The sequence below is a fragment of the Dipteris shenzhenensis genome, chromosome 12, assembly GCF_047967505.1.
Source record: "Dipteris shenzhenensis isolate YYH24624 ecotype China chromosome 12, Dip_SZ_1.0, whole genome shotgun sequence".
NCBI lineage: Eukaryota > Viridiplantae > Streptophyta > Polypodiopsida > Gleicheniales > Dipteridaceae > Dipteris > Dipteris shenzhenensis.
The window spans coordinates 11,070,437-11,214,615 of NC_141607.1; the positions used below are offsets into that span (position 1 = coordinate 11,070,437).

A 144,179-nucleotide genomic window follows, 5' to 3' on the forward strand; every position below is an offset into this window, starting at 1 on the left:
ACCCAATCTTTAAAGCTAAGGTTCATTTACATGCACTAAAAGTCCAAATTTCCCTTGACTTTAACTCGCTTAATTGACCTTCAAATTGGACCCAGATTGAGCCACGGTATCACACACAAAACACCACGCTATGAGGAAATTTGCCAACCCATTTCACACCATTTTAGCATCCCTAGAAATTGCTCATTCACACCCCTGTCTGGGCCTCGTTTTGCACTAATTCGCTCATATCTTTATGCCATGACCTCCGATTGACGATCCATCTACACCGGCACATTTCCTACATACATGGGACAATCTTAGGCACATTATTAACATGATGGTCCCTACAACACTAACACATTGCTAAACCACCTAACACAACTACATCAACACTCGCACTTGCGACAGAGACACCCTTTGCAACTCTCACCCAATCTGCATGCAACTACAACCCGACCAATGCCTCTGACTCCAATGCTCGCCAAATCCACATACAACTCTATACAACCACCGCCTCTAACAATCATATACCTCGATTTCCCCCCTAAAATATAAGAAATCCCTTTGACTCCTCCACGCCACAACATAGTTGGATGCTATCATCGCGAGGACAATGATGGGGATATTGACCTCGATGTGGAGGCTAACAATTTCTTTAATTGCAAAAATAATAACAATCAAGGCAAGTGCCCCTTGGGAAAATTGGAACTTCCCAAATATAATAGTAGGGGAGATCTAGCCCGATTCCTCCAGCATTTTGATGCCGCATGCAGAGCGCGTCAAGATCAATCCAATGAAACTAAGGCCGCCTGCTTTCCCATGGCTTGAACCCCGATGAAGCGTCTGAATGGTACCTAGACCTCCTAGTGGAAGAGAAAGCCACATGATACTTGCTTCAAACAGAATTCAAAAGACGCTTTCAAATGGAGAGACTACAAGATGATCCCGCTCTCCAACTAAGCAAGATCGAACAAGGCCATCAAGAAGATGTATCCACGTACTTAGGCAAGATGAAAAGATTAATCGCCAAATGTGACCCACACCCCGATGCAAAGTACCTAACGGCCTGGTTCATTCTGGGACTAAGGAAGAAAATCCGCAAGGATATGAAAAAGATTAGCAACTATGAAACATTCAATGCTGCTCATGCATGCTGCTCATGCAGTAGCCATTGACATCGAGGATGGCATGACCAACTCTGACACCAATAGTGATGATGGAAGATCCAATGCATGAGATAAGCGCTCTGAAAAGGACAAATCCAAATCCACTGCCAAAACATTCAATGAAGATCGCCTAGAGGCCATGACCATGAAGCTGAAAGAAGACATGATGAATGCAGGCCATGGAACAAAAGATTCACTTGTATCAACCGCCACCTCAGACTTATTTACAGTGAGAAAATGTCTAGTGCCCACACTGCATGGCCAACCATACAACAAATGAGTGCCCGGGGTCCTAAGAGCCAGGATCACTACACAAGCAAATCCACCTCCAAGGTTGTGGTGCCATCTGTGTGTCGTTGGTGGTCATGATGAAAATAGTTGCATTTTCAATATGTGCAACAACCTGCCTCAACCTCAACAATACCAACCGGCATTCATGCCAGTGTACACACAAACCAGCACTTGCATAAGTGCCCCTAGCTCTGAGGCTGAATCATGTTCTCGTTTGTACACAAGTCCCTAACTACTCAGGAATCCAAATCCACGACCATATCCAAGAGCACCAAATCCAGCTCCTCAGGCAGTTCTAATACATCAACTGCAAGTAGAAGAAGTAGACTTGCCATTTGAGTATGAAGCAGAGTACCCAGTGTACTATGTAGAAGGCGCAGAGGATCTAATACCAGTCTATGAAAATTAAGTTTGACCCAATACATATCGAGTGCCAATCAAGTGCTACAGGTGTGGAGAAAATCACTGGGTGCCCTCATCATGGTAGCCCCGCTACTTTCCAACCACTCTGTACAGATTGTGGCATAGGACATGCCTATATGGATTGTCCCATGAAAAATAAGGTCCCACAACAAATAGAGGTTAAGCTTGACGTCCCAATCCGCATCATTGGGCTGGACCATCAAAGTCTGGGGCCCCATCAAGCATAATATCACAACCTGTGAATGTGATTACACACTAGCATAAAGAGGCCACCTAGGACCCTAACATTCCAATCCAACCTAAACAACTTCTTAAAAAGAAAGCACAAGTGCCTCCAACTCCGCCAAGCCATAGTGGATGGTGGAGCAGGTGTAAATCTATCAAAGGAGCTCTATGATGAATGGGGCCTCCCACCAATGCAAAAGGCTAATTTCAACATATGCCTTGTCGATGATTCACGGGCTAAACCCTTGGGAATAGTGAATGGCATTCCACAAAGGTCGCAAGAGTCTGCTTCTCCCTTCAATTCAAAATCTTGGATCTCCCCAAAAAATCCTATCAAATCTTACTAGGACGTCCTTGGTTACGGGAAGCATCAGTCCTCCATGACTGGGGAACTAATAGACTGACAATCCAAAATTGTGACACTGCAGTCAGGGTGAATGTGGGGACAGGAGCTATAAAACCAATTGTGCCTAGAGTGTTGGATGACACATCTTCAACAACAACCTCAAGCAAATCAGCTCCCCTGCAACAGCATGCCATAGCGGGCGATTCACAAAGCAATGTCAATAAATGGATACAAACATTGACAACCATCGACAACTGCCATTCATTAGACCCCATCTTCTTGCAAACAGATGATAAGGTGCTACAGGTAGATCCTCCACTCACACATGAAGAACCAATCAATCTAGAGGTGCCATTCTTTATGGCTGACCTCGAGTGGGATAATGAACCTGAAGAAGGTACCCATACCAATGATGACTCAGATTCTCCTTGGGACCTTGAAACTGAGGCTGAGAATGCTGAAATTGAAGATCAATTCTATAACAATGACAGCCATTCTGCATGCCCTAATGGCAGTCAAGCTTCCAAAAATTAAACCTCCAAAGTTGAATACTAGGAGAAGATCCCACAAGAAAGTTGGAGGAAATCGCAAAAAAGCCAAGGCCAAACACTTCAATGAATTCGAACGAGTCCAAACAAGGATTGTCGAATTGTATCTTGCAAAGCCAGCTCTCTCAAAATTAGAACCACCACCTCTTGAATGTTCCCCTGAGGGACTGGAAGGAGTATGCGCAACAAATGAGCCCTTACCTAGGAACACTTTGTGAAGATAGTGAGAGAGAAGGAAGGAGTCTGACTTGCAGCTTTCTCACATACACAATGGGGGAATACACACACAGGTGGAGGCTGAAAAACAGTTTTCCTCTTCTTAGTTGTGAAAGCCAAAAGAATTCTAGTACAAAGAAATGGAAGAACCCTATATGTGGGTCTCAAACCAAACTCAACTAACTAAGGTGGCATACTAACTGAGCCACGAACTAGAGTACATAAGGATAGCTGTCATCCAGCTATTATTCATGGGCGGTGTACCAACTGCATCTGCAGCTAACAAGTCGGTGACATAAATGCACAATGGTCACCCTGGCATATCACGAGTGGAGCTCGATATCTCAACACTCCCCCTCGAGCTCAATCCCAATTCCTGCACACCAAGCAGGTCTTTGAACTTGCGGAGCTTCTCTGCGCCCAATGCCTTTGTGAATATCTCAACTACCTGATCCTCTGTGCTGACATAAACTAGATCAATAAGACCTAATAAAACCTTCTCCCGCACATAGTGATAATGCACCTCAATGTGCTTTGTTCTAGCATGATAGACTGGGTTATTTGCCAAGTGTATACTACTCATGTTGTCACAATAAATGCCAACTAGCCCATCTGTAGACTGATGCATATCATAAAGTAGCTTATGCAACCAAGCTACCTCACATGCAGCCATTGTTGCACCCCCTGTACTCAACCTCTGTGCTTGACAAGGCAACTGTAGGATGTTTCTTGCTGCTCCAAGTGACTACAATACTCTTAAAAGAGAACACATATCCACTGGTAGATCGTCTATCAGAAATACTACCAGCCTGTATCTGAACCCTCATAAAATAGTCCATACTGCAATGTGGACTTCACATACCTGAGTATGCGTCTAGCCGCATCCAAATGCGGTTTCCTTGGAGCGTGCATAAAATAATCCAATAGCATAGCTCAAATCTGGCCTGGTAATAGTCACATAAATCAAACTTCCTACTATGCATCTGTATATAGTAGGGTCTTCCAGAAGCTCACCTGCATCTGCACTCAGCTTCACATCCTGCTCTGCATATTTGGACAGCACATTCACATTCTGTCATCCCATATTTGAATAGCATGTCCAATCCATACTGCCTCTGCAAGAGCCGTATCCAGTGAATGGCTATAAATCCATCATATTTCAGCCTATCCATAGGATAGCTAGCTTTGGTAGACCTGCACAAGATAGGCTTACTTCTAGGTGCTCTCAAAACATCCCTGGTCTTCCTTACTCCATGTGTAATAATAGAAGGAATACCCAACTCATCATCAATGCTCTGTTCTGAGCCACTGGTTTCACCATCCACATAAGAGTGACCTACATTCACACCAAACATGGGCTGATCTACCTTCTCTTTTCCTTTTCGTGATACCTGCATACCACTATCTACATTGCTTTGAGGAGATTCTCCTTATCTCAATCTGCCTGTCCATGGCGAAGTATGTGAACCACTGCTAGAGGACACTACAGGTCCACTAATATTTTGTGATTGCTGCTGTGAATTATGTGCAGCATTACCATTTTGTGCATCTACATCATTAATCACATTTAATGGTTTATACCAGCTACTCATCTCATCAAAAACATCTCTGCTCACTGTAAACTTAGGAGTAGAAGGGTTATAGCATCTATACCCTTTCTGCTGCAGAGAATAACCAATAAAGATGCACTTCTCAGCTTTTGGATCCAACTTGGACCTCAACTCATCTGGCACATGAACATAGGCAATGCAACCAAAAATTTTCAAATGAGAAATATCTGGTTTCCTACCAGTATACATCTCCTCTGGCGTCATGCCATGTATTACTGTAGTGGGAGTCTTGTTCATTATGTAAACTGCTGTAGCAGCTGCTTCAGCCCAATAATAATCTGGTAGGTCTTTTTCATTTAGCATGTCCCGAGATACCTCTCCAATATGCCTGTTTTTCCTTTTTGCAAGTCCATTTTGCTGTGGGGTATGATTGCATGAATATCACTGCTTTATGCCATGCTCCTGCAGGAACCTTGCAAACTCATTTGAGAGGTACTCTCCCCTCCATCTGACCTTAAGCATTTTATTTGTAGGCCTGTTTCTTTTTCAACCATAGCTTTAAAAGCTTTGAAATGCCCAAACACTTCACTTGTCTTTTTCATAAAATACACCCAAACTTTTCTGCTGTAGTCATCAATAAAAGTGACAAAATAATGATAGCTTCCAATAGATGCAGCTTTAGTAGTCCACACATCAGAGTGGATTAATTCCAATGGCTTCTTACTCTCTTAAACATGTCTAGGAAATGGTTTCCTTGCCTGTTTTCCAAATTGACAGGCTTCACATACCTTATGCATTTCTGTAACCTTGAATTTAGGCAATCCTGCAACAATATTTTGGGCTTGCATTGATTTAAGTCGATGTACATTGACATGACCAATGCGTTTATGCCAGATATCAATATCTACAACTACACCAGTCCCATGTGCAAACATTGTTGCACTCAATTCAAGCATGTCCGCATCCAACGTAAACATCCTGCCCTTTTTCTTTCCTTTTGCTATCAAGCGACTGTTATTTTTCATATCCTCAACAAAGCATCCATGAGGATTAAATCTGACTTGCAAGCCCTGCTCAACCATTTGACCAACAGAAACCAGGTTCTTGGTGATATTCGGGACATGAAATACATCAGACAGGTATTTCTTTTTCCCATCCTGCATAGACAAAGGAATTTTACCAATCTGCACAATAGGATGTGCAGTATCTTCACCAGTCTCCACAAATCCTGGTCTTTCCATTTTCCTTGCATCCTGCATCCATTCTACATGACCTGTCATGTGGTTTGACGCACCTGAGTCAACATATCACACATCATTGCTTTCTTCTGCACTTGTCACAAAATTGGTCATGTGCTGCACCATAAACAGATGCTCATTTCTGTCATCAACCTGTCTACTAGAAGATGCATAATTCCCTTGCTGCAATTTTCCATTCATGATGTCATTCTACTTTTTATAGCAGTCTTTAGCCATATGACCCATTTTACCATAGTAGTAGCATTCAACATTGCTGTTTGCATTTTGGCCTCTTTGCCATCCACCACGACCTCTTTGGCTCCCCTTGCCTCTAGAGTTACCACGTCCTCCTCCATAGGACTGGTTTTCTTGAGTTTGCTGCATATTCTGATTTCCACCACGGCCTCCAAATCGGCCTGCTCTACCTCTGCCTCTACCTCTTCCAGCATTTGAGTAGAAGACAGCTTCTTTTTAAGTTCCTCCTAAAAAAGATGCACCACCATTTCTCTGCTCTTCAGAAATTAGAAGAGCAAACAACTCCTCAAAATCACGAAATTTTTCATGGATGGCAATGGATGTCCGGAACTGTGCATAATCCTTTCCTAGACCATTCAAGGTCCACTGGCGACCCAATGGAAGCAAGTGCATCTGCAATTTTCTTCACCTTCATGTGGTAGTCATTGATGCTCATATTTTCTCTCTGCACATTGTGCAACTTCTGCTTGAGCTGCATTTTCATGGCTTGCATATTTGTGCTGTACATTTTTGCCAAAGTATCCCCTCCTTTGTATGCACAATCATAGAATCTGAAATACTGATAGACAGCCAGTACATAACTTTTCTGGCTCTCTCATGCCATCCTTTAAATGCTTGCATTTCCTGTTGATTGGGAACATTAGGAAGAACTGGTTCTTCTTCATTTCCTGTAATGAACTCCCAATAGCCTTTTCCCATAAGGAAATTCGTCATTCTAAACTTCCATGCTTGGAAGTTGTTCTTGTCAAGCTTTTCAGTGACAATCTGTGAAAGAGAATCAGATGCCATTACTGAACACTGCAAAATATTGTGTCACTACAAAAAACACAGCTTCTGCCTCACAAGGGCAAATCTGCAAAACTGACGAAAGTGGTATTTGACCACACAGTCATTTCCTAGTGATGATTTTGCATGAACAGGCAATAAGGATGATTCTGTAACCCCCAATATCTCTGCGCATAGGCATACGATGCAATTTTTACGACAACTTTTCACCGACCTGCAGAGCAGTGCTCGCACAGCAAAAATAGGGTCTTTTTCTCAGTGCTTGCGGAGAACTTCCACCTCCAAAATGGGCCCTGAAATGGCCTCGAATCAGAAAAATAAAGTCACCAAGGGCTTTGCCCCCCTTACCCGCAGCATATACTGCCCTCTTGCCATACCACGAAGGGCGTCTCAATCTGAGACAATGCACTCTTGCACTTTTTGGCTATGCTACCTGCAGAGATTTGCTCCCAAACTCGAAAAAGGAAAGCAACACTGATCCTCTTACCAGGACACCGGAAACTTGGTTTGCTTTCTTGAGCTCCTTACCACGAACCAACTCTAATACCATGTGAAGATAGTGGGAGAGAAGGAAGGAGTCTCACTTGCGGCTTTCTCACATATACAATGGGGGAATACACACACAGGTGGAGGCTGAAAAGCAGTTTTCCTCTTCTTAGTTGTGAAAGCCAAAAGAACTCTAGTACAAAGAAATAGAAGAACCCTATATGTGGGTCTCAAACCAAACTCAGCTAACTAAGGTGGCATACTAACTAAGCCACGAACTAGAGTACATAAGGATAGCTATCATCCAGCTATTATTCATGGGCGGTGTACCAACTGTATCTGCAGCTAACAAGTCGGTGACATAAATGCACAACGGTCACCCTGGCATATCACGAGTGGAGCTCGATATCTCAACACACCTTACCAGTGGAAAAGCTGCCCCACAGTTCCCAACGTAAGAAGTTTCGAAAGTATAAGCCACATGTGCGGATGAAGCTTGATCAAGAGACAGAAAAAGAAAGTGAAAAAGGGCCTAACAAATTGGTAAATGAAACTATGCCACCCAGTACACATGGCACATGTCAGGCTAGTTCAACACCACCATAGGCCGATCTTCGAGAAGTGCCGGAGTCCTTCAAGAATTACATAAGTGGCGGTGTCCCCATAGCAATGCCAAGACCACTAAGAGAATCTAAAGTGCAAGAAACCAATAGCATTGGAGAAACTCCAATCTATGAGGGACCGGCAAAAACTCGCACAATAAACCTCGCCCTTGAAGGGGAGGAAGAAAATTTGGTTTTCATTGGGAAACAACTTCGATAAGAAGATGAAACCAAACTCAAAGAAATCCTAATGGAATACCGTGATTGCCTAGCATGGTCATATAAAGAGATGAAAGGAATTTCACTAGATGTGGCAGTACACATGATACCTATAAGGGAAGGTGCCCACCCTAAGGTATGTGGACCTTATCGCACAAATCCTAAGTATGGCACCATGGTTTATTTCGAGCTGGAAAAACTCTTAGATGCCAGATTCATCTATGAGATAGAGCACACTGATTGTGTTTCACCCATCGTCATTGTGCCTAAACGCAACAAGAAGGTCAGAATATGCGTAAACTTAAAGAATGTGAATGCTGCCACAATTAGTGATCACTATCCCCTACCCTTAATAGAAATGATGTTGGAAAAGGTGGCAGGTTCTGAAATATATAGCTTCTTGGATGGCTTCAATGGCTATAACCAAGTGCAAATTGCTCCTAAAGACCAATCAAAAATAGCATTTGCTACAGAATGGGGTATTTTTGCATATAGAGTCATGCCATTCGGCCTTTGTAATGCCTTGGCCACATTCCAACGAGTCATATTTACAACTTTCAAGTCATTTCTGAACAAGTTTTTACAGGTGTTCTTTGATGATTTGTGCATCCACTTGAACAAAAAAGACCACTTCAAATGCTTTGAAGCAGTACTAATCAAATGCAAGGAGTATGGCATCTCCCTTAATCCAACAAAATGCCAATTCATGGTCACCCACGGAGTTGTTTTGGGACACATCGTTTCTCAACATGGGATTGCAACTGACATGGACAAAATCAAAATCATCATGGAATTGCCTCCTCCTACAAATTTCAAAGGTGTACAAGTCTTTATGGGACATGCCGGCTATTATAGAAGATTTATCTTGCGATATGCCATGATAGCCAGACCACTTTACAAATTGCTAGTGGAATTCTTATGGATAGAAGAGTGCGACCAAGCCTTTGAGCTTTTAAAGTGGCGCCTAATCACAGTACCCATCCTTATATCTCCCAATTGGGATATTGATTTTCATGTTCATACTGATGGATCCAAGTATGCAATTGGAAGTCTGCTTTGTCAACTTAGTGAACATAAGAAAGACTACCCATTCTACTTCACCAGTCGACAACTCAATGATGCAGAGATCAACTATACCACCACAGAAAGAGAAGCCCTAGCAATGGTGTATAGTGTTAAGAAATTTCGGCACTATCTATACTGGCAAATGATTTTGTCTTCTACACTGACCATCAAGCATTGCTTTATCTTATGAACCGTTCGTGTACAATAGGAAGAATAACCAAATGGCTCCTCTTGCTTCAAGAATTCAACTTCAAAATAGTGGTCTGCAAAGGTGCCCAACACTACATTGCTGATCGCATGTCTCGTGTCAAGTCGGGAGAAGTAGCCACTGGAGTAGAAGATGACTTGCCAGATGCCACACTATATTAGATAGATGCTATTCCAGATTGGTGTGGAGATATCATTGGGTACTTAATGGCAGGAAGACCACCCCCTGAAATGAAAGCAGTAGATGCCAGAAAACTAATTTTAAAGGCTGTACCCTATCAACTCATTGCAGGATAAATGTACAAGATGGGCAAGGACCAAATATTAAGAAGATGTGTAATGCCTCATGAGATCATGCCAATCTTGAGTGAAGTCCATGAAGGCATTGCAGGAGGACACTTCCAAGGGGAAGCCACAGCAAGAAAAGTCCTCCTCTCGCAAGCTACTGGTGGCCAACACTTTGGGCAGATGCCTATGAATATGTAAAAGGTTGTGATGTGTGCCAACGGACTACTAAACCACAACACAAAGACTTCAATCCCCTAACAATAGTTGTTGCACAAAAACCATTTGAAAAATGGGGGATTAACTATGTGGGTCCCATCCATCCAGCAGATCCAACACAATAAAGGGAACACAGGCATGCTACATCATTGTGGCCACTGATTACTTTACAAAATGGGCTGAAGCTAAAGCAGTCAGAAAGGCAGATGCCAGAAGCACAACAAGATTCTTATACGAGAATGTGATCACCCAATTCGGATGCCCCATTGAAATTGTGTCGGATAGAGGTACACATTTTGTCAATGAAGTAATCCAAGAACTCTTCTCTGGCTTTATGGTAATCCATAGAAAAAGCACACCCTACTACCCCCAAGGGAATGGATAGGTTGAATCCACCAACAAAATATTATGCAGTATCCTCACCAAGGTAGTAGAACCACAACGTTCTGATTGGGCAGAGAAACTGAATGCAGCCTTCTGGGCATACCGAACCACACTCAAGGTCAGTACAGGAAACACACCTTTTCAATTGGTGTATGGCCTTGAAGCTGTGGTCCCACTAGAATTTGTAATACCAAGCCTATGCATTGTAGTATACAGGAACGCATGGGAGCATGGATGATTTTTACTAGTTAGTTTCGTTAAGAAGTGAAACTTTTATATTAGGTGTTGAAAGTTTATATACCGTAGTAAAAATAAAAGTTTGAAACATTCGCCAAGATTTGAAACATTTATGAGAAAAATTTAGCAGTTTCGCTAGGATTTGCAACTTTTTCTTTGAATTTCAAAAGAAAATATCTAAAATTGTAATATGTTCTATCAATATTATAAAACTAAAAAACCAAGATCGATCAACTTTCGCTAAGGTTTTATATTAATATATAAGTATAGCTTCGATAAAAACATCCCTGCATGGGAAATCATGAATCCTTAAAATAAAGACTCTATCAATTGGAGAAGCATACAGAGATAAGACTAGTCGCCTACCATGCCATGACAACAAAAAAACGTAGAAGAAAGGCATGGTTTAATAGAAATCTTAAAGCTAAAGACATCAAGGAAGGTGATGGTCTTTTTATACAATGCCAAAGTACATAAGGGGAAACTGAAGTATCTAGGTCAAGGACCCTACCGAGTAAGAAAGATGAATCCATCCGAGCTGTGCTGCTAGAAACATTTGATGGAGTCCAATTCAACACAATAATAAATGGGAGCCAATTAAAGCGTTACTACTTCAATACGCAAGACATCCCCAAGAAAAATGAAGATTTGGGGAACCCAAGTCTTTCTTAGTTAGGATTATATTGTATCACGAGCACTCACTTGCATATGTACATCTTCGCATATATAGGTAGCATCAATCGATTTCAACCTAGGGCTCAAAAGTGATGCCTGAGTTCTAGCTGCCCTATGAAATCCCAGCAACAAAAAAAAAAGCATATAGTTAGTCCCTACCTAGCTACTAGGTCACGTGCACTCACACGCTTTCGCTTAGACACATAGATGATTGCGAATAATTGTGCCACGCACTTTCATTCCACACTCTCAAAGCATGTATAAAAATAACATCTCACAAACACACACAAAGGTCATACTTGCATGCTAACTAATCTAAAGATCAACGGTACACCACATGCACATCATGGATGTAGGTTCAAAAAAAATGCCGCCACTCAAGAGGATGCACAGAAAGAGCCCATCGCCTCAACCACGAGACCCTCTCCAGAGTTCGTAGCCATCTACATCCTCTCAACCACGACGACCATAAGCATTTGTGGTCCAAAGCGATAGCTCTGAGGAGGATTCAGTGCATGACCAAGAAGAATAAATGCCACCCCAATCACCACCGGCCTATACAACCATTAACGGGGCCCAGTCACTAGAACTTGTGTGGCCACCTACATCGACTTATGCTTTTTCCAAGGAAACAATGTCTTACTTAAAGCAAAGGGGTCTAGGCAGTTTGCATGAGAGCCTAAAATCCTTGGAGGACAGTCCTACAATGACCACATACATTAGGGACTTTCTTCATTCTTACCACTCTAGCAATGCACAGGTTGGCAAGTATGGTACCATCACTGTACATCAGAGCCCACTCAGCATTATCCTCGATAGTACAGTCATTTCAAAGGGCTTTCTCACTCCCAATACAAGGTGCCAAATACCCTACATGGCCTGCCAATGCAAAATTTCTCAAAGTACAGCCTCTCCTCACCAAGGGCACACTGTTCCATAGGGACCGCATATTAGTTCACACCATCCTTAACCTTTGCCTCAAGGAAGCAGCACAATTCCTTTCCATAATCCTGAGGGTTAAGTGTGGCAAGAATCGATCCCTTCCACTCCGCACATTTGTTTTGCTAAGTAGGAAACTAAAGAAAGACTGGATCCAGCACTTAGTCATCTTCTTTACAAAAAAACTATATGGTTCATCAGGACAAAAATATGAAATTCCACACTTATTGGCTATAATCATGAAGAAAGAGCTATAGTAACGAGAAATGACTCTGTCACAGTCACCAAAACCAATTGAGGAATTGGACATTCCCTTCTCACCAGTATGGGAGCTGTCACCAACTTCTCCTACTATCACATTGGAAAATGCAGATACCTCAGAAGAAATGCCTATTCTGGAGGTCAAAATTGAGGAATTGCCCCATGAGATCCTACAGCTCGGTGCACAACTACAACCAATATATCTCCAACAACAGCATCAACCAGAGGCTGAGGCAAGATCGGCACTAGAGCCTGAGGCTACATCAGCACCAGCACCACCCATCGATGCTATACCAGTCCATGAGCCACAAGGGGAGCTAGTGCCAGATCAACAGTATGACTATTGTACCCAAGTGACTGAAATACAATTGGAACAACACCCCATAAGTACTACAGAATCATCAGGATGCCTACATGGGAACCACTTATATCAGTAGTATCACCAGTCCTCATCACCGTCTGTCATTCTCCAACATCAAGCTAGCCAAATGATCCAAATGTCCAAACTATTCACTAGCTTGGCAAAGGAAGAATATGCAAGAGAATTGGATAGACATACTGCAACAGAGATCGAAGACCAATTCCAAGCAACCACCATATAGGTTAAGGCACTTCGTGCACAAATAGATGACAAGGAGGTAGAAGAAGTGCGCACAAGCTCTCCAAGCTCAAGAGAAGACAGTGAGGGATGTGACCTCAAACCTCCACCAAAGCCAAACACAGCTGACAACATCAGTACAAGCAACGGCTATCCTACAAGCCTACTATAACTCCTTGACCTCTGCACATGCTTAGCAGATGGAGGTAGTGGCACAATCTAAACTCACTCTATTTCACAAAGAAGAAGAGCTCTAGGATTGCAAAGACAAGCTTGAAGACATGAAATGTCTTTGGCAGTATGTGCCTTTAGCATTGACGAGCTTACAAGGGAATGCAGAATCTTAAAGGACCAACTTGCTACCGCTAAAGAGACCAGCACTTCACAAGCACAAGTCTTGGACCAATGGTCCAATACCACTGAAGACATTCCTCAACAGGCAAAAGATTAAGAAGGCATATACATCCATCTACCATAAATACAAAGAAAAAATGGATGAGATGCACTCCCAAAAGATAATCATGTCCAAGCTTAAACTCCAATTGCTAGTGCACAACAATGGAAGACAACACCAATGAAGCCCCACTACAGTGTACAACGGTGGTGTACGAAGAGGGTGCTCTGCAAGTGGAAGATCACCTCAACGCACGAGTGCTTATCCAATGGAAGAAACTCCAACTCTGGATCATATCCGCTCACCCAATAATCAAATGGGAACGTTTCATAGGGACCAAAACTCTGCACATAATTTGCCAAGACTTGTCCGAAGATGAGAAAAATATCTTCTGCCTGTCTACACATGTCGGGTTTATAGCACTCAGGACGGATGCTTTCATTGCATATGTATGCCTCATGGGTAGTCCTCCCCTCAGGGTTATTGTTAGTTTGTTACTATTTCTACAAAGGCCATCACTATTACTTGCAAGGCATGACATAACTGACATCCCACCCATGTAGTTAATGATCCCATCACACCAACAAAAAGAAGTGTCAGAAGATGATAAGGCCTACTATCTCACATCCAACTTCCCATATCTAACCACTCTCTCTGCCAACCTCACTCATAACATCACTTACCCGTGCTACTACCACCCTCTTAACCTTCCCCAAGCTCCATCCTAACATCTATTCCCTCCATCGTCTCTTTGCTCATGCCTCTCACCATTTTCAACTAATGCAATAGTCACAAACTCACGAACCCCTCACACTTAGATTCTTCCCTTCCCTTGCTAATCCTACCCTCGAGGATTACCAAGCTGCTCAAACCATTTGCCTAGTTCTTCCCCCCCTCCCCTCTGCTCCCCCTTCCACAACTAATACTCTTCCATATTTCTCACCCATGTCCCCAGATTCTCTCCTTGCCTCGTTCATCACCTCCGACACTACTTGTGCTGCCATCAACAAAAAATGATACAGAATTTGATTTTGAATATCAAGATCCGGATAATCCAATTCATACTCCCATGCCAAGTTCCAATGATGGGTATGATTTTGATGAGATACCACTTCCCAGTAACCCCATAAAGGAATTTTGAAGCAAATATCATGATATGAAAACTCGAGGTGGATGGACCCTGAACAGCTTCCCTACCAACCTTCGTCAGTGTCAAATTAGTGAAGATTGGATAAGTAAGTTAGATCCACAACCTGATTGGTGCCGTCCCAATCTCTTTGATGTAATTTTCTTGAAAGAGTACCTACATGCACCTCCATGTCTCAAAACCCATCCCAAGTTCGATGTAGTTCCATGACGTAAAAAATGGGAAGCCAACATACATACTTTTGATGAAGATTGCACCATTAATTGGCCAATGATCGAACCATACTCTGGTATAGAATGGAATATCCAAGGCACAATGATCCGAGCACTTCAGTAGCATGAGAAAATAATGCGTGGCAACATTGATCACTTCCTTTGCCTAACTGCTATCTTCTGCAAAACATTGGAATATAGTCTGGAGGTCCCACATTACCTTGATAGCCATTTGCCTCCACTCAGTGTCAATCCCAATGAACAGGTCGATGCTCAAATTACAAGCCGACTCTATCAAAGAGTCATCTTCTTAGAAGCACGCCACGTATCTTTGTTCAAATAAATGGTGGATACAGGTTACCTAGAAACTGAGCAAAAATTGTATGGTGCCAAGGCTTTACAACAGGATCGGCTGGCCCGACACAAATTCCATAGCCATTGGACAACACGCATGGCAACCCAGGTACGTGCTCACAATAAGCCATAACCCGAGGACGAATAATAAAATGGATCCTAGAGTATGTTGTCTATGTGCTAACATGGACTTAGGTAGTACAACATGTGTGTAGAGTAGCAGCAAAGTTCCGCTTGTACTTGCAGAAGGCTAGGAATAATCTCTCTTAGGAATCCTCAACATGCAAGTTCTACTTGCGATTCCTACATGCGAGTTCTACATGCATGTTCTACTTGCAACTTCTACTTGCAACTCCTACATGCAAGTCCTACATGCAATTCCTACATGTGTGTTTTACATGCAACTTCTACTTGCAACCAGGGATGTTTTTATCGAAGCTATGCTTATATATTAATATAAAATCTTGGCGAAAGTTTATCGAGATAGTTTTTTTAGTTTCACAATATTTGTATAATAGATTACACTTTTATATATTTTCTTTTGAATTTAGAAGAAAAAGTTGTAAATTATGGCGAAACTTTAAAATTTTTCTCATAAAAGTTTCAAATCTTGGCGAATTTTCAAACCTTTATTTTTATCAAGGCATACAAACTTTCGACACCAATATAAAAGTTTCGCTTCTTAACGAAACTAATAGGAAAAAATCATCCATGCTTGCAACTCCTAGATGCAAGTCCTACATGCGATTTCTACATGCATGTTTTACATGCGAGTTCTACATGCAACTCCTACATTAACTTCTATACACAAGTTCTACATGTAGAGAGAGAATGTCTTATAATTCCTACATGCAGAGAGACAAGCTCTCCAACTTATATAAATACCCCAAAATGGAATGAAGCCCACACTCTTTGGGGCATTGTGTTGAGTTCTACTTTGGTATTCCAAGCAATTGTCTCAAGTGTCCATGCTCCTTTGCACTCCATGTCCAAAATCATGTCCTGACCTTGCAACTCCTCCTCCCCTCTCCTCAAACCTTGCAACCCCCATCCTCTCCCTCTCCTCCTCCCCCCCCCTCCTCCTCCTCCTCCTCCTCCTCCTCCTCTCTCCTCCTCCCTCCTCCTCTCTCCTCCTCCCTCCTCTTCCTCCCTCTTCTCTCTCTCCTTTCCCCCCATGCTCTTACACCTTCCTCTCCCACTCCTATGCTCCCCCTAAACCCTTAGTTCCTCAACCCTCAACCTCCATGATCTACGAGGGAGATGAGTTCTCCACCATGTACTCTACCTTGAACCTTGGATCCTCCTTATAACCCTTGAACCTCTTCTAAACTGTGGAATCTCTTCTAAACCCTTGAACCTCTTCTAAACTCTGGAACCTCTCTCTAAACCTTGGAACCTCCTTCTAAACCCTGAACCTCCCTCTAACCTTTAAACTCCTCCTAAACCCTTCAACCCCAATGAAGGCGAAAGCCTTCATTACCTGAATCGTGATGATGCACATTCCTTTCACACATGCATGCACTATGTTTTCTTGCCACACTTAAGCCTATGTCTCTCACTGGAATACGACTCGAGGTCCGAAGCTACACGTATACTACAAACTACAACCTGATATATCTGTAGGTGACAAAAAGCCTCGGAACCGTGCATAAGCCGTGGGAAAGAGCTAACAACTATACTGAGAAAATTGGCCCCAGGCCAAATCTTAATCTCAGGTTCTTTTATAACACCATGGTGCAGAAAGGTTTTGCCATGTGGCCAAATCTACATGGGCTATAGCTCATAAGAGACCAAGCATAGGCATGGAAGGATTTGGCCAAGAGGCCCAATCTACCACTGCGGCATACCATTGTGCTCAAAGCTCAGTCAAAGATTTGGTCACATTGCCAAATCTTGATCTCATAGCTTTCTTTAAAGCACTACTGCATTGAATATACACCATTCATGAAAAAATACATAGAACTCGTGATACTTTCCTTTAAAAATATGGTTCAATGCATACCTGCAGAAAAAGACACAGCCAACACCTTTCCATGACTGTGCAATAATTGCCTGACTGGAAGTGATTTACATCCTTCCAAAACATTATCCCAGATGTTTCCCAGATTACCAGGACTCATAAAACTCACATGTCTCTTATTAACTTCACTGAAAAATGGTGATTCTTCTAGAGAGCCTTCACTTGAGGGGTCTCTAGAAGTAGCATCATACGGAAAAGACTGATCAGTTGGATGTATTCGCACTTCAAAGCTCGACTTCCTTGACCTACTTTTACGTTTCGGAGCATGACTATGCATTCTCTTCTGAGAACTTGAGCTCATCCCTTTCAACATGGTTTTTTTCCTACCTTCTTTTCTTGTTGACTCAGGATCTTTCCTATCATTGGAAGTTGTTTGTGTGATTGGGCTTGCAGTAACACTACTATCTGCAGAGGAAACTGCCAGTTTTGATGACCGAGTAGGTCCAAATTGCAATAAGGCTGCAGTTAGCCATGTTGTTCTATCATGCGAAGCAGCCCTCAATTGCTTCTCTGCTTCAGACAAGGTCTTCAAGGCAATTCTCAACCTCTCCAGCTCTTCGTCAGAAACTGCATCATCCATTTAATAGGAAACAAGTCAGAGGCAAATTTTCACTACAGAAAGCCAAAGTACCACAGATCAATCAATGAAGAAGAATAGGTCTCTGCCCACCGAGTCGCATAATCTGTGGCTACCAATAAATAATGCTTGAGCGAGGGAGTGGTCGGCATGCTTCTAAGAAGATCACTCTTTGATAGAGTCGGCTTGTAATCTGAGCATCAACCCGTGCATTGGGATTGAACTTGAGTGGAGGCAAATGTGTATCGAGGTAACATGGGACCTCCAGAATGAATTCCAATGTTTTGCAGAAGATAGCACTTAGGTGAAGGAAGCGATCAATGTTGCCGCGAGAGAGCAAGAGTGAGCAAGATGGAGAGTGAGCTGAACGTAGTTCACTCCCAAAGTGTACTGAACTGAAGTGACTGAAGTGAACTACAAAGAAAGAGATAAGGGTTTTATCTAAGTCACAAACCCTATCTAATCACTAACCGTAGTTAGAGATTAGACCATGGTTAGGGGAAAAAACGTCTAAGAGGAAAAAGTGTCCCTAACTCACTTATTACATTACATTGGCCACTGCCTAGAATAGACTAATAATTCTAACACCCCCTGTAGTGCCAATGTGGTGTACAAGGTAAAGATCAATCACCAAAAGGAGATAAGTTTAGGGCACTGCAAAATACCTCAAACTTCTCACGTGGAAGTGCTTTGGTGAAGATGTCTGTAACATTGTCATCTGTTGACACATAGATCATACTGATCTCCCCTACATGCAACTTCTCTCTGACATAATGATAATGAACCTCAATGTGCTTCGTGCGAGCATGAAACACATGATTCTTTACCATTGCAATAGCACTCTGACTATCAATGAGAATAAGAGAAGGACCCTCTAATATGAGACGAAGGTCAGCGAACAAACGTTGCAGCCAAACACACTCAACTGTCGATGTGAAAGCTGCCCTGTACTCAGCTTCACATGAGGAAGTAGCCACTATAGATTGCTTCTTGCTCAGCCAAGACATGCAAGCGTTGCCCAAAAAGAAACAATTACCACTAGTGGACTGCCTGGTATCATAGTTTCCAGCCCAATCTGAATCACTATAAGCATGCATCTGTAAGTCACCCCCCCTGGGAAACATCAAGCCAAAAGACTTTGTGCCTTGCAAATATCTGAAGATGCGTTTTACAGCCTGCCAATGTGTTGTCTTTGGGCTATGCATATATCTGCTCACTTGAGATACTGCATACTGAATATCGCACATGGTATTGCACAAGCATATGAGACATCCAACAACGTGGCTGTAAAGTGTGACATCCACTGATTCACCTGCATCATATATAGTAAGCTTCAACCTGGCTCCATGGGAGTGGCAATAGGCTTACAATCATGCATGTTGAACCTATCCAAGAGTTTGTGCACATACTTGGATTGAGACATAACGATGCCATGCTTGTCTTGTATAAACTAGATCCCCAAATAAAAATTTAACATGCCCAAATCTGTCATGTCAAATTCAGCTTTCACTTGAGCTTTGAAATATGCAATTATATCCTCATTTGACCCTGTGAGCAGCATGTCATCTGCTTAATGCATTCAGTGATTCAGATTGGACTGGTGACTATGATGGTAGTCAGTCCACAAGTGGAATCTTTTATTCCTTGGCAGCTCATGCATATCTTAGTTAAGTAAAAAGCAATTTACTGTACCATCTACCTAGCTAGAGGGGAGTGGCTACCAACAATGCCAACATGATTTGATGATATACTGAAAGCTTACCACAGAAAAGCTATGGAACATAAATGCTCAGAATATAACAAAAGCAAAGCTCCTACGTCCACATCTTCAAATAGTGCCTTTGTACATAATTGTTGGCTTGAGCAATGAGCCAAACAAAAGAGACTCTCAATGACGCTTAATCCAATCATGGTAAAATACTTTCAGACAGACCTGCTTCAATATAGAAACCTTGCATAAATTGAAGTTTGCAAGATCCTTTCACAATACCAGCCATGCCTTTAATTACAGTTGGGCATGAACCTTTAGGAGGTCAAATTTAAGTGGGCAATACAACCCATAAGAAAGTCTTTGCAGCCAGGATGACTCTATCATCCATACTCAGAATACCAAGATCCTTCATCGCCTTTAGTTACTTCTAGCTTCAAGAAATGTTTGATGTGACAGACCTTTGCCACCACATCATAGAGGCTTGCTGTGTAAATAGCAATCATTTATTGGTAATGATAGCATGAAACCTGAAGACGTGGCCTCTAATCTTTCATTTGAGAGTATCCACAAATGAAAATTCTAAAGGCTTTCATGCCTTCAAGTTCCTCATAACCCGATAGATAGGTAAAGCACAAGTATTAAATCACAACCACAACTGACATCTTTAAACGCTTCATCCCTTTTTCGTCTATCCTATCCCTTGTTGTATGCAAATCAAAGAGAAACTTGGCTTTTCAATTATACAGCTGTGAGACAGTAGTTTGCTGAAAAGGTACAGAAGGTCCACCTAAGAAAGAAATGCAGTAAAAACACCAACCAGCAGCTCACAGTGCACACCTTCTGTTTGGATTCAAAAGAGGTAGAAGGCTTGAAGCTAATTCCTTGTCATCCTCAGTTTGAATAGAAAACAAAATTTCTGCTGCTTGAGAATCCTTGTTCAAAGCAAGTTTTCTGAGTGCACTTGCTTGACCTGCAGATATAGCACCTGTTAGCACCATTGAGTCGATACGAAGCAGAAGCTCACTGAAAACAGATGGCGGTTCCACCACATTTTTCAAATCTCTTCTCCCAGCCTCATCCAACTTCACATCTGGCCAAAATTCAACATACAAAAAGCAGGAAGTTAAACTTCAAAAATTGTATTCAAGAGGAAGGACAACCATATAAAATTAAAATTAAAATTGAATGTTACAGAATATCAGCTCTTTGAATTTGAATGCTAGCTTACTTTAGAAAATAAAATACGGATAAGACGAGAACACCACAAATAGCAGCTATTTCAAAGAAGGAAAAGGATTTTATCGCACAAAGTAATCACCGAATTGATTGCAAACCTGAAATAGCTCCAACTGGATGCACTGCCATGCCTGGCTTATGTGGATATTGTTCCTTTGAAGAAACTCACCTAGATGGCAAGTCCATCAGGTTCAAAGTAGCCTCATGATTTGCAAAGCTTAGAAGCTTAGTTATACCAGGCTGACCTACAGATTGTCATCCCCAACTCAGCCTCAAACAAGCACTGACTTGCAGATTGTCATCCAGCCTCCTGGGACACCAGGCTGACCTGCTCAAGGCCCTTGCCAACCTATCATGGCCGACTTGGCCACTGCCTCCTGCCCCAATTTGGCTGCCATATCTGACACATGCCAGGCCTATAAAAGGCCCATAGGCCATTTACCCCATTCTTTAGCGCATGCTATCCCTCATAGTTGGCCGATTTCAGCCCCAAGTGCATGGCCACCCAGCCCATGCAGCTGGGCCCTTTATACAGCCTATGTGGCAGCCTTTGCTGCTGCCCACATGGCTGTACATCATGCACAGCATAGTGCTGCACATAAGCAGCCCCTACTCTCCTCTCAGATCTGCCAAGTGGCACCTTCATCTTGTGTCCACATGGAAGCCCTCTCGAACCCATGCTTGTTGCATGTGTTCTGGACCCATGTCCTCATTTGGAGGTTCACGGGGCAATGACCCATCTATCCTAACACATCCCCTTGTGGTCGACACCGATCCAATCAATGAGATGCTCCTTGTACCTCCTAAAAAAGCTTTTTAGAACAAGCTGAATGTGTCCTTGTACTTAGCTCCAACCTCCCAAAAACACTTGCACATCCAAGTCTTGTTCCGTATCAACCACAAAAGCTAGAACCAACCTAGATCATAGGTACAATCAAAGCACCACCTGCATATGGCGCTGCCAAACTAGCTCACACACATTAGAATCTTTGAGATTCTACACCAGAGTATGGTTCGATCATTGGCCAATTAATGGTGCGATCTTCATCCAAAGTGTGTAAAGCCTTGGATTTTTAACGTCATGGAACTGCATAGAACTTGGGATGGGTTCTGAGACATGGAGGTGCACGTAGGTACTCTTTCAAGAAGATTACATAAAAAGCTTGGGACGGCACCAATCAGGTTGTGGATCCAACTTGCTTATCCAACCTTCACTAATTTGACGCTAATTCATTGGAAAGGCACAATAGTGTGTCTATTGAAAATAAAGTGGAAACAAAGAAAGGGAAGTCTAAGGTAGGTGATTTGGCAAGTCTTAGTGGGTAGGAATCTACTCAAGAGCATGTCTTGAAAGTTTTGGGTGCAAGCAATGGTGGCCCGAATGGAGCCCTTCTAGAATGTCATAGGTAAAAAAAGGACACGAAACCATTGCAATTCAAAAAATACTATCCATTTTGGTTGCATGCACCTTTCCAATTCTTGTGGTGAGATGTTAAAAAGCTTCTTTGAGCTATGTGTATAGAGGGTTAAATGAAAAGTGTAAGGGGAAGCTCGCTATGCAAACTTTGGTTAAAGACCTATGCCTTTTGTTGGTTGTAATAGAAAACTAGATATCCTAAAACAAAGCATCCCATGGAAGAAGTTAAAGAAAAACGATCTAGCCAAGTATAAATATTGGATGGTATCTAGACAACTGCATAAAGGGAAGAGCTATATGGCACCTATTTGGGGCCCAAGATTGCATTGAATTATCCACATTATTTTTATGTCAAAATATCAGTCAAAACATATTGAGTCTATCACCATATATTGACATACTAAAGTAGTTGAGGGGGCAATGGGTGCTCTTTGTAGACCCAAACAGACATTCAGACTATGAGAGTTGGGATGTACATAGAGGGGGAATGGGTGCTCTTTGTAGACCCAAAGAAATTCGAACTATGAGAGTTGGGATGTACATATAGAATTCCATTATGAAACATTTCTTTTCACTATAGTACCTAGGCAATTGCTTCAATGCTTAAAGTCTTATGGCTTATCATATTTTGTAGGATCTCATTAACACCAGGAAGGTGACATTGGGCCACATCTTTGCTAGGAAGGATGTTCACATGATTATCACATGTGATGACATTTATGATGATTGGAACTCCATCCGTGAAGATTGTATTGCAAGAAAGTATTTGGAGGGTGGAAAGTGCTCTAGACAGCCCACTGTGCCAATGTTTAGATGCTTGCGTGGGTTGAATGATGAAAATATTTTGCGAATACAAAATGGCATCTAGGAAGGCATAATTGTAATTACTAAAACAACGACTGATGGCATCAATCCTAAAATTGAAGAATGAGTCATGGAAATGATGAGAGATGCTATGTTGCAAGAAAAGCTTGACATGTTAATGTCATTAGAGTGGCCTTATTTGTCATTGGAAAAGTGGGATGAGTGCAAAATGCATTTTGAGGTTAGACCATCACTGTACCATCGTAGTCATGGTGGTTCCTATGATTCATGGTTGAAGTTGAAGACTCAACAGGGCAAGGAAAATCCACCATTAGTTAATGTTGTGGATCATGGGATAGAAATAAAGTGAAAGATATGGACCAGGATCCACACAACCTTGGATTTGTTACCCCATTGCTTCTAACATGGAGCACATGGAGTTCATACACAATGCGTACCAAGACCCAGTGTAAATTGGGGTGGCATTTTTATTTGATGTATGGGTTGAGCAAAAGGAGCTAGGATGACCATCGCTTTGAGTGTTTTTTTAGGAGATTGATGAAAATTTCTTCTCCCCTAGTGGAATTCATGCTTGAGGCATACTTGTTAATGGATCATGTACCAAGGGGTCATTATGATATATAAGCATAGCACATGGGTTCAACATAAGGGGTTTTTTAAATCTTTCTTTTGCACCTTTAAAAACAAAAGATATAGAAGGGTATGCATTTATAGGTTGAATAAAAGAAGGCTGTGATTTATTCATGAATAATTCAAATTAGGAGTTGAACACAGTGTGTGATGTAGGGGATTTATATATAGTGAACCCCACAAGACCATGTATCATATTTGAAGAGAGAATTGCACAAAGACATGTGGACAATATAAAATGCACATGTGATAAGGTTTATGGATGGTCTAATTGCTCGTGTGTTAATAAGCAAGGACAAAGGCTTTGATAACATTGAGCATTACATTAAAGCACAATATATACCATCAATGTAAAATTGGAAATGTAGATTACAAATCATGTGACAAAGGCAAGTGATGTAGATGATTCATTCAACATGGAAGTATTCTTCAAAAGAGAATGCTCACATGCCATGAAAGATATTATCAATGGCTATTTTGTCATGAAGATGAGTATATTTTGATTTTGATTTTGATTTTTATTTCTTTTTGGGGGGGGGGGGGGGGGGGGTGGTGGCTAATAGAGTCTCTTTCTTGTAGGGGTGAAAATATTCCAAATATTATCACTGTGATAAAGATATTATAAACAGAATGGCTTGAAAACACCAATGTAGGCATTAAAAGGGGCAATGAAATCAAACAATGTAGATGAGTAAGGTGGTGGGATAAAGATGTGGAGACCACATTAGAACAATAGAGACTCAACCCTTCAATGAACAATAGTAAGAGCATTTACAAAAACATGCTTCAAAGTTTTGGAAAGAAGAAAAGCAAGAAGCAAGTCCTTGAAATTTTCCTTATATATGGTGCTCTAGCTATGTCTCGATCTCAATATGTTAATGCTAAAGAGTTTTGGGGATTGGAATAACCCAAGAGGGTATAGATTCAATAAGTTGAGAGGATATAGTTAGCATGATATTGTAGAAAATAACCATGAATGATTTCACATAGGGCCAAAGTGCACTAAAACTAAAAATGGGGATTTATGCATGCATCAATATAAAGTTTGACAATTTGTTCCCTTTGAATCTCTTATGATATATTTTTTTATCTTGAAGTTGATTTTCTTCTTTATCTATAGGGCCTAGCCTCATTATAACATCGCTACATGGGACACCCATTTGATGATTTGTTATATGTCCGATTTATAACGTTAGCATGAATGTGACAAGATCAACAAGTCTGTTGAAAATGTTGAGGAGGCATTGGCTAGAGTTAATGTTCCATTGACAAATGTGGATGCAAGCTCAAAAGATAAAGGAAAAGATGTAATGTCAATGTTTGAAGTCAAGGTTCCATTGCAAACCACAAAGCTAATGTTTGGAGTCAATCTCTCATTCACAACCATGTTAAAAAGCTCATAAGGTAAAGGAAAAGGCCTAATGTCACCCTAGAAAACAATGTCAAAACTTCAATATACTTTGATTTTATTTTTTGTGTAAAATTTCCTATCTAGTTTGAGATTTGATTTGGTATTTATATACTAAAGGAATATTTGATTGTACACATAGGTGTTGCAAATTGTCCTAAAAAGTTGAAGGGATGCCTATTTTGAACCTATGCCCAATGCATGGATGATTTTTTTGTGTTAGTTTCATTTAAGAAGCGAAACTTTTATATTGGTGTGGAACGTTTGTATGCCTTAATAAAAATAAATGTTTAAAACATTTGCTAGGATTTGAAACTTTTATGTGAAAAGATATAAACTTTTGCCAGGATTTACATCTTTTACTTTAAAACTCATAAGGAAATATATAAAATATACTTTGTTTTATAAATTTTCTCAGGCTAAAAAAACTAGCTCGATAAACTTTCACTAGGATTTTATATTAATATATGGGTATAGATAGCTTGATAAAAACATATGGTTATCTCTTTGGGCAAGCAATGGTCTTTTTGTACATACAAGCATCAAGATGAAATAGGATTTGATAGTTTACAATGGTCCAAAGTACTATTATGATATTTAGAGAGCTGCTCATTAGGTTTTTTCCAAGGATGAAGACTTATGGCATGATTGACGATCCATTGGTTTAGCCTTTGGCAAGGATTGAATGTATTGTGGGAGATGTTTTGTATGGTAATGCGGTTGACTACATAAATAGATCCATGTATTAGAATAAAAAAACACATGTTATATTTCCATAATCCCAAAGTTATTACCTTGGGCTCAAAAATCATGCCAAATCGATTCTAGTAGGCATGGCTACATTGTTGTACAAATCATAAAGGATATTTCCTTTGGAGATGAGACTCAATTACTTTGTGAGTATGAATCTAATATGGCATTATTGATTGTTGAGCGGTAGGTTCACCACCCTTCTAGGTCATCAGACTAAGATAGAATAGAATATTTTGATACATTATCTTGTGTAGCAGTCGGTTATGAGACAGTTGGCAAGCCACTACTTTGGATTTTGTCCCAACAATCATGTTGTCAGGGCTGATTGTTATTGGACTATTGTTGTAATATCTCTTGCTTGGTTCAAGTAGGATCATATTCTTGTGTTTTCCAAGACAAAAAATGAATAAGAAGTTTTGTATGCCGCAGCTGTTGTAGCTTTTGACTCTCAAAATATGTGTACAGTTGATCTTCCTTTGTCATTTCCCTTTTCGATTATGTTCCAATTATACATTCAGTTCTGAAGTTCCTATTGATTTTTGTGCATTATATTATTGCAGTGTTCAGCTTGTGCATACAAAGAACACATTTGGCGATCCTACTACATGTTCGACCTCAAAAAGATGAAGAAGTGAAGCTGGAAGGTGACCGGACACAATACGACACCTTTCTGATTCAAAGCCCAAGATAGCAACTCAAGGCAACAAGTCACCACACAAAGCAAGAAAAGAAAACCAGTGAAGAGCTCAAGGTGACGAAACAAGAAAATGCAAATGTGACGAGCAATTAGGTGCTCAAGCGATAAGGAAACACAAACATGACAAGAGAAACACGGACGTAACGAGCAATTAGGCTACTGCAACAACAAAAAGGCATCTTCAACAATACAGGAGGAGCTAATAATCGAGTACGATTCAACCTGCCCCCAAACAATGACAAATAATCACAAGAAGATTGTGCCACAACTGAACTTGTAGAGCCAAGAAGGAAGTCCGAAGTCAAGAAGACCGTGAAATAATCGAATAATGTTCTGACAATTATTTTCGACAATAGTTGAAGAATGGCAAAGAAAGGCCATGACAAAAGATGTAGAGCCAGTAAAAGAAGCAAAACTAAAGCATCACCACAACATACTCAATGCAACAATGGACAAGATGAAAGACCTGAAAAGGTGCTAAGGAGTATCTTGGGCCAATACAGAAAGAAAAAAGGCAAAAATAAGGTGGAACAATGGCCGACTCAACAGAGTCAAAGCCAATAGTAAAGAGGCTCTAAAGAAGATCAAGATAGCAAAACCCATACTCCATCCACCTAATTGGACATTACCCTTTGATATTTTTATGGATGCATCAAATGTGGCTATTGGTGCAGTATTGATGCAGCAAAAGAAAGAACAATGGTTTAGACTAGTGTACTATGCAAGTAGGAATCTGCCCAAACATGAGAACAATTATGCATTCCATTGAAAGAGAAGTGCTTGGAATGGTATATGCATTACACAAGTTTAGGCACTATCTACTTGACAACAAGGTTATCTTCATGTGGACCATCAAGCAGCACTAATATATTTGGTGAATAAACCTCAACTGACTAGAAGACTTGCAAGATGGATGCTTTTGCTTTAGAAATTTGATTATTCAATTGTGCATAGACCTAGAAAGCAGCATGCTATTACAAATTACCTGAGTAGATTGACATCAAAAGAAGATCTGACAAGAATAACAAATGAACTGCCTAATGCATGAATATTCATGATCCGAATAGATGATCCCCCAGACTGGTATGATAAAGTCTTGTTCTTTCTTATCCCTAAATCTTTGACTAGAGATTAAAGGAAAAAGCTTGTCTTGCAAAGCAAACTCTACTTGGTCATTGATGGAGTTCTCTATAGGATGGAGATGGATCGTCATAAGGAGATGTGTACAAAGTCATGAGAGCAAAAGGATGTCTTGGCAGAAGCTCATGGAGGTTCAGCATGAGGACACTTCTCAGGTGAAATCGCAGGAAGAAAGATAATGCAAGCAATCCTGTGGTGGCCAACAATGCTAAAAGATGCTCATAATTATGCAAAATCTTGCTTGACATGCCAAAGAGATGATAGGCCACTTGATGTGATGAGACAGAATGCCACATCAGGCCATCCTCGCATTGGACCCATTTCAAAAATGGGGGCTAGATTTTGTAGGTCCCATCAAGCCAGCAACAAAATACATAGAAGACCAATACATCCTAGGTGTAACTGATTATTGCACACAAAGTGGGTAGAGGTAGTGGCCCTCAAGGACAACAAAGCAAGAACTGTTGCATAGTTTCTATACCACAATATTATCACAAGATTTGGTGTTCCTATTGACATTTTGTCAAAAAGGGGCACACACTTCATCAACAAGACAATCAGGAAGGTCACAGGACTACATATGATATTCCACAAGAAATCAACAGCTTACTACCCACCAGGAAATGGTCAATCTTAAAGTACAAACAAAATCATGAAGAAAACATTCAGAAGGACAATGGCCAACAATACTACAGATTGGGATCAAAAGCTGGATTCAGTCTTATGGGCACTGAGAATAGCCTACAAGGTAGCAATAGGTCTGACAGCAATTAAATTGGTTTATGGCTGTGAAGCTGTAGTTCCAATGGCATTTGTTACAGGAAGCCTAAGAGTGGCTATGGAACATATACTTTCCCAACAACTACATGAGGATAGGCTACAAAGTCCCTACATTGCTGACATCATTCAAAAAAGAAGAGTTGCTTAGATCAATAGAAACATCAAGTTCAAACTCTTCAGAAAAGGTGATCTAGTATAGATGTTCAACACAAAATTGGGAAAGAGGCCAGGTAAATTCAAAATTAGGTATGATGTGATCCGTTCACACCAAAGATAAATATGGTGAGTATACAAGGTTATACTGATATCTATCAAGATATAATTGTAATCCATGTGATACAAGTACTAGAAGGAAGAAAAAACTACATCTGACAATTAGCCGACACTACCAAAGAGGAAAAAAATGAAGAAAATTTCCAATCTACTCCGAAATGGTACCAACATAAGCTTCAACAAAATGAGCAGCAGCACAAGGATGAGCCTCATGACCAGATTCCCCAACCAATATCGATCCAATTCCAAGAGATCAAAGAAGAAATGCAGTCTGACTACAACAAGAATAGTCCGAGACAACCAATAGAACCTCACCAATAACTTCGACACATCCAACGATGAGGAAAGTGAATCAAGAGTGTGCCACAATAGGTACAATGTAAGCATGAGAAGGTTAGACAGTTGGTTTGAGAAGGTGGATTGGGCAAAGTATTCCAATTCACAACCGCATGGCAAAAAGAAGGCCGACAGCTATCTGTAGCCGTGCATGCTCATATGGAAAAGGGAGGAACACCATTAGCAAAAGAGAATAGTCAGAAGCCACATAGCAATCCATCCAATCCTGGTAAGTAGCAAGGAGGAGGCCAGTTGGACAATTGTCCAACCATCACGTGGAGTCCAACTTGCCAATGAGACTACAACTGGGCCCATAATTCATCTATGCTCTGCCAAAAAAGAGTTCAACCCAAGTCCAACTTTACTAAGAAAGAAAAGAAGGAGAGGGTCCGACTCCATCTACCCATCAACCAAGGAAACACACGAAAAATCTCAACGGTACATTCGACTATACTCCGATAAAACGGCATCCTGACAAAATATGAAGAGGGGAGAGGAGAAGAGTGGAGATGAGAGAGGGCACAGCTAGAGAGCACACCACAAATGACTAACTGTACACTAGATTTAGTTGAAAACATAGAATATATACAAACCCATTTAGGGTTAGGGTTAGGGCTTTTAACCCTTTCCTTTATAGCACTCTATAAGGTTAATGCTATGCACATATGATCACATGATGGTACTATGCATGATCACATGATGTTGAGCATGAACTCTCAACACCTTCCCTCAAGATCAACATCATGAAGTAGGCCTTCCCTCAAGATGATGATTCTGGGGAATCAAAGAAGGATTAAGCATTACATTCCATCACACTCCTTTAATGGGAATGTCCGTCCTCTACGTCAAACCAAGAGCTAGTTAGTGTTTCTCGAAAAGCTCTTTACTGAGTGGTTTGGTAAAGATGTCTCCACCATTCTCTTTGCTATCACAATGTTGTAGTGTGATGTCACCAAGTAACACTCTTTCTCTGATGAAGTGCTCTCTGGCATCAAATGTGCTTTGTTCTGGAGTGATATATTGGATTCTTGGCCAATGCTTGAGCCAATTGGTTATCACAATATATTGTTGTTGGCTTTAACTCATCAAAGTAATCTGTTTCTGACAATAGTCTTTTGAGCCACATAGCCTCACATGCACCTATAGTGAGTGCTCTATATTTTGCTTCAGTTGAAGACAAAGAAACAGTTGGTTGTTTGTTTGACAACCATGATATAGCACCTTGACCAAGGAAAAATGCATATCCCTGTGTTGATCTCCTGGTCTGATGATCTCCGACACAGTGACTATCACAGTATCCATACAACCATGGATGACTTCCTCTGTATTCTATTCCAAACTGTCTTGTACCTCTGATGTATCTCAAGACTCTTTTGGCTGCATTCTAGTGAGACTAGTTTGGATTTGCCATAAATTGTGCTAGTGAACTTACTGCATAACAGATATCTAGCCGTGTGATAGTTAGATATATAAGAGATCCAATAAGCTGCCTGTAGTACCTGTCATTGACTGTAGGCTTTTCTAAATCTTTAGTAAGTTTCAAAATCCATTCCATGGGAGTGGCTGCAATCTTGCAATCTGCCATATGAAACTTCTTCAGGAGACTGTCAACATACTTGAGCTGACTCATGAATGTGCTATCTGAATCTCTCCAGAACTCAATTCCAAGACAATAGTGTATAAGTCCAAGATCTTTCATGTCGAACTCTACATATAAGTCTTTTTTTAGCTTTTTGATGAAGCTATCCTTGCTTCCTGTCACAATCTAATCATCTACGTACAAAAGTGTAATAGTAATGTCTTCCCCTTGAACTTTGTGGTAGAGAGTATGATCTGCATTGGACTTCATGTATCCCAGATCAGCAAAATACTTGTCAATTTTGTTGTACTAGCTTCTGGGTGCTTGCTTCAAGCTATAGAGACTTTTCTTAAGATGGCAAACCTTATTCTCTTTTCTTGGTTTTGCTGGTTGTTGCATGTAGACTTCCTCATCCAGGTAACCATTGAGAAATGCATTCTTGACATCGAGATGATACACATTCCATTTGCTGAGTGTCGCTAGTGATATTAAGAACCATATGGAATCCATCTTCGCTACAAGAGCATAAGTCTCATCATAATCCTGACCATATTGTTGTGCAAATACTTTTGCAACTAGTCTGGCTTGGTATCTTTGAATACTGCCATATGGATTGTACTTCACTTTCTATACCCATTTGTTTGCTATGGCCTTCTTTCTTGGTGGAAGTTCGCATAATTCCCAAGTATTATTCTTATACAAAGAATCCATTTCTTCATTCATAGCAGTTTGCCATTCTAGCTTGTCTACTACATCTTTGAAGTACACTGGCTATTCTATAGCCATGATGGTAGTCATAAGAGCATAGTTGGTCATTTCAACCTGAATTGCTTTGCCTTTCTAAGCATATGTCAATCTGGCTAGTGATCTGCTTTCCCTAGTAGACCGCTTGAGCTGCTGTGCTCTGTTTGGGGTGTTTCCGACAATTCTTGCTCTTCTTCATTAACCTTTTCTATAGATGACTGTGAAGTCGATGCTCCTATCTCCTGTGTGTTTGAGGTTTTTCATTAGGAGATAATGACCTTGCAGTTGATGGGATCATACAACTTGCATGTTTTGCTTTCTTCACTGTAGCCAACCATGACGCATTTGCATGACTTTGCATCCAATTTCCTGCAATGATCATCATGTATGTGAGCATATGCTATGCAACCAAATACGCGGAGATGCCCAATGTGTGGCTTATGTCCACTGAATGCTTCAGAAGGAGTCATACCCTATATCAGTTTGGTAGGAAGCCGATTAAGCAAATAGTTTGCAGTGGCTATTGCTTCTATCCAATACTGATTTGGAAGATGCTTTTCACTAAGCATTGCTCTAGCACTGTCTGCTAAAGTACCATTCTTCCTTTCAACTCTTGCATTTTGCTGAGGAGTATCTGCACATGTGAATTGTCTTCAAATGCCGTGACTTTTGCAAAAGTTCATGAATGCTGAAGACATGTATTCACCTCCTCTATCTGATCTCATGACTTTGATCTTTCTACCTATCTAGTTTTCTACCATGACTTTGAATTCTTGAAATCTGGAAAACACTTCAGATTTCTCTTTCAAAAAATAGACCCAATGATATCTGCTATAGTCATCAATGAAAGTCAAGTAGTAAAGTGAACCATTGATGCTGCAGGTCTGGGCATAACCACATACATCTGTATGAATCAAATCAAGAATACCTAGTGCACAAGAGGTACTTCTGCCTACAAGTCAAGAAGGATTGACTAGTTCTACAAATATAGTGAAGGTTGGTGGATGAGCAACCCCACGCATGAGGGAAATATCTCATACGCTCATCTATCAAACCACGCCTAGTGTTCTGGAAATTTTGCATTCATCACCAACCAAGAGGTCCCAAGATATCTTGTTTAAGTTTGACAAGCACCTATTGAGGTCCTAGAAATTCTACATGGCTATAAGGAGGATTTGACATGAGGCCACTTTAGGGCTAGCATACCCTTGCCTTATATGGGATATGGACATAAGGCATCTCCTAGTATTCAGCAAGACTTTACCATCAATCTAGGGCAAGGACAAAGGGAGATCCAAAAGGCACTAAGGGTTGCACAGATTGAGTCCCCAAAAGATGTGATTCTCTCAAAATTGATTATGAAAGAAAAACTGGCTATTCAAGCATAGGATCTCAAGGATGCAAAATTTGATCCAATTAAATGCTGCCAACTATGGCTGACAGTGGGTGGCTACCCATCTAAAGCATTTTTCCAATCCATCACATGCAAACAGTAGAGAGAAGCTATCAATATTGTGGTAGACCCTAATATAGTCATTGAATTTTGGTACATCGCCGAAGTATTTTGCCATAAACTGAGTAGTGTAGTAGGTGAATAAGTGGAGCATGATGCAGAATGGAAGGCTAGCATTAAAGAACTAGTGGAAGGACTTGAACCGAGAGTCTCAAAGTATCAAAGAGCAGTTATCAAGGCTCTTTGTAGTACAAGAAATGAAGGAGGCCTTGTGGTGGTTAATGGAGGAGGACAAAGCCCCCTAGCCTTGATGAGTTTACTATGGGATTCTTCAACAGCTTTTTAGACACCCTTGAACAGGATCTCACTAACATGGCAAATGTAGCCATTGAAAGAGGGAGTTATTAGAAGACATGAACATTGGGCTCATAAATCCATTTCCCAAATGTTAAAGTAGCCTTAAGGTGGGCGACTAGCGGCCTATTACCATTCTCAATGCATCATACAAGTTCATTGCAAAAGCACTACCCTACAAACTAGGGGGGTCTGCTTTGCAGTGGTGGATCGGGCGCAAAATGGGTTTGTCAAAGATAAAGACATTTTTGAGAATACTCTAAGTGTCTCTACATCCATCAATCTAGCTCTTGCCACAGGTCAAAAGGCTTTGACCTTGATAATGCCTATAATAGGGTGCATTGGGAATATCTGTTAATTATGCTTTTGATAGGTTGGGCTTCGAAGCAGGTTTTGTGAAGATGGTCACCACCTATTCAATAACGCATTTGCAATCCTTTGTGTTAACGAGGGAGTTGTGGGTAGACTAAATATTCATAGGTCATTGCATCAAGGATGCCCATTGACCCCCCTACTCTTTATCTTTGGGACAGTTCCCCTCATTCATCTCCTAAAAGGGAAGTGGAAGCAGGAAGGATCCAAGATTTAGCCCTCCCAAAGGGAAGATAGATGGTATCTCAACTTCTCATCGATGACATCATGGTAATGTATCATGAGGACTAGGAGATTGTCATGAACCTCTTTGGGGTGATTCAAAATTCTACGAGGTTTCTAGTGCCATTTACAGCTAGAGAAAAACTTCATGTTCTAGTCCAGTGGGGTCAATAAAACTCAAATCCCTATTAAAACTATCATCATTAAGCAGTGATCTAGAACATTGATTTTTAGCATGATGCATTGTGCCCAAAGCATGTTTAGGAGTCCCATAAATTGCTTCATGATTCATGGATGATGAACTTGAGAGTAAATTCTTTGGTGTACTTGATGTTGTAAACATGTTTATATTAGTGCCCAATGATGTAGAATGTAATAAGAAAGATGTCATTTTTCTATTTTTCTCCAAAGCTTGAACTTCCTTCTTTCTTCCCATGAGAAGTAACTGTTTCAAAAATTATGTCTTTATTAGCTCATCTCAAAGGATCTGATTGACATACTTCCATTGTGCTTTAGATAACTCAAAATCAATAGCCTTACACTTAGATCCTTCCATCCCTAAACCATATGCACGATCAAAACAAAAGAGCATTCAAAAATAGTTTTAAATCTAAGAAATGGAACAACTGTATCATAGCCCAACATACATGCAATTGGTATCAACTTATTAAAAAAAGAAGGATCACATCACATCATGCATACCAAACAATAATGCATATGCATATTCACAACATAAACTTTAAAAAAATAAATAAGCATATATTTCTTCAGGTTGTCAGCTAGATCTAAGAAACTTGAGTCTTAGGTCATGGTGTCCCTTAGCCCCATGCCTTGTGAGCATAGGAACCAGACACCACTTCCTAAACCAAGCCCTTCTTTCATGTTTGAAATCATAATACTACACTACATAAAGCATGCCAAACCAATTTCAACTTACTATATACAAAGCACCAATAAATACATTAAAAAAGAAAGAGCACATCATAGACAATGATGCATATGCATATTCACAATAGAAACTTTTAAAAAATAAATAAGCATATATTTCTTCAGGTTGTCAACTAGATCTAAGAAACTTGGTCCTAGGTTGTGGTACCTCTTAACCCCTTGCCTTGTGAGTGTAGGAACCAAACACCACTTCCTGTGAACCAAGCCCTCCTTTCATGTTTGAAAGCATAATACTATACTATATAAAGCATGCCACATTATACAAAGCACTAATAAATACATTAAAAAAGAAAGAGCACATCACATCATGCATAAACAGAGGGCTTGGGTATCTGCAGTTCACCAGCGGGAAGGTCGAGTGCTGTGTGTCGTGAACTCAACGAGCACGGGTGCAATTGCCATGTTGCATTCCGCTTTTGCATTTTCCTGAAGGCCGGCCTGCTGCAATTTTGCTTCTCCCTGAAAATCCTGCTCCAATTTCGTCCCTGATTTGGCTTCATAAAGCTAGCACTCGGGACTGGCAATGCCAAGCCTATGCAATTTCCTGCGCTTCGCCTACTGGATCGCTCTCATGACTTGTGGTTTGGCAAAGAGCCCATTCCCAAAGGACATATCTAATTCCATTTTAGTTACGAATGACGAGATGGATCATTCTTTGCCTTAAGTCTTAAGATTAGTCCCGGAAGAATTTGTAGATTTTTTAGTTAAAACATAACTAAAAGTTTATAGGTCTGGAAAATGTTTTTTATAGGTGAAAATGAAAACGTTCCAGGTCCATTGTGTGTGTGTGTGTGTGTGTGTGTCTGTGTGTGTGTGTACAGTCCCCGCATGGACTTAGAGAGTAGTGCAAGCTTCATTAATGCCGTTATTTGATTGGCTAGTCGATTTTCTACTAGCCTGATAGTGGTGAAATTCGCTCGACTAGGCTAGTCGAAAATCGACTAGCCAATCACAATTGTGCATTAATGGAGCCTGGATACTCCCTAAGTCCCTGTGGGACTCTGCTGTGAGAGAGAGAGAGAGAGAGAGAGAGAGAGAGAGAGATTAAACTAGAATAGAAGGGGGCCACTTGGTAAGAAATAGTGTGGGACACTTTTTTAACAAAAATGTTAGCATAGCGCTGCTTGGAAGCTAGGGCTAACAAATCTTTCCTATAGAGAATTCACACTACCCTAGCAATAAGTGAAAAATCGGTTTAATATTGGCAAAATAGTCCAATTTGAACTTGTCATTGAAAGTTGTTTAGAAGCTTCATATGTTGAAACACAATGAGGCTTCTATATTTCCAGAGTTTTTGTATAACCCTTGCTCTTACAAGATGCCAAAGTCAAGCTTGAAAATCGTTCAGATGCCCTTTATTCCCCCAAGAGGACTACGAGTGGAATGATAAATGAAAATTCATGTGGGAAGTAGGCCAATTTGAGCTTGTCGTTTAAAGTCAATTGGAAGCCTCATATGGTGAACACAATGAGGCTTTTGTGTTTGTATACCCTACCAGAGTCAAGCTTGAGAATCATTCAGGTGCCCTTTATCCCCCAAGAGGACTAGCTTCCATATGAGTGGAATGACATGAATGTGGACCTTCAAAAGCCAACATTGGACATGTTACTAAAGTGCACGAACTACAATGCACCCCTAGAATGGTGATAGTGGTTTTCCAAATTCACACAATAGAGAGGGCATAATGGTGAAACTTCCTTTGGCTTTCTTACCTTTGATCGAGTACTTACAAGTTACTCATCTCCAAATCATAAAATTCAGCTTGTTTGAGGGGGTAAATAATAATACCCTTAGAATGTGCATATCCCAACTGACAATTGAATCCGAAGGGGCATGTTTGCATCATGAAATTTGAATTGAAAGAGGAATCTCAACTGAAGGAATTGTTCCTAGTTAGCCAAGTCTTTGTCTTTATTGTTCATTGATTTAAATAAATCAAGCACCAACTAAGAAGCAGACTTGTAGGCTAACTCGAACGAAGTCTAGAGAATGTAGTAGTGATGAAAGCCTACTCCCTAGGTGATAAATTGAAGCAACTTGTCAACTCACCAATGCTAAGGAAGATATAATTGTGTTGATCCCATAAAGCTACCCATGTGCAGAAACCCGTTACTTAGCCGTCTTGAAAGCCGCAAGATGACCTGCATAGGGGCGCCCCACAAAGGGCCACTCATCGATCAGTACATTCATTCCTAAGGACCCACCTCACCGCCCAACCACGTAGCACCATGCCAGTCATACTTATTAAGCCTTGTCATCTAGATAGGAATTAACTTGTTGAGTACTTTATATTGCTTAATTTTGATCAAAAACTTTGGAAAAATATGTTCTTTCCACTTCAAGTTGGTGCTTCCTTGCTAATACCAAGACACCTTGCTACTCGATAGCGCACTATGATTGCCTAATGATTGCAAAGAGTGTAATTTTAATATCCACTTATAGCACAACCGCTCACATTGAGCCTTGAGAGGCTCTAAACCCAATGAAATTCCTATCCTTGTCTCCTTCATCCTTCTTCTCCCAATATACAATTCCAATTCCTCTTCATTAATGTTCCTATTGCTTTTGCTAGGCATTACAAATATTGAAGCATTAGTGCCAATATTGCAGGGTCCTATTATGCTATCCATGGATGCCACTTGGGAATTTTTAAAAAAATGCATGTTTTTTTTCTGCCATATGTGCCACCAATCTTTTGTTCGACAAAGAATGGGTGCCACCAAGTCCACACTATATCTTGAAGATTATTAATATCACTAGTGATAGTCTCATTTATTTCAACCATGCAAGTCTTTGGATTTATTTCCTTGGATTTTTTCTTTGCTCTAAATGCTTCTACAAGAGGTTTGAACTTCAAGAATGGGAGGCTATCGGCAATTAGTTATGTGGAATTGAATGAATATAGTTTCCTAAAAAAGTTTTTTCATTTGCACCCTATCTTATTCTAAATTGAGGCTAGAAGTCTTTAATTATTCATCTTTGCAATACATGATTAATCTCTATACCAAAAAATACAAAATGCCTAACTTCAATTGTCTCATGATTCAAAAGTTCTAAAATGTGTAGGTTCCACAATTTAGCCACATAATATGTTATACATGATCTTTACTAGAGATAACTACAATGTTAGTGCTATATGGCACATAGACTATGCTATATAACGCATATTTAAGTGCTATATGTGACATTTTAATGCTATGTATACATGGTCTTTACTAGAGATAAGTACAATGTTAGTGCTATATAGCACATAGACTATGCTATGTAACACATTTAAGTGTTATATGTGACATTTTAATGTTATGTATACATGCAAAAGCTAATCCACATGGTAGATGGTGCTACATAGCATAAGCACAAAGGATATAACATATGTTGTGCTATGTAGCACAATCAAAAAACTTGAAAAGATAATAGTTAATAAAGCTATATATTTGAGATCTTAATGATTGCAAGTATGCTACATGGTGTGCATCAAAGATTAATACAATTTCAGTGCTATATAATAGGGAAAAATAAATTCAATATACAATGTGCATATCATACAATTTCAGTGCTATATAATAGGAAAAAATAAATTCAATATACATTGTGCTATATCATATGCAAGTAGTAGCATAGAAATAAACATAATTTTTGGTGCTATATGGCAAACAAATTGTAAGTGATAGATCTTAATGATTGCAAGTACATAAATCGTGATACATGGTGTTTATCATAGATAAAGAAAGTGTTAGTGCCATATAGCACATATTTAAGTGCGCTATATATGAAACTTGAGTGCTATATAGCACATGCAAAAAGTAATCCACATGCTTGATTGTGCTACATAGCTTAAGCATAAAACATATAACATATCTTGTGCTATGTAGCGCAATCAAACAACATGAAAATATAATAACCGAACACACATTGTGATATATAGATTATGTTTGCAACTATGCCACATGGTGTGTAACAAAAAATCTCCACAAAATACTAGAATTTCAATGCTATATAATAGGAAAATGTAAATTAAACATATATTGTGCTATATCATACCAATATGCGGTAGAGACATGGCTATAAACTTCTTATTATTGATGTATGCCAAAAAGCTCTACAAGTATAGAGCAGGTCCATCAAGTTACATGGTAGTTACATGAAAGTTAAAAAATTGTTACATCAGAAGCTACATACTAGTTACATCAATCGTTACGAAGTTATATGAGCACAATAGCTCTTATTCAATAGAGTAAATACATTTTTCATACTCTAAAATTAATTGCATAATACCTTTACTAGAAGACATAAATCTCTTTGCCTAGATAGATTAGGAAAGACATTCTGTGCATTATGTGAGTCATGTTATGGTAATTGCAATTGGTCAATAGAATGCTCATCCAATTCTCTAATTCTAGATCAGATACCCAAACTGCAATAAAACACCTTTACTAGAAGACATAAATCTCTTTGCCTAGATAGATTGGGAAAGACATTCTGCATTATGTGAGTCATGTTATGTTGATTGCAATTGGTCTATAGAATGCTCATCCAATTCTCTAACTCTAGATCAGATTCCCAAACTACAACAAAACATGCCCTCTTGAACTTCATCAAAGGGTACAAACTCTGGGAAGGGCTTGTCACTCTTCCTACCATTATAAGTTAAAAGATATTGCTCAAATCCTCATCATATTTCTCATGACTGATCGATCCTGTTATTGCTAATGTTTATCTCCCATTCTCTTGTTTAGTTTGTCTTTTGTGTACATACCATGCCTTGCATCTGTTGCATTTGACTCACACTGACTTAACAAGAGCACCACTCTTTGGTTATTTGAAGGTTGCCCCACCACCCAAATGCATGAAAGGCATTTTAGGATGATAGATTAAAGCGCCACATTAAATTGTGTAAGAACTATGAAAAACTATGTAGGGTTGTGTAAAAATGTATATAGCTATGTAAAACTATGTAGGGTTATGTAAAAGTGTGTAGAACTATGTAGGCTACTCTCGATCTTTTCCATTAGAATGGCTAATAGCCCATTTCAAATAGCCTTAGTTGCTGTAAATAGTGTGATCGTGCAACAATGTTGTTGGTGCATCAACTCTCGTTCGCTCGCCTCAACTCAGACTCTTGCCTCTATCTCAAAAATATGCTAATCACCTAAACAAAAGTCAACCTGCACATTAGTTAGCCTGTTCTACATCAAGTTTGCTACTCAAACAAAACGTCAGTCACAGGCTTAGCTGCATGATTCCCTCGAACCTCCATTGTCCAAAGGCTAGTCCATGATTTCGAAGAACCATGTGCCTTGCCGCTTAGGGGTTTGCCTTGGCAGTGAGGAAATCCCATGATCAAACTTCAACTCCCATGAGGGAGCTTGAAGTCCCATATGGAAGCTAGAAATGCCTAAAAAGGATATGGTTACTTGGATACCCGAGGTTACTTCTGGTGGTCAAGTACACTTGGGGTCAACACAATGTTTTGTCTAGAAAAGACAATGGAGTTTGGACTTCCTTGTTATTGTTCAAGGTTTTAGAATTCAAGTTTGAGTCGAATCAATCCTCTTTTGATGTGTACACAACATGATCCAGATTCTGTCTTCATGTAATATGCAAAGCCTGTGCTATCCATACACAAAACCTTGCAAACAGTATAACAAAAGGAAAAAAGAGGAAGCACTTTCTTACTTGCAAGAAAAGCTCCGCTCGGTTTTTTTAGGACCCCATCGAGAAGAAATACTACATTAATTAATTTATTTGTGATTTTTTTGTTTTTGGTTTTTTTTTTTGAGGGGGGCTATGAAAGCCTCCAAGGACAAGGAGGGAGAGATGGAAAGTAGGGATAAGGGAGAGGAGTGGGAGCAATGAGAGGGGAGGGAGAGGAGGGAGGGGGAGGCAAGAGGGGGACGGAGTAGAGATGCTCAGATGTAGGGGAAGCTACTGAGATGAATTAATGTGTCTGAATTGCTTAAGGTTAATTCGAGATAACACAAAGATTAGTAAATTAATGAATAGGTTTCGAGAGCGAGAGCGATTATGAGCAGGAATAATTAATAATGCATTAAGTGCAAGCAAGGAGCGAGAGATAACACTTTGGCACAACGAGCCGATATATCGAACATTGGCGAAGGCGACGATGGAGGCCGCTTTGGTTGAAGCATTTGCCAATTGTCTCCGAACACATCGCTTGCACTTAGCAAAATGGTTGGGAGAAAATTGCTATATATAGAGGGCTTTTTTCTTTTGTTTCCCCTCCCCAAGATAGACCTTTTTCTATCTTTCTTTGTGACTTGTCAAGCATTGACAGATCAAGTGATCTGGGCATTTGCCCACCTAAGCTGACTACCCAGTTTTGATTCCTACATGAATGCTCCTTTGCATCACAACATAGGCCGCGAACTCTAGAAAACTTTTATTTAAAAAATGGAAAAAAACTTTATTTGTGACCAATCTATCTTAAGCACTATTTGAACCCCCTTCTCCTTGCCATTTAGGGCCCTATGGTTGTAGGGAAAGGGCCTCCAGAGTCCTTACCCAAGAGGGAAGCCCTAGGAAGACAACCTAGGCCCTTTTCCGACCATGGCTGGCGCAATATTTAGAAGTGGTTTTACGATGCGGAGGGGATTAAATATTCTGCAAGCTCACGACACGTGATATTCCGAAATGATGAGCACGTTGTGTCTGCAGGACTGTCCCGTCTACTCTATTCCTCTGGGTCTGTTTTCAGTCAGATCGTTCACAATCAGGGGCAAACTGTTCACTGGCGGCGCTGCTGTTTGTGGTCAGTTGTTGGGGGCAGACTGTGGTATTTGTTGATGCTCTGAAGCTTCCCCCCTTTGGATTTGTGTGGTGTCATTATGACTTGAATACCTTTTCAGATGAAAAATGCCATCACTTGGTTGATTGTCGCAGGACTGTCCCATCTACTCTATTCCTCTGGGTCTGTTTTCAGTCAGATCGTTCGCAATCAGGGGAAAACTGTTCACTGGCGGCGCTGCTGTTTGTGGCAGACTCTGGTATTTGTTGATGCTCTGAAGCTTCCCCCCTTTGTAAAATGCCATCACTTGGTTGATTGTCGTCTGAGATTTATGTGGTAGCCTACTTATCATTTCAAGTTCAGTAGATTGCATTAGTACACTTTACTCCTTAAACACCTCCTAGTATCTATCTTCATTGCTCCATGTTGTCAATTCTAAAAGTGGCATTCCAAGGATGTAAAACCATTTTCCCCTCAAAGAACATGATTAACACATTGTTAACAATCATGTGGAGAATGTTTAGGCTTCAAGATATTCAAATGGTTAGGAACTGCTCCAGCCTTGAAACACCAGCTCCTTTTCCCTACCTATTCCACCTTCGTGCTGTCTTCTCATTTCAGTGCCCCTCTCTTGCTCCCTCTAGTCAAAGTTTGATCCACCAGCTCTGTTGCACCTTCTTCCTATCTTCTCATTCAATGACTCTCTTGATATTGTACTCTGTTGGTTGGCCCTTTTGAGTGCTCCATCCCCCTTGCTTGATTGCTACTTGCCTGAGTTTTACTTTCAATGGTGATGGCAAATGGAGTGCAAGTTACAAATCCTCTTCCCCCTACAGATAGCTGAACCTTTCAAGTCTCTTCCGTAGCGACAAGCACTTGCCTCCTCCTTGCTTGTAGTAATTTTAGTGCAAGGGCAAAGTTTATCCCCCTTTTCCAGCACACCACCCCCCCCCCCCCCCCTTTTCTCTTACCCCCTTGCGTAAAGGATGTCCCATTCCTCTAGTTGTAAATTGTCAAATTATTAAGCCTGTTACATCCCTAGGAGATGAGACTGTGTTTGGTAGCTGTTTGAGACAAATGATGTCTGCAGTAATTGTGCAGTCCTTCCAGAACATCCTCTCAAACAGCTATCAACAAAATCCTCGTGTACCAGGGATGTAACAGCAGCAAATCTCGATCATTTGACGATTTACAATAATACCCTACCAATAGTTTTCCAAGTTAAGGTTACCATAATAAATTTCATGCATGGACCCACTCGTTGGCTGCTGGGTTGCTCTTGATGCAATACATCTTTCCCAACCTGCTATTCCACGGATATCCGCTTGAATTCACGGTAACACATGTTCAAATGAAAAGCTGAGCATAGCATCCATTGTACACTTCAGAAACAAGATGCTTATGCATTAGAGTTACATCTCACAGCCCCTCATAAAAACAGAGACGGGTCACATGGCAGAATAGGTCATGTATCAGCTATACAAGTCAAAGAACACAAACCTCTCGTTATATTCGAGACAACAGAACCATGTGTAATATGTGTACAAAGGAACTTCAAGATCACCTCAAAGAGGTTAAACCTGCACAACAAGCAAACAATTGGTTTTAAGAACCTCTCTCTCTCTCTCTCTCTCTCTCTCTCTCTCTCTCATGCGCCCTGAAACTGCAGCATCCTTTGTTACCATAGGACAGTATATCTATGATTGAGACTCAAATGGATGGGCATTGATCGCCACATATCTATTCAAAGATTAGGTACTTTGTGCTGCTGCTTTTTTAATTATTACACGAATAAATTTGCTATCAAAACCACACACAACCATATATCTACCAACATCAAGAGCACTAAGACCATCATATATCCAATCTTTGAATTGTAGATTTTACGTGATATGAACAAAAGAACAATGAGAGAGCTGGGAGGAGAGAGAAAAGGAAGCAAGTGAAGAAGAGACCTCAAATGAATGATAATCCTTGAGTCTTGGTCTATTTGACCACCTAGCACCTTTAACATATGATAATATTTGTGTGGGGCTCCTTGTAAAGAGTTTACCTCACCAATGCGACTCCAAGCATTGGCAATCTTGTTCAAGCTACCCTTGTGATATCTAATCTCCACATCAAAATCTTGCAGCAATTCAGCCCACAATGCCTTCATTTCTCTCAACTCAGACCCCTATCACATAAGTGGCATATCAATACAACGAACACATAAAGATAATATCTCCAAGTTTTTGTGTGCAAATACAGCGTATAATTGCGTTTTGCGAGTAGGCCACCAAACCTAAGTATCATCTATCGAAAAGATAATGTCAGTTCTCTTGGAATAAGGTTTTACCTATTGCAAAATCACTAGCATCATCAGCCTGGACCACAAATGGTCAGCTAGGACCTCGTAAAGCCAATATAGATAGAGATATAGCTAACTAGCTAGTACGTTACGTACGTATGTATGTAAGTATGTAGGTATGTATGTAGGTATGTATGTATATATGTGTGTATACACACACACACACACACACACACACACACACACACACAGAGAGAGAGAGAGAAAGCAAGAGAGACAGATACATTAACGTCCGCAAAAAGCCTCACGGGCTTATGGGACAAAGTACAAAGTACAAAAGAAAATCCTTACATCATCTAGATAAACCAAAGAGGGTCGCGGAGTGCATATGGCAACTCAGCTCGAGCTTATTTTAGCACACATCTAAGTTGTAGTCCTATATCAAAATGGCCTTCATTACATCACTCTCTCTCTCTCTCTCTCTCTCTCTCTCTCTCTCTCTACTTCTTTCACCTTAAACTTGAGAGTCTGGCAAGCCTCATCAAGCTTATCATTCCAAGAGATAGGACTATTCGACGTCCTTTCAGGAGGTTAGTCGAGGGAAAGGTTAGCTTTGGAGAATCCCTCACTAAATTCTGAAGGAACACACTAAATCCTAGAAACGCTCGAAGTTGCCTTACTGTGTAAGAAAAAACCTTCTATCATGATCATTACTCATGCCCTCTCGAGAAACCTTATGTTCACGCCTTAGTGTCGCTAACACAATCCCGAGATGCTCGACATGCCCATCAAGAGAATGGTTGTATACCATAATATCTTTTAAGAATACAACTATAAACCCCTCAAATATTCACGAGAGATATAGTTCATTGTCGGTTGGAAAGTTGTAGAGACCAAAAGGGAATACTCACAATGGCTGTACATAGTTCGGAATCCCATCTTATAGGCATCTTCCTCAGCTATGCATATCTGGTAACAACCAATACAAAGGTCAATCATCCACACTAGGGAGGGGATATTGGTTCTTGATTCTCCAACTTCTTCTCTTCGACTCCTCTTGTAAGGTGCCATTCTTATGAGCTCCTAGAACTAACTCCACCCCATGATGTACCCACCTAAGGGATGTTAAACCAAGCAATAACTCACATGGAAATACATCAAAATATCCCATTTTACTTTTCAAAGTGCTCGTGTTTCCCATGCATGTATCTTAGAAGATTCATTTACATTATTTATTTCAAATGCAAAATTACATGATACACACTGAAACAATTCATACTCTGAATTTGCAATCATATTACGGTGCAAAGTGGGACATAAATTCACCTTTGATACATAGGGTACACCCAACTTGACAAAAGTTAACCTATATTAGTTTGGACATTCAACTTATGCGATCAATTTTCTCCCAAAATTATTGTCTTGGCTTACAGTGCACCGCATAGATCTATCAACCTCTCCTTCCTTAACCTCCCAAAACACTCGTGCTACATTCCTTTTCTTAGATGCATAGCTGGCTTGAGCCCATAAGGTCCTCAAGGAATCCACAACATGTGTTACACATTTTAAGGTGCCTCCATTTTGCTTTATCTATTCAATGTGTCAATGCTCTCTTCACAACAGCCCCCCATCATGCTAGCCCTTGTCATGCCCAGAGCCACAAGAATTCCACGTCATTTGCAAACCTACCAGTTGTTCAAATCTAGAAAGGAAATAGACAGGTTTTCTAGCCCTGAATTGGGAAGCTGCATTAAAATGAAATCTAGATCTTTTGAGTAATTAGGTGTGGTCATAAGAATCTGTGCCGCACGTCGATCCCAAATCTGCTTCCCCGCTAGCATGTACACCTCATACACATGGTCACTTGGCTGCATCGGTACACTCAACTTCTGCACACGTTTAGTGTTTTAGCATTCAAGAAATTATGAAAACTTCCAGAGTCAACCAAGATGCGAACGATACTACAGTCATATTATAGTTATAATCCTTCTTGCAAAAACTTTTAATCTAAGACTATGGTTTGCACGGAAGGATAGTGTTACCTTTGACCTTAATCATCATAGCATTCTTTGACTTGCCCTTCATCTTTTGGCATTCCATCCGTATATGCCTCGTTTGCATACAAAGGATGCAACGGCCCTCCTTCACATACTAAAGGGTTTGCTCTGCTTTCTTAATTCACTTTGCAATCGCCTCTGTCAGGCTTCAATTTGTGTAGCTCCCCGTGTTGAAGCAAATGCTCCTACTTCAAACGCATGAATATAGCAGCCACAGATTCAGGATGGACGAATATAGCAGCCACAGACTCAGGATGGACAGCCTCTACTATAGCCTGTTTGTCAGGCCTTCGTGGCTGTCCTACTCCTGCGCAGTTACCATGGCTAGACCAAAGCGCCTCTTCTACCAAAAGTTCTTTTGCTCCTGTGGTAGGCTGGGATTTCTGTGAAGAACTTCCCTTAGCCATGGTGTCATCATAGATCTCTGTGTATCTAATAACATCCTCAAGGATTTTACTACGATCGTTCTTGAGCTGCACCAAACCTTTGCAAAGAATCCATACAAGGTAGTAGGGTCCATATACGGAGCACTGGATTGCAGATTTCTAATCGCTACAGGTAGGTGTCAAATGGCAACTTTCCCACATTTAGGTTTGTGAACTTCGAGATGAGGTCTTCAGTCCCTTGTCTTGGCCCATAAAATTAATTGCACTGAAGTGTCCTCTACAATTTCAATAAGTTTGAGGCCAGGTTAGTCACCGTAAATTCCTAAAAATTAGAAATTCACGTCCCTGTGACAGGCTTCCTCTAGAGCTGTAGGGACTGCTGTGATTTCTGCTCCTCAAGCTGCTAAGATGCTGTGCTGCCTGTGTCAGGGGTAGAGGTGGAGCCGCTCTACATCCAGTCACAGATGGGCCAACCCTGTGCCAGATTGATTGTTCCAACTACATGCAGAGTGCCCCAACCTGCCTGCACAGTTTTGCATCACTGTTCTGCTTCTGTACCTGCTCCTGCCTGCTCTGAGCCTGCTCCAGCTGGTCTGCAGGCTACCCTACAGCCTGTACCGCTGCTTAGGGACTGTTGCACTGCTGCACCTGACTGTGCAGCTGTTCTGCAGCTATTCTGTTATCCCGCTGCTGCTGTAGGCTTGCACAAATAATCATGCCAAGGTCATCTGCATGCCATTTGGGTTCCCAAAGACCTATGACCGGATTAAACAAAGCTTCTTTGGGAAGGTTTTTGGAGAAATGTGGAATGCTTGCCATAGAGAATAAAGTGGATAACAAGTATCCGGCTGGTTTGCCACAGCCTTTTCCTATTTCAGAAGACATATTGACTGGATTGCGTCACGAGATTGGCCTGACTAAGAGGGGATGGCACAGCATGTGTTGGCTACCACACCGAGTCCATCTACAACCTGTCTTTTTATTTCATCTGCCATCATCAACTTGAATTCATTGGGGAGATATTTTCCCACTAGGTCTTCCCGACTTTTCAATTACTCCTTCCCCCTGGAATCACTAGAATTTGCAATGCCATCGAAAGCAAAATTTTCTCTGCTGCTTCCAATCACCGACCAGCTCCAACCAAACAAGATCATTTTCATCCCAGGATATTCAGCATCTGATGCTGCCTGGTAGTTCATTGATCATGTGTTTAGACACCATGGGTTGTTAGCGACACGGATGCAAACTTTATGGAAAAATTCTGGCAGCCACTTATGGATGAAGAGGGACACATCCTCTACATCGCTGAGCGTATCATGGGCTTCACAGATCCGACTTTCATAAGAAGGTTTACATGGCTTCATAGATTGGATCCTTTGTGGCAAGCTATAAAGAGTATCTTATCGAAAGGAAGGGCCTACAAAAGATGGAAAGTCTTACCTAAAGACCATTGTGCAGGAGAACCCTAATTACAAAAACTGATTGTTGCAATGTTACTTCTTCCCAGTAACATTGCCATACTTTCACTGTGATGACCATGAAAAATTATCTTCCTATACCCCACAATTACTCCTAGCTTTTCGCAAGACAAATCCTGCATAGTTGTTTTCTCTCGCGCCATGTGTCACAATGACTTCACTATGTAATATGATTACCATGAAAGATATTGGTATGTCTCACTTTTTCAAGAGAAACATGCTTCTCCTATAGCCCACACTTTCAAAACTCCTTGCCTTTCAAAGGATGAATCATGCAGTTTTTCCTTACTTGCCATGTATGATCATCGCATTTCAATATGTTTTATCATATGTCATCACCCTATGCAAGTTGGAAAAACATACCTACACTTGTCTGGTACATAACAAAGCTAAACACATGTAGATATTACAATGTTCACCAATTGAGAGAGCAAGAGATCTAAAGCAAACTTGCCTATAGACTTGTCCAGATAGAAGAAAAAAGAGATAGAGAACACTTTCAGAACTGGAAAGAGAAGCAATATGCAGATGTATAGCCAATAATAGATCTCATTGTAGAAATCTGTATACAACAAGCTCCAACTGGGTATCTACGTAGACCTGCAGCAAACTCTGCTGAGGAAAAAAAACACCACAAGCTTCGTATAGCTGCACTCTGTGCTGCAGATCTCCTCCGACCTGCCGCATGCCTCGTTCAGTAGCTGCTTCTGGTTGAGCTCTGCTTGCTGCTCCATCCTGACAGCCTTGTGCTCTCCGGTGTGCACCAAGATCTGTCCCAATTATCTTCTGGCGTCTAGTTTTTGGCAAGCACAATTGATTTTGCTGAGATATTTTAGAATTGAAGCATCAATTCACACATTTGGGAAAAGTATTAATGCTTTAGATTGAGCATAGGATAATCAAAAGCCTTCATTTAGAGAGACTAAATAATCATACAGTGTAACGTGTTGTATTCTAGATCTTTTAGAAATCTATACGAAAAGTTTTGAGATGTGACTTGTCCCCCAGCCATGGACTGCTCTCATTGTATCTATGGAAACAAGGATGCAAAGACGGAGGTTGAGCTGACATGACATATCATGTACTTATTACATGCAAGCAGAACCTTGCCAGATTGCTTATTAGCACCTAGAGCACTGTGCAAAGCTGTTGGGGTCACGTTTCAAGGCACTGCCTCATACTTACAGATTCGTCTACTTTGGAATTGGGGCTAAACGGATTCTTTGAGACTTTTCCATTAAATAGAACAAGAGCAACATATATCAACAGAAAATTAAATAAAAAACAATGATATAACTTGGAAGGTCTGCTGTAGACATGGCAGCTCCACTGGACTGCCTCCAGCTGATTGGGCCATGTGGCTGCCTTGCTGGCTGTGGCCACCTGTGACTGTGTGGCTTCCTGTAGGCAGCCTTGGCTGCTCATATCAGTGCCCTGGAGGACCATGGATGCCAGATGGCAGATGGGCTGTAGATGCCCATGACAGAGATCTAGCTGTTCACAAGCAATTATAAATGATAAGACAAAAGACTGACCCATAAGTTGTAACACCTTCGTAGTCAATAATTTCTGGAACTCGCACCAAATACTCAAGGACAAGCAAACAAGAGTTTATTGGGAAAAACCTTCCACGCATCACACCCGTTCAAACTTCTCTGCAACTCTAAAGGCTAGACTTAACGCAATAGGTCACCATGATATTGGAAAAATCGAATTCGTATTAGTAGCATCTCGCATGGCAAAAATTAACCTAACCATAACTAGTTCTTGTTCAGCTCCAATAATGAACCCCCAATAGCCTTTTCCCTTAAGGAAATTCGTCATCCTAAATGATGCATTTGCGATTGGGTTTTGTCCATAATCTCGTCGCCTGATATGGCGAAAGAAATCAAGCCGGTGAGAGCTGGAGGCGCATGGAGGGGGACAGAGGACTTTGATTTAGCGCTCTGAATTTTCTCCAGAAAATTACGAACCGCATGCAATTGATTTTGGCTGAGAATGGCTCATAGATTGATAGCTCTGAATTTTTGAATTCGAGCACTAAATTTAATACTTAGGTAAATTTAAGCAGCTGCAGGGGGATATCCACTGCTCACAATCTAGGTGTCTACGTCCCAACCTGATAGCTAGTCCTGCCTCCCCGTCCAGCTTCATCAGTTTCTCATGGAGAACACGTAGAGTTCTCCTTTGTCAAAATGGTCATAAAACCAGAGCACCAAACACTAGGAGATAGAAAGAGGCCAAAAACGTAAGATTTCACTCAAGATGCCATCATTATAACATGTAAACGCAGAAGAGCAGACGCCTTGGCTGATCTTCATATCAACTTGATATTAAATGTGAGAATGGCAACATCTTTGATCTGTTCTTCGTCTACCCCTGGGGAGCCTCCACTGACCACCAACAAAAGTGTTCTGATGCCTGACGCAAGGAAAATGCAGTCATGGCTTTGCGTTTATGGAAGTGACGAGCAGTAGTCGTACTGCAAAGATAAAGCTTGAAACTGCAAGAATACTTTTGAAAGCAGAGCCTTTGCCTAACAACAAATGACCACAAAACAGGCTGCAAACAGAGCCTTGCATGATATAACAGTTAATTTCCTTTCCTCTTCAATGGAAAACCTCATCGTTTTCGTTTTACATTTTACTTGCGGACATAATACTGAGAAATTCCATCCATCCAGTTACATGGGAAGTCACAATTCACAAATATGTTAATATAAATTTTGCGTCACTTATGATATTATAAGGACGCCCTGGTCGTCTAACTCTCTCTTTTTACATAAGCATCTGTGAAATGCTTGAACGTGAAACAACCCTAGAAACGTCCATGCTGAGATTTGAGCATCCAACCTTCAGAAGGGAACGAACCTTACTTGTCAGAAGTCTGATGGATGAAAAGCCCCACGTGTATCACACTGTACAAATCGTAATGAAGGTTGGGGAACCTCTTATTTATGGCACAAGACCTTACTTCACACCTCCGCAAGGTCGGTCCTCGAAGAACACGTCGTCACCAAGACAACCTTTGTTCTTCCTCAACAATTCTTCTCCGTATTCCATCGAGCGTAAAGGCTTGGTCTCAAGGGAAGGAGAAGAGAGGAGACAGATGACGGGCGGCATGATTACAGTGCTCTAAATGTAACAAGGCATTGTGGGTGCCACTAAACCCAGACGTGCTTTGTGAGCGTGTTGTGTGTGTGTGTGTGTGTGTGTGTGTGAGAGAGAGAAGGACGAGGAGGACGAAGTTGTAAGGTAGAAGAAACAGAATTTTGGCCTACAAGGAACAACTGAGAGCTCTCTTCACAGAGGCTCCTCTTGATTTCTATCCAGCTTCACCAGGCCTCCCTCCCATGGTAGCTGTTAATTCTGCGAAGTAAGGACTGTCGCCTTGCTCCTTTTTCCCGTCGAGAACATCTTTATACTCAGACATGAGCTTGTCCCATTTCTCCCTGCACTGTTTCGCGTCTCTTTTGATTCCTTGAGCACCAAGCGTCTCTGCAAGCTCCTCCCAAAGGGCGGCCCTTCTTGTTGATTTCTTGAATCTATTCTCCATCTCTCCTCTCAACTTGATCAGCTGCAAAACCTCTGCCCTCTTCCAGTTCTTCGAGCGTCTCTTTTGTCCTTGCTGCACAACCGGACTGCAAACCAAAGGTGCGGCCATTGCTGGCGGAGCCACTAGTCTGTCACCGCCGAGTTTTTGAGTAAGAATCATCATCGCTTCGGTTAATACTCCACGTTGGGCTCTCTCGTCTGCCCTCCATTTCTCCTCCCTTTCCTGGCGCAGTTGTTCTCGGTGCTGCTCCTTCCGGTCCATCGTATCCAGAAGCTCACTGAAAAACTTCTGCTGCTTCGACACGATCGTCTCCAGTAAGGCTTGGACAGCATGTAGATCCGTGGAAGCCACAAATTTGGGGCCTCTACTTTTCTTCCTTACATGCGCTCTGTCTTCAGGCGTCTCGCTTTCTTCCGCATTAGCATCACCTCCTGTCCTAGGGACATTGAAGGCCCCTTCTTTGTCGACGTGCTTCGTCGAAACATCCATGCTCGAGTCGAATCGAGAATTCGTGGTCGCGTGTGGAGCGCGCCTGTCACCTGCATCGCTTGCTTCGATCTCAGAATCTTGCGGTTCTGTTTCCCGCCTAGATGATCTGCCTGCCAGCAACCGATGAAGGTCGTCGTAGTAAGGGTTATCATCTCTCTGTTTGAGTCCATCTCTGACCTCCTTGTAGCCTGCCATGAGTTTCTCCCACTTGTCTCTACACTGCTGTGCATCGCGACAGTAGCGCTCTTTCTGGAGGGCGTCCGAGATCTCATCCCACAATTCACTCTTCCGTCCTGTTTTGGCAAATCGCGGCGCCAGGTCAGTTCGGAGCCGTATGAGCCCGAGCGTCTCTGATCTGGTCCAATTTTTGGACCGTTTCTTGTGCTCTCGTTCGGGCTTCTTGTCGTCATCCGCGTCCAATTCCCCTGCTGCAGTAGCAGTAGCAGCAGCAGCAGCAGAAGCAGCTAAGGCGCAGCCACCATTAACCATGATAGCCTTATTATGGGATGGAGGAGGAGGCAGAGGAATGGGAAAGCTTTCAGTGAAAGGCACGAGAGCGCGACTGGCGGATTCGACAAAAGGAGGGGAGGTAATCTGACAAGGGGGGGGACCGGGAAGGAGAGAGGGGGGGGGGTAACTAGGGGAGGGGAGGGGGTGATGGCCAATCTCCATGAAAGCTGGAGCGAAGCTTTTCTTTTGTGCAGAGGACGAAGAAGAAGAAGAAGCAGAAGAAGAAGAAGACGACGACGACGACGGAAGAACGATGGGAAGCTCTGCTAAATTTGCTTGCAGACAAGACCAGGTGCTGCAGTTGAATTTAGTAGGAGTGCGTTATTTAGCGGAGGTTTGTCTTCCTTTTTAGCGCACTATAAGTAAGAAAAACGCTCCGCAACTGCCGTGCTTCCGCTAAATTTAGCAGCATGGAAAAATGAGTCCCCCATGGCCTTTCCATGATTCCATCAAAGAACCCACAAAAAAGCACTCGACTTTTGATGACGTCACCTACACGTCACCCCCTTTTTCCCAGTCGTTGGGAACCCCCCCTTTTATTTTTATTTTTAAATTTAATAATTCGCCTACCAAATCCCACCAATTATTCTTTCTCCTTTCTCCCCAACATCGTACGAGAGCCCCCCTCTGCTTTCCACGTGTCCTTGCCGTCCCCACCTTCCTGCTTTCCACGTGTCCTCACCCTTTCCTTTTTTTTTTTGGGGGGAAGTTTTTTGAGTGGGAATTCTTTCATGCCAATCATGCCTTGCCCTTTTCCTTGAGCAATAACACTTAATCATTAACCCGACTACATTTCAACACACAATTCACATCGAACCCTCCACTAGACGGATTCCTCGAGGGCATTGCCCATTAAAAAGCAATAGATTTGTTGGAGATGTCCTTTAATTTAATGCCCTTTAAAAGAAATAGATTTATTGGTATGTCCTTTGTTATAATCTCTTTGGGACCAAAATATATATTGTGTGATTGTTGGAGATGTCCTTTTTTTTAATGCCCTTTAAAAGAAATAGATTTATAATTGTTGGAGATGTCCTTTATTTTAATGCCCTTTAAAAGAAATAGATTTATAATCTCTTTCAGACCAAAATATTCCTCACACAGCATGGTCCCTCTGAGCATAGAACAAGGTCCCTCTATAGGGCCCCCAAAAGATGGCAAGCATCCGTCTCTAGGGGGTTTTACCGCTCCTCATTACTTTCACCAAGAAGATGTTCACTTTTATGTGCTAACAAGAGATGCTAAGAAATCTTTCATGCCAAAACACAACCATGACCAAACCTTATTTAACAATGTCAATGCATCTTTTTTAGACTTATCTCATTGGAGCAAAATGTTAATAGTTTTAGCAAATTAATCAAGATGCCTACACATACATATCTTTTTTGGATCAAACTAGCTTTCCCATAAGATTGCAAGTACCTTTTCCAATAGAACTAGGTGATGCATACTCATTCACAATGCCCATACTCTTAAAAATGCAACTATGCAATGGCTTGTGCTCGTAGTGACTCTACTTGCAAGCTTGCACAACCAAAAAACACCAAGCTCTATTAGCATATTAATTGTTTCTCTAAATGTTGTAGAATTGACAACCATCTTCATCAACAAATGCCCAAAAATGACCTAAAACTTTGAACCAATGTTGTCGGAATTCATACCTAAGGCCACAAACACTCAATCTTTGTGGTCCACATGACATGATATGAGAAAGGTAGATCATGCATATTTCAAAGCCTACCTAAAGCTATATCAATCTAGAATCTAGAGAAGAATGATTTTGTTTCCACTTAGAGGATGCCAATGCTTGCTTTGGAATGAACCATAAGAGCAATCAAGTAGAATGCCAATGTTTGCTTTACAATGAACCACAATAGCAATCAAGCAGCTACTACTTGGGTTCTTATAAGCTACATCACAACTTCTACACTTGGTAATTTGTCTCATCACAATAAAAAGAGAGGAATTTGATTTGGAACCATTTGGGAGGTCTTGTAGTGAGGCCAAAATTTGATGATATGCCTTTAATTAGTGAGATGATGGATGAGCTTATTTTTTCATTATTAATCCTTAACCTTTTCCATTAATAATTGTGGATGTTCTAAATATGTTTCAATTATTCTTTCCCTTTTCTTACTACCTTTTCCAATCTCTAACCATTTCATTTACATTTAGCAATCACACCAAAGTAGCTTTTTTTTTGCAACTTTCCTTTGGACCAAAATATATTTTTGCTTAAGAGCTTAAGTGTTGCATTTCCTGTAGCCTTTCAAAAGCATAGTAGGACACCTTGCACATGATTCTACCACCTAATTATTTTGTTTTGATAACGTCCTTCATATCCTCAATTTACTAAGTTGGGGCCTTCTAAGACTGGCTGAGACAATCTCTCTAGAGATCACAAGAGGCGTATCCCAATCCCACCCCCTACCATAGGTTCTTATGAAAAGTAGTGCCAAGCCCTAGATTGTTAGTGCCCTATGATTCCAACCCCGATCCATTGGAGAGCATTGTGCATACAATTGAGGTTCACAAAAATCCTAGTTCTATTGCTCTACCATAGACAATTTAGGTTAGCTCAATCAAGCATGTTAAGTGATCTCATAATTGGATGGGGCATTTCCAAAAGAAGCTTCCAAGTACAATAATGACTAACTTATAGAATCTTTTATTTAGTGCTTAGCATTTACATTGGAAAAGTCTCTCAAGATTCCTTGAAAAGACTTTCAAAATTATGAAAAGCTCATTAAGACTCATAATGGACCTTGTGGGAGCTCTATGCTGTGTAGTCTTTGATGGGCATGATCTCACACATCCCATTTTGAATAGGCCGCAAAGGAAAAAAACTTACAAATGGTCATCAATAGTTCTCTCCATAGACTACATGAGAATGTGAGACCCACGTCAAGTAGCATTGTTGCTTGCCAAGGCAAATCTAAAATTTGTTTTTATTTCTTATTTTTTCAATGCAAGGGCACCTACTTTTTCTCCAAACAAAGAAAGCCTACATAGGGAAATGTTTCTTACTACTTTGATTTATTTCCTCTAGATTACATGATAACCTTGTTGCCATCATCATTCTTCTTTATGCAATCCCCACATCTCACACTTTACTTTGTCAGCCAATTTAAACCATCCCCTGTCTCGCCGTTCTACCCTCCCTTATTCATCCACATAAAGTAGCACTAATGTAACTTCATGCACATTAATTCTTGCCAAAATAAAAGATATACATCCCATATCACAAGAGGTAGCACTTTATATGTGGTTGAAAATATAATTCTTTACATCTTTCTTCATTACCTATCACATCTTAGGATTGCATGCTTTTAAAAGCACTCCACATACAAGACTTTCATTCTCTCTCTCTCTCTCTCTCAAAATACAGAAATGCATGCATACATTTGCATATCCATATGTTTATGTTCATCATTCATATTTGTTTGTAGAAGAACTCATAGAAGAGCTTACACCAATGACATTACCAAAACCATGTGAGTGAAAATATAGCTACACCTTCTTTAGGTTGACACACTTTGACAAAATGCTTTATGTTTTCTACTTATATAGAGGAGATTTTACAAGAAAAAGAGAGCTTTTTCCTAGTGCGCTCCGTGATTTTCTAAATTTAACTTTATTTATTATATATTTTAGTGTGTTATTGCATAGCTTGTTCATAAAAAATAGAGGACTTTTATTTTTGTGAAGCTACATAGAGGGGATAGTATAAGAAAAAAGAGATCGTTTTCCTAGTAATATGCTCCATGATTAGGAAATTCAGCTTTATGTGTTACATGTTATTGTGTTATTGCATAGTTTATTCACAAAACATATAGGACTCTTGTGTTGTGAAGGGATGTATTGTGAAGCTATAGAGGTAATAGTACAAGGAAAACGAGAGCATTTTCCAAGTAGTATCCTCCACGATTTGTAAAGTCAATTTATGTATTATATTTTAGTGTTTTATTGCATAGCATGTTCATATGACATATACGACTCTAAAGTTGTAGAGGGGTGTATTGTATGATAGAAAAACTACTAGCTAGTATTGACTAATCACTTTAAAGGTTTATAGTCTAATACCATTTTATGTGCAAAAAGAAAGGTGCACGCCTTCTAATGTCACTTCAAGTCCACATTTCGTGTTGAAGTTGAACACTCTATCTTTTAAAGCTTTATGTAATGGATAGAATGTGCTAACATGATTGCAAGGACAACTATAGCTACAATACTTTTATGATTTAATTTTCCTTGTTTCTTGATAAGGCTTGGTAGAATCACTTACTTTCATTTTTTTATAACCATCTTTCTTCGCAAGTAGTACTACCAAAACTTATTAAAATGAAATGTAAAATGTATGTTTCTCTAATCTCTCCTCCAGTGCTTTTTTGGGTTAAATGTTAGAAAATGAGGCGCTCATTTTGGTTTGGGATAATGAGTTGGGTCATTTTCTTTTTGAATACCAAATTTAGAAAACACATATCTTTTGATTAACAAATCCAAATTGGGTCACCTAGCATATCAAATCAAATGACATGACATGATTTAGATATTTATCAAGTTTTTTGCACCATTTGGTAAAGCTACATGCATCAAAATAAGCATTTTATGAAACTATGGCCCTATCCATCAAGTTTAGAGCACAATTGCCCATTTTAGGCTATCATTTCTCAAGGGTGAGGATGGTAGGATAGCCCAATTAGGCACTCCTTCTTTGAAGGGGTCCTTTGAAACAAAACATTGTAAGTATCCTTAATAAATTAAAAGCAATGATAAAGTTAACAATTGGCCATGTTATACTTGTGTTTTTGCCAAGAGAAGGTATCTGATTCTAGTCTCATGTATGTGTAGATACTTTTGTACACACAATTGCTTACAGATTTTGTATGAAAACATAGCATATTCCTCATGAGAATGTGCACATTAGACAAACAATTTGTATTCATTTACAAGATAGCCTAATCAAATTCATATCTATACGATTGTTGGATGTAGGTTTTAAAAATGTGTTATGATATAGTCTACTAGTTTAACAAAAAATGTTAGTGTGTGAAATGAGGTCTTTTATTTAAAGATGCGAATGAATGATTAAATGAGAATAAAATAATTTCTTGCATGATTGAGGTGGTTTGGCCGGTGATAGGTATCATGCAAGTTATGTCTCAAACCTAAAATTGAGATGTTATTAAAATAACATTTAGGTGTTTTGTAGCAAGTGTTTTCCTTTAAAAAGAGGGAAAAAAATGGTTTTCTTGGCTTTACCTACATACAAGTCATAGATGAGGGAAAAAAATCATAAAAACAATTAACAAAGTATGCTTGGACTTTAAAATCCCTATGTATTAAGTAATTTGTTGAACTCTATCTTTTTTTTTAATTTTTAGCTATAGTTATACTTTGAGAACTACTTCAAAGTTATCCACATTACTAACCGTGCCAATGTCTAATCAAGGTCTTAGAATTTTTAAATATTTATTTATTGAAAATTACCTACCATGGCAAAAGAAACACTTAAAATAAAAGGACAATAATTTTTATATTTTGATTTCATGTAGGTAATTTCTTGGAAAAGTTTTAATTTCATTTAAAATAATTTCAAGATGTTGAGAATGAAAATGGAACTTTTGTACACCATTCTTTAAAACATAGACTTAAAGAAGTATGAAGACCTTAACTCCATCTAATGTGAGTGTATGAATTAGAAGGTCTCAAAAAGGTTGAAAAGTCACAAAATCAACATCTAAAATGAGCATGGTCAATCATGATTTAGCTTGATTTGTCAAGAATCCAAATTTTGATTATTTTATATAGCTTATGTGTCCTAGTTATATATGGTCAAAAAGGTGTTATTTTGAGTCTTTCAACAACTTTCACAATCTTGGTTATTTGTGTATAGTGACCTCAAGATCCTAATGGCTCTCACCTAACTCCACCAATAGTTTTCTCATCGACATTCCCTAATAACCTATTCCAAAGGCACTAAGTTCACCAAATTAATCCATTTCAATTAGTAAACCAATTGAGAGAGGAGTTTTGTTTTGTTATGTTTTTTTTTTAAAGAGAGGAGTTTGTTTTCAGTTTTGAGAACTTCAATCAAATTCTTACGTAAAAGATAAGGTGGAGTAGCGAAGTCTTTAGGTCTTGCCAATTCAAATAAATTGTTTAAGATGAGGTGTAGGGGCAACTAAAGTAAGTTTCCCCCTCTCTCATTCTATGATAAGCATTAAGTTTCCCCCTCTCTCATTCTATGATAAGCATTTTGTTACTTCCTTTTTCTAATAACTCCTTAATGTAGTCTAGTGGTATGACCTCGAAAGCATATTCTAGGGGGTCAAGGCTTCAATTTATGTTACACATGCTCCAAATGGAGCTTTCAAGCAATCCATTTTGGGTGGGAGTTCCTCTTCACCCTTCCCTCTTGCTACTCTTTCATCCCTCACACTTTCGCTCCAGCAAGTTTTGCTATTGTGATTAAGGGGGCCCTTTAAATTGTATACAAAACTTAAGTGTCTAATATTAGCTCTTCATGTCAATTCATCATGTAGTGGGTAACATGTAGGAGGTCAAATGACAATTGCAAATTTTGCTGGATTTGTATGTAAAGTTGTTTGTGTGACATATATTTTTGCTGTAGTTGTGTATTCTTAAGGAGGTCTCTCCTTTTACGATATCTTCCCATTACTCAATCTTTTTCCTCCTTTTCCATGCTTATACATTATGCAAATCCACTATCTTTCAAAAAAGTATAGCCCCACAAATGTTTACTTATTCCCCTTCTTATGCTTTTTGACTATGCAGCCTCAAAGCGTATTTGAAAATGACTGTATGTAAAATATTAGAATTCAAAGTGTGTTTGTGCATGCATGTGTCCTTGGTCATCCATGCATGTACATAGTTGACTACATATGTATTTATATACATATTTGAGTATATATATGTGTATAGTTAGCTACATATACAAATGTACGTACATACATAGTACACACATACATAGCTAGCTACATGTGTACTTGGGTACATACTAGCTACATAGGTACGTATATACATACATATCCACATGCATACATCCCTTCCCATGCGTGCATGCACAATTGGGCACATGTATATGTATGTACATGTATGTATGTATTGTAACTATGTATGTGTATTATCTTCTTGAATTCAAATTTTGCATTAATGGCTAGGGGAATGATAGATTCCTCGAAAAAAAATTTCCCACTAGAATCGACCTTCCTCTCACTGAGCTATGGTTTAAAGGTATGAAAATTGAACTCATGATGAGGTGACCTTTATACCTTCTTGTAGGTAGGAAACTAATTTTGTGGGGTTGGGTGGTCATTGCACACCACATCCTAAAGGGGATCAACCATAACGTGATTGTAACATCGAGTATTTTAGTTAATTCTTGTATAGAATTGGCATCTCTGAGGAATACATTGATGTAACTAGAAATGGTATAGATTTTTAGATGCATGCCACATGTAAGAAACCATCTATAGTAGAGATCCCCCTTTTGCATTGGAGCACCTATGATATTGGGTACGTATATCCCCCCCATACACACATGCATGTGCATGTGTATACATCCACAAAGTGCATGCCCAGTCATATTGAATCCTCAAACTAGAGCATTCTACTTTGTGTTATCCCTTGCAAGCCTATTATGGACCATAATGATCAAGACATTCCAATTTAGGCACATGCTGATGATCAAGATATTCCAATTTAGGCACATGTTGATGCTTTAATTCTTGCCATCTGTCATCTAATCTAAAAAAGTCAAAGCATATTTAGAATAGACAATGCTAATTCTCCAAGGGTACCCCTAGTTTTAGAGCACATATATGCATTCAATTAGAAATAAATATTTGATTTATATAATATCAATTATGTTTCAAAAATATCAAAGGGATTGGATTTAATTCCTATTACGGGATCTAAACTCCTCTTAACCTCATTTGAGGAATGGAAGAAAATTTTGACATCTCCTTAAGATTACTCCTATGATTTCCTTGTACTTGTAATAGGGACCCTTCTCAGCGCTTAGACCTCATAAGATCCTACTTACACACGTGCATGTGTATGTGGATGCATATAATATTTCAAAACCCCTTCTCTCTATCATAAGTGATGTTGAAGTGAATTAAAGTGAAAGCATATACTATTGCCCTCCTAATCAAGATTGTTGCAACCATTCCTAGTATCACACAACTATGGAAGCAAAGTGTAAGGAGGAATTAGTCGAACGTGATGTGCAAAAGGTAAAGAATTTAATACACAATGGTAATTGAACATTATCTTTATCAAGGTGTGCATTAACACCTAAATCAATTGAACATGCAATGCCATATTATAGAATTTGGGAAAATCCTAATAATTTGGAATTTTTTGTAGGTTGCAGTTATGTTGCATTGAGTGTACTCAATTGTCTTTTTCCTAGATCTAGCTATGCACCCAAAACTCACAAATGTGAATGGTTTGTAGTAGTAACGAAAGATAACAATTGATTATGTTAAGGTTTCCACCAGGTTGTTGTCTCTTCTCAAATAAAGGTGGTGTTGATAAATACCACTTGTGTATTTTAGTTTGCAACTACATTTAGAAGACTCACTAGTCCTGAGACTTGACCAAATGTGCAAAACTTGCAAGCACAAACCAATGGTCTGCAAAAAAGATAAAGATAAAATGTGTCTCCCCTTCCAAAATATTTATGAGAATTTAAATATATACTCCAAGAGAGATATAACATCATTTTCAACTACCTTCAATCCATTGTGGACTTAGTACTTAAGTTGCAATGAGGTTGGAATAAATTATGTAAATTTTTTTTGATATAGCTCGCTTGCATACAATGGTTGGTATCTTCTTCACCTTGTTGGGGAAGTCTACCAACCTTGTTGGGGAAGTTTCTGCTCTTCAAGACTATTGCAATTAGGAACCCATGACCATATAACAACACCAATACATTCTAGCATGGAGGATCAAATCACTGATCAAACACTCTATGCACACCATTTCTCAATGTACACATTATTTCTTTTACAAATAGGTGCCCCATATTATATGAAGATTCTCTTGAAGTTTTTAGATGTCCTATTTTTCTCTACATCACTTTGAGAAACCCCTAATAATATTGGGTATATTGTTTCCACTAGTTGGACTAAAGGAAAGTGTTCTTTTTTTACATCAGCCATAAAGTTGAATGATTGTCTTGGCTTTGTCCTTTGAGGTCCACAATATGATCATTCACCCTTCGATACTTGTCAATAGCATGCAAACAAAGTATACCTTGCATCTTTGGACAAAACCTTTCATGTGTGCCCTCTAGACTATCATTTGGTTTATCAAACTCATTCATCATGTTCTTTTTTTCCCATTTGGTTTATTAAGCTCATTAATCATATTCTTCTAGGACTTCACTATTGGATTGATAAACTTTGTGAAAGATGCTTCTTGTTACTTCAAATGGATCCATTTTTCCCAAAAGCATACGAAGTCCTTGATATCATCACACCTAGATGTTCCTTCAAATACTTGAATATCATTATTCAATGTGGCTCTTCACTCCTTCTCCACTTCAATGGATGAACATCTGGATGACTCTTCCATAGTTGAATGCCACCTTCAATTGTTTAATAATCTAGTGATTGTAAATGTACTTTATATTGCATGTTACGAACTCCATTTTGAATAAAGAATCAAAATTGGAGAAGCGTTGAGTGTCCCACTAAAGCATCTTTCTAATTACATAGGCATCCATAAACATAGCTCTTGAAATCAAGGACTTTTGTTACTGAAAATTGCCGGAGAGGACCCCTCACATTGTCAAAAAGTATTCATGAGATGTAGAAACAATAATGTTTGGCTAGCTCTTATTAATCTTTTTTTAAAAACGACTAGATGTTGCATCAATATCCTCATGTGTATGCTCAACCATCAAGAATCCCGATTGGATCAACTAGAAAATCCCTTGAGCAATAAGTAATGATAGGTATGCAAACAAGCATGTATTCTTTTTGTCAAAAGACAATTATCCAACTACAATAATATGTGCTTTTGTAGTTTCTTTTACGGATTTTATTGACTAGAACTTATAGGAAAAAATTATCCTTATGTGCTTGTGTAGTTTCTTTTAAGGATTTTATTGACTAAAACTTATAGGAAAAAAATTATCCTTATGTGCTTCCCACCTCTCCAACATGCAATTGTTGCTACCATTGGAGACATAGTGAAAATCCAATGCTTCTCTTGAGGATAGTGCATTCAAAATCATATTGTTAGAATATGACATCCCATCATGTGCCAAATCTCCAATTGCATGGTTATCAACACAAAGCCAGTGATCCCATTGTATGATGGCCAAAAATATAATGAAAAATGACCATAACATTGTTGACCATGTCCATGTCTTATCATGCCAGTCAAAGCCACTAGGAATTGAAAAGACTTATCCATGTCTTTTGATCGATTGCATAATAAAGGGATGGTTGTCTTCTTTTAGTTTGCATTATCATGGATAATGCAAAAGTATGCGAGAGTACATTTCAAAAGGCATATCACACATGCAGTTCACATTTCTATAACTTTTTTTGAAACATGTGCTTCTTTTATCTTCCATCAACTTTTTACATTCATCCTGACACTTTGTCACCACAAGTTGGTCCTTGATTCCACTAAATAAATTGTACTTAGAGAATTCACTTGGTTTTGACTAAGCTACATGCTTAATTTTGAGTTCCATATGATATTTCCTTGTAATCCAAGTTCTTTCATTGCATCTTAAAATCGTGTAGAATATCGACCTACTTGCATACATCTGGTATCTCCAAATATGTTTCCCCTGATCCATCTAAGAGAGTTTTACTTTTGTGTGGCATATGCTTATACTTGTTAATCACATGATATTGGGTGATTGTTTTACACATTTCTGTATGGTCCCAAATGATTCCTTAAGTGCCATACATGCATTTCCATATACCAAATTGAAATTGCTTCTTGTATCAATAAAATGTTGTTTTAGGAATGTCATACATTTCATACTATGATCTACAAAGAGCTTGCATAAGTGAACTTCCCATTGTAATTTTTTAATAAGAAACCCTAAGAGTGTCATACAAATAATCAGTGCAGACCTATGAGATTTGGATCTAACACTTTGTACACAAATAAGATAGCATTAATGATTAAGACTTCCCTCTACAAAAAGAAATCATAGAATCTACATACCTAGATAATGCTAACAACATGTCATGTTTCTTGGATTCGCATTTTATCATGCAATAATAGCTCTTTTTTATTGATTTATCATTTATGTCATCATGTCCCATATGATTTTGCCCACATCCAATAAAAAGGTAATGGTGTCATCGATTTGTAATGCAATTCCATCTAAAACTATTACTGGTGTTATCCAAATCTAAAGTTTTGGTCAGCTGTCCAAATCTACACATAGCTCTCTTTATAGCTATCTTCACAACACCATGGTATAGAGAGATTTGGCCATGTATCCAAATTTAGATAGAGAGATGAAGCATAGGCGTGTCTGGATTTGGCCAAGTAGCAGCCAATTATACCTTTGATTTGACACATACATACAATGAGATGATTTCATAAATATTATAACTATCTCTCACTATGGTTTGTCTTACCATGCCCTGATTCAATTGTACAAGCATATTGATGGGCTGCATAGGTGTGGAAGCATTTGGCCAAGTGGCCAAATCTACCAATGGACAAAACCTTGGAGATGAAATGCCTTCCTATCTATAATCTCATAGATCTATACCAACATTCGCAAAGCACAATGCCATGTGGCCAAATCTTAATCTCATAGCTTTCTTCACAACATTATGGTGCAAAGAGATTTGGCCATTTGGCTAGATCTAGATAGGCTAATATTTCATACATGAGATTTGGCCATGTGGCTAGATCTAGATAGGCTAATATTCCAGACATGAGGTTTTGGTAACATGGTCAGATCTACTATCTTTTGTGTGCTATCCTTGTGTACTACACCCGAAAGGGTGAAAGCAAGGTTTGGCCAAGTGGCCAAATATACTACGATGTTTGGTTAGGCAAGCAATGCAAGACGATTTGACTTCTTAGGTAACGATGACTTATAAATCAAGTAATTGCCACCTAACGCATAACAATTTAAATTTTAAAAATAAGAAATATTATTCATTTATTATTTATTAATAATTGATAGTTAATGGGTACTTAATTATCTATTTGAGACCAACCCAATCAACACTAACCTATCAAAATAAAAAACAAAGCTATTTAAAGTAAAATATCCAATACTAAATAGCCATATTAAACTTAATCAACACTAACCTATTAAAAGTTAAAAACATACCTATTTAATACTAACTAAACATATCTAAACATGGCATGTGCTATGTTTAGATATGTTAGATTTTATTTTTTTTTAACATAGCATGTGCATATCTAATCATAACAAAGTATAGGTGTGCAAAAATGGACCAGTAAATCAGAGGGCATGAACTTAGCTTAATAGTATTAATTAGAGGGGGGACTAATTAATAGGGACTGATTAAAAGTTCAATGGGGGACATAAACTTAGCTTAATAGTATACATTTTTGGGGAGAGGGGGCAAAGTATTTAATACAAATTTTGATTAAAGCTAATCATAGCATGTGAAATCAGCCCTAAGCATACGCCTTTGCCCGCACCTTCCTTCTCCCCACCCTCTCCTTCCTTCTCCAATGTGCCTAGAGCACCTTTACCTTACCTCCCTTCTCCAACCTTCCTAGCCCACCTTCACCTTACCTCCCTTCTTCAATATTTCCTTGGCTAATGCAACATATCAGCCAATAATAATGAAGCTATCAGAAATTTTGGATGAAAAAAATAGGAAAAAAGCGATGAAATATTTGAACTACAAGAAGAAGATGAACAAGCTACTGCCCACTCAAAAGTGACGAGATGCAAACTTATTGACACAAACTAAAAGAACGTGATGACATTTTAGACAAAGAAAAATGTGTAGCCCAACAAAAGTATAGAAAGGGGACAATTTTGATGGAACTCCAGATGATAGCCTTTTTGCCACAATAGAGGAGTTCCAATAGAACTCATTTTTGTTGAGATCAAGATCACCACATAGCAACTTTTTTCATGCCTCAACTAGACAAACTCAACCAAGGGAATTATCATAAGGATATCCTTCTTTGTCTCTATCATCATCGCTATTACTTATTTTAAATAAACAAGAAAAATGATACAAATTATAACTTTAACTAATCTTACATGTTCTCCATCCATCCCATTTCCATGTTCTTGCTCTTGAATCTCTCTTTCTTTATCTCGCCCTCATGCTTCAGTCCAATTTTCCTCTTTCTTTATCCCGCCCTCATGCAATCACTTATTTCCATCATTCATGCAATCCCTTATTTCCTCACGAATGCTTAAGGAATTGAAAATTCGACTTAAACATGCATGCAAAGGAGAAAGAAAAGAGAAGGAAGGGGAAAGGGAAGGGAAGGAAAGGGAATGCAACATAAGAAAACTATCGGAGAGCATCTATATATGCGTCTAACAGCATGTCTATAGGTGTGGCTGCTTATTTTTCAAAAAATTAGATGCATCGTTAGATGCGCTCTGACAAATGCTTTAAAAAAAAGGTGAAAAGGACATGCGCCTGACCCTAAAAATAACAACACTAGTACCAAAGACATCCCATTCCTACATATGACAAAGGATGAATCCAAGGAGAGCAACTCCAAAGAAGACCAACCACCAAGAGACTTACCTTAGATAGAGGTATGGAAGCTTCTTGTTTTTCTTCAAAGCTGTTTCTCCTTCTTATCACCATCAACAATGCTCTCTTTGTTAGGAACAATGCAATAATGGGGCAACAATGTGAGAAGCACGAATTGTAGAATATATTATATAGAAAGTGCATAGAATGGAAGAGAAAGAGAGACATAGATATCCGTGGTTCACCCCGTGTGAGCTACGTCCATTGAAAACATACAATGATTGCATCAATAATAGTATCACACACTTTCATTCCATACTCTCAAAGCATGCAATGAATTCACAAGAAAGACAAGAAGCTATGCCAAATCTTAAGATAATTTGACAAAAGGGCTTAGCAAACAATGAGACCTCCGCCAAACATCATAGCCGAAGATTCAAGGACAGAGTTTCATGCCTCACTCCCACTCCATTTTTTATTCTATTTGCATTGCTTCTTCATATGTTTCTTCAAAGGAGAACATGGTTTAGGTGGTCTACTTACTCTTGTAGAGCTTCTAAGTGCACCTAGTGGAATTTGAGGTTCTTGCTACTACTGCACATTCTCATTTTTTGCAACCTTTGGAATTTTCTCTTCTGTGATTTCATCAAGAGTTGTGTATCCAATGTTTGTATTTTCTTTCTTCCTATTCTACAAGTGATATTTATACAAAACAATCTCGTTGAATACAACATCTCTACTCTTAATGATTTTATTACTTTCATAATTCCATAGACAATAACCAAACTCATTAGCTCCATATTGAATAAAGATGCACTTCTTGGACTTTGCTGCAAACTTTTTTCTTAATTCCTTATCAACATGGACAAATGCTTCACAACCAAAAACCTTTGGAAAATAATAGTTCATCTTTTTACCTGTCCATGCCTCTTCTCGAATGCCACCATCCAAGGAACTAGAAGGCAATCTATTTATCAAGTAAACAATTGTATTCATGACTTCAATCCAAAGTTATAAGGGCAACCATGTGTGTAGTCTCATGCTCCTTACACACTCCATGATTGTTATGGTCATCCTCTCTGACACAAGATTTTCTTGTGGTGTTCTTGGAGTTGTCTTCTCTCTACAAATCGCATCGCATGAAGAGTAATTATACAAATTCTTTGCTATAGTATTTGCCTCCGTTATTTGATCTAAGACCCTTCAACTTCTTTCCTGCCTCTTTCTCAACCAAAGATTTCCAGTTCTTAAAGGTTTCAAAGAGATCAAATTTTCTTTGAATGCAATAATAAAACCAAGTTTTTCTAGTTGCATTGTCAATTAAAGTAATATAATAGTGAGAATCACCAAGAGATGATACATTAGCAGGACCCCATACATCTGTATACACAAGCTCTAACTTTTCTCTCTTCTTTTGTTTCCCAACTTTAAGAAATATAACTCTCATTTGTTTTGCAGAAACAAAATTCTCACTAAACTCCAAATCAATCTGCTTCAAACGTGGCAATAGCTTTCTTGAGTAAGGAATTTACATCCCCTTCTCACTCATGTGTCTAAGCCCTAGGGAACTAACTCAATATGTAATATACTACTACCCCCATCCAAAATCTAGGGCATGGGGGGACAAGGTCCATATAGAATATGCATGGACTTCCTTAAAACATTTCAAATATGCAAGGGAAAAATATGAAAATCTCATGTCCCCCCTCCCACAAAATATAAGGTATATATCTCTAAAAATATGCAAGAGTTTAAGATTTGTACATATTTTTCATAATATGTGAGGCCCAAGGGGGGGATCTTTTGGATGGGGGGGGTAAAAAAAACACATTAAAATATGAAAAACCCATCTCCTTTCAAATTAATGTAGCTTTTTCATGTGTTACCTAAATTTCAAGGTGTAAAGACATATTTAAAGCTCTTTTAGTGCAGAACACAACCATGCTAATTTGAATAATTTATTATACTCATGGCATATTGTTTAATTCATCTCATACTCAAGATTTAGATAGCTATTCTTACTAAAGGGAGTTGGTGCCCCAGGGTCCAAGCCTATGATGCCACAACACTATATCTACTCCTATAAAAGCTCAAGAAATAGAGAAGTAAGCATTACATGTACATAAATACAACATACTACCTTGGGTCCTTTTGTTATTACCATTGACCCTTTAGTGACCTTCTACAAATTTCCTATAAATGTAGTTGTGCAATCTTCATCATCCAATTGTCCTACTAAAATTAAGTTTCTTCTTAAATCAGGAACAATACAAGTCCTACATGCAACTCCTACATGCATGTCCTACATGCAACTCCTACATGTAGTAGAACATGCATGTAGGACTTGCATGTAGAACATGCATGTATGAGCTACATGAAGAACTTGCATGTAGGAATCACATGTAGAATTTGCATGTAGAACATGCGTGTTGGATTCCTAAGAGAGATTATTCCAATTCCTAAGAGAGATTATTCCTAGCCTTGTGCAAGTACAAGCAGAGCTTTGCCGCTACTCTATACACACATTCTGTGCTACCTATGTTCATGTTGGCACAGAGACAAAATACTCCCAGATCCTTTTTATTACCCATCCTTGGGTTATGGTTTCAGAGTTGGGCTGTCATGCGTGTAACCCAGTGCTAGTCGCTCCACCTGTAGACTTATACAATTTCTGGTCTATAGCCAGGAGGCTTATATCCACTTGAGGAGAGGTAGAAGGCTGTGAATTTTGGAGGGGCTGTAACAGAGAGTGCACGTTATCTATCAACTAGGTAGGGACTAACTATATGCTTATGTGTGGGATTTTGTAGGGCAACTAAGACTCAATCATCCCTAGATAGAAATTGATTAGGTCTACCTATATGTGCAAAAACATGCATATGCCAGTGAGTGTGCATGTAACAATCTAGTGTAAACTATATGTGTAAAAACGTGCATATGATAGTGAGTGTGCGTGTAACAATCTAGTGCTAACTATTGAAGACTTGGGGTTCCCAAATCTTCATTTTTGTTAGAGATGGCTTGTGTGTTGATGTAGTAGCGCTTTAGTCAGCTCCGATTTATGGTTGGTTGAATTGGACTCCATTTAATGTTTCTAATGGGATTCATTTTTCTTACTCGATAAGGTCATTGACCTAGATACTTGAGTTTGCCCTTGTGGACTTTGGCATTGTATAGCAAAACAAGGTCACCTTCCTTGATGTCTTTGGCTTTAAGGTTTCTGTCACCATGCCTTTCTTTTGCATTTTTCTATTATCATGGCATGGTAGGTGACTAATCTGGTCTCTGTATGCTTCTCCAATTGATAGAGTCTTTCTTTCAAGGATGCATGATCTCCCATGTGTTCCTGTACTACTACGCGTAGGCTTGGTATTACAAATTCCAATGGGACCATAGCTTCAAGGATGTACACCAATTGAAAAGTTGTATTCCCTATACTGACCTTGAGTGTGGTTCGGTATGCTCATAAGGATGCATTTAGTTTCTCTGCCCAATCAGAACATTGTGGTTCTACTACCTTGGTGAGGATAATGCATAATATTTTGTTGGTGGATTTGGCCTGTCCATTCCCTTTGGGGTAGTAGGGTGTGCTTTTTCTATGGATTACCATGAAGCTAGACAAGAGTTCTTGGATAACCTCATTGACAAAATGCGTGCCTCTATCCAACACAATTTCAGTGGGGCATCCACATCGGGTGATCACATTCTCGTATAAGAACCTTGCTATGCTTCTTGCATCTACCTTTCTGACTGCTTTAGCTTCAGCCCATTTGGTAAAGTAATCAGTGGCCACAATGATGTAGCGTGCATGTGTTCCTTTTGCCGCTGGATGGATGGGCCCCATAAAATCAATCCCCCATTTTTCAAATAATTTTTGTGCAATGAATATTGTTAGGGGATTGAAGTCCTTGTGTTGTGGTTTAGTAGTTCATTTTGGCATACATCATAGACTTTGACATCTTCATATACATCATAGACTTTGACATCTTCATAGGCATCTGCCCAAGTGTTGGCCACTTGTAGCCTGTGGGGAGGAGTTTTCTTACTATGGCCCTTGGAAGTGTCCTCCTGCAATTCCTTCATGGACTTCACTGAGGATTGGCATGATCTCATGTGGCATTACACATCTCCTTAAAACCTAATCCTTGCCCATCTTATATAGTTGTTCTACAATGAGTTGATAGGGTGCAGCTTTTAAATTTGGTTTTTTGGCATCCACTGCTTTCATTTTAGGGGGTGGTCTTCTTGCCATTAAGTACCCAATGATATCTACACACCATCTAAAACATCTATTTGAAATAGTGTGGCATCTAGCAAGTCATCTTCTACTCCAATGGCTTCTTCTCCTGACTTGACACTAGACATGTGATCGGCAATGTAGTGTTAGGACACCTTTGGGGACCAATATTTTGAAATTAAATTCTTGAACCAAGAGTAGCCATCTGGTTATTCTTCCTATTGTACACAGATGGTTCACAAGATAAAGCAATGCTTGATGGTCGATGTAGAAAGTGAAATCATTTGCCAACAAATAATGTCGAAATTTCTTAACACTATACACCATTTCTAGGGCTTCTCTTTCTGTGGTGGTATAGTTGATCTCTTCATCATTGAGTTGTCGAAACTGATACTTGGAGCCATCAGTATGAACATGGAAATCAATAACCCAATTGGGAGATCATAAGGATGGGTGCTATGATTAGGCGCCACTTTAAAAGCTCAAAGGCTTGGTTGTATTCTTTTGTCCATAAGAATTCCACTAATAATTTGTAAAGTGGTATGGCATACCGCAAGATAAATCTTCTATAATAGCCAACATGTCCCATAAAGACCTGTACGCCTTTGGAATTTATAGGAGGAGGCAATTCAATGATGATTTTGATTTTGTCCATGTTTTACAATCCCATGTTGAGAAAAGACGTGTCCCAAAACAACTCTATGGGTGACCATCAACTGGCATTTTGTTGGACTTAGGGAGATGCCATACTCCCTACATTTGATTAGAACTACTTCAACACATTTTAAGTGGTCTTTTTTGTTTGAGTGGATGCATAAATAATCCAAGAACACCTGTAGCAACTTATTCAAAAATGACTTGAAAGTGGTGAACATGACTCTCTGGAATGTGGCCAGGGCATTACATAGGCCGAAGGGCATGACTCTATATGCGAATATACCCCATTCTATAGCAAATGTTGTTTTTAATTGGTCAGCAGGAGCAATTTTTACTTAGCCACTAAAGCCATCCAGGAAGTTATATCCCTGATCCATCCACCTTTTCCAACATTGTTTCTATTAAGGGTAGGGGATAGTGATACTTGATTGTGGCAGCATTCATATTCTTTAAATTAACACATATTATTAGCTTCTTATTGCATTTTGACACGATGATGATGGGTGAAACCTAATCAGTGTGCTCTATGTCATACATGAATCCGACATTTAAGAGTTTTTCCAGTTCATCATAGACCATGGTGCCATATTTTGGATTTGTTCGATAAGGTCCACATACCTTAGGGTGGGCACCTTTCCTAATAGGTATCGTGTGTACTACCACTTCTAGTGAAATTCCCTTCATTTCCTTGTATGACCATGCTAGGTAGTCTCGGTATTCCATTAGCAGTGCTTTGAGCTTTGTTTCATCTTCCTGTGTAAGTTGTTTCCTAATGAATACCAATTTTTCTTCCTCCCCTTCAAGGGTGAGGTTTATTGTGTGAGTTTTGGCTGGTCTCTCATAGATTGGAGTCTATCCACTGCTGTTATCAGGGTTTCTTGCACTTCATATTCTCTTACTGGCCTTGGCATTTCTATGGAGACACTACCACTTGTGTAGTTCTTGAAGTACTCTAGCACTTCTCAAAGATCAGCCTCTGAGTATCAAATCACCTCAATTCTTAAAGTCTTATGATATACCATATTTTTCTTAGTATCTAATCAACTCAATGCTTAAAGTCTTATGGTATAACATTTCTTTTTAGTATCCAATCACTCAATGGCTAAATTCGTATGGCATACCATATTTTACAAGCTTTCATAGACACAAGGAGGGTGACGTTCATACAAATCTTTGCCAAAAATCATGTGCACTTGATCAATAAGAGATGACATTTATGATAGTTGGATCTCCATCCTTGATTATTATATTACAAGGAAATATTTAAAGGATGGAAAGAACCACAAGCAACCTAGCACAGTGTCAATGTTCAGATGCTTACATGGATTGATTGATGAACATGCTATGAAAATACAAAATGACATCAAGGAAGCCACAATTTTAATTGCTAAAGCAAATAATGATGGCATATTAATGGCATTGAAGAATGGCCCAATCCAATAGAGAGAGATGTCGTGCTCCAAGAAGAGCTTTACATGTTTAGATCCATGGAGCGGCCTTCATTGACATTTTAAAATTGGGACAATTGCATTTTAAAATTAGTCTACATTGTACCATAATACATATGGGTGCTATGATTCATGGTTGAAGATGAAGCTCTAAGAGGTCAAGGAAACTCCACAATTGCCTAATACTACAAAGGAGTACTTGCAATGAACCATGGACAAAAGGAAGGTGCAAAATATGTACGAAAACGAAGGAAAATCCACTCAGCCTTGGAGCTTTTACATACTAAGTAATCCTTGCTTGTATACATAAGTGTTGCAAATAAATCTTGAAAAGTTAAAGAGATGTCGTATTAGGATTTTGACACTACATCTAATGGTTTGTGCAAAATATGGATAAAAAAGAAGGCAAATCCACTTAGCCTTGGAGCTTTTACATACTAAGTAATCCTTGCTTATACACATAAGTGTTGCAAATCAATCTTGAAAACTTAAAGGGATGCCTTATTAGGAGTTTTGATACTACATCTAATGGTTTGTGGAAATATGAATAGGTCGCACCCATTGATTAGGTGTTTGGAATTAATGATATTCAGTACAAAGTAAAGAAATTAACATTACTTAGTGTAGGCTGTGGTCTTTTTGTACATACGAGCATTGAGAGGAAACAACACTTGGTGGTATACAATAGTCCAAAGTACAATTATGATAGGGGAGAGCTTCTATTAGGTTTTTTCCAAGGATGAAAAGCTATGACATGATTGAAGATCCATTGCTTGAGCCTTTGGGGGGCCTCTGGTCACCTGTGAAATGTATTGTAGGAGATGTGTTATATGCTAATGTGGCCAGGTATACAAATAGCTCAATCATTGTAAAGAAAGAAACAAGTGTTATATTTGCATGTCCCAAAGTCATCACCTTGGTCTCAAAGGTAACAAACATATTTTAGAAGTGACATTCATGGATACATTGTTGTACAAACGGTAGATGCATGGACACATTATTGTACATTAATAGTTGAAAATTTCATTAATATTGATCCTGATTATGTGTAAATGATTTTGCATATATTTGGCAAAGAGAAAGCTGTCATGGGAGTGACTTAAAAAGAAGATGTTTATTAACATCACATTTCTTTGTAGATTTCCAAGCTATACTTTGCTGGAGTGTGTCTTTATGCACACATTTAGTGCAGCCCATTTGCAAATTTAAGTTTTGGAACACCACATTTATGTAATGGATTTCAAAGCTATCCAATAATGGAACATGGGCAAGTCAATATTGCAAATCATTTACATAGAATTTATCTATGTTTGGTATTACTTTGATACACCCTCTACCAAATGAAGTGCCATATCTAAGTCTCATTTACTTCTATGAATCCTCTTTATGCAAAATGTTTTGTATTTTCTGCACGGGAATTTTCCTTTTTCAGCCATTCCCAATGCAGTAGAAAAGCATGCTGCACAAATAGGGTGTCACGTTCCCTATCATCTGAAATGTAGAAATGGTAAGTGCGTTGCACTGATCTAGACTCCTATGAGTCATCAAGAAGATTGGCATTAGGTGTGGAAGAATCAAGCAAATGACTATACGTGATATGCACAAGAATTTTTATCTGCTTGTTGTACTAGTGAGCACTGTTGAAAAAAATAATGTTTTGCAAAATCTACGACAGATACAATAGTGTCACGGGGAAAATTGGCAAGGCAGGTCATGAATGCTTATCCTGCCAGCTGGCCGTGAAATTGTGAAGCACATATTTTGGAATGGATTGAACCATGTGACCTACAAGCTCCCTTGCCTGGGTGCTCTTATATGATAGTAGCCATCTCTTTTTATCGAATCCTTCAACATTGACATTTTCAAATCTCCTCCATTTTAGAGCAATGTGGTTGTCTTCCCTCATTTCATTTGGATAAACATTGAATGTCTTCTTCTTCAGCTTCAAACTGCAATGCTTGCATGTGCCACGAATGCATTCAACCCTATGCCACTCACGGTCTCCCTTTGGAAAAACTACTAGCTCCCACAGAGGCCTCAGGCTACAAAACCTGCCCTCCCTTGCAACAAATGATGAGGATCCAGGTGGCCTACAGCCTGCGCATTCATTGGGGAGGCATGGGCATCGATCTTGATGGAGCAATGCTCCAACATGATCAGATCTCAAGTCATTCATAGCTTGCCACAGGTCAAAGTCTATGTGAGTTTTGCAACAACAAACATTCCTGTCTTTGAGTTTCCTGATGTACCAAAGCTTACAATGCTCAAAGCTCCTCTACCCAATTGAAATGTTCAGATTTCGATCCACAAACTTGAGATACAACTCCGTCTATTGACCCAACATGCGGGAACAATAGAACAATGAGCCCCCTTTTTGCTACTACTAAAAGAATACAAAACACATTCTAATTAAAGTATATAATTAAGCAAAATAATTTTCAACCACCGCACTAGTTTAGAAAAGTCACAATCTCAATCACTGGGCTCGTTTAGGACACATTTAGGACAGTCACAATTTCAACCACTGGGATGGTTTAAGACACTGTCACAATTTCAACCACTGGGATGGTTTAGCCTGACGGTCTTAACTTCACATATTAGACAATAACAAGTATATTTCTTTTCATTTTTGAATTTCACCATTAGAAAATAACAATATATTGCTTTTCATTTATGAATTCCATAATTTAACAGTGGTGTATGACCCAAATAGTAGGAAATTAAATTTAACGAATTTAAGTACTAAGGAACACAATAATTTCAACCACCGAGTTGGTCAATAACTAATGTCTATTCAACCATGCTGGTTCAAGACAACAATCACATAACTAGTGATTGAGCTGAAGTAGCCACGATGCATGAAGCTAGTTTAGTAAAATAATAATATATTGCTTTTCATTTCTAAATTCCACAATTTAATAGTGGTATATGACCCGAATAGCAGCAAATTAAATCTAATGAATTTAAGTACTAAGAAACACAATAATTTCAACCACCAGGCTGGTCAATAACTAATGTCTGTTCAACCATGCTAGTTCAAGACAATCACATAAGTAGTGATTGAGCTAAAGTAGCCACGGTTGCATGATGTTCCAACCACCGGGTTGGTTTAGTAAAATAACAATATATTGTGAAATATGTTGATGTATGATTTCTGCTCAACCATGCCACCGAGATGGACAACAACTAATGTGTGTTCAACCACATTGGTTTAGGACAATCACATCACTAGTGATTGAGCTAAACCAGCCTACCATTGCATGATGTTCCAACCATCGGGCTGGTTTAGGAAAATCACATTTAATCCAAGCCTAGTTTAAGAAAAGAAACAAGTAAACTATCCCAAAGCTCAATCACAAACAACCACGGTCTAATTTAGGCACCAATGACTTGAGTTGTATCTAGCATGTGTATGATGTGCTCCTTAAACACCTTTCATCCCGTTCGCTTCTTATAGATGTCCTTTCTATTTGGAGAAACTCTCGTATTTTCATGCCAAAATGTCATCACTGTAGCAATGACTTCTGCACTTAGGCTGTCTCTCCTTTTCTTGCATTGTGTTGAAGCCCAGAGACTTCTCGGATCGGGATGATCGTGCATTGCTTTTGCTCTACGTTCAACCACTGGAGCCACGTTGGTTCTTCTGATTGACAACATCTTTGACATCATGCGCCCAAGCCATTTCTCCTTTGTTTCAGGGGAGACCAACATAGCTAATGTCGCCCTCTTTGCAGCTAGTTGATCTAAGTCTTTTTATAGGCCATTTCTCAAGTTAGAGAGCGTTGCCTCTTGGGCGTGCATCTCTTGAGGTGTTGGTAGGGTTGTTACTCTATGAACTTTAGGGTGCAAGCTAAAGCTTATGAAGACTCGAGACTGGTAATTACCTGAATGGCTTGATGTTGCTGCCTTGAATGCTCCCACCAATCGTGACACCACATCTCATGTTCTTCGCTCTGATGGTAATGATCGAATACATGCATCTACAACCGCTTCTCATTGCTGCTACTCTACAAGTTGTCTTCTTTGTTCTTGTTGTTTCTCCCTTCATAGATGTTGCAAAAGTGTCTTTCGTTGCCGATTCGATATCGTGTCAGCGCTTTCATCGACCCGCACTCTGTTACTTGTGCCTTGACTTGGCTTTTCAACTTTCTTGTCTTGCAGCCTCTGTCTGCTTCTCTTGCAAGCCATGGCAAGCTGCATGCTGCCATTGATGCCATGGCCATGATCAGTCCAAAATACACCCAGAGAAGCTAACTGGTGAGGCAAGCAAAAAATAGAAGACAACTTACCTGAAAGAAGACAATGGCATGTGCAAGGTCATGTCAAGGTGCGTACAAGTTGCAGGGCATTTGCGGGGCAAGGACAGGTTGCAGGTACTTAATTCTTCCAAGATTTGATGGGCGAGAGTGTGAAAATCTGAAATTTGCAAGAATAGCAAAATTTTAGCCGTCGATTTTTCCCCCTGTGATGATACACGTCAGTAGAATTGGATATCCTAAACAAGTGCAATTTGGCCTAAAATGCTTCAAAACACAAATAGGCCAAAGGGTACACTATCGGGTTTGATGCTGTGTATTATTAAATGCAATGACCTTTGGCATGCTTATAATCCATATAGCAAGCAAGTGCATGGAAAAAGAAACAATTCAAAATTGTAAATAGTGTTGGATTTATTAAAATATCTTTGCACATGCACAAATTGCACTTTTCCAACTTCTTCCATTTTCGGGTGAATCTAGATACCAATACCAACAACTATCAATGTTTTAAGACCACTATGCATTAGTCCCAATAGTTTGGATTCCAATTCTTCAATCCATTTTGGTTTTCAACAAATCAAAAGAAAGTTATGGAGCGTGCCCTCAAATGGGTATGCATCACTTTAGCACAACATTGGAGGCCCATTAACCCATGCATAATGATCTCATTTAGCTATTTCCTTGGGTTAAAAGAAGCTTACGTCGTGTACTTTAGAATGATTACTTGGTTCCTTGTATGTATAGAACAAAATTTTGATGTTTTTGAATAAATTGCTATATCCTATAGTCTTCAAGATGCATGTTTCACATGCAACATAGCACTTATAATGCTTTAACGGTCTCATTCCAAATCCTTATTCCATAATTTTTTGCTCTCATGTTCGATTTGGAATGTGTACTACAACTTGAAGACAAAGTTTGACGAATTCCATTGAGCAATGCATAAGTTATGGGTCATGCAATATACCCATATATAGAAAAGTCCCTAAACCTCACCAAAAATGGCTACACCCAAGCAAACAATGACCCTTTCACCCTGATCCACTGAAAGTAGAAGCAATAAAAAAATTGCCAGCACCTTGAAATGTGAAAATGCTACAACATTTATGGGCATGACTGGATACAGCTCTCGGTTTATGGTAGAGTTAGCAATGTTGGCCGCTCCTCTTCACCGACTGCTGTTAAAAAAGTCCAATTTTATTTGGACAGACCAATGTCAACAAGCATTTAAAAAGATTAAGAAAATCCTTAAGGAAGATGCTCTTCTTCAGCATTTGGATCCAGCTAAACCATTTGTCATATGATTGACGCATCAGAGGATGGTTTAGGAGTAGTTCTAGTACAAAAAGATGACAATGATAATTTGAAACCAGTCATATATCTCAGTCGAGCCTTGTCTTCCCCAGAAACAAGGTATGTAGCCACGGAATTGGAATGTTTAGCCGTTGTCTCGGTGATTTCTAAATTGCATGCATATGTTCATGGAACCTCTTTTAAGGTACATATCGACCATTCAACTTTGCAAGGTCTGCTACATTGTACGCATCTTCAAGGATGACTTACTCGGTGGGTTCTTTTGCTCCAAGACTGATTTCTCAATTTCTTATAGGCCTGGCAAGTTCAATGAGGTGGCAGATGCTTTGTCAAGTGCAATGTGTGGTAGCACAACATGGTCAACCTCTTCTAGTAGCGACTTAGACACCCCTCCTGGTTCCTTTTTTAGATCCCATTTTGCCATCTTTGGAAGACATTAAGCAATCACAACAACAAGATCCAAGCATAGTGCAGATCATTCAACAAATCAATTTGCCAAACTACCATTGTTCCATAAATTGAGACATGCAATCTATTTATGTAAACTGCCCTTTCGAGCTAGTGGCCTATGATATCATGGGGCCATTTCTAGAATCCTCTTTAAGAAATAGATACAATATCATTTTGATAGATTACCTGACCTGCTGGATAATTTCTAAGCCGTTGAAAACAATAGCAGCCTTTGAAGTAGCAAAATTACTGATTCAAAATCTCATTTTGCCTCATGGATGTCTGGAATAGATTCTATTTGACCAAGGCAGCAATTTCAAGTCTGAAGTGACATGCATAGTGATGGATCATATGAATGTCAAGCAACAATTTACAAGTCCATACCATCTAGACTATAATGGGCTTATAGAGAGGTTTTAATAGAACCATTAAGATAATGCTGGCCATGTATGTGTATCCTAATCACACAAAGAGGAGGCACCCAAAATCTAACCATTTGGTACAGGCATGAGATAGTAGGCATGACATTGGTAGTGGGGAGGGGGTAGTTGTTTGGCCCGTTGAGTCTAGGTGAATAGTGGTGGGTGGAGGTTGTTACATGGACAATGGGCTCCATAAAAATGGGGGTGGCAGTCATCCCGTTGGGTGCACTTGTGGTAGTGGATGGACCCAGCTTAGAGGTTGTTGCATGGACAATGGGCTCCATAAAAATGGGAGTGGTAGTCATCCCGTTAGGTGCACTTGTGGCTCTTGGTAGATTACTGTTTCAATGTTGAAGAAGGGAATGGGTCCTCTCGGGTGAGGCTGAAGCGGCACACTCAAAACTGCTAGAGGTGGAAGAGGATTTCTCGTAGCAGTAGGAGCAATAGTAGGAGCACCAGTATTAGGGGAAAGCATAGAGGTGGAAACTTGGATAGACGTTGCAATGGAAACTATAGCAGAGACACTTGTAGAAAGAGCAGTCATAGTCGACATGGTAGTAACGGAGGTGGAAGTAGATGCAGATATTGAGGCCCAGGCACTGGCAAGAATAGGGAAGGTAGCAATCAGGATAGGATTTTGAGTGATCCAGTGACTAGTAGGCGCAAGCCAAGGAACTTGACTAGGAGCCATGCAATACTTAATCATGCGTAAATGGGGTCCAAAATTCCTATGTACTTGCAATTTAAACACTTGTCAATGCTGGTGGTCAAATGCCTTGGTGAAGGCTGAGAGCCAAGTGGCTGGTGGAGTACCCCAGCAAGACCGCTAATTGCACATGGTTGTGGGGAATGTTGCTTGCACTCTTTTTTAGCACAATGAACTCTGACAAGAAAAATTAAAAAATGGATAGACCTAGGGATCAATAGATTTGTTGATCATATAGTCGTGGGAAGAGAAGTAGTAGCTTCCATCATGGAAAAAATTCATCACAGCGTTGTTGCACAGGGTGCTATTGTGGTCTTGTGGAAGCATGAAGACTACTTGATAGAGCTCTTGTGTTAACATGATAGTGTGTTCATCAAAGACGATGCTATTGTCCTTTGACAGATACGTCTTCATAATATCCTTAGCTATAGCACTACAACACAAGGCAATCCTACAAATGTAAGATATGATGTGCAACGATGAATTTAGAGGTTCCATGGAGATGTTGATGGGGAAAGGATGCTGAAAACAAGGGCGGGCATGTCAAAAGGCCACTAGAATGGAAGTAGGCAGAGTGTCTATGGTGGATTTAACATTGACCGAAGGCTAGGGTGTTGACTCCTATTGTTAGGACTTAGAAGAGAGGGGGGATGCCATAGCCAAAAGGAAGAAGTTCACAAAAGAAAAGGAGGAAGTTGGAGAGCAGGATGATATAGAAGGGGATGTGAGAGAAAAACCATGCGAAGTGTGTGTAGAGGCCCACGCATCCAAATTGTTCTCTTTAGATTGCATGTTGCATTGGGTCGTGTTGAGACTAGCACCATAATTAAGTCATGTCACATTGAATAGTTTGATGTTGTTGCATGAGAGCCGAGTTGCAGTCACCAAATAACTATGAGCTTGGTATGGCTTTACTTGGCTACCATTAAGGAGCTCGGAGATAACCTATCCATGTAGGTCAACCAATTTAACTATCCCATTATCAAACACTTTGATAAGCTTGTATGGTCCATTCCATCGAAGCTTGAAATTGGTTTTGAGAGGACCAAGCTTGGCATTATATAACAAGACATGCATTCCTTTCTTCAAATGCCTAGGTACAGTAGTGTGCCTATCATGCCAAGATTTCCTTCGATGTTAAATCACTTGTTAAGACCGTGTTGCTTGAAGTCATAGCTCGTCTAGCTTAGCAAGCTGATGTAACTGTTTCTTAATGGCCTCAAGCTCAACAAGGTGATGCTTGGTAGAAATCCTAAAGCTTGGTACAAGAAACTCCAATGGCACCACTACTTCCAATCTAAAAGCCATGAAAAAAAGGAGTGGGATTAGTGGTTACCTTGTATGCTACGTGCCTGAAAGGCCCATAACACTGCAACAAGTAGCTTGACATCCCAAGTACACCAATGGGATTTATTGTTTTAATGATAATCACATTGATTGTCTTATTGGCAGACTTGATTTGGCCATTACACCAAGGATGGTAAGTTGTACCTAGTGCATTACCTTGGTAAGGGACTCAAAAACTTCATTCATGCAATGGGTTCCTTGATCACTATAACGAATTAATTGAATAGCGATAACGACATATAATATTTTCAAACAAGAACTTGGATGTACTGCGAGATGAGTTATCATGTAGAACCTTGGCTTCACCCACTTGGTTGCATAATCTATAGCCACTAGAACATATTTTTTATGAGAATATTGTGTGGTTTTGAAAGGACCCATGAAATCTAATCCCCATCTTTGAAAAGCTTCCCATGGTAGACTTGGTTGAAGAGGCATATAATTGTACGGAATCATTTGAGGCACACTATACACCTAGCACACTAAGTATGGGCACCCTTAAGCAAGGTTTCCCACCATAATCCATCTTGTAAAACTTTTTAAGCTGTTAAGCACCAATAAAGTGACCAAGAAAAGGTCTAGTATGTGCCTTGGTGAGGACAATTGCTCATTTGTGTGGCAACACCCATTTGCATAACACACTGTCTGCTCCTTGCTCATATAATTGGCCTCAAATTATACTATATTTCCAAGCTTTTCATGCTCATTTCCTCTACTTGTCTTAGGGAATCTACTCAGGAAAGGTGCCTTGAGATAGATACTACATTAATTATTGTGCTAGAGAATTCAATGGCAAACAATTATGCATTCTTGGCATAATTTGAATTCATACAATATTGTTGTTGCCAAATGGGTTTTAACATATGGAATCATAGGTATTATGTACTGATAGATCTTCGGTGGCACTCCATGCATATCTGTATAACTTCATGCAAACATATCCTTGTATTGCACAAATAAATCCTTAAGTGCTTGGAGCTATTCACCTTTCAAATTGTGTACTAACGATCACTATCCCAAGGATCTTCCTCACTTCCCAAGTCAAGTTCTTGTGTTGGTTCTAGGAGTAGATGTTTTGAACCAAGCTGAGTAATAGTAACTGGATTCTTAGCTACTTCCCATTCACAATCACATCCTCTGTGAAATTACTTAGATGATAGTGTTATTGCTCGGCCAGTGTTGTTTTCAACTTGAGTTCTTGTGTTGGTTCTTGGATTTGATATTTTAAGACAAGTTGAGTAATAGCAACTAGATTCTCAGCTAGTTCCCATTCACAAACCACATCCTTTGCAAAATTACTTGGGTAATAATGTTGTTGCTCGGCTAGCTTCTTAGATTTGAGCTTTTTCTTGAGTTTGGTTGTGACTTGGAACACATCAATCTCACTTACTAGTAACAAATTCATCTCCATTATTCAATTTTCAATGCCTTGGGGAAACTGGTCTGGAACTTTTAGGTTTGTTGGATGACAACTACTCTGTATACTAGTTGGATTTGTAGGGATTTGTATCTCAGCATCTCCTAGCTTGATAATCATTAAATCAAAACCCCAATCATGAATTACGTTCGCACTCTAAGCCAAGGCTTGGGTACAAAGCATCAGAGATGTCATTCATTAGAGGACTAACATGGTTTCAGGGATTTTTAATTTAGTGGAAGTGATGTAGCCCAATGTGAGAAGCCAGTGCACATCAAATCAATGCAAGAAAAGGACAAGTGGCCTAAGTGAGGAAGTCATCTCAGCATTTACATTTTTTTTGGCACAATAACATGAGAGTTTCTCCAAACTATAAGGATGTCTATAGAGTGTGGAGAGGATGCAAGAAGTATGACGTACGCATCACACACATGCTTGACACAACACACATCCGTAGTAGTCAAACTTCTAATGAATTTTGCTACTATATTCTTTCCTCCCAGATCATTGTGTTGATTCATTTTCCTTTGCATCATACAAAATTTTAGAGAGAGAGAGAGAGAGTGAATATATTCTTTGATAATCAAGCAACTTGCTGGTTGAAATAATAAGCACAGTAGAGGTGCTCTATCATGCCATCTTTTTCAATGTTCAATGAGTTTGCATCTTGCAAAGTTGTTTGAAAAGCTTTGTCTTCTAAATCACGAGTTGCTACCATGGACTTCAATGCACTGAGCACTCTTTGCATTCTCTACCTCTATTTTAGTGGCCTTTAATCATCTATTCAAGCACCTGATGTGCTCCTATGCTTCTTATCTTCTCTACCTTTCCTTCCTAGATAGTTTTTTACCTCCCTTGCCTGGTTTGTAACAATGCTTGCAATTCCCTTATGTGTGCTCCAAATGCCTTGAATTGTGCCGTCTCTAACTTGTCTTCAAGATCCTCTTTAAGATGTTGCTCAAGTAATGGAGTCCATTTTGGTTCATCAGCTTTATTCTCTACGTTCTTCATCTTCTCATCCATTTGGAACATCACTTGCAAAAACTTGGGTGCCCACTAGGTGCAATCCAACCATGGTGGCCTCAGATCATAGTGGATATTTGTGCTCAAAATTATTCTTTAGCTTTGTTAGCATGGTTCTAGAGATCACCTTTGAATAAATGACTTTACATTCATGCAGTTTGGCAAGCTCAACACTTTGACACCACTCCCTATGCATGGGGTAATTCCCTAAAGATGTCCTAATTCTTCCATGGATGCTCTGAGAAACTGGCCTGCAAACTGCTATAGGGACTGTGAGCATGTTCTCATCATCTTATTGATCGATGTAGACTATAGTAGTCCCACAGACAATGTATCCCTCCTTCACATTCACTTCTCTCATAGATTTCGTAAAGGTATTAAGGGAGGGAGCATTGGACACTTTGGATGCCGTGATTCTAAGACTACTTGGAGAAGTGGACTAATTGGATGTCATGGAAGGAGCTAGCTAGATGGTATTGGACTTGAGAGTGTACCTTTAAGACTTCCATGATATGAGGACAAAAGATGCAAGGAGTTTATAAAACAAGGATTACAAGGAGTACGGAGTGTAAGGAAGAAGTAGAAGAGGACTTCTTGTAAGGCTTGTAGGGAGAGGCTCAAAAGTTGCAAGTATAAGAAGGTTTGAGAGGTGAGAGGATTGCAAGGAGTAAGTAGGAGATGACACAAGGCCTACAAGGAGATCTAAGATGGCCAAAGTGGAAGGGAAAAATGATGGTGCATCTCTAATTCTACCCCAGCCCCATGGTTCTAGCATTCAATTGGCTTGATTTGGCAACTCTAATTGCATCAGCCATCCTATTGGTTAGTTTCTAGCATGGTGATCTAGAGTGGCACCTAAAAGTTCACTTGGCTTAATTTGGCATTGGGCTTGCATGCATGGCTTAATTTGACAATTACAACCAATGGCTTTGCATGATGCCCACCGACATGACATGCGTGGCTTAATCCGGTTTTAAAATAAGGGTGTATCTTGTGGGGGACATGGATGGGACAAGCCCCTAATAATGATGCTACATCTCTAATTTAGTGGTACCTTGTTCTACCAATTGCTCGAGAAAATTAACCACTCTGTTGGTTCATTTCTGGCATTTAGCTGGTCGGAACATGGACAATTACATACGTGACTCAATTAGCTTAAAATGCTGGTGTGGTGAGCATCATCTAAAATGATGTTGGAGTGAGGACCATCTAGACCATCATGGTTCAATGAGGACCATACTAGGTTGGTGGCTCGGAGTTTAGTTGGGCCACCTTGTTGGTTTGAATTTGTGGGATGATTTCTTTTGGCAGCTCTAAAATTGACCACCATATTTGTGGGATGTCTATCCTAGCCACGATGCTTATTTATATATCTAAAAATGTGGACAATTACAACCATTAGGCTTGTAATTTTGGCAGATCTAAAAATCCCAATGACTTCATTTGACATCATTTGGCAACTCTTAAAATACGGACAACCATAGTCCCCGATCTTGCATGTAATTACAACCATGTTGCTTGCATGATGGATACCATGGTGCTCTAAAATAATTGTGTGATGTGATGACCATCTCATAGTGTGATCTAAATTCATCCAGTGACAAGTTTTCAAAGGAGATTGGATGAGAAATATACCCATGAAAGGAGGGGTGAAAAGTCCTTTAAAATCTTGTAGAGCCCCCCAATAAGAGGGCCTTGAGCGAAACCTCCTCTGGTAAGTTCTCTAGGAGAGAAGCTTTGGGCTGGATTTATTGTTGAGGATGGTGTAAATTGCACATACCTCTAAGGCATAGGGGCAAACCCCATCCCTAACCCCAAACCTAAGGGGTCCACATGTATATTCATATTCATGTTCAATACCATATAGTGTACAGGTAGCTATATCATGTGCACTCCTCTCTCTCTATCTCCCTCTCTCACTTCCCACTTCATCATGGTATCAGAGCACTAGGTGCTCCCAAGCCCTTGCATCTCATCAAGGTACTAATCCCTCCTTCCATGAGGCATTTTCCATCTCCACGCAAAAGGTTTGCAAGGTTCATTTCTTGTGAGAGAGTGTTTTCCATGAGAGAGAGAGAGAGAGAGAGAGAGAGAGAGAGAGAGAGAGAGAGAGAGAGAGAGAGAGAGAGAGAGAGAATGAGAGACTCAAAGACCTTGTTCCATCAAGGTGACAAGCCTTTCTTCATGAGGAATCTTCAACTCCCCATTTAGAGCTCTTCCCGCTCTTCATTTTGCTTCAGAAAGCTCCTCATTTAGAGCTATGGATAGTGATTTATGGGCATTTCAGTTTCACATTGTGTTATGAGAAGTCAAAAGAAATATTTTGAGGGTTGAGTAAGGTTTGTGAGAAGGAGAAAGATTGAAGGTTCCTTCTATTTCTACACTCTTCATTAGATTACTGCTTCAACTTTCGGCACAACAAAGCAGGTAGCCTACAACCAGACTTAGCAGCAAGTCTATAACATAAAGCAAGAGTGGCTCTACAATGCGTGATGTTCGACTCAAACACAAGGCCAACCCCAACTCTGAGCCATGCAACTTCAACTTCACCTCCACCAGCCTGCGAGCTCCAATAGCTGCTGCCAGCTATGAGCTACAGCTTAGTGGGCAACTCAACTGCAAGCAAACGGATCAAGCTCTATGCCTCTCCGACATCTTGACAGATGCGAGACAAGCAGAGCGGCCCCTCCAACATGGTGCAACACAACAACATGGTTGTCCCTCCAAAGCTTCAATGATCATCAATGCCATTAAGCTACTTCTCCAACATGGCATCCTCGGCCATCTCTAGCTATAGCAACAATAGCACTCTCTAAATGACCCATACGAGAAGCCAACGCCTGCAACAATGATGGCTCCACAAAGCATTTCAACCACGACAAGCTCCTCTCAATGCCACTCACGACAAGCTCAATGAGCTCTGTAGTGCTGCATGTGGTCGGCAAGCTCTAGCCGCAGCTCCATCGACTTGCCTTCCATATCCCATGACCCGCCAATCTTCACCAAATCCTTCGAGCCTCACCATAGCCAAATCTGCATATGGGAGGTCCAAACACTGGACTCCTCATGAACGGTTACATTAGTAGTGGAACCACTAGAGCCTCCACTGCTCCAAATGGCTCTCGACACCTAGACTACAATGATGCCATCAACGACACCAACAGAGTAGACTCTTGATGAAACTATTCCATGAAAATAAAATCTTCTTATATTCTAACAAGATCTTAGAAGATTTCGGTGAAGTCATCCTCTCAGCACAACTACCTTATCATCACCCAGGGATGAGCCCTAGAGTTAACACGTGGCACAAGGTTACTTGGTCCATAGCTTGCCACATGGCCACCATATCTGCCACATTAACAGATCCTTCTAGATGATCGGCCTTATCTACCATCACATAGATGTGACATGTTAGCACTACCACGGTGGCAGTCTCTGTCCATGTCAGCTATCTCACGGATTGCCACATCATCAATTCTATGTATCTATGTCGTCACTCTCGGACTCTGCCGCGTCAGTCGACAAGTTTGGATGCCATGTCATTAACATGTCATTCTTAACACATCAGCATAGTGGGCTCATGCCACATCATCATCCATGTTGGCAAGTGCCACATCATTATTGGTCCCCGTGGCTACCACCTCATCACTCTAGTGCCTAGTCACCTACCACCTCACCCACTTGCCATGTCATCATTTGCCCAGTCGGTAGTGCCATCTAAGCACATGTGTCTCCTCATAGGCACAATTGTAATTGGCATATGACCTCTAGTGCCAAATTACCCTACATGCCACATCATTTTTTTGACCACCCTCTTGGGATTAAAAATTGGTTATCCTTCTGAAAGCGGTATCTTTTGATCCAAGTGGAATTTGAAGGTGATCGAAAAAGCAAAAATGATTACCAGATCATGACCTATGCTCTGTGCCCCTCAAATCTACCATTTGACTTATCCACAAGTAAGAAGCATTCAATCCTCATCATCGAAACCACCTCTTGCTCCATTGTAGTGCATTCAACACATAAAATGAACAAACTAAAACTCATTTTGCTACATTTAATGTTTTGATGTGTAGTTTAGCTATAGACTAGTATCGCCATAGAGGAGATCTAACTCCACCAAGCTAAGTAAGCCATTGCCACATTACTCGATTAGTTCCCAGTGGTGTAAATCCCATTCGGTTCTATCATCGGTGTACACATTCACACGTCTGACACTAGTTTAGTTATCTTGGCATTCACTAGTTCATCATGATTGGTGACGCTTGGAAGAGTTATCCCTTAATCAGATTCAAGTCTAGCATTCTTATTGCACCCATATGCCACCCATGTAAAGTCACACACTGTTGACTATTTTCTGGCATTGGTTCCTGCACACATACATTAGCCTTGCACAGCCTTGGCTATGATTGACACTCAATTGTCATCACTTTACTACTACAGGCTTGATCCTTGGCACACGGTTGTTCCTCCATCATATGACTTGGTTCACAATTTGACAGTTTAGCATAAGCCCCTCAGCGATAGCTTTTATGCAATGTTCTCATGAGTAGACGCTCTCACTGGTACACAGGTAAGCCTCTTGGATAGAGCACCAAACTGCCTCTAGCATGGAGTTATCCACATCACACAATTGATGATACACCAATCATGACACCAGACGAGATCCGTGAGTGGAAAGAGAATCTACTTTGACCATTCATTGCCACAGGGTGTGTCCCAGTTTACAATGTAGGCTCGAGCCTCATTGGTCTTGAGTGATTGGATGCAAATGCACCACTTGCTAGCATGGATCAGGCCACACATTTTGATCATGCAAATTTCTTAGTAAGCCCTTAGCCTGAGGCACATTTGATGATAAGCCCTCAACACGAGGCAGTCCCATCTACATCAGCTTAGACTGATTCTAGTGATGTACAACCACATCACATTCATGCATGGCCATTTACTGTCACTCCAAATGATGTAGATACTTAGCAGGAGTTCATCAATGATCATGTAGTTATTCAGCAAGTAAGTCCTCAGTATGAGGCATTCACATCTCTAGTAGCATGCATAGATACAATGCATTCCACTCCTTATGTGATTCCATTCTAGCATCGATCCCTAATGCTATCACCTCTGATATAGGTCTCATCACATCCTTGGACACAGTTTCTACGAGTAGTTCAAATTGGTACATCACCACCCTTGGATCCAGTGATCACCACCTCTGATTAGCAGATCATTCCTCAGTGTGAGGATATTTATGCATCAATGCAATCCTGCCCCAATCTAGTAGACATCATCAAGTTCAGCCATAGCTCAACCTAGGGAGACTTAGTGTTTTAGCATGCACTTATGGCTATTGTATACAATCCATACTTGATGCAGATTCATGGTTGGATCTAGGACTTCACATCAATCTCTACATCGGCATTCAGCACCTCATATGCCTCAGGGATAACTTATGCCTTCTCAATTGTATTTTAGGCTTCTAGGCCCTTATACCATTAGCTTCTTCTTGAGGAGCCTATGATAGATGCTACATCCTATGCTAATAGATGTTTAGCCATGCACACACCAGATCATCTTCAGCTCATGATAACAGTTGAGCATACAGGTTTGATAGGTTGTCGTACCTTGTTAGTTTATAGGCCTCTTCATTAGTAGAGTAGTGTATCATACCTGCACCGTTGGCCCCAAATTTTGAGCCCTCAGATCACTCTACCCATGCCAACTATGTGGTCTTCTTTGACCCCACATCATTCGACAAAGATCATAGTTCTATTGCAGCATACCTTCGTCATTTCTATCAGTTCTTTTGGGTTAGTGACACTCTCATATGTCACAACCTACCAAATCACATCTTCACAGCTACACCGACTAGCTTCACATCCAGATGCTCTTCTTCAAAGTAGCTGCATAGTCCGCAGTGACTCATGACATGTTTGGCATGTAGCCATACATACAAATCTTCACCCAGTCATCTTTTGATTGACCAATCTTTGATCTAGGAGGACTTTCTTTCTACACATTTTCTTTCTCTTCCCTTCGACCTATCTTCTAGGCTTTATTCCCAAAGGTGAAGGATGACCCACAACTTAAGAGGGGGAAATGCATGAATGTACCCATTGTACATCCTTCCACTATGTAGTCACTGTGCTCACATACGCACATACTACTTTGATTTCTTTTCACTTTTCTTTTTAGTTTTGGATGCTATCATATGCACCGAATAGAACACAAAAGGTCTTGTACATGCACCCTCTACTTACCTTATGCAATTTAAGAGGGGGTGTTGAGGATGGTGTAAATTGCACCATACCTCTAGGACATAGGGGCAAATCCTAACCCCAACCCTAAGGGGTTCACATGTATATCGTAACAACTGTATGCTGAAAGTAGAAAGACACACGACTAGAAAAACACAATAGGAATCACTACAACAGACAAGAGTCGAGTTTACACCAAAGAAGTCATGCCTTTCATTTCATTAGAATTCATGTATACACTTTAAACCTCCATGGCTTAATCCACTGTTAGAGGCGAGACCCAGAAATGCTCAAGGAGCATGCTAACTACTTTTCACCATGGCTAGTGCGGACGTGGAGGTTGATCTGGAATAGTGGTCATCACGTCTTTCCCCCTGGGGAAAAAGCATTTCTCGTGCATGGAAAGGCTTGATCTAAGAAATTTGGGTTGTGGTTCGGGTATGGTTTCTATTGGTGTTCCACCTTTGTAGCTCATAAGTCATTCGTCCCACTAGATGTAAAACTTTGTAAGGGCCAATCTACCTTGCAAGAAATTTTTCGGCTAACCCTTTTTTCTTCATTGGATAGTGTACCATTACCAATTCACTTGGTAAATAATCGACTTGTCTATGTCTTTTGTTGTACAAAAACCTTTGTTTGCTTTGTGCTCTTTGGAGATAATAGGTGGCATTCTGATGTATAAAAGACAATGTGTCTTTCAAATAATCGACCCACTATTGTGCATCCTTATGTTTTGATTTTATCATACTCGATCAAACCAATCTCGGGTGGAAAAGTGGGTGCCCATCCATAGATTGACTCAAATGGACTAAGCTTGGCTGATTCATGAATCGCTGTGTTATACGCAGCCACCACATAAGGCAAAGAAGTGTCCCATTTGGATGGTGAAGTGAGTGTTTGTTGCCTAAGACAAAGAGTAGCAAGCCACACAGATGCAGTTGCAAGTAGAGTATGACTCTTTTGAAAGTCCAAGTCATTGTTTGTATCAAAGACAAACCCTACTGCAATCAAGTTCTCTCTTTCCACTAGAGTAATTGAGATCATCTTCCAAGGACTCCTTGCATGGATTAGTCTACATTCCATGCATATGTAAATGCTTAGCTTTTTTAACTCTGTTCACTCTTGGAACAAAACCCATGTTTCTTTGTTACTGCAAAAATATCCTTCCCTAATGATTTATTCTTACCTCCCACTAATCTTACCAATGTAGCAAATTGACCACAAATTCATATTTTGGTGCATTAAATTTTACTAGATGGTGACAAAGGCATGATAATCATCTAAAGTACGCCTTGCCATTTGATTTGATATGTAACATGACCCCATTTGGACTTGTAAATCAAAAGATACAAGGATGTGAAAATGTCCTCTTTTGGGCCAAAACAGGGAGCACGTTGCCAAAATATACGGATGTGAAAATGTCCTCTTTTGGGCCAAAATAGGGAGCACGTTAATGTGCCCCTGTTTTGGCCCAAAAGAGGGCATTTTCACATCCCTATATTTTGGCAAGATGTTAACATTTGATTGTTTTGGCCCAAAAGATGAGTTTTTAACATCCCTGCGTCTTTTGATTATCAAATATAAATGGCATAATGTTACATATCAAATCAAATGACAAGGCATGATTTAGATGAATATCCTGCCTTTTTGCACCATCTAAAAAACTTGTGTGCATCAGAATATAAATTTTGTGACACAACCAACTTTTTGAATACTTTGTACTTCAAGCAATTATTTTATAAAAAACTTAGATTCTTTCTTTGCTTGCTTGATTTTTCAACCACTTCAACTAATTGTCGCTCGCTTTTTTTGGATCGCTCGCTCTATTGATTGCCTCCTTCAAGCCAATGTGGGGCTAGTGGGATTGTCTTGCTAGTCTTGAAGGTAAAATGGATGGTTGGAAAGATATGGGTGAAAATCTGAGAATTCCCAAGAATCAAAACATAAGGTGCTTTTGGAGTAAAATGCAGTTAAATGTAGTGCTTTTGGAAAATGCTTCGAACCATGCTTGCAACTCTTTGTCCCCTTTCTTACACATTTGGTGCACATTAAAAATAGTTTTTACCCTCCCTCCAAGCAATTTGATAGTTTGACTTACACTTCACAACAGAATGCTATTGCAAGAACATAAGGCCAAGATGATGTTTATGCACATTTGGTATAGTTGGAAGTCTTGGATGAACGTTGATTGCAAGTTTTGCAAAACCTAGAATCTTCACAACAACAAGGCATGGACACATATGATACCAAATGTCTCAAGAAGTGAGAACTTCATAAGGAGACATGATTATGAGATTTGTTAGCTATTTGGATAAGAAGATAGAAAAAAATTTAGTAGTTGGTGGGAAGGACCATATCAAGCTAAGAAGAAGCTTCAACAAGAGAAAAGGGACTACTATAGGGACCAACTCTGCACTCTGTGGTGAATTGAAAAGATGTTGCAAACTCTTGTGGATGAGCACCTCTAAAAGCACTTGAGAAGAAGATGGCCCTTGGGCCTTAGATACAAGATAGTGCCTTCAAGGGTAGGGGGTAGTCTAAGTCCTAAGAGTGGGCTCCAAGAGAATCTAGGGCTTCAAGCTTGGGTCCATCCATAGCCACTTCACCAGAGCCATGTCCTTGTCCATGACCATGATGCACTTTGCATGGATGGCACACAAGTTGGCATCCTCGAACAGAGAGGGGGTCACTTGCTCCACAGCCTCTTGGAGCACCCCCATAGCTCCTGTGTTGAATCGCACATCGTCCTTGTACCCCTATGCTATCTCCCATACCACATGTTGGAAGGGAGCATGTGGGATCAGGTTATCAGTGGTCTTTTGCATATGTCTGATCTCCCTTAGGGCCCGCGCTCCTGGCTTTTCTCTGTATGGCTTCCTAACTCTTGGTGGAGGCTATACAAGTACCCAAAAATGGTTCCACGGCCTCGTGTCTACCTATAATTTCTTGTGCTTCTCTTCTCTGCATTGATCCTCCTCTGAATCCCCCTCTCCTAGATGTCTTGAGCTTTGTCCTTCTTTGGGATGGGGCTTCCTCGGTGTCTTCTTTACCCTCTTTATGGGCACAAGTACCATTTCCACAATGGGCTCTATCATCGGGAGAGGGAAGATTGTGCTCTTTCTTGCAGTCTGTTGGTCCCTAACTAGAAGCCTCTTGATATTAGGGACCTTCTCAAATACATTTTGCTCGATTGGGGGAGTCCTCTCATGGGGAGGGGAATGTTGAGGGGAAGGCTCAGGCTCTTGGGACTTGGGAGAAGGCTCATGCTCTTGGGACTTGGGAGTGGGCTCATGAGACTGGGAAGTGGGCTCACAAGACTTGGGAGGAGGAGAAGGCTCAGGAGACTAGGGAGTGGGCTCATGGGACTTGGGGGAGGGCTCACAAGAGTCGAGGGAGGGCTCATGAGAGTTCGGGGAGGGCTCACGAGAGATTGATGAGGTGCCACCAGACCTAGATAGTTCATGTGTGCAGATGCCATGGAGGTGGTGGAGCGAGAGGAGGAAGGGTGGAGGCAGCGTCCTGTGGGTCTAGCAGTGTTCTTCACTCATGCCATTGAATAATGAGAGTTAGGTTTTTAAAAATGTTTTATTTAGGCCCATCATCTTTTGACACCCCTTTTAATTATGTTTAGGGTTTCATCGTGCCCCCCGCCCTTGCCCTAACCTCTCCAACCCCCCCCACCCTCGTTGCCCTCCCCCCCCTTGCCCTCCCCCCTACTTGCCCCGCCCACACCTGTCGCCCTCCCCCATACCCCCATCCCACCCCTCCCCCCACCCTTGCTACCACTCCACCCCCCCCCTTGCCCCACCCTTCTCTTCCCCCTCCTTCACCCTGTCCCCACCTTCCCCAACCTTGTTACCACACACAGACCTTGGACTCTAAGAGTGAGTACAAAAATTGTGGTCAAAATAAGCAAGATATTCAAGAGTGAGTACACAAATTGTGGTCAAAATAAGCAAGATATTCATTTCATATCTGTGTACAATTACACCATAGCTTCTGTTGCTGGTTGGACCCATCTGCTCCCTTCTCTCACTCTAGCTTGCAAACAACGTGTGACTCCTCGGATGCATTCCAAGCACTACACCTTTTATTCTTTGATACAATTTGAACTGCTTTTCCAAGTTCTGATGCCTTTGCCTTTTCAGACTTCAAAGTCCTTCCTAGTAAGCATCTGAAAAACCAGTCAAACATTTCATGCAATGCATTGCTATGAGTGACACCACCACCATGCCTTTGTTCTTGAAGTAGGCTGCCTTGGCTCTATTAGAATATGATGCAAACATGATGAGAATCATTTTAGCAACAAATTTTTTTTATAAAGCAAGTGCTAAATATTACGATGGTGCCAAGATTACCATGTAATGCATAATGCGACACACCACAGGTTGGTGATAAAGGACTCAAGAGGAAAAAATATACTATTGAAGATGGCTACTTGCTCTACAAGGGTAGAGTATGTGTCCCGGAGGATAATGACATTAGGCACCAAATCCTTTTTGAATGTCATGATAGTCCGAGTGCTGGACATCCGGGAATTCAGAAGACATGTGTGCTTCTGAAAAGACAATTCTTTTGGCCTGGAATAGGTAAGGACATCCAAGATTATGTATTGAAGTGCCAAAAGTGCCAGGTCAATAAGGCTGAACACCTTAAGCCCCCATGCTTTCATTAATTGCATAAACTCTTTCACAACCATCCTAAACCTTTCATAATACATCTCATTGATTTGAACCTGGCAAAACAATTTTATTAATGCATCTACCTTTGTCCATACTTTAGCTCTCAAAGTTGCTACTTGAGGATGAAAGCCCTTATTGGTCATGCATTCACACAATGCTTTCTAGTATTCCCAACCCAAACTGCTTTGAGACAATGTAAGTTTGTCTTTGTCGAGATTGTCGTTTGATAGGAATCTCCTTGCCTTCCCTCCACCCATGGACACTTTTGCAGGAAGATTCTGTATTGCCCTAGACATTTTCTTATCCTCCTTAAGTTTGACATGTCCTCCATGGAATTCCATCTCTGACAACAACTTCTTAGCTTTTGCAATGCACCGTGTGAATACTTCTTGCGGAATTAAATTCCAAGCATAAACAAGATGCAAATACAACAACTTATCAAGTACGTGCAGTTCTACATGTAAAGTACATATGCGTACTCTCTCAAGTGGGATGGGCAAGATGGGATCCCACTTTGGATCCTTCTTGTCGCGATTGGGAGCTTGCGTTTGGCTACAAGATAGAATGCCATTCTCCTATTATAAGACAGCCTTTTGCTTACGTTGCGAACACATGCAATAAAGACATTGTTCATTGCATTTGCCCCTGTATCACAACCATGCAAGCACTTGAGGATTTTTAAATCACCAAGATGCCATTCAACTCAAAATGTTCCATGGCCATCGACTGTCAGTGTTTGCCCTTCCTCTTGTCTTCAGATCATCGATGGGATTCATGTTCTATCTAGAACCCACTTCAATGTCTCATGGCACTCTTTCGGAGTCTCAAATGCTACAAGCCACCATATATCTTTCTCTGATTGCATTGAGAAATCTTGCTCTACTTCCTTGTTCCCTTGAACAAAGGCTAAGGCTTTATTCATAATGTAGATGTTCACTCTCTCCAACTTGTGTTCTTTTACCAATTGAGCTTCATCCATTTTGATGACAAGTATGAGCTTTCCATTGCAATCTGTACAACAAAAGAGAGAAATCATTAGGGTAAACATGATATAGGAAATGGACTAAGTAAAGTGCAATGCTATAATGGATTTCCTCTTACCATCTTCTCTCGTTCCATAGACTTTGACCATTGTTTGTTGCAATTTCTCAACATCTAAGTAGAAATTGTTGAAAGCATTCATCTCAAAGGTTTGCAAGCCAGATTTCTTTTTACTCTTCCAAGTCATTGTGCCCCTTACGCAATGGTACCTTCCAAACATTTCTCTTGCACGTTGGTTTGTTTCTTGTCGTGCACGTCTCATAGACCAAGGTGTGGGTAGGGGCACTGTAGACTTCTTATACTTTCCCAAAATAGTAGACTTGACAATTTTGGAAATAGATGTGTAAGTTTCACAACTTACACCGACAATATCACAAGCTGCAAGCATCTCCTTTGCATCCATAGTATCCTTGAAGTTCTTCATCACCTCTTCAGCAGCTTGCACACGTAACCGCTTGTGTCTTGGGTCCCTTAGTATCCCAATGACATCACTTGACGTCAATAAACTAGCCAGAGCATATGAACAGTCAATATCATCCCCGTCCGTTCTTCCCATCACATCTTCCAAGAAGTTCCTAAAGAAGAACATAAGAAAAACTTTAGTCACAAACAGTGTAGCACAAAAGAGTGTAATTTCATTGGAACATTTGATAACCAACCTTGTAGCCCGGACTCTCCTCTTTCTAGCACCACCAGTGGGTGCCAATGCATCCATGTTATGTAAGTACCTTCTTTTCCTATCCTTCAATCCCAAAGGTGTTTCTTTCATCTTTTGCACTCATTCTTCTGCCTTTTCTCATTCCTTCTCTATGGCTCATTGAACTTGATTGTATATAAATCTTTCCAAGACTTTTTTGGACTCAGCTAGCTTATATAGTGACTCTTGTAATTTATGGCACTCCAAGTCCAATGCATTTCGCTCCAAGTCCAATGCTTTGGCTTTATCATGAAGATCCTCGTTCTTCCTTTGAAGATCCTTCATAGAGTTATGCATTGTAACAATGGTGCTATTTCCTAAATGTGCTAGCATCTCTACTTGGGCTTTGTGCATCTCGCTTGCTTGCATAGCCATTAACTGAGCATTGTTTAACCGATTGCAATAACCAAGCAACCCCATATGTCCATTTCCAACAAACCGAACTAGCTCATGCATTGTATGGAAAGGAGGGCTCTTTTGGTTGGCAGGATCTAAAGGATGGAGGGATCCTTCTACCCAAAGGTCAAGATGCTTTTTTCCTTGTGAATGAAGATTGTGAATTTTGGAAGTTCCCCTCAATCCCAGACTATGTGTGCTTGCATATTCAGCCTCCAACTCTAAGTGAACCTGGTACTTGTTGGAGACATCCTCAAATGGTGCCATGAGTAAAGGACTGTAGAGAAGGAGAAGGTGTGGAGAAGCAGGCTTGAAGGAGCAACATGCAAGAAGAGGGAGGGCGAGGAGGAGGAGGGATGGGGGAGGGAGGACCAGCAGTTGAAGAGGAGGAAAGGGGGGTGGACCAGCAGGTGAGGAGGAGTAGGCATGGAGGAGGAGGGAGGGAGGAGGGAGGAGGAGCAGATGTGGAGGAAGAGGGAGGGGGAGGGGAGGAGGAGCAGGCATGGAGGAGGGAGGGAGGCAGGCATGGAGGAGGGAGGGAGGGGGAGGAGGAAGGGGGAGGAGGGAGTGAGGAGGGGGAGGGGGAGGAGGGGGGAGGGGGAGGAGGAGGGAGTGGGAGGAGGGAGTGAGGAGTGGGAGAGAGGGAGGGAGGGGGAGGGGGAGGGGGAGGGAGGGAGGGAGGAGAGAGAAGGAGGGAGGGAATTCAAAATTTGAATTTTGAATTTTGAATTTACTGGTTCCCACCTAGGAGTAAGACTTGTGGTGTAAGAGGTGGGGTCACTTTTGGGATTAACCCACCTAGGTGAGCGGGGGTTAGGACTTTTTGGAACCTACCTTGGCCCTTTCATTAGGAATAATCCATTTCTTAATCCATTCCTTATGAGGCCCTTTTGAGACCCCATTTCTTCCCTAATGCTAGCCACCAACTTGCGTCATTCCCCTGGAATATCTACCCATGAAGTTTCTCTCTATGATCGGCTTGTTGAGGTTTGGCTCTTACACAACTCCACGGTCCTTACAAAAAGTGGTCTTGATAATGATTCTCAAACAAGCACTGATTCTACCAAGTAGGCCATTCCTAGGGCTTCTTTCTGTGGTTGTTGCCTGCTTGCAATGTATACTGGGTAGTCTTCCTTCTAATCCTAGTTGGCATAATACACTCCTTATTGCATAGTTGGAATCATTAGTGTGCACATGGAACTCAATGTCAAAGTTTGGAGACATTAATATAGGGGCTATGATCAATCTTGATTTAAGAGTTTCAAATGCTTGCCCACATTCTTCTATTAGATCTATTTTGCCAACAACTTGTATATAGGTCTTGCAGTCTTCTATTGTATCTTGCATGGCCCATGAATACTTGTACACCCTTAGCATTATCTTGGGGTGGTACTTCCATGAGTGATTGCCACCCTTAGCATTATCTCGGGGTGGTAATTCCATGATTACTTTTATGTTGTCAATGTCGGCACTTTAGATAGTTAAAGGATCTGTCATACTCTTTCTATTTTTTCAACACCTCTTCAAGAAATTTCACATGATCCTTTTAACTTGAATGCATGCATAATTCATCTAATGCATTTTTCTAAGAAGACTTGTAGAAATCTATTGAGGAATGCCTTGAAGGTAGTGTACATGGCCTTCAGAAAAGTAGTTAGGGCATTGCATAATCCAAATGACACCGTATGCAAAAATTTCCCATTTTATGGGAAATGTTGTTTGACTAGTCTTCAAGAGAAATTTGTACTTGGTTGTACCTATTAGACCCATCCAAAATGCTACCCATTCCAAAACTGTTGCTATCAAGGAGAGGGGATAGTGATCTCTAATTGTAGAGTTGCATTAACAATTGGCCCCTCATAAACTAGGGTTTTCCCTAAGCTATGTGTTTCTTTAAGTTTTGAATCTCTTATTGGTTTGGATATTGCTATGTTGTGCTTCCCCTCATAGCTTTTGAAGTAGTTAGGCATTTCTCTAAGGCCCTCATAGAAATGTGAGATACTTTCCTATCTATGTTGTTGCAAGTTGTTGATGATGTTTGTCTTGTTGCGTTGGTGGTCTCCAAATATTCGTTTTGTTTTATTTCCTCCATTTCAACCTTGATTCTCACATTGGGTTTGAACTTCAAATTTTCTTACTTTGTGAGACTAGTGATGGATTCTCTAACCCAAGTAATGGTTCCTCTGCCATGCATGCTCCTTCAAGCTCCTTGGACTCCATTGAATTTTTTGTGTTTCGTGAACTTGTATGAGTTTTGTCAAGTATAGCTCCACCATCCTACTTTGTACTCTTTCAAATTAAATGCTACTCACCTTTGCTTTCTGGCATCGCACACCTTCCTTGTTTTTTCTTGGCCATCTATTATTTGCTAGTGTAGGAGGATCTAGTTTGGGAACTTATATTGCCATGCTTGAAGGATTGCTAAATCATTGTCAAATCATTGTCGAATATTTGACCTTTTAATGTGGCATTATCAGCTTTTGTTTCTAGGTCCCAGTAAAATCTACATCATAGCTATCGATGATGGCCAAATCATTGTCAAAGATTTGACCTTTTAATGCGGCATTATCAGCTTTTGTTTCTAGGTCCCAGTAAAATCTACATAATAGCTATCTCTTTTGGATCACCATCCCAATCCATGCTTGCCCCCACGAATATTGGTATTTCTAACACTTCTAGTTTCCCATCCCAGATTGATGTTATTGTATCATTTATGCATCCCCATCTAGCAACGTTGGATGTATTTTCATGTAGTTATCAATTGTTGTGCCAACGCTTGTATCCAAAATGTTGATGTCACTTTGTGTCTCACCTTCTATTGGTTTGAGCTCTTTCAATGCCAAAAGGGATGCATCATTGGCGGCTAGGGTGGAAGAGGTGTCATAAATATTCTTGTTTGATTTCTCCTATTCTCAAATTTATTTGATTGCAGTATCTATTTTCTAAATGGTGACCTTATTTGTGCCCCAATCATGGAGTATCTTAGCCATGGTGTTTCTAATTTTGGTGGGTACATCCTCTGGGTGGTAGTCCCCATTCCTCTTAAAGGTCTTTCTCTAGGATGTTCAATCCTACCACACTATTAGGATATTGTGGCCATAGGATTTATGCTCTAGTGAGATGGTCACATTTTTATGTCATTCCTATCACTAAATTTCACTGAGATATACTTATCTTTCTGTTTTTGTTGTGGGGAACCTTGTGCGAATTCAAGGCATCCCTTGAAGCTTTCCAACATTGTAAGGTAGTTTCTTAGTAGGGTTCCAACTGGAATCTTGATAGGGCAGCTAATTAAGCTAGCTAATGCAAGTTGAACGCCTTCCAATTACTTGTGGTACATATAGATCCATCAACCTTTGGTTGGGGAAGCTTCAATCACTATTGCTATACTTGATCACATTGGCAACTTGGCCTTTGTCTCTGCTATTTTGTTTACCACAAATTGTTCATGTTCTTCTCTTACCCATTTCCACAAGGCTTGATACTACCCTTTTTCTTTTTCTACATTGGGGTAAACTTCTTTTGCTTCTTGCTCTTCACTGGGGGTAGATGTGCTTAGTGTTGCTTCACTTTGTTGTGGGATGGGCAAGGCCCACTTTTCTCTCAAGGTGATTGCTTTATGAGTGGGAGAGAGTTTTTATTGAGCTACTTCTGTTTGCCACCCTGTTACCACAAGTACAAGTTGGGACACCACACGTTAGGATGCCACACTTTCATTTTTGATGCCAATGATTCCAAGAGATACATCAAATTTTCCTTCACTTAACTGTTTAGGCTTGACTTCGAGTAGCAATCCATGCCTAGCTCCATGCATTCTCTACAGCACAAAAGCTTAAATATGCTTTGGCTACCTCAATCAAGGCACTTTACTACTAGCTTCCCCACATCCAAAGCACTTGATGGGTGTTCAATTCTCAGGTCTTACTTGATTTCCATGCACTGGAATGAGACAATTTACATCTTCGATTTAGTACATGGGGTACTCTGGCTTGAACTCATATTGCGGTTCCAAGTCTTCAAATTGGAGTTGTCAAACCGACACGTCTGCTGGAATGGGATTTAGAGGTTATGGTTATTGTGGAGGATTAGGATTCCTTAAAAGTTGAGGCATTTGTGTTGTCACAAAGATGCGATTGAGCGTTGGCAACTGTACACTAGCCTTGTTGACGTTGTGGGGACCTAGGTTGTGGAACCCACACATTGTAAAATGATATATTAACACCATGGCATAGAGCATTGCAGATGTGGTCAATTTCTTGAGTGAGTGTACTCCTTGGGACTAGGCACTCATTTACTATGTGGTTGGCCATACAATGTGGGCACTCGATGTTCTCCCTTCTTGGATATGTAGGCATGGGAGGTCTAGACAATTGTAGCTTCCATTCTATGGCCTTCTTTAATTCTTGTGGCCATGGCTTGAACTAGATCGTTAGTGGTATTATCCTCGTGTGTAGTACTTCCCCTTTTGGAAGACTCATGATTGCATTTATTGTCATCATTGCTAGTATCCGAGACAATCCTACCGTCCTCGATGTCAATTTCTACTTCATGAGCATCGTTGTAGTGCTTATAGATTCTAAAGTTCTACATTTCCTTCTACATGGGCACGTTTAGGCTAGAAATGAATTATGCGACTAGATACTTGTCATCGGGTTGGGGATCAAATTTGACTATCACTCACTTCATTCTCTGCTTTTCCCCTTGCTTGATTTCTTGAGTTGTAGGACAAGGTCATCTTGTAATCTTCCTTTTTAGAATCTCCTTTTGAATTGATAAAAAAAGATATCGTAGGTAAACGTTGGGAGAAGAATTTTGGCAAATTTGAATTGCTAAAATACAACTTAAAATGAGATCGTAAACATTTCTTCAACTATTTGACACAACATATTGCACTGACGTAGACCAACCTAATGAAGCAAAAGCAGCATGGTTTCCCATGGCAACAATTGATGAGGCCTTTGAATGGTGTCTTGACCTTCTTATGAAGGAATGACAGTTATCCATCTTCATGCATCTCTCCATCGAATCTTCGCTCTACCATTTTTTTGGTAGAGGGAGACATGTTAAATTGGTGGATGGCTGCGCGTGCGTGCGTGCGTGCATGCACATGTGTGTGTGTGTGTGTGTGAATGTGTGAAAGAAACAAAGAAAGAAAGAAAGATATATTAACGTCCTCAAGAGGCCTATGGGACAAAGTAGAGCAAATGGAAAGAAACTCAACAAGCCACAGAGACTAAAGCAAAGGGCATGCTAAGGACCTTGCTGAGTGATATGATAACCTCTCTATCTCAAAAAGAGAAGCTAAGACTCAATAGCCGAAACCCAACACCGTGGTAGCTCATGGGTTGCAAAGATGTCTCGGATCTGCATCTGTCGGGATGTCTCTCGTTGTGGTGGAGAGCCTAGTCACCTCAACCTCGCTATCAAGAGTGACTCCTCATCTCAAACGGTCTCCTCTAGGGAAGGCGGAGATGGGTCGAACCTCCATTGTGCGCGCTCTGGTCGCTCTCCATGGCATGCGTGGACTCTGTATCCCTCGCTCGATGATACTGTGTCGTCTCTCTCAGCTGATCCATGCTGCTTGCATGTCTACTAACTCCTCTTCCTCCACTCCACTATGCCTCGGGGCCGACTCAAATGCATAAAATTATGTGACATGTCGTGATCGACCTGCCTCATCGTCCTATGATGTCTGATCTATAGTAGTAGCATCTCCCTATGACATTGCATCTTGATCAAATAGAGCCCAATGCAGAGCTGATCATGGAGGTGGATTTGTCGGGAGAGAGTACCAAATCCATGCCCCTCCTGAAAGAAGCAGGAATATCGTCCTCGGATCTCATAATAGGCTGGGTAGATACACACGAACTGCTCCTCTATCTCAACCATTTCCAATGTTCATAACATGCAGATCCATTGCTCTCTATGTATGCCTGCAGCTCTCCCTGCCTCAATCCCCACCTGATGTAACGAGACCCCCACATCTATCCAATGGCAATCCTCAATGCATGTAAGACTCCTCTATCCTCAAGGTACTGGGGCCTGATGAGGAGTTCATCCTCCGACACTCTCAAGAAGTGATCACGATAGAACTAGATCTTGGTGGGGAACTCCTATGTATGCTTGCAACTCTCCTTGCCTCGATCCCCACCTGATGTGATGAGACCCACATCTGTCCAATGGCAATCCTCAATGCAAGTGAGACTCCTCTATCCTCAAGTTACTGAGACTTGATGATGAGTCCATCCTCCAACACTCTCAAGAAGTGATCACGATAGAACTGGATCTTGGTGGGGAACTCCTAATCCCCTCCCCAAATCCTAGACATATAGAGTTGAAGGAGGTCTAACCATATGGTATGATTAATCTCATCTCGAGAGATCGACTCGGGTGGTGCATCTAGACTATACTAGGAGGGCGGTCAATCCATTTGGATACCGTGACTGGCAAACCATATGAAGACGTGTGCATACCATGTATCAATCCCGCTCTTTGCTAGTCGTACGAAGGACTTTAGTGCCAACCTCGATAGTTTCCAATGAGGCAAGGCCCATACTTTATGAAGGAAAGTCACTGTTTGAAAAAGGACCTAAGAGCGTGGTCCGAATCACCTTGCAACCATAATCACCTGTAGCCGCTCAAATCTCTTCCAATCTGTCACCGAGAGATTGCTCCTCCAAAAAGGTGCTACATACATGATAGTCGGCCTCATTAGGGTGTCAAAAATCCAACCCTTTGTCAACGGGTCTTAAAATTACACCAGAAAGCACTACCTCTCCAATCGGGCCAATGATCTGGCCGCATGAACCATCCTATAGACTAGCCCTATGAAGACTGTCCCCAAGTATGAGTAGGACTACACTATCTCTACTGACTCACCCCGTTAAGTGAATCTACATCAGTGTAGTATCACAAGTGAGGTGTTGAAGCTCATAACCTTGATCTTCCCAAGGTTAACTGTCAAGTCCCTCTCCCTACAAAACACCTCTAGTGCCTCTAGGTGTCTCTACAACCCCTTTGTTGAAGATGATATAAGGACTATGTCATTCACATATAGCAATATATGTATCATCAAGTCGGCCAACAGTGATCCTTGCCTCCTAGGCGATCAATAAAAGATGTGATCTCATCCATGTAGAGCCCAAAGAGGATCCATGAAAGAGGACATCCCTACTTTACTCCGATGGTGCTCTCAACCCAATCTGATAGATAGACCCTCGGGGGCCCGAACTCTCCCTCTAAGAAACTCGTATAGTCTCGTCACTCCCCAAATCAGAACCTCTGGAATTTGCATCTCTTAAAGCCTCCTAATCATGCGAGAGTGTGGGACACTATCAAAGGCCTTCCGAAAGTCTACAAAGCAAGTGTAAATTTTTTAGTGCCTCCATTTCACCTCTCAATGATGGCCCTTAGAGTGCAGATGTTATCAAGGAAGAAGTGTTGTCGTCAAAAACCTACCTGTCCTAAAGCTCACTACCCACGTGTGTCAAATTCTAGCAACAGAATGCTCTAATAGGTGACTGTCTTGGGACTCTATCAGATGAAGCACCCTTTGCAGGCTCAAGGTATGAGGGATGGCTCTGTACCAACTATTAGGTTTAGATCTTTGTGAAACCCTTCAAAATTGGTTTAAAAAAGTTTGAGCAAAGAGATTTATTAAAACAGCAAAGTTGCATAAGCAAGAATAAGAGAGAAAAATTGGCCTTTTACAATTGGCTGAACTCAAAACTGTAACTAGGATGCAACAGCGATGCCATGTAGCATGTAATACCTAAAGAGTGTGGAAAACAAATGCACATCACGTGAAGCTCTCTTAAAAAGGGTATCCAGCCACCAATTTAGAGGCATCAAAGGACTAGGAGGATGAGGGAAGTAGTACAACAATAAAGGGTTTATAGGTTGTTATAACCACTTTGAATTATGAGAGGGAATGTTGGGATCATTGTCGCTTCTGTAACATAGGATTGCTAATATGCTACTGGTCTATTACCATCAACAAATACTACAAACCTTTTCTGGCCTTGCCTAATTTGTCTGGCAGAGACCTTCGTATTATGATAGCACAGAAACAGAAAGGGTGGCCTGTCAGGAATGCCCATATTTATATCAAAGCAGGTATCATGAAGCTAGTCTGATCGTATGATTCCTGTCAGCACCTTCTGTTTCCTTTGGAGAAATCACTTGCGGCATTGTCATACCACCTGACACAACAATCTCTGCCAAACAGCAATGAATATTAAAGACAGAATTTGGTAGCTATCATCTACCTACTTGTGTTGTATACTTGCTGGTTTAAAAAATCTGCAAATAGATAATCATGCTTTCTCCCGTATAAATTTCAGAATACTGCTTAAAAATGTTACAAAAACTGATTGTTATTTACCAATGCCCTCACGGACAGACAAGTTTGGCCTGATGATATCCTTTGCATTTATTAGAAAGATATCACCTATATAAAGGTGATTTGTTGGCACATAAATGCTGCATAATTCTTCTTCCTCAGTTTCTGTCTGCAAACAAGACCATAGCAACATAATTCATCGCTCAAGATCAAATTTCCCATTACCAAGATGATCATGAAGAAGCGAATCATGTGTGAATTTATAAGAACCCCAAATGTAAATGTTTTAAAATCCGGGGTGCTCCACACAAAATATCTATGCTTGACAATTGCAGAAAAATAAGATAAATGTGACAAGATTGAATATGAGAATGGATACGGCAAGTATAAGATTGGAAAGTTTTCAAAGTGGACAGATATGGACAAGTCAATGTACGTGAAGGGTTAGGGATGATGTGATGAAGCCAAACGCATATTCTCCAACACGTGGATGCCTAAATATTGCCACCTCCTTGAAAGCTCTTGAATTCTGGTCTGCTCACCTCCAAAAACAAAAGATACCACTTGTGAGACCCAAAGAACATGAAAATTAAAACAGAAAGAATGGATGTCTCTTTCCTTTCTATAAATTTAAGCAATCTAAGGTGAGCTTCTATTTTGTCCATCACAATCTTTTTTAAGGACTGTGGTACCAAACGCTTTCAACATGTAACAAAGGCTCCCAGAGCCCTCCAATCCCCATCATCTATCCACGTCATTATTTACAGTGCTTTTACTGTAAATCATAGAGCATAGGAAAAAGAAGAAGATGATGCTTTGATATGCTCAGCAAATGCTCATTTAAAACCATGGCAGCACTACAGAAGAAGCCAGCAGGGCAGGAAAATGTGAGAGTTGTGCACGTGCGGAAGCATGAGAGAGAGAGAGAGAGAGAGAGACAGACAGACAGACAGACAGACAGACAGAGCCAAGGGGTCTGGAGAGGAGTACTCCAAGTGACCTTCAATGTCAGACACCAAGAATGGAGGAGGCACATACTGGTCGGCCAGTATGGGCTGGCCATGTGAACCGAGTAGCAGGTCAGCTGACCCATCCCAACCAGGTCGGGTTACCCAACCAGCCATGTGGACTGACCCACAGGTCAGCTAACCCAACCCAACCACATCAGGTGGTCAGGTAACCCGACCTGGTTGGGAGCCCAAACTGGGCCCCAACTCAGCCTGGGATTGCAACCATAGCCAGCCTAACCAGGCCTCCACATGAGCAGGTTTATCCCATCCTCTCTGGGCAGGCACACCCACAATAAAGCCCTCTCTCACTACTATGAGATGCCAAACTCTAACAACCTCTCTGCAGTCATGATGAGCACGAGGATCTGAAGAAGCAAGCCGATGAAGAGGCAACCATGGACCTCCCTGCACCGCACATGCTCGATTCACCTCGTAGCCTTGATCCTTCAAACAAAAATGCCACCTCGAATAAGATTTCCTTGGCTTTGATTTCACATGGAGCTATTGACCAGAGGTGTTTGAGGCTTGTTGCTTGTGTTGCAGAGACTATGGACACGGTGTGTTCCGGCGTTCATTGTTCGAGGTTTCTGTATGTGATGTGTTCATGGGAGGATATAGGTCATGGTGTGTCCCATAGATCATTATACCCCATTGGGAACTCAATGCAGACTAGCCCAAACTTTCAACTCATAGGAGCCATTATCAGCCGGCACTCCCGCCCACATGCTACTCTGGCAATAACCCATGGGGGGAGATGTAAGTAGTGCTAGAAAGCTGGTGCAACCTGGAGATCCTGGGCAATGGTTGCTGCCTTGGAGCCACCACACTGATTCGAAGATGAATCTGATGCCATGTCCAGGTCCTTAGATTTGTTCTTAGACCAACAATCATTGGCCAGATGCCCTCTCTTTACAGCATAGCACTTGGACCGACCTTTCTTGTGCACTGTCAAAAGTGCTTCACCACTTGGAGTGACCCGGAACTTACCTAGGAGACGAGAACCGATTCCTCAAGGAGAAGACAGAACAAGTCATCTAAGTCCAGCTAACTTGTTGTGACCTGACACCTCAAAGCTCGAGATACCATGTTGTGGCAGAAGCTTGATTAGGATGAGGGCCGCCAGCTCGAGAGATCTGAGGGCAGCATCCATTGCCTGCAGCTGATCATGGAGGACCTTATCTTGCACTCCCTGTGAGGAATTGAGATTGTACAGTTGCCCCTGCAAAGTGACAGCTTGCATTACCGAATCCCACGCAAAGAGTCCTCCAATTTAGTCCATACCTCGTAGGCACTAGTCAACGTTTGGACCACCGGAGAGACCTCCTTTGTGATCGTGCGTACCAATGCTGAATGTGCCTTAGAGTTGGTCATTCTCTTCCCATTCGTTAAGCTCCTCCTGGAAGGCATCCTCTCAGGCAGCATCCCAATAGATAGACCTCTTGGGATGTTCAAGCTTCCTTTCGTAGCCCTGAACTATCTGCCATAAGCCCTTGTGTATAAACCAAATCTTCGTATTCAACTTCCAGTGGGCCTAGTTCGTTCCGTCGAGCTTATCCTCCTTACTCGTACACGGGGGTCCCATGGAACTATTCCAAACTCCATACACCTCTGCTGATGACATAAAAGACAACCCTGAAGCAGAGAACAAGAAAGGAAAGGCGGGATGGAGGTGTGTTAAAGGCTGCCCTGCTGATGTCTCCAACATGAACCCCCTTTGACCTCCACGCCTCAGGCAGCTGTCCAACAGGATGATGACCAGCAGGGCAGGCTTCACCAAACAATGTCCTTGTGCCTTTGCCAAGCTGCTGCATGCACTGAGCAGCTCGATGAATGGCCTCAGATTGTACCAGATTGCGGACTTGTGGCCGGCCCCTTGTTTTGTCCACGCAATGTGCAGACTGAACCAAACAGTGCCTAGGTCTCCGTTTCAGATAGATCGCCCTATAGAGGCTCATGAATCGCTGATCAGCTTCCTCAAAAGTGTTCTCACATCCACATAGCAATGCCCTTACTACACGGCTCCTCGTGCTCCCGTACTCCCTCATCGACCATGGCGAATGATACCATGTGAGAGTTGTGCACTTGCGGAAGCATGTGTGTGTGTGTGTGTGTGAGAAAGAGAGAGAGAGAGAAAGAGGGGCACGGAGAGAGAGAGAGAGAGAGAGAGAGAGAGAAAGAGAGAGAGAGAGAGAGAGAGAGAGAGAGAGAGAGGAAATAGCAACTGTATATAGATCCAGGAATACAACCACAGCCAACGGGGGCTGGAGAAGAGAAGTGCTCCAAGTGACCTCCAATGTAAATAGCCCCATAGTATTTTCCATACGCATATAGTTCATATACCAAACGTATGCAAACGTCTGAAAAAATAACGTATGAAATGGCATCATACGTGACCCAAGGGCCAAAATCTGGCAGAGTATGTTTTGAATATCATACTTTTCAAATGTCTAGATTGAAGATTCTATCATCTGTTTAATGGTTTAAGATATATTTTTGGCATGGTTAAGTAGTTGAAACCTGAAACTTGAATTTGTTAATAAAATTTTCTATACCTTATGTTTCGAAAGTATGAAAAATCTTAGGGCCACGTATGGTTCAGCCAGGGGCATCTTTCCATACCCGTATGTTATGCCGTATGCAAACGTATGGAAAAAACTATGAATAGCCCCCAGCCAGCAGGGGCTGGCCATGTCGACCGACCAGCAGGTTGGCCCTCACCCAACCAACAGCAGGTCGGAGGACCCAACCCAACCAGGGTTGGGTTAGGTCAGGTTGACCCAACCAGTCAGGTCAGGTAACCCAACCTGGGCCCCAACTCAGCCCTACCAGCCAGCCTGGATTGCTACCATCGAAAGCCTAACCAGGCCTCCACGTGAGCAGGTTTATCCTATCCTCTTCAAGCGGGAAGACCCACAATAAAGCCCTCTCTCACTAAACTCTAACAGGAAAAGGGGACATTCACATGCAAAGGAGGTAGAAACTGTTATCACTAGCCAAATTTAAAAGCTGAAGATTGAAACCGAGCATATAGGCTGCACCTCCAGACTGTACTGATCATTGTAACTTTGCACCAATAGATTTTACAAAGCAAACATGTGAGATATGCTTTTGAGATGAGATGTCCACTAGAACAAGTGATGATCAAGCGGCATCAACATAAAGAACTACAAGAAGGATCTCTTCTATAGTCTTCTTGATGTAAGGGTGGATTTGAATCTGATGGTTGAAGACAGATGCAAGAACCCTTGCATTCCATGATATGGCCATGGACTCTGTTTGCTTGATAACAATCCTATTTGTGATCAGTTTCCTTGTCTTTATGGTCTATAACTTTCCAATGATTACTCAACCCTTCCAAATGTGCATGCCAAAGATCTGCTTATGCCGATCAGAACTATGTGAAACCAACATGTTCCCAAAATGGCATCTCTAAGTTCATGGTACATCATCACTTGTTGTATTCATGCATACACTACAAAATCACAGAAGTAGCATATTGACACAGCTTGTTAATAAAATATGCTCGCTCCTACCTAGAACGCTTGGAGACTCGATTGCTTGATTTAAATGACTCAGCTCAACAAGAAGCACTGGCAGGACCACACACCTGTCTGATTGACTCCCTTTGTTAACATCACAATCAGAATTTAGCATCCAGACCTAGGGTTATGTACACAAAGGCACATTGGATTTATTTATCAACCTTGCAAGTGCAAAGGTTACCCAAAGTCTCACTTTTGGGTCCTCATTAATTGAAGGAAGCTACTTGGGCATGTACAGATTCAGTTCTGGGAGCATGTGACACATCACTCTAATCGAAAATAAAGAGCAGATTTAAGTATCAGCCTTCCCTAGTATAGCAAGATTTGCCTTTTGTTAAACTGCCTTTAACAAGCCAACTTCATTGAGTATGGGATGATAAGGAAACAGACAAACGCTACAAGTTATAATGAAGAAAACCGATGAGCATAGCACTTGCAGTTATCAACAAATACGATTACTGCAGATCTGGGTGCATCATCAGAAAAACTACACAGCCTGTTATCACATTTTAAATCTCAATACTTGGACTAAACAGGAGACACAACATGAGCTTGGTGAATTTTAGTACGCTGTAACAAACCTTCCACAAACTGTACAGCATTTTCATGCACATATGATTTTCCTTTTACCATTTAGATCATACTCAAATGAAAATTGTATAAGCTCTAGCAAATGTACTTCTCCTACACATGAGTCTCATTCAAATATTTATAACAACTGATCTAGAACAATCATGCAGAGGCCTTCTGAAAGGCTTGCTCCAATAAGACCGTCTATATTGCTTCATACAGACCTTGACTACCAGTCATTGTAAACCTTGGGTTGAAGTCTTGTTGAAGTCCATCATTCAGCCTGAGATAGTTGCTTATGCAGCTATGCTTTAAACAAATTTTCCTTAAGTTTCCAGTAAACTGACAGACACCATCTACTACACAAAAGAAAGGCTACAGGAGAAAACAACGCTTACCTGGTGAGATGGCAGCACTGATTTGCTTGGATGCAGAATAGATGTGCCTAACCAATGGCATTTTTTTAATAAACCACTCTCCCAAAGAAAGAATAGAGGCTCCCACCCATGATGAGACAAAAACACCCACCATGAAAATGAAAATGATTGATGTGACAAAGCCCAACCCTGCATCATCCATTACATGCAAATTTAAGGACATACAATAATCAAACGGCAAAGTCCAAATCACACACTGATTACATTCAAGTAAAATTTTGGCTAGAACTTCACGTATCTAAGATCCCTTACCAAAGGCGTGTATTCCTAGACGAGCATAGAGAGGTGAAAAAAATCCATCCACAAATTGTATGAACCACCAAGTTACATAAAAAGTGATGGCAATAGGAAGCAGGATGACACTGCAAAGAAATAGTCAAACTGCTGTGTAAGAAAGAATCGCTGAAAGAACAAGGGCTACATGACCCCGTGAGGACAAGTGTTGAAAAAGAATAAATAAGGCTCCAAGAGAAAAGCAATAAGTTATAATTTCACTCCATATCACACTAAAGAAGTGGGATATTACATACCATCCACTCATAAATTTCTTTGATGTCCAACTCCGAAGCACAGCATAAAAAGCCTACAGTCATAAAAAGAAATTACAACTATACAAAGCAATCTGAAATAGCTTAACTGTTATATAGAGGAGAGGTCTCAATTACAAATGTAGGAGTAGATATCAATAAAACTTAATGGTCCCTCTAATTGTAGATTGAACCATCAGTGAAACTTGATCTGTTCGTACATCTCTCTCTCAAGAATGTGTGCATGGAATATAGATGGGCTGCACTATTGTCATAGAAACATTGGGGTCTGCAATAACGATATTCCAGAAATTGTTTCAAAAGTTGAAAACTAATTTGAAGATGAGCATGTTTGATTATCCACAGTCAGATGGTCAAATAGTACTCGTCAATCAAACTCTTGAAGATATGTTGCATGCTTATGTTAGTAAACAGCAAACAAATTGGAAAGAGTAAGCTCATAATAAAGCTAAACGTTATGTAGATCCACATGACGCAAGGTGGAATTTGAAGAAGGAGAATGAATTTGTTTAAGGTACCCAAGTCCTCGACAACCCTAAAGACTAAGCTTGCTTACAAGTTAGCCTTGCCAAAAGGAAGTAGAGTGCATCCAGTATTTCATGTTAGTTGTTTAAGAAAGTGACTGCTTCAAGGTGATCGCTTGGTAGGAGAACCCCTATCAATTGCACATGAACCAAAAAGGAATCTTGACATTCAAGAAAAGCATATACGTCATGAACCCCCATCACAAAATTAATTGAACCCTCATCACTTCCACATAAACTAGAAAGGATTCTTAACATTCAAGAAAATCGCACACGTCATACAATTATTCAAGAATATTTAAAATGGCTCAAAAGAAAATGCTACATGGGAAAGTGCAAGCAAACTCAAATGCGGCTTCCTAAAATTGTTGTCGAAGATGTTAACTTTTTTAAAGGGGGAGGAAGCGTTACATCAATGATGTAGTATTACTCTTGAGGGGCACCTTAGGTTAGGGAGATAGGAATAAGACAATGGTCATTGGTTAGTGGGGTTTTAGTGACCCTAAGGCCTAGAGGTGCCTAGATTGTACAATTAGGATAGCTAGTAGTAGTACTAGTCCTAGGTGCACTTAAGTATCCTAAGTGGACTAGCGCATAATTAGCAAGTAGCCACTAGGCCATATGTGTGTGACTAGACTTAAGAGGGTTTGACCGTACATAATTTTAAATGGAGACTTTTTAGTGGATGCATGGGTATTGTTATTGTAGGTAGCCTCTAGTAAAAGGAGATATTATTGAAACCACAATCTAGGCTGGTCATGGACATAAGCTCATAGCATACTAATGATAGCTTTATTGGCACTTTCACTCTGACCATCAGTTTGGGGATGAGAAGTAGTGGAAAAAATAACTTGGTTCCATTGTCCAAGGTTTTCGAACAAAGCGGTCCAAAAATGACTCACGAACTTTGAATCATTGTCAGAAGTAATGGACCTAGATAAACCATGAATTCGGAAGATCTCACAAATGATAAGTTCTCGGTAGGATTTAGGTATGCACATATGTTTTACTAGCAAGAGATACCCATCTATGAAGATAAGCTCCTATCATGTCACCCACTTTCTTTCCTTGAATTATGGAGATTGTATTTACAGTATATTGCACATATAGATGAGGCATCCAAGCTTGGCTGTAAAGTGTGACATCCACTGATTCACCTGCATCATACATAGTAAGCTTCAGCCCCGGCTCCATGGGAGTGGCTATAGGCTTACAATCATGCATGTTGAACCTATCCAAGAGCTTTTGCACATACTTAGATTGAGACATAACGATGCCACGCTTGTCTTGTATGAACTGGATCCCCAAATAAAAATTTAACATGCCCAAATCTGTCATGTCAAATTCAGCTTTCAACTCAGCTTTGAAATCTGCAATTATTTCCTCATTTGACCCTGTGAGCAGCATGTCATCTACATAAAGAATGATGACCAAAATGTCTCCCCCATCCTTCTTGATGTAGAGGGTGCTTTCCGTGGGACTATTATGTAACCCCTTACTTGCCAGGAATGCATCAATCTTTGCATACCATGCACGTGGGACTTGTTTCAGCCCACATATAAAGCTTTATTCAGCTTGCAAACTTAAAGTGCATTGCCATAAAGTTCAAATCCAGGAGGTTGTTTGACATAAACCTCTTCCTGCAAGTATCCATTAAGAAAAGTTGTTTTTATGTCCAACTGATGGACATTCCAAACAAAATTTGTAGCTATGGCAATAACTGATCTTATGGTGGTCATCCAGGATGTAGAAGCAAAAGTCTCCTCATAATCTATGCCCTTCTTCTGTGCATAGCCTTTGGCAACCAGCCTTGCCTTGTACCTATCAATGGACCCATTTGGCTTCCGTTTCACTTTGAAAACCCATTTGGTACCAATGGCATGCTTCCTTGGTGGCAAATCCACAACATCCCAAGTCTGATTTTTCTCCATGGACTGCAATTCATTGTGCATGGCATACATCCAATGCACATTATCCTTGGCTTCTTCAAAAAAGTTAGGTTCTTCTTCATCAAGAAGAGTACTTGCATAAGCTGTCTCAACAGAAAGAGCGCCTCCTGCGTGCCCTACTGCACTACGAGTCCTGCCATGCAATGGTGCCTCAAGCCTACTCTCCCTGAGAGTCTGTAGCAACCAATTCGAAACTGTTTTGGCTGCGTGTATCTCTTGAATCTCTTGCCTGACAACTTCATCCACACCCTGTGGAGGTACAAAATCAGAATGTGGCTGAATCGAGGCATGTGGATCAAGAGGAGGTTGCTGTAAATTCTGATTTTCAACATGAGCCTCACCTGGGAAACCAAATGCTATAGGAAGCATCCCCTCAAAAACATCATCTGAAGAAGCTGGAATAGTAAATTCAGCACGTGTATGTGCTGAATTCTCTGAAAATATAACATCTCTACTCACAAAATCCTTGCGAGAAGTAGGATTGTAGAGACGATAGCCTTTGCTTTATGCACTATACCCAACAGAAATGCCTTATCTGACAACTTATGTCGAAACTCCACAAGCACGTGGGCATATGCAACACAACTCAAAACTCTAAAGTGATCCACTAAAGGCTTTCTCCCATGCCATGCCTCATAGGGAGTGATTGTTTTTAAAGTCTTTGTGGGAGCCCGATTCAAAACATTATTTGAACACACGAGGCCTTCGAGCTAAAACCTGTGAGGCCACTTCTTACTAGTAAGCATGCATCCATGGTTGTAAGACACGTTTAGACACGACACATTAGACAGGCTTCAGACATGAGTGTCTAAAGTGTCTTAAAATAAGATGCGTAAGACACGCCATTGTAATAATAAATATTTAATTAATATATGTATAAGAATACAAGCGTACAACTTGCTAGCATAGCTAGTAGCTAGATTCTAGAGTACAATAAGTTATACTAAACAATGTACTTGTACAATGTGGACTAAAAAGGAAAAGTTAATACTCACGGCTCAAGAGCTTGCAAGTCACGACACAACTTTAAAGGTTTAAACTAACAATTGAATCTTGATATTCAAAAATCCAGATAAACAACTTAACAAGAGGCTAGAGGGCTACATAGATTATCTACCAATCATCATAGATCAAATAAACATAAATGTCATGACAACAATCTGTCAGTCACATGTGACATGAATGAAATCTACATCACGATACATATAATAGGAAACTTTTGACTCTCAAGATTCATCCTAATCCGAATCTGCAAGGTCACTGCTAGTACTAGATCCAAAGTCGCCATCAATGATAGCATAGTTAAGTCAAACTCAATGTTTGTTGTTACACCCCACTTACACAAAAAGAAAAAAAACAAGTCTAAAGGTGTCTTAAGTGTCGTATCATAAGACACGGAGAAAGCACGAAAACAATAGGTAGAGCTTTCATACTCTTCTTTTTCATGATTGTTTTTCATGTATTGTTTCTTCCTTGAGAGAAAGAAAAGGAAAGGATGACAGAAACTTTAGAGAAAGAAAGGAAAAGTAGAGGAAAGGAAACAAGAGGAGAGGTAGAAAGAAAGACAAAGAAACCAAACAAACTTGAAATAGCAGTGGAAGAGAGAAATTCTTACCTTGGGGTGGAGAGGGCGCTGCAACAAGTCTTGTAGGTGCAGAGGGATAATGTAGGAGAGGATGGGGAGGGGGAGAGAGGAGTGAGGAGGCAAGGGTTGGGGGCAATCGCGATCCTCAATAGTGGCTGTAGTATCTGAACTATCCACTGAAAAATATGAAATGCAAGACAAAAAGGCATAGTGCTCTTCCACAAAGTTGCCTGTAACATCTCCTCCATCATGTGCATTAAGAGCTGATGCATCTGAGACAGCCATACCTGTATCCCTTTTCTTTTCTTTAGCTATGCGCTTCTTGCATTCACCAATATAATGATCTGGCTGCTTGCAGTAGTGACAAATGCCCTTCTTCTTAGGCTTATCTGTATCACCTTTAGCCTTATAAGAGGCCTGTCCTGAATCAGCTTTATACTGATGTGCGGGCTGATTGGCATGTTGCTTTTGCTGCCTTTTTCCTTTGGGCTTAAACTTAGAAAGCATGGCATGCTCACCAGCCCGTGTTGCCATATTTCTTCTTGTCTGCTCTTCCTGCAACAGAAGTCCTACCAATTCATGAAAAGCGAGAGAATTGATGCCCCTCTCAATGACAAATTCAACGAGGTATGAAAACCAAGATAGGACTCAGAAAGGGAATTCAGAGTGGTGGTAATCATCTCTGAATCCGAAATAACTTCATCTATATTCAGCAACTGTTTCCTCAAATCCTGAAGCTTTGTGAGGTGAGCATTCATGGAATCTCCCTCATCCATATGCATATGAGATAGCTCTCTCTTCAGGAAGGAAACTCTGGCATCATTTCTTGCTGCAAACATACTCTCTAAAATTTCCCAAGCTGCCTTTGAGGTCTTGCATGACCGAATGGGAGGAATAGTGAACCTCTTGACAAAAAGAGAAATCACAAAAAGAGCTTGTGCATCCCTAGAATCCCATCTTTTCTGCTCTATTGTGGGAGTCACTAGAGTAGCAGCTGCTCCAATTACTTGTGCTGCATTTTGACCTCTACCTCTGCCTCCAGCTGTAGGAGTGACAAGTGTAGCCACAGATTCTGGCCTTGCCTCATCTCCATTGACATAATCCCAAAGATGCCTGCCAACCAAGATGTTGCGAACCATAAAACTCCACAAGGAGTAGTTGGTGCCATCCAACTTATCCTCTTGTGTGAGGACTCCAAACACCTCATTGAGCCATTTTTGCCAGAAAAACTCAAAAAATACAGCAAACTAGACAAGTAAAATCCCTTCCTGGGATGTAAAATGCACAACCAAAGTCTTCCAAAAAATTATGTCCACAGTGACAATTACTATCACAGCCTATCAAAGGCTTTAAATGCACCAGAATGCTCTGGAAATGCCCAAAAATCTGCAAAGAATATCTGTAAAAAGTGGAAAAAGTCTGCAATTTGACTCACTGAGTTTAGAACTACTTGCAAATCTCCCAAATGCTCTTTCATCTGCCGAATTGCATCCGAAATGCAAAAGCCCCAAATTTCTGCAAGAAATTGCACCTGAAAGGGGCAAATCAACTAAAAGTCCCAAATTTTGACAATTCTCTGCATAAAATGCAAAAGCCCCAAATGTGCACTCAAAATGCAGGCCAAACAATGGCTCTCTGCACAAATGCCTGACAAAAACTCCTTCCAATGTCCACCTGTAAAGAAAACCTTGCAAACAAACACCCTGCTAGATTTGCAAGTACCCTGCTCTAAAGACCTGCAACAGTCCGTACAGTACGTACTGTACAGCTGTACGGATGCTGACTGCATGCAGGTACCTCGGAGTATGGACGACTTGTACGGAAGGTACGGCACGGACTGCACGACGTGTATGCAGCTGTACGGTATGCAGTATGTCGACTTGTACGGTTGGCACATGCAGTATGGCATGCAGGTACGGGATTCATATGTTGTACGGATGGCGGTGCTGCACGGACGAAACTGTGCAGGAAAATGCAGATGTACGGCAGATTGCTGTTGTACAGACGGCAGGATCTCGAGCAGGGAGCAAGCACTCAAGCGGTGAACAAGAGCTGGGAGCTTGGGCGAGAGGAGATGGTCCAAGAGCTTGTCCTACTCTGATAGCAAATGTGAACAATGGGGAGCAATGAGCAAGAGTGTGAGCAAACGTAGAAGCTGAATAACTGCATAGAAATTAGTGTAAAGTACAAAAGTCCAGTGAGGGGTTTTGTCTAAGTGACAACACCCTATCCTATCCACTAACCGTAGTTAGGGATTGGGCTGTGGTTAGGGGGAAAAACCTCATGAGGGAAAAGTGCCCCTAACCTACTTATTACAATACATTGGCCACTGCCTAGAATATAATAATAATTCTAACAAGGGAAGCTGTAATGGTTGCACTGGCTGATGCATGCAAATGAGGGCACTGCCGCGTGTCATCCTCCTTCTCATGGTATTGGTAGAAGAGATGCTTTCTGTCATGTCTCAGCTTCTCCTCTGCCTTAGAGAAGACGTCTGAAGGAGGTCTGTTTGTGGGCGTCACTACGCAACCCATAGAAGCTCTAGGAGAGCACACACAAAGATCGAAAGGTGCCAGCAGGAGTTTGATGACACTTTTTGGTTGTCAGGGGTCCGCATCTACGCAGAACCATGTCTGCTACATGGTGACATAACTAAACACATTCTTTTGTATCAGATTTTGTTTGTTTGTTTGGAGCAATCTATAAATACATTATCTATTGTTCTACTCTACTGTTGCACTGTTCATAGATCTAAGTCTGTCTCCATTTCTCTATGCACTTGTGCACACATTAAGGAAAAAAGCGAGATTTGAGATAGCATTGTGCGCTTTCTGGGCATCTTCCACTGCAGGGAGAGTTGATTGTAGCAAGCATCCTCCACCTCTATTTTCTAACAGCCCGCCATTGCGTTGATAAAAAAGATGAGCATAAGGCTTGAGAAGCAAAGGAGGCCCACAATCTTGTTGATCAGGAAGCCAAGCGTGAGGCTCAAGAAGCAAACGAAGAATGGATTGCCATCTTCTCATTTCTCTACTCTGACGACAAGGAGTTGGCAATGGACAAGGTCCATCAACCCGCAAAATCGTTATTTCTTGGGAAGCGCAACTTCTTACGGTATGATGGTAAACCAAACCCCTTAGTGTGATTTCTTGGCTCAATCAATTCGAACGCTATTTTTAGTTGTAACCATAAGAGACAATGAGAAGTGTATTCTCGCATCAATACACCCCACAAGAGAAGTGGCACCAGGATCATTATGACGCAGAGCACGAGTACCCCACAGTATGATGAATGGAGTTCCTGAAAGACATTAGGGAACATTTCCTTCCACCTTCGTACTTGGATCAGTTAGAGGCATATTTCTTCGAACTTACCCAAGGATCCACGGAGTCAGCCAACAATTATGCCAACCGGTTCTCTCAGGTTGCCATTCAGCTACATGTGAAAGACCATGAGGTTCCTTCATGGATTGTGGGCAGACATTCAATGGTATGTTCACAGCTTTAGACGTGTAGGATTTGACATTGCTTATGAGCTCGCTGAAAACTTTGAGCTCATGAGCAAGGGACCAGTTCCAAAGGGCCTCCCAACAAGAAGACCTAGGAGACCTCCGGTTCCACAGGTAGTGGCACAACAGGTAGCCAACCCACAACTACAAGTGTTGTAAGGCTCTATCACTGAGTTCTCTGGACCTCCCTACTGGTTGAACTGCAGCCCAGACTGAGGCACCAGAGGCTCCTAACTGAATCAATAACTGCCTCCCAAGGCACTTTGTATAGGGCTGAATGCCCTCTTGACATGGCCGACCAACTACAGACTGACTGACCAGTCTGTCAACCCACCCAGACCGGGCAAACCCAGTCTAGCTGACCAACCAACCAGTCCAGGTGCCTATAAATGGGCCTGGACCTGGCACCCTTTTACCCGCTCTGACCTGCTCCCTTCTGGTCCTATGCACTGTCCTAGACCTGATCTATCTACCGACCTGGTCCAGGCGCTGCCCCGACCTGATGCTGCTCTTTGCGCTGTCTTTATCATGGCCCTGGCAGCGCATGTATGCTTTTTTATGTGCAGCCTTGCAATCTTTATCAAGGACCTCGCACCCTTTTACCCGCTCTAACCTGCTGCCTTCTGGGCCGATACACTGTCCGAGACCTGATCTATCTACCAACCTACTCCAGGTGCTGCCCCGACCTGATGCTGCTCTTCACAGTTGCTGTCTATATCATGGCCATGGCAACGCATGTGTGCTTTCTTATGTGCAGCGCTTACAGTACCTTCTGCTCCAGCCATCTCCAGGTCATCTCGCAGCCTCCTGTCTGCTCCAGCCACCTGTATGAGCTGCTGTTGACCAGGTACCGATCCTGAAATGGCCTGTATGTGCTGTACATCCCATCCCACATCTGCCCCCATGGCAGCCCCTTTCTCTGCCCACATGGCCTCTCTCAAATTCTTTTCCTTCTGCTGGTACACCTCTCCCATGTCCTCATTTGGGACTCACAGGTGGGGAGGCGACCCTGATAATCCCAACACAGACCTCCTTTGTTATTTGGGCTTAACACTCGCATTCTCTGGCTTCATGTGCCCCATCCTCCCGCATTTCCGGAAGCTGCAACATGCAGTGAAAAGGTACTCAAACTGCTGTTGTTGCAACTGCATCATGGTTTGCAGCATTGCAAGCATGGTTGATGCCCCTGCTTCTCCTTCCAACCTCAGGGGACATTTTCAGGCTCTGATACCAATGTGCGGGCATGAGGGCTAAGAGTCTCTCACTAAGCTAAGCCAGTCCTAGCTGAGTGCAGAAGTGTAAAAATGCTAACTGAAAGAGAAAGATGGTATAAACTGAAGCATATTGAAATAGACATGAACTCAAAGTTTATGCTAAGCTAATATCTTTCTTCGTCATGCTTTGGGCCTGGTAAACACCAAATATACTTTTACAACTGTTGATCCTCATTAAAGAGAGCTAAAGCTACATGATGGAATCCTGCTGAAGGGCAATAAATGTAGAGCTGAGGCTGAGCTGATGGCTGCAAATTTGAGGCTAACTACTGCGGGGAGCTGAGTCCATGGAAGGTTTGCTGCTGAGGCTACATGGGGAGCTGCTACTGTGCGGGTCTGAGGCGCTGTGGATGAAGATGGACCTGCTGCTGATGTTGGGGCTGATGCTGCTAGTCCAAAGTCTGGAACTCTGGCACCATCTGCTGTTGCTATGAAAGCTGCTATTGGAGCTAAGTCTAGGTCAGCTGGAGACCTGTTGATACACTGGAGATCTAAGAATGAGAGAGGACTGGTGTTTATTTCCAAGAAAGAGACTTCTATTAAGTAAGAGAAAAAACCTACGAGAGCAAGACCCTGGTTGGCTGGTGTCGGAGTGAACTTTGATAGAAAAGTTAACGCGTTGACCTTTGACTGAGAAAAGGTCAATGCATTTTTTGACTTGCTTTGCCTTCTACTGACCTTTGTGCTGCTGGATCTGTCCTGCTGTTGTGCTGATGTGGCAACATGTGAAAGGAGTACGACCTGGTCTGTAATACCATGACAGTGTTGTTCTTTAGTTCAACACCTTGAAGCTTACAGCTTTCAAAGGCTATAGGATGACCCTCTTGTAGAACTGCTCCAATAGACTCACCACTAGCCACAAAAAGCTCTACCCAGATTGTTCACTCATTATGAGGGGGACAACTGGAAGATCGTGACCGCTGGATTGCTCGCGTTCGAAGGCAGGAATGTGACGGAAGATGGTGGTGCCAGAAGGTGCTACAAAGTTGGACTTGTGTACCAGGATGGTGTGCGGAAGCGGAACCAGACCTGGTGGAGCAGGAGCCACTAGATGAAAAGCCAAGAAAAGATTTCGACATCGAATAGTTCCAGAGGACTACGACCAAGGAGTTACTGGAGCATCGTCATCGACGTGTTGGCATTGGGCCGAGATGTGTCGGTGAGAGGGGGTGTTGGAAAGGTCACCTTCCCATCTGTAAGCCCCCAAATGAGGAGAGCGTGGGGGAGGGAGACCTAGGGCAGAAGATGCCCAGAGAAGAGAGAGAGAGGGGGCTGCCACATGGGCAGCACCTCACAAGAGAAGGAGGCTGCAACAGATGGCGCGAACTACAGTGCAAATGGCGGGGCATCCAAGTGATGGAGTGGGCCTGCAAGTGGGCAGATCAGAGTGGCGCAGCAGAGGTGGGACAGACCAGCACATGGGTTGGCTAGGAGAGAGGCTGGTTGGGCTGCTTTGAGGCAGCCAACCAGGCCTTATATAGGGCTGACCTAGGGGCTGGGCCCTTGCCTAGATTGGAGGGCCAAAAGCCCTAAAAGTGTGGGCCATAAAGGCCTAGTTTTGTGAGCCCACCTCGAGCGTAAGTAGACTTTCCGTCCGAAGATCTCAGCACCTTGCTGTCCTAGTAGGCAGCCTAGGCTTCAGCCCCAAGTGAACTCAGTCTGCAGCAACTCTGGCCCTGCTTTGCCTCCTGGATGTAGGCCCAAAGATCAGGCTTTTGCTGCTCCTGCTGCTCCTATGTTTGCTGACTTGCTGGATGCTGAAATGAGGCCAAGAGCCTCTCCTTATATAGGCCCTAAGGCCTGCTGAGAAAACCAACCAGCCAGCCTCATACTGGCCGACCAGCCTGCTGCTGGTCCAGCCCTGGCACGCGGGCTCGAGTCTAGAGATAGCCAGCACGTAGGAGGAGGACCTTGTGGTTAGATCAGAGGACCACACTATTGGTGGGACTCTGGATCTATCTCTTTTTATTGTGTCCATAGTTTTGGACGGAAATATATATTTTGGTGGTTTCTCTATCTGGCTGGCTCATTGTCTATTGACGAGTCTGCACATCTATTGTATGCACATTAAGTAAAGAAGTTAGTGATTCCACACCCACACTACACTGTGTGAGCTCCTGGGCATTACTATAAGTCTTCCACTGTGCGTACCCTCTATTGGGTCATTTCTAACAATTAGTCTTCTTGGAATCCACCATGACAACACTTAGTGGATACTACATGACCCAAAAAATCGATTGCTTTCTTGGAAAACTCACTCTTCTTGAGAAGAGCAGATTTTCCGAAAGAAATTTCAAGACTTTGCCTAAGTGATCCTTAGGCTCCTTATTGGCCTTACTAAACACTAAGATGTCATCAAAGAAAACCACCACAAATCTATTGAGATATGGTTGTAAAATCCTTCTCATATATCTGCAATAGATTCTTGAAACATTTGTAAGACCAAAAGTCATTACCAAGGACTCATAATCACCTATAGGCATCCGAAAAGCCACCTTGTGTATGTCATCTTCTCTCTTTCTCACTTGGTAATATCTGGACATAAAATCTAGCTTGTTAAATACTTTGAAGCCTTTCAACCCATCAAGCAGATCATCCACTCTTGGAATCGGATATCAGTTCTTAATAGTCAGTATATTTAGAGTCATGTAGTCAATACACATTTTGAAAGAGCCATCTTTCTTTGGAACTAGTAGGACAGGTGCACCAAACATAGAACTGCTAGGTCGAATCAATTCTTTTTCCAATAGTTCACAATCTAGTGCTCCACTGCCCCCAACTCTACACGATTCATTCCGTAAGGACATCTACATGGAGGCGTTGATCCATGTTCTAGTTCAATAGAATGGGCATAACAAGGGTAGAACTACCTTCAAAGACTCTCATCATAGCCCCAAAGGAGTGTGAATAGAATGATCCTCTGATGGGTAGAACTACCTTCAAAAACAGTCATCACAGCCCCCAAAGGAGTGCATGCTTTTCTTTTTCTTCAAGAGTTATAGGTTGCTTTCCATCTTAGAGATAGATATAATGACAACTCGCACTGTTTTTTAAGGCTAGCTTCACTTTGAGTAGCGCCAATGAGTTGAACTGAAAAAACAATCCTTGTCTCCACGAATAAGGGTCTTCTCTCTATTATGAATAAAAGTACATTGATGTGTACGAGGATCAACATGAGGAAGTCTCTTAGATCTCAGTACTTTTGAATCTTGAAGGAAACTCCTGCACCATGGAACTACCCTCTCCTTCTTGACCTTAAAAGCTACTGAAAGAGTAAAGTTTGTTATGGGTTGAGGTTAGGCACGTAAAATAGTGATCAATAATCGAATCATAGTTTCAACCATCATCAAGAAGTTGTGGAAGCACTGAAGAGTTTGTTGGTAAAGATTGCATGTGATAAGTGAGTAGAATGCTCAAGAATTATGTATGTATGTGTGTAAACAGCAGCGTGGAACGAGCAATTTGATCAAATTATCCAAAATCCTCGGAAGGGCTAGTTCCCAGTATTATTCCAAAAGCTCCGCATTGAGAGGGCATAAAACAAAGCATCTTAGCAATCAGAGACATATTGACTCGATATCATTTCATTTCAAACACGATGAACATAGCATTTTTGTATTCTATCGTCAAGCACTTCTTTCTGTAGCTTCCATTGATTTCAGACGAGGGTAATTTCTGTTGAGGGTTGCTTCAGATTCCCTTACCTACCATTGCTATTACTTTAGAGCTGTGAAATACGATAATAGAGAAGTTCCTTTTGGACGATCGACAAATGCGAAGCCGGCAGCATCTAGATTCCGATCCATAAGATCGACGAAATGTTAAAATTCATTTGGACTCGGAAAATTCATCGACTATAATTCTGCAGAAAAGAGCGGCTCTCTCTCGCTCTCTCTCTCTCTCTGTACGGGGCAATTCAATTTCTCTCAAACTGTGCAACGGACCTCTCGACCAGAGTAATGCCCTGAGCTCGAAGAAGGGCCAGACTTGATGGGATCTTCGGGATCCTGCAAGACTGGCACGAGAAGCTCGCGGTCTGATGCAACTAGCCTGGATCCCATGGGTGAAGATGATGCAGCAACAGGTTGATCATCACCCATCAGAGGAAGCAAACTACCAGAAAAATCGGATTATATGACCAGCAAAGCTTTGATGGCCTTTCAGGTTGTATGCTGACTGGACGTATGCTTTAACAATACTACACGGCACTGTTCAAAGAAAATATTTTTTGATATTTTAGGTTTTCACACATTTTCACTTTCATATATTTGCACACTAAGGCCTCGCAATGCCATTCCACACAAATTGCAGAACAAGCAAACAAACAACAGAGAAATTGAAATGAACGAAGCAATACCTTTTGCGGTGCTTTCTGAAGACAAGGAGAATGCACATAAAAGCAAGAGGGACGAAAGAAATCTAGCCAAAACAAAGGAGAACAAACGATTGAAAGGGGAAATTCTCTGCATACAATGCAAAACTAGATCCGGGCAGGTAGCTGTATTGAGCTAGAATATATATAAATGAATTTAGTGCTATTTCGTAAAAATTGTTAAATAATAATTTCCATCTTGACTTGATTGTTAAAGTGAATTTAGAACTTAGATTTTATTATAGTAGTATTTTTTGAAATACACTATAATATTATTATAAGAGTAACAATAGATGAAATTTTATATAGTATACCTAAAAGTGGTTATTATTGGAATTGTTATAAATGGAGTTATATATCACTAAAAACATGACGTTTTTATAAGCATTTTTTAATAACAGTTCATACATGAATTATTTTATGTGTATTGAAAAAAAGTAGTAATGCTTTGAAAACGAAAAAAATTGAGTAATATATGTTATGAATTAAGAGTCCTTCAAGAGTATGATTTAACTATAGTTTGAAATAGGAAGTCCTTTAAAATGGGCTTCTACCTAAATATACTAGATTATGTCTCTATTTTTGAGAAAGTAAATTTTTTTTGTAGATGTTGGATTTCTACTGAGGTTATTGTAGCCATATTTCGAGTTAGTTGTGTTGAGTTCTCTTATGTATTTCTCTTCGAGTGTATCCGCTTTGCTTTTAAAGTTTGTGGTGGCTAGGATTTCTGTTGGAACGGTTTGTACCTGTTAACATCATGTTTCAATTTTAATGGATGTTTGGTTTGGTGCTGTGCTATCCGTTTTTCAAGATTTCTAGTTTGTCCAATATATCTTTTCTCTGTAGCAATACATAGAATAGAATATATGTAATATGGGCCTTTTGTGTCTTTTTCTTTGTCTTCTTCACGATTTCCTATTTAAAATAGCAAAATGAAGTACGATGAGTTTTTCTTGTGTGTTAGAAGATGAAGTTTGTATGTATTTTAAGATATGGAGTCAAGAATGTACCTGTAGGGGGCTGAAATATATTGTTCTTTGGTGGAGTTGGGAAAAACTCAAAATGTTCGCCATATGCTTCTTTTGCAAAATTTAAATCAATAATGGAAGTTATACCTTCTATGGTAAATGGCAACTCTTTTGCTCTTTTTTTATCATCTATTTGGAACATGTTGTTGAACTCCGCTAGTATGAAATTTCTTGTCTTACGATCTATTTTGAGGAGTTCGTCTAAGTTTACATTGTAGCCAAAGTGTAGAAGTTCAAGGTAATAAGCTGAAATTCCTTCCGAGTGCTTATCTATTATAGCTTGTGCTTCTGTTCTCAACATCATTGGAGTAATGATATCGTCCTCTTTTGTGATTTTTTGAATTATGTACTTAGTTAGACCTGCATTATGTTTGAATTGATATTATGTATATGTTATTTATTGTATTTTAAAATTTAAAATTTAATCATCTTTTATAAATAAAATTGGGTTACTAACCATTTGCTCTCATTTCTTTGTCCCCATGTTCTGCCTTCCATTGTTGTACTTCATGTTGATTGTTATCCATGAAATTCCTAAGGTCTTGCAATGTGCTCCATCCATAAATGTATTCATTTGGTTCCTTTCCAGCCATGTTTGCGAGATGCATTTGAGCTGTATACAAGAAACAATTTTGTCCCTTTGTTCTTTTTGTTGATTTCTCTTGATCTTATTGAGCCAATCGGGCTTTACTTTTGAATTGATTAAAGATCTGCGAAATAGTAATCTATTATAAATTAGAATATAAACTAATGTGAAGAAATGCTACAATGCTTAATACTGAAAATGTACCTCGTCTGATGTTGCCATATTTTATTTTTGGTTGTTCTTCAAATAAGTTTTTTGATAGATCCTGCATATTAGTTTGTATATCAAAAGTTTCTTTTCTCCATTGGAATGAAGTCAGATGGATTTATTTTATTTAAGATTCTTAAGTTGTTTCGAGTGGTGACTCGTGAAAGCATGACATATGTTAGTCCTGGTGCAAATAATTTTTTAATTACTACAAGAGCCTTTCCTTTGAGTGTGCATCCTTGTGACTTGTGTCCCGTAATTGCATATGCTAGTGTGATTGGAAAAGTTGTTTTTTGATACCATATTGAGTTTAATACCTTCCGTTTATGTTTTGATCATCTTAGTGTGATTTTTTCATTTGTTGATAAGATCTTGGCATGAATTTTTAAAATGTTGTTTGAGTTATTATCTATTTCTAGTGATATGACACTTGCAATAGTGCCATTTGTAGCTCCGATTGTGAGATCTATATTTTCTGTGATCATCACTTTCGCTCCTATTATTATTTGTTGTATGGAGTGGAAATCTGGATCCATTATCCATTCTTTTAATTCTAAGGTTTGATCTGCATTGGATGTCACAGCGACACTTTTAATTTAATGCTCTTTGAATTTCTTATGTAGTATGAGCTCATTATAGTATCGTGTGTCTTTTTGATGGGTGCACAGTATAGTTGTGTCCTTGTCAATGAAATCGTTTGCTTCACTATCACTTATGATTAAATTACCTAGGTAATACTGAATCTCTTCTACTGTTGGTTGTCTTATTCTGATTATGTTTAAGAATTCTATGTATATTGGATCTTCTAGGTGACGTATTGATGTGTGTAGGAATGAAAAGGTTGCAGTTGTCCAAAAACCCGAGTTTCCAACATAGCATTTTCTACAAAATTCATTTTCTTACAACTTGCATTTACATACTGGAGGCAACTGGGACATATCTCCGAATAAGAGCATCTTTTTATTTTCAAAAGGCTGCAAGATTGTTTGCTTGCAAGTTTCACACAGTTGTCTGATTACTGTGTTTAATGTTTGGCATGTCATCATTGAGATCTCATCAATTATTATGATTTTTGCATTTTGTAGTTCTATGTATCGTTCGTCTGACACTAGTAAGGAGGCACGAAACATATCATGTCTCTTTGGTAGAGCAAACTGATGATGGACAGTAGTTGCTAATCGACTTAGTCTCATTGCAGCAGCTTCTGTTGTTGCTACTAGAACAATTGATTTTCCTTGTTTTACATAATTATAAGTAATGTACTTGATCATAAATGTCTTTCCTGAACCAGGAGTACCGCAAATGACATGAAGTCCTGTGGGTGATCCATTAATCTTTTTGTAAATTTCTTGTGGTTCAGAAGAAAGAGTTGCATTTTCAAAATCCTTGAACTCGTTCATCATTTGAAGTAATTTTGTGCGTGTTGTGTTATGTATATTGGTATCTTCATGAAGGTCGATTGAAGCCATGAAAGAGTTTTGAATAACACGTAATGGGATTTTTTGGAGTATCATGTTTGTTAGTTGGTGGCGATTTTGATCTATTAGCAAGTGCACTTTGCAATATTGATCGATAAGAGATTCGATGTCTTCTTCTATTTTTACAAGGTCTCGGATATGGCATTCTAAGAAGTAAGATTTCGTATGATTGTTTTCAGAAATGAGCTCATTCTCATTTCTAAAATTTACGTTCTTTAGTAGAAGGTTGAAAAAAAATCCTTCAAAATGATGAGCAGGGTGGTAATCTGTGAAACGTACGATCCCTATTGATGGATATACATAATTTCCAAAAGAATCTACGATAGTTATGTTATATTTGTTTTTTTTCTTTGACTTTTGGACATTGAATTTTTTCCAGAATTCATAGAAGGTCAAGTTCTCCAAGACACTTGGACGACCGCAATATGTATCTATAGGATGCATTACAGAAACAAAATGTTCACGAAGGTATTTTTGGCACATAGATGGGGGAGAGGAGTCAATGAAATGCACAGATTCGCTTCTTTGAATGGTAGATATTTGTAACCATGACAATGCTGCCTCTGTTGGAGATGTTGGCTTTGAAAGAATGTATGCAGATATCTTTTTTAATTTAATTGGATCTAGATTATCTAGTCCTAGAAGTTTTGCATCACCAGGATTCAAGTTCATGTGTCCCATGGGTACGGTTTTCATAGCATATTTTAGAAGGTAATATGATAGGCCTGTGTTTGTTATTTTTTGAATATTCATATGTGCTTGCCACAAGAGTTTAGATATTCTTGGATCTTGTCGTCTTTGTTGGTCAATATCTCTTTGTAATACTGTAGTTTGAGTAGAGTTTGCTATTAAAATAGATTGACGTATTTGGTACATCAATAACAAGTATGGTTTGTAAAGAGTGAACATAGAGAACAATGTTGATATTCTCATTTTTAAATATACGTTGAAGAACATCTTGCCGTCATGAGCACCATATCCAAAAGGATAGAGGAATGGGAATAATGCATACTCTAGTGTTAATTCGTCACACTGTGATAGACCTTCCATAGATGTTATGAGCTGACGCTCAATAATTCTTGTTGAATCACGAAGTACAATTGTCCCGACTTCATGTGATGTATTTTTTTTTAATTGATGAGTTGTAGGTAGCATGTTGATTTGTTCTAGTAATGACAAGTAGTTGTCCTCATGTGCAATTTTCATAAGATCGAATGGTGAGTTAGAAGAGTGTCTTTCAATAATATCAGAAATAACTTCTGAAGAAAGAACACTTACTCCTAGTTTTGGATGCGGTCGTTCATACATTGTCAAGTATTTTTTAAATATGGGGTTTGTTCTAGAGTTAAACGCTAGAACGTGTTTTGTTGTTGATAGTAAGTTTGTTGAGTTACTACAGAATCTTTGTTGGCGATTCTAACATATTAGTGGATTCGATCTCCTTTGTAGTATACCTGTTGCTAAAGATGTAATACCTTTAGAAACATTTAGGGATATCTCAATTATAGAAAGCATTTGCATTTGAAATATGTTTGCACCTAATACATTCTGTAAGTAGTCTGGATCATAGGGAACCGAGTACAACTTTCTAAATGGACTATCTATGCATGCTTTACAAGCCATTTTTTATCTATGTCCTAGGCCATTTTCTACATGCAAACTTATGAACGTATTGGATAAGTCATATGGTGTTATACTTGATTCTAGTAGTGATATTACTAATTTTAACTTTGTAAAAGAACCTGTGTTAAATTCTATTCTACCACAATATACACAATATTGCATCTTCGAAATATATTGAGAAGTGATTTGGTTCCATTCTTTTAGAAATTTATTGATGAATAGCCATGAGGAGAAACTCGGTTGTAATCGTCTTTTCTTGTTTTCTATGCTAATGTAGGAAGCATGTTCTCTCTTTTCAATAAGAGACCTTTTCATATTTGTAAAGTAAATTATATATTGAAGTAGAAGCACCTACTTTATTTTCCCATTGTGGATGAGAGCATTAAAAATGACTTGAAATTCACCAATTCGAATAATCTGCAAACAAAATATCAAGGTTGTTAACACTATATTTTTCACTCAAAATTTATAACGTCTCTAGTTTATGTTGATACCAATTTGAATATAGCATATAGGAATTTGAATGTAGCATATATATAGCATTTCGAATATAGAACATGGTAAATAGATCTTTCTTTTTGCACATAGGAGTTTGTGTTTAGCATATTTTTTTTTGCATATATTTGTAGCTATTTGAATTTGGGACATAGTAGTTTTTATTTATCACGCATTTTTGCATTTATCAAATAGCACTTTGTATCCAACACATAAACAAATAACATTAACCACACATTCGTGTGGGGGGAGAGTCGGCACATTTCCTCTCCAAAAATTATAAGACCAAGGAACGTGCCCTTCCTTGGGTTCATATAATTTTGCATTTTGCACATAGCATTTTGCATATAGTATGTATTAATTTGAGTTTGGGATATAGAGCATAGCACTTTGCATTTTGCACATGGTACTTTGTTTTTAGAAATGCATGATTTTGTATTTTGTATGATGTCTCTACACTTCGAGTATTTGGTTGCTAGGCTTTTGCTAAGATACCGGTTTCACAATATTCAAAGTTTGATCCTCGTAGCCCACAAAGCCATATTTGTTGGGTATCTTACAGACCGATGTGGCTATAAGCTTTGGGATCCTTTTGCAGCACGCATGATCCTAAGCACTGATGTTATATTCTTTGAAAATATTTTTCCAGCAGGTACAATGCATGGTCGTGATGAGTCTTCCCATTTTGAATTTCCAAGCGTACCTCTCAATTGTGCTCTTCCATCTGGTAATGAACTTTATGACATTCAGCTCATTGGTAACAATGATCTTCCTGATCTTGCCATGAATGATGATGACATTTCGTTGCCTGAGGAATCTCATTCTGACACTCCTATAGCTCATGCCGAATCCTCAATTCCTAACTAGGTTTCCTCTGATGCTTCCTCTTCCCTTGATTCATTTGAAGTCTTCTCCTCCATTCCATCAAGCTCAGCAACACATTCTCCTTCCCCTATTCATGATGCTTTTAATGATGTTTACCGTGACATGGATGATCTTCTCTAAGTAGAGCCCGATGCTATACCACCTAGTTGTCTTCCTCCTCGATCACGAAAACCATCTGCTAAGGTAATCGAGAATGCTTGAAATTTTTATGTAGGAGAGTTCCCTTGGTTTCAAGCTCAAGCCTGTTGTCATCTTGACAATGGACCCAAACCAACTTCATTTGATGAAGCTATCAATGGCTTGGAAGCACAACATTGGAAACAAATGCTTCTCTCATTCGCAACTCCACTTGGATGCTTACTGAATTACCACCTCAGAGGTCACCAATTCCTTGCAAGTGGATATACAAAAAGAAATTTCATGGAGATGGCTCTCTCTCTCTAAATACAAAGCTCGACTAGTGGCCAAAGGGTATTCCCAGGTTGCCGACCTCGACTATTTTGAGACTTTTTCTCCAGTTGTCAAGCTAAGTACCATTCAAGTTTTGTTTGCTTATGCTACATAGGAGGACCTTGATATCCATAAGATGGATGTAAAAACAACATTCCTGCATGGCGACATTCAGGAATAAATTTACATGCTTCAAGTACCGGGCTATGAGGACTCTTCTCATCCACAACATGTTTATCGTCTTCTCAAGTCTCTTTATGGACTGAAGCAAGCATCACATTCCTGGTTTTAAAAATTTGACTCTTATCTCTACACTCATGGATTCATTTCCTCTTCTGCAGATTCCAATCTTTACATTTTTCATGAATCCTCTGCCACTGTACAGCTTACTGTATATGTGGATGACATTATTCTCTTTGCCAACAATGTCACTACTTTGGCACAAGTTAAATATAGTCTCCATACTCATTTTGACATGGTTGCTCTCAACGAGATTGGTTATTGCTTGGGCATGGAAATTTTTTGAGATTGTGATGCTGGTATCCTCCACCTCTCTTAGCATAAGTATGTTCGTGATTTGCTGTCCAAGTATAACATGGCTAAATGTAATTTAGCTTCTATTCCAATGTATCCCAGTGCCATCTCTATCTTCAATGCTACAACTCCCACTTCTCATCAAACTTCTCCTCAATTTCCTTTTTGCAGCTTACTTGGAAGCCTTCTCTATCCTATGGTTTGCCGCAGACCTGATATAGCCTTTGCTGTCATCTCTCTCTCTCTCAATACAGTTCCAATCCATCTCCCATCCATTGGCAGTTATTCATGCGTATCCTATGCTACCTCTGTGGTACTCAAGCTTTTGGTCTCACTTTTCGATGCCAGCCCTCCTCTTCATTTGAACTACATGCATATTCAGATGCCAATTGGGGTACAAATGTTCATACTGGTTGATCCGTCACTGGATGCTGTTTTCTTCTCAATGGCACTGCGATCAATTGGTTCAGCAAACCTCAGAAAGTGGTTGCAATGTCTTCTACTGAGGCAGAATACATTGCAGCCTCTGCTGCATCTTGGGAGATCGTTTGGCTTCGTCGATTACTTAAGGATCTTTCTAAACTTCCAGATTCCACTCCCACACCTCTTTGGTGTGATAATCAAAGCACCATTGCTTTGACTAAAAATCCAGTATTGCATTCACGAACAAAGCACTTCAATTTGCACTATCATTACATCCGAGATCATGTACGTGATCAAATTCTAATGGTCCATTATTTGCCTACATCTGATATGCCAGCAGGCATTCTCACTAAGCCTCTTCCCTGACCACTTTTCCAACTACTCCAATCTTCTCTTGGTGTATCAACCATTCCTTAGCAAGGTTTCACATAAATGAATCAACTCAAACCTGTTTTCACCATCTCATGAATCGAGGGTCATGTTTGAAGGGGGGTATGTTAGGTCATCCACGACGCTCAACCTTAATCATAGCCTAGCATCTCGGAATGCATCATGTGGAGTAACACATGGAGAGCTCCACTATATATCATGTGCACTGAATGTATTAGATCCTATATTCTAGGAGAATATCACATGCGTGATCGTTGTATTGTGATCTACAAAGATCACTTTGTATCTTTCAATCGATTAAGCAATTGTTCTGTTTTGTATTAGTTCTCTGTCATTGCTATCAAAATATTCTACTGTTGTGTTACTTTGTCATAAATTTCCTTGTCCAAATCTGAATCCTCGGATTGAGGCTCTCCGACCTATTTGTATTCCTCACCTTTTAATTACACAGCCCTTTCCAAATGCTTCATTTCCATTCTCCATTTGACTTGACCTCCGATTGAACAACAGACACACACCCCCCCCGCTCATTTTTATTGAAAGTTTCACTGACCTGCTGCTTGCTTGCTAGTCGTTGTGGACTAGCTCCTGGCTGCATTTGTAGTAGTAGTAGAAAGGAGCAGGGGCGGTAATTTTTTTAAGTATTTATCGATGTTTTACGTGGCTCTTCATTCTTGCAATCGTGTCCCAGCAACCTACCACAAATGGGTGATTGTGTTCAATCAGCGGCATCAACCTTTCCTGGTCTCATATTGATTTTTGATTATTTCATTGATTCGTTCATTGATTCGCACTGCAAGAATTTATCACGATTCAACATGATTTTTTCGAATTAGCACTTTTGGATTCCAGTGGGAGGCGCTTGTATCGTGGGGGCCAGTCGGGCCTCCTTGACATCACCATGCACACAATCTCCATGCTTCTAGAAATTCAAACAATTAGTTCCAATATCAACCCATCGTGCCTCCTCTACATCATTGTACACACAGTCTCCATGCTTCTGAAAGTTGTGATGCTTTTGGAAATCCAAACAATCAGTTCTACTAAAAAATGAGCCTGCAACTTCGATTTATGCACTTTTCAACGATAACGCACAATCACTGGATTGAACCTGTTCTCCCACTAGACGCATGAATCCAATAGAAACATCCTTGTTGCATGTGATTGCGGTTGTTGTTGCTCTCATTTCAACACACAGAGGAAGGAGAGGAGGATGAACATCTTTGAAGATTAATTTTATAAGACAGTGAAGGCAAGTTGAGTCGAAATCGATCGGCAAATTGTTGGTCGGCAGCCTGCAAGCCCAAGTAGTGGGAAAACTCCTTCTCAGTCAGATCCAAGAACCGGGTAGGGAAAACTCCTCCTCGGTCAAATCATTGGTCGGCAGCCTGCAAGCCCAAGTAGTGGGAAAACTCCTTCTCGGTTAGATCCAGGAACTGGATAGGGAAAACTCCTCCTCGGTCAAGAACTGGGCAATGCCATGGACGACAGAGGGGTCAAGGCGTCGGGTGGCAGCAGGGTGGGCCTAAGAGGTAGATGAAGCATTTGAAGAGGTGAGCGGCATCGTGGAGGGAAGGGATACCTTGATGGGGATACTGGAGAGGGAGGAAGGGGGGTGAGGGAGGGGATCAGTGACGTGAATGAAATCATCAGGAGAGGCCATGGTGGGGGATAGGAAGAGGAAAAGGTTGGGGCAAAGAAGGCGAAGAGGAAGCAAGGGAGCTATGGGAGCTAGCTTCAAGATCTTGGCTATGGCGTCCTGTGCAGACCCCCCTGATCAAGAAGGCAAATGGACATGAGCAAGAAAGCTATGAGGCACACGACAAAGGGGGCAGTTATGTTGGAAGGGACTATAGCCCTTCACAAAAGAAAAATAAAAAACTTGAGAATTAAAATTACGACACATGGCTCAACGGGAAGCTAGAATTGCTTTTTATCCCACAATGCTACCCGCCTAAAGACAGAGAAAGATAATGTTCAAGAAGATGGATAAAGCAATGGAAAAGCTTATGGATCGATTAAAGGAATGTTGCATCAAGAAGGTCGATGGAGATCAGGAGATCCAATGACGGACGAAAACCCTAACAACATAGACCCAAATCGACGAAAACTAAGAACTAAGATGATCGCTAGTCCTTCCTCTTTCATCTTCTCAATGGCTTCTAGGCTCATTTGTGCATTGTGGGTTATCACTGCTGTTCTTCCTTTCTCATTGCCTTCATTTACTACCAACCCAAAAGGGAATATCTTGATTGTAAGTCTCTTCTAGAGCTGTTTAATTTCTAGCTTTCGCTTCGTCTCTATTGCCCTTCTCTCTCTCAACATTGAAGAAGCACATTCCAAATCTGCGCCTCAGATCCCTCGATTGGGCTTCCTCTATTCTCATCTTTGATGTGAGTTGTTGTTGCATCACTAGTGCTTCCGTTAAATGCAAGAATCAGGGAGTTTAGAGGAAAGTTTATGTAGGAAACTTGCTACTAGAAAGTCCCTCTAGAGGAAAGTTGTTGTATAGGAAAAACTCCTATAGGAAAGTTCTTGGACAGGAAAGTTGCTATATAGGAAAAGCTCTCATATTGAAAATTGAAAACACCACTAATTACCCAACTAACCCTCAACCAACCCTAAGGATTCCACTAACTAGTCAAAATTGACCAATACTCAAGAAATCCCCATTTTCCCAACCCAAGCCCAAAAGCTCCACCCCTTCCTAAGACCCTTGTAGGGCCAAAAAGTGCCTCTAACCTTTCCCAACCCAAGCCCAAAAACTCCACCCTTTCCTAAGAGCCTTGCAGGGCCAAAAAGTGCCTCTTACCTTTTTTCCCTTCAAGTCGAAATTGCCACTCGACCCTAAACCTAGGTACTACTCCATGGGTAGACCTTTTCTTTTCAAGGCCAATTTGAGAAACCACCCTTCAAACTAGAAGTGGTATAGTGGACGACTCAAACTCCTTTTGTCAATTCCCACATGTAATTTTTGAACAAAATAATTAAGCGGTTACAGAATTTGCCTTTTTAATAGCTCAATGCTCTTTAAAAAATCATTTCTCCATCCAACACCCTTTAAAAAATTGTTTGGTTTCTTTTTTGCACTCTTCTTACTAACTAATTGTCTAAAATATCCAAATATTTCAAATTATTAATCTATATGATTCAAATAATATAAGGCATGTAATACTTAAACATACCCCATAGTCCCAACACATTCTAAATTAAATACACTTGTTACTCAATAATAGAATCAAGTCCACTTCTTCTACTATTATCTATCAAAGAAAATAAGTACATAAAAGACAGCTCCACGTTTCTTAATCATGGGCCTCTTCCTCTACATCTTCTTCCTTCTAATATTCAAGATCTCTCTTTTCTTCTTTTCAAACCAATTGGCATCTTCTTTTTTATTATTGTCCATATCTTGAACTCATCTCCATTTCCTATTTTTCCTTGTCTTCCTCTACACCATTCATAATCTCTCTACATTCTTTTAATGTCCTCGTCTCCAATCCCATGTTCCTATTCTATTGTCATTGTGTTTTTCTCCAAACCATGTCCATCTCCATCTCTTTTATGTAGTGATTCATTAAGACAAGAATGAAAATGAAAATAGCGATTAGGTTGGTTGAAAATGTCAAACAAAAGAATGATAAACAAGGAAAACCTATATTCGTTTTCATCTCTTTTTCATTGATTTTAGTCATGGGCTTCTTTGTCCACATCTTCTTCTTTCTCTTATTCATGATTGGAGATACTTTTTCTATAAATTTAGTCATCATCTTCTTTTTAATCTTTGACTTTATTCCCAACCCACTCATCTCCATCTTCATTATTACTGTCATCATCATACTACATTATTTTATTAATCTACTTTTATAGCCATGGTGTTGGCTACTATTATATATAGTTTCTCCATGGTGTTGCCTACTATGTATAGTTGCTCTATGGTCTTTGCTTTTATCTGTAGTTTCTTCATGATTATTGTTGCAATGCACTCAAAGATGTGAGTTTTTTTCCCTATGTATTTCTCTTAGAAAGCATTAACATCCCATGCACACCTTCTTTGAATCAATTTTATCATTAACTTGATCTCCATCAAGTTTTTTCTTCACACTTATCTCTAGCAAGATAAAGGCAAAGGAGATAGAGGTGGAGCTAACGAGATAACACTAATATGAGTTGAACTTGAATGCCTTCAAGGAGGAGTACATGATAGAAAAAGGTCAAAGTTTTGAGTACACTACAAACAATAAGTCAATCCTACTTTCAAGAACAAACTAGATATAATGGCTAATGCCATGCGTATGAAAGTAAATTGATAAAGAAGAATATTTATATGCTAGTGATAATAACAAAGATGGACATGGACATAGAGGTAACATTAATAAATCAGTCCTACTTCCAAAAACAAACTATATATAAATTTAAATGGCCAATTCCATGCATATAAAAGTAGATTGATAAAGAAGAACATGCATAGGGTATTGATAATAGCAGAGATGGACATGGACATGGACATGGACATAGATTGGAGATGAAGGCAATTGGTTTGATTAAAAAATCTACAAAAATCACAAATAAGAGAAAGAAGAAGCTGATGAAGCGGCCATGACTAAAAACCATGAAAAAAGATGAACATGAAGATTGGTGTGGCGATGATTTAAAGGTAGGAGAGGCTAAGAAATTTGAAATTGGAAGCTTATCTAATATTAGTGTGATGGCCATTGGTTTGTCATTGGATTCAAAATCCTTGGATTCCATTTTTACTTTTATTAGAAGATAGGTTATAGAGATATCACCAGGAATAAGTTAGTGATTCACAAGGCTTTAAAGTGTTTTAGAGCCTTTCTTTTAAAACCTTGTACTCAACAATGCTTTGTTTAGCCTTTAAACAATCCGACGAATTGAGTGTGTGTGAAAATAGTTAAAGTCAATTTCAAAAAGATTTGTTAAGAAATTATTACTATATTTTCATCTATATTGCATTCATTCATGAATTTAATGTAGATACCTTTGTAGTCAAAAATGAAGGAAAAGAAGAAGAAGAAGGAAAAGGTACCACACAAGGACCCATATCATGTTTATTAGACATTGGATACACCTGTGATACACTCTACACATGCCACAAGATGGTGGTCACAGTACCTTAGGAGGGGCAATATGGTAATGACCTAATGAGAGTCCTTACACACATAAAGGCAAGGTGAAATTGCACATTTCCTTGGAGTATCGTAGACCTAATTAAAGAATACACAATAATCACATGATAGATATTTGGTACCTACCCTAACATCTACTATTTGGATGTCATGGCTAACCTATGGTACAAGTCCTTCACATTTGCAAAGCTTGATATGGAGTACCTACCCTAGCATCTACTATTTGGATGTCATGGCCAAATCATTGCTATGTAGCTTAGAAAACCTATGGTGCAAGCTCTTCACCCTATGTAAGCTTGATAGCTTTGAAGCCAATCAACCAATATTAGATCTTTGCATGTCAATGCTGCTATATTGAGCTAGGATGTTGTTGTTGATGGTGAAAGAGGCTATGAGGTTGTTGTCCATGGAAAGAAATTATGCCATAATATAGTTAGTTTGCATATCATTATTGTTATCATCCTCTTCATCCTTGAATTATTTTTCCCTTCACCTTTGCAAGACCTAGTCAAATAAGGCATCTAGTCAACCTAATTGACAAATAAATGGCTAACGACTACCATGTTAATTTCCTCTTAGAGACCTTTTCCTCTCACTTGACATATTTCTTGACTCACATGTCATCTTTCTTAAATCAATACCCTTTTTGCCCTAGCCTCAACCTAGAATACACTCAATCCCATCCTCACATGTAGGCAAGAAACGTGTGTATGAAATGTTGTTCTTCATTTTGTGACTATGCACTTGTGCATGCTACTTGTACCCTCTATATGAGTGCTCTTGTTTCCCCCCAATATCCATCTAAATGTTAGAGAAGCACATTGAATGCATAACTAATCATTCAATGCACAATTTTTATATGTTTTTTTATACTTAAACATCATGTGGTAGGTGCTCAACATGTAGAGGCTATGAGAACTACTCATACAATGTTTAAATGTTGTGTGTAGATGTCATGTTCCTTTCTCCCAAGTCTTGATGAAAGTAAGGAACTATAACCTATGTAGACCATGAGACCGATTCATGCAAGACTCATGTGTTGGGCATAGATCTCACATGGTAGGCTTACAACTACACGTTAGTTGAAGGAACTCTAAGAGAGAAGTGAGATACGGACTCTAGAGATAGGAGCAAGATACAAACCCTAGATGTAAGTGATTCTTATATAGTACAAGAATGGTACCAAAACCTACACAATATACATGGAGAGAATATGCAAGGTTAAGTGAGGAGAATCCCTTTTTTAATATAGGTTTAGTTATTTTGAGACTTGTGCTATATTTTGAGACTTGATCGAGTATTAAGAGAGTATGAGTTTTGCCTATTAAGATCATGTAACTTAGTTCATCATACTTGTAGGCCATAGACTTTCTTATTATTGCACATGGTTAGTTCTAAGGAGTGAATTACCCTTTGTTTTCCTTATTCATATTGAATTTACCTTTTTTGCATAGTTTAGTTAGCCATGCCTTGCTGGTTTTTTTATGTAATTTGTCATTGAAATTGAATTTCTTCATCTAATTATAGGTTTCCATAGTTCCTTTAGGTTCTTCTTCTTCTACATTGCCTTCTCTTTCTTATTGATCATTATCTTTTACTTTTGATCTTGATTTCTTTAACATTTAAAATAATATCATATTAACAAATAGGACATTTTGAGTTGCACGTTGCATTTTTATATGTTAAATTGCTGACGTCACATGAGAATAAAGCACATGGTTGGAAATACATTGAAAAGTCTAACAATCAAATAGTACATACTATATAAATTTTGGAATAACAAAGTGACTCATTCAAATTTATAAGTGTCAAGTTCAAAATTATGATTTTGACTAATGATGGCAACTCATATTACATTTAATATAGGTTTTTACATTTGCAATATAACCCTACTTGGGAAAAAGGTTGGGAAAGAGGTTATAGAGCAACTTATTACAAGACTTCTATTCATTAACTAAGCCTTTCTTGTTGGTATCACCCCCTAATTCCAAGTTTTCTTGTGCACTTTCTATTACTTTGTGAAGATTTTTCATGGCCTTTAACAAATTTAAATATCAGCATGGCCTGTAAATCCATAGTATTACCAATATTTGCTCATAATGGATCACAAGGGTTGCTTCTCCATTGTTTTATCGAGCAATCCTTGTATTTTTGTACAATAGAAATATTAAACTTGACTATTAGAGCCCAATATTGGACTAATAACTTCATACAATTTGGTGAATCTTTGTCTTAATCAACATTAGAATGTGTAGAGCCTAACCAAATTGGATATATCTTCTTATGTGGCCACACTAGACCCAATTGGTCTTTATGTACATCCATGTGAGGCTTGAAAGCAACGTTTGGTTTCCATTTGACTGACCCATAGTAGTGTTTATCATCATCGTGTTCCACTTTTAAATCATTAGGATATTCCACATCATCATCCACCCAATCTTTTGGGGCCAAAAACCATCCATCAATTGTGTGTTGTTACTAATGCTACCATTTGAATCAGGTACATTTGTAATTTTCTCCCAATATGCAATATTAGAAGAGATGAAGTTTTTGAAGGATGGGTTGACATTTTTGCTTTTATAGATCTTTTCCAAAAACTAAGGCACTTTTTTAAACCATCCATGATGGTGTTTTGATCCTTGAGAGTATCCAGGAGTGTTACTGTACATCAATTTCTTTTCTGTAGCATAGCATGACCGTCAAGATCTTGCTTCTATAGTCATATTCCTTCTTGTGGCTTCCATGTCTTCATAGGATGACCATCAAGGTCTTCCATAGTTGTATTCCTTCTCGTGGTTTCTGGTTTCCATGTCTTTGTTGGGGGATTCATCATATATTCCATTATAGGAATGCCACATCTAACAAAAAAGCAAAACTATACAGGCTTCTTAGTCCACAACCAATGCATCTATCCAATCACATATATACCCTTCAATAAAGCTTTTAAGTTTTGGTATCTCTTGCATAAGTATGGCACCAGAGAAAAGAAAGAGCTCTCAACAAAGTCATTCATTAGTTGGTAAAAATGAAACACACAATTTGATCGCATCCTCATTTGTGTGGCCGACCATTAGGAATCCCACATGCACATTCTCAATATGCCCCTTGCTATGAGAAGGGAGAGAAATTTAGAGCATAAAAGGTGCATTGAAGGAAAATAAGCCACTTACAATGGAAAGTAATGTCTTTTCTAGTAATTCAATTGGCAAGGGGGGATCTTATAGATTACCTAGCCATGCTCATATTAGGAAATATAAGAAAGAAAAGGGAGAAGAACTCAAAGGGTAAAAGGTCCTAGGGTAGGTTGTGAGAAAGAAACACAATAAAAAAAGCTTCAAAAAGGAGAAAAGAACTAAAGATGGATATGGACAAGGACATATTCTCAAACAAGGATGAAGAGATTGTAACAATAGTTGATCCAAAAATTGGGAAGGCATCAAAGACAAATACAATTCAAGAGAAAAGAAAAGAGAAAGAAAAATCTTCACAGAGAAATGAAACAAGGGAAAAACCATAAAAGTGGGAAATCAAGTGCACGAGGTGAGGAAGAAGTAGTAGACATGACCATCAAGGGAAATAAGACAACCAAAGTTCAACCTAGCACACAAGATACAAGATAGTATGAATTCATGAAGAGCCACACTTGGGACCTTATGGATCTTCCACAGAAATGCAAGGTCATTGGCACCAAGTGGATGTACAAAGATAGTATAAATGTGGTGACTCATTGGATAAGTACAAGTCCCAACTCATGGAAATAGGATTTGCACAAGTTGAAGGATTCAACTATCAAGAACCATATTCCCTCAAAGCTCATTTCACCCCTATCTCGCCCTTAGCAATGCAAGAAGTGTGGCCAATCTTGCAAATGGACATCAAGTCTACCTTTCTAAATGGAAATCGCAAGGAAGAGGTGTACATGGAATAAACACCAAGTTTTGATATCCCAAATTATAAGGGAAAGTTTACGAACTTAGCAAGGCACTTTAGGGGCTAAAACAGGCCCCATGTGCATGGTACTAGTGGATTGACACTTACTTTATGAGCGATGATTTTATTAGAAGCCCTTTAGATGCTAATTTATGTGTTTTTGTTGAGTAAGGCAAGTATATGGTGATTGTCCTTTATGTGGGTGACCATGTCATCACAAGGAGCCATGAAATCAAGACCTCTCAAATGTAAGAGATGTTGAGTAGAGTGTTTGAGATGACAAACCTTTTTCTATTTAGGATTTGAGGTTTGGCAAGAGCTAAATTAAATCTTCATCTCATAGTAAAAGTATGTAGGAGAAATTCTAAAGGCATTTAGAATGTATGAATACAAAGTAGTGGGCACCCCTATGAAGGTTGCTACAAAGCTCTCATGAGAAGATTCTTCTCCATTGGTGATTGAGTCTAGATATAGAAGGCTCATGGGGATTTACATTATTTATGAAACACATGATCGGACATCTCAACTATGCTGTTGGTGCATTGAGAAAGTTTTCCACAAAGCCCCAGAAGAATCATTGGAAAGTTGGGATGAAGATGTTTAAGTACATCAAAGGTACTTTGGAGTATGGTAGCAGCACGCATGCACGCACACACGCACATGCACACGCATGCACACACACACACATTTTGGAGTATGGTAGCACTTATGCCAAGGGCAAGACTTTGGCTAGATTTTGTTTTTTGGATTGGGAAAAATACATGGATAGGATGAGATTAGTGATAGGATATTGTTTTTCACTTGGATCTCGAATTATCTCATGGATCAGTAAGAAGCAACCTATTGTTGCTCTTTCTTCTACTAAGGCTGACTACTAAGATTGAGTACAAAGCAGCTTGCTTTGCTTCTTATGAGGCAGTCTGGTTGAGGAGGATTTTGGGAGACACAGAAGTAGTGTAGGCACAACCAACAAAGCTACATCATGATAAGAAGAGCTGTGTGGAGATTGCATAGAGTACTATATTCCATGCTTGCATCAAACATATTGACATTCAGTATCACTTTGTGCATGAGCTCACCATGGATGGAGAGGTCGAGTTGGTCTATTGACCAACCATAGAGAATAGTGTAGATGTCTTCTTGAAGGCTCTTGGTTGATATTTTCTAGAGTGGCATTTTCATCAACTTAGCATCGAATCAAAGAGGCAGTTCACATTCAATGGACATTGAGGGGGGTGTTATAAATCAATGCTCCACTCCCATGTAACTACGTGGGTAGTGGCTAGCTCTACTTTGTAAGCCCTCCCTTTATGCGGAGAAGGAATTGAGTAGCATGGATGCCTAGCAATTCCTAATTTAAACATTGGATCGAGGACAAGTGTGGCTTGATGATTAGAAGTATGAGAATTAGCTAGGGCCTGGGGGTAGGGCATCATTGCTAGCCCCCTTGGCAAGGGTTTGTGGGCTAGATCCCCCAATTTGATGGTATGGATTTCCCAATAGGGGGTGGTTTAGTCTACCACCGACCTGAGCACCAACTGACCTGGCCTATATAATGATAGAATGCATAACCCATTGAAATTCACTTTCTATGGCCCTTATATCCACCTGGAATAGACATATGAAACATGCATGAATGTATTGAACTATTTAAATTACAAATGCAAAAGTGCACGCATGATGGGGGGACATGCATGAATGTATCAAACAATTTAAGTTCCAAACATAGAAGTGCATGCATGATAGTGGGCATGTCTCATAGCATGCTTTCAATGCATGCCACATGATATAGAAATCATTTTATATGGCATATAAGCAGTTAAAAAAATGGTAAAAAAACCTCTCCTTGAGAGATTCCAAGGGCTTGCACCTAAGAAGAAGTCACATCTGACCCCCTACCTTGTAAGTGCAAGAACCAAGAATGACTCCCCCAGCCAAGTCCTAGAGTGGGTTTAAGATAAGAGAGGAAATAACCTCTCAAAGACAAAGCAATAAAAATGGACCGGTGGGCTTGCTTTATAGTTGTGGTGGTAGTACTACAATTAGTAATATTATTAACACAAGAAATACTATTCATATTACTATTGTTAATAGTACTCTTATCTATGGTAATAGCAATAGAACTAATGATACTATTTACAATATCAATGGTAATATTTTTCATGGATTAGGTGGTAATACCATGTTCTCATTCGGTATTTATCATTTAGTAGGCAGAAATGGTAAGTGTATTGGCAATAGAGTTAAATGTATAGGAAATAATCCCTAGGTCAAAGAATAATGCCATCAGTGATTACTAAATTGGCGATTAGTGTTGGGTACACTTCCCCGAAGCTACAAAAGTCTCATTAAGACTATTGATTCTAGGTAGGGATTTTGAAGAGATTGGAGCAACATGGAGAAGTCACACAATGAGAGGCCTTACAAAGATAAGCTTGAGCGAGCACATATGAACCCATTGAATTCCTCTGAGGAGGCATGTAGGATCCTCACCATCCCTTCATTGTTCTAGATTTAGTTTTGCTATATATTCCAATAGTGTGTAATCAAAGATTTGGTTTGGTGTGATCTTTTAAGTTGAGTCTAGCATTGATTTTTGTGTGTGCATCATCTTTCAAGTGTCATGTCATAGTATCAGTTGAGTGTAAAGTCAAAGAAAATCTTTTGAGATCAAGAGTCCCTTATGGAAGACTTTTCTGGTACATGCATTTGGTGGAACGATCAATGGTTTTTGACAGAACAAATAAGCATGAAGAGAAAAAGACCACTCCACTTTTAAAGCCCTCTTTGGCAATGTTTTGAGAACTAAGACATGTCCACTAGTCTAGTGTCTCTACATAGTAATCTCTAACTTTTAGGTTATTGCAAATGAAGACCCCTTCTTAGCACATGCCAATTATCAACTCTCCGTTATTTCTTTGATTCCTTCTGAAGGACAATCTTTACTTGCCTATGGACAATTCCCTTTCCA

The 144,179-nt window shown here is 40.2% G+C and overlaps 2 protein-coding genes across 2 annotated transcripts; both read right to left on the minus strand.

Moving 5' to 3' along the window:
* Nucleotides 1-42,510: 42,510 nt before the first annotated feature.
* Nucleotides 42,511-83,299, minus strand: LOC147895812 (trihelix transcription factor PTL-like). Its single transcript, XM_087382859.1, has 3 exons — nt 83,127-83,299; nt 50,617-52,590; nt 42,511-43,110 (listed from the first exon to the last, which is right to left on the minus strand). Exons 1-2 carry the CDS (start codon nt 83,297-83,299, stop codon nt 51,066-51,068), a joined length of 1,698 nt encoding a protein of 565 aa, XP_087238985.1. The 3' UTR covers nt 42,511-43,110; nt 50,617-51,065.
* Nucleotides 83,300-104,359: 21,060 nt separating this feature from the next.
* Nucleotides 104,360-123,849, minus strand: LOC147895813 (protein LIKE COV 1-like). The gene is made up of 7 exons (XM_087382580.1): nt 123,602-123,849; nt 110,800-110,852; nt 110,522-110,631; nt 110,231-110,398; nt 105,147-105,244; nt 104,753-104,879; nt 104,360-104,585 (listed from the first exon to the last, which is right to left on the minus strand). The coding sequence occupies exons 1-7, from the start codon at nt 123,755-123,757 to the stop codon at nt 104,488-104,490; spliced, it is 810 nt and encodes a 269-aa protein (XP_087238706.1). The 5' UTR covers nt 123,758-123,849; the 3' UTR covers nt 104,360-104,487.
* Between the last annotated feature and the right edge of the window lie 20,330 nt (nt 123,850-144,179).

Coding starts and splice junctions, on each gene's coding strand:
- LOC147895812 (XM_087382859.1), bottom strand. CDS start 83,299: ATGGATGAGAAGATGAAGAACGTAGAGAATAAAGCTGATGAACCAAAA. Junction 52,591..83,126: donor TTACAAACCAGGCAAGGGAG/GTAAAAAACTAT, acceptor ATTCAACTGCAG/CACCTGGTCTTGTCTGCAAG.
- LOC147895813 (XM_087382580.1), bottom strand. CDS start 123,757: ATGGGTGATGATCAACCTGTTGCTGCATCATCTTCACCCATGGGATCC. Junction 110,632..110,799: donor AAGAAATTTATGAGTGGATG/GTATGTAATATC, acceptor ATTTCTTTGCAG/TGTCATCCTGCTTCCTATTG. Junction 104,586..104,752: donor GTCTGTCCGTGAGGGCATTG/GTAAATAACAAT, acceptor GCTGTTTGGCAG/AGATTGTTGTGTCAGGTGGT.